The 144,179-nt window shown below is 35.4% G+C and overlaps 2 protein-coding genes and 2 pseudogenes across 2 annotated transcripts; 3 read left to right on the top strand and 1 right to left on the bottom strand.

Moving 5' to 3' along the window:
* Positions 1 to 60,302: 60,302 nt before the first annotated feature.
* LOC120167112 (protein FRIGIDA-like) lies at positions 60,303 to 61,622 on the top strand. The gene is made up of 2 exons (XM_039176220.1): positions 60,303 to 61,013; positions 61,113 to 61,622. Exons 1-2 carry the CDS (start codon positions 60,882 to 60,884, stop codon positions 61,353 to 61,355), a joined length of 375 nt encoding a protein of 124 aa, XP_039032151.1. The 5' UTR covers positions 60,303 to 60,881; the 3' UTR covers positions 61,356 to 61,622.
* A 732-nt stretch (positions 61,623 to 62,354) lies between these two features.
* LOC120167072 lies at positions 62,355 to 73,572 on the top strand (annotated as a pseudogene).
* Positions 73,573 to 108,627: 35,055 nt separating this feature from the next.
* LOC120167066 lies at positions 108,628 to 112,396 on the top strand. The gene is made up of 8 exons (XM_039176193.1): positions 108,628 to 109,005; positions 109,318 to 109,457; positions 109,603 to 109,702; positions 109,803 to 109,901; positions 110,359 to 110,706; positions 111,372 to 111,464; positions 111,547 to 111,753; positions 111,930 to 112,396. The coding sequence occupies exons 1-8, from the start codon at positions 108,691 to 108,693 to the stop codon at positions 112,191 to 112,193; spliced, it is 1,566 nt and encodes a 521-aa protein (XP_039032124.1). The 5' UTR covers positions 108,628 to 108,690; the 3' UTR covers positions 112,194 to 112,396.
* A 21,235-nt stretch (positions 112,397 to 133,631) lies between these two features.
* Positions 133,632 to 136,607, bottom strand: LOC120167090 (annotated as a pseudogene).
* Between the last annotated feature and the right edge of the window lie 7,572 nt (positions 136,608 to 144,179).

Below are 144,179 nucleotides of genomic sequence, written 5' to 3'. Positions count from 1 at the left end.
CATTTCTGATTACCAATCTTTATCACCTTTTCATAACTTCGATAATCAATTTCACTTATACAAACCTCATTCTTTACCATCTCTTATACTTGTATTTTCCTTCTTTAAAGCTCCATACAATTACTTATCTCCTTATCTACATCATAGTTATCTGATCAGAATACACAACTATATTCAGATCCACATCATAATTGATTAACTCAACTTTATCTTTTCTTTCAATCTTATAACTCTATCTCCTTTACTCTGACAACTAGTGAATAAAAACTGTTCAATCTAGGGAACAGGTCTTAATCAACCAATCATATACATCATTTCCAATCAAAATTATTTCAAAATTAGTTTGCTTAGCTTATCAAATTCACCTCTATTCTCATATATCCTGTAATTTCCGCTGTTCAAACTCAACATTCTGACTTTCTTTGTCTTATAAATTGATCATTGATATATCCATTCTTAAACTCTTCTTATCAATCTTTAACTATACTCAAATATACAAATCCCCACTTCCTTCACTATATCACATTACTAAGATCCAACTATACAACTGTATCCAGATCCACTTTATATTTGGTTAATTTAACCTGTCAATATCTTAAAATCTTTCAACTTTAATACACCTTTCATCACATAATCTGGTTATCCAACTCCAACTCTTTCCATCTAAAATGGAACCTTTTATCATATCTACACTTTTGCTTATACACAACACTATTCCTTTGTTTCAAGTCATAAACTCTGGCTTTCTATATCTTATACGCTTGTCATTGACGCACTTATTCTTGAACTCTTCTATAAATTCTAACCATATCTTTAGATCTTTTAACTTTCTCATGGAGACACTTGTTCACCATATTCTATCTTATCCATGAAATAATAAGAATACTTCACCTCATTTTTTCCGATTCAAAACTGTGAAAACCTGCTATCACTATTCTAATATGATTTCAACTCCTTGAAATCAATCTTTAATCTTACGAGGCATTTCCTGATATGTCCGCTCTTCATCCTGCCTGGCCAGGGCAGATAAATTGCTATCACAATCAGGAATATCTCCTTTCACTTTACTTTAAAATTATCACGATCAGATTTCTACTATATTAAACTAATCTTATTCTATTAGCAAGACAGCAACCCCTTAGCTCTGATACCATTAAATGTAACATCCCCAACCCGTACCCAACCCGGATCCGAGTCCGAGGTGTCACATTGACAGTTCAAAACATTTACTTGTATAAAATATTGAGAAATTTAAAATTTTTATACATGTAACTTATTTAAAAGATTTCCAGAACTATTCAGAACTTAAATGTTTTTGCAAAACCAATCAGAGCATATACAATTCAAAACATTAATTACATGCCAATTATTTTCAAATGTACAAAATACATTTAATTCAAAACATCTTTTCTGATCTGATCTTCGGTAAGAAGTAACTGACATGTCTTGCTCGACTTTGCTCTTTACTCTTCTCACTTCTGTAACCTACGTGTGAAACAACCACACGCTAAGTCTATGACTTAGTGAGGAAAATAAACATAAAATATAAACTATAGCTTGTAATCATGCATGAACAATTACTACTATCACTCATACCCTTATTCATGTAACAAATCCCTATAACGCATATGCAATATATCATTACATATAAGAACATATACACACACATATACTCATCACTCATCATTTCCATCATTAGCCTTATTTCATTATCAAGATTATTATCGTTTATATCACTTAATACATATCCTCTTATACCTTTTAACCAAAATTTGACTCATTTAATCATACAATCCACATATCATTATATAAATCATATAATACCATTCATAGCACAAAAGCATACAAGTCACATGTAATATATTTGTTGTTATTTCTTTATTAGCCCATGTACACATATGAGAACTGTAGATATGTGAGTCTATTGAGGTTGTGCACTATGCTGTCACCACAGCTCGTATGGGGTCCAACTAGGGGCTATGAAATTTGTCTTGAAGAACCACTATGAAATGTCCCGAATGACCACTATGAAATGTCCCGAAGGACCGCATAGACCCTTGACTCTTAGCATGCCAACTATACCTCTAGCTCTCATGTCACATAACATGGGCATTAACATCATATCATTTCAACTATTCATATAAACTTATAGTTTACAGTCACATATCACGTAGCTTATGTTTCATAACTTGTATCACATATACACATTCATCTCACATGTTCATATAAGCTCATAACTTCTTTCATAGTTACATATAATCATGTAGTGTCTTTTCACGTAGTTCATGTCACTTTTCATATCATTCGTTTATCACATATAACATGACTTAATATATGTTTACACTCTTTTCCACCTACTCACATCTACCTCTTCTCATATATCTCATACATAATCTCTATCATCTATACGTTCATTCACTTATCTTATAGTTATGTATCATATTATATAATTTAACTTACATTATATTATCATGTGTACATATACCATGGATGTTGAACATGTATCATATAAACATATATTCACATATATCATTAACACATATGTAACATATCAAACATATGCTCATATTAATGAATTTATGCATTTTACTATAGGAAATAGACTTGTCGCAAATCTCATTTCCATCAACCATTATATACTATCGAATATGAACTCACCTTGGCCTCACTAAGTTCCAATCCAATTTTATAATTTCCTCTCTTGCGATCGAATCTTAACTTTATAATCGTTCTGAAACTTGTTCGTGCTCGATATCTATATAATTATACATTGATACATATCAGTATCCAGTTTATATATACTAATCTATCATTTCTTAGACCAAAAGAAAGGTAAAATTCTATTTTCCCTTAAAGTGCATCGATACATTCTACAGTGCATCGATGCATTCTTTAACATGTGCATCGATGCACTACCCATGCATAGATACACCAATCACCTTCGATGTTTTCATTTTAAGAGGGTGCATCGATGCACTCCTTATGCATCGATGCACTAATTACATTCGATGTTTCTTCTTTAAAGAGTACATCGATACACATTGAATGTCCATCGATACACCTTGCCCAGAATTTGCATTTTAAGCCCGAAAACCATCAACTTTTCACTCAATTTTTCTATTTTAAGCCCCTATCATGTCATCAAACTCAACTACCATTACTTAAACCAACTTATATCCATAAAAACCATCTTTATCTTCCATATCTCATCACGATTCTTAAAATTTAAGAATCTTACTAAACTTTCAATTTTGTTATTAATTATTTCTAACTTCATAAATCTCTTATTCTTATTGATGGCAAGTCAAATTCAACTTTCAATTCTTATTATAAATTCTATTTCAATATTTCACTCAAGAACTCCAAATCTTTAATCTTCCCTAACTCCTTTATCTTTTGATTTTAAGATAACTTAAGGTTTTCTTAAGCTTAGTTATCATCTAATGATCATAACCCAACCTTAAATTTAACCAGAAATTATCTAAATAGAATACTCACCTTTGGTTCAAGCCTTCTCGTATGAAGAAGGAATAAGAGAAGAGAAGAGAACTCTGGAACCTTTTCCCTCTTCCCACGTGGTTTCCTTATCTTATAAGAGAAAATAAAAATCTTTCTTGTCAAATGAAAATTTTACTCTTTACATCATTTAATAATTACCAACAATCCCTTAAAAATATTTACAAATAAGTCCCTACACTTTACAATCTTTTGAAATCATACTTCAAAGTTTCAAAAAATTCCATTTTAGTTATTGACCCTGATTTTGGGATATTACAATTTTGGGTTAATGCCTAGTTATTTTGGTTTTTGCTTGAGCTCAACAAGGCTTAAAAAGGGTATTTTTAAAGTTTTCATTAAATTAGGAGGAGTACGAGTGCAATTTTCCCCTAAAATGATTCAAATGTTGATTTTCCTTAATTTAGGATGAAGTCATGGCAGAGAAAGGAAGCATAAGAATAGAAAAAAAAGCTCTCCATCTCTTTTTCCTCACCATTCTCTTGTTTTCTTCTTTCTTTCTTCTTCTTCTCTTCTTGGTTAGTAAGAACTAAAGCTGGGAATTTATTGGTGTTCAATCCTAGTCTGAAGGAGGTAAGCTTTGTATTATGTAACACCCCCAACCTGTACCCGACCCGGATACGAATCCGAGGTATCACATTGACTTTTCTAAACCTTTACTTTTACTTAATTCATGAAAAATTTAAACTTTCATTTAGATAAAGTTAACTAATTTACATAAATATAATCAAAATATTACAAAATCGATCAGAGCATATGTAATTCATAACTTTGTTTACATGCCAACATACTTATTACAACAAAATACATACATTGTAAATTACTTTTGATATGATCTTCTGGTGGAGGTTTGTTGTCTCTAAAAAACCTAATTATGATCTTCCTGCTTCTTGGTACCTACGTGTGAAACACTCACACGCTAAGTCGCAGACTGAGTGTGGCATAGAATACGATAATGCATTTCCTAAATCATGAACATGCAACTTTATTATTTCATATGCAATCACAATCATCGTATCACTATTCAACCATATTATATATGATCAGTCATTAACAAATAATAACATGACATGTTATAAGAAAGTAAATTCTTTTTATATATTTTATGTGCCCGCGTATATTATTGAGAACTTAAGGTATGCGAGTACACTGAGGTTGTGCATATATTCTGTCACCACAACTCGTATAACTTTCCACTAAGTTGCATATAAAAGTTGTCCCGAATGACCTCATATATGTCCCAAAGGACCTTATATATGTCCCAAAGGACATCGTATATGTCCCAAAGGACCTCGTAGAACCCTCGACTCTTGGTATGTAAACTATACCCACAGCTCTCATATAACATAACATGGGCTTAAATATTTATATGTTTCATATGTTCATATAATCACTAGTTCATCACATACTCATATACTCATATAACTCATATCATTCCTCATGTAATCACATATGTCTTATCTTGTAACATATATATCATATGTGCATATAATCATTTATCTCATACTATATAGTTTATGTTTGTTCCTTTATGTTCACATTAATCGCATATCATATTTTAAAACATATAAACATATATCACTTATGTGTGTACTCATAATGATCATAATATATGCATGTTCATAATTATTGAACCATGAAATCTAAACATAGGAAATAGACTTGTCCCAAGTCTTGTTTCCATAAAACAACATCGATACTATAGTATGCACTCACCTAAGCCTCACTGATTTCAAATCAATTTCTATAAATCGTTATCCCTCTATCGATCAATCTTAACTATTTGATTATTCTAGAACTTGATTATGTTTGATATCTACACCAATGTACATTTGATACGGATATTAGAATTCTAAACCTTATGAATCAATCATCAATAATCTAAACTAAAAGAAGTACCAATTTCACATTTTCACTTTTAGTAGTATCGGTACCCAAGGTATGGTACCAATACTTCCCTAGCTCTGGTATCGATATCAAGCCTTGGTATCGATACTTACTTTATGGTATCAGTACCCTTGGTATTGATACTACCCTTTAGGTATTGATACTCCTTAAATAACTTATCCAATTTTAGCTTATGGTATCGATAATGTTCAACCAGTATCGATACCCGTATTCTAAATATCACTTGTTAACCTTTGAAGTATCGGTACTAGATGAATCAATACCGATACTCCTAGCCTAGAAGTTACTCCTTAAATACGAAAATTTACCATTACTCACTTAACCCTTCTATTTTGAACTCCCTTTGTAGACACTCGTTTTATCCGGGATATTATTATCATTATTATATTATTATTAATAATAATGTTAACATTATTTATGTTATCATTTTGCAGGCCAAGGTAAACCATGCAGCAAATTACTGCAGTCCAGTGGACAGTGCACGTCATCCATATTGATTGCCAAATTTGAACATGTTACAAGCATATTTGGATGATGAACTCTCTTAACATTTAATCCTCTATCTCTTATCTTTCCAACTCACTTTGAATCGTATTAATCCAATATTGGTAGCTTGAGATATGTTCAGATAATTGAAGACTGTATAGGCTGGAAAATCAATACGGGAATTACGAATTCAGTTCAACAAAACCTTTGTTTTTCCTTGCAACAACACATTAGACCATGAATCACGTTGGGAAAACTTTTTGGAACCCTTGGGAGATATATACAACTGACAATCCATTCAAACAAGCTTGGATCCACTCCACAAACACGTCCCAACTACTGCACATGGACAATATTCATTTTCTAAAACAAAACTGCACCATAAGGTACAAACAACATGGTACGCATTGATATCAGTTTATGATGGAGCAATAAGTGACATCCATTCAGCAAGCATAAGCAACACACAAAGAGGGGGGGATTCAAAAAGTGAGGAAGATTTCCACAGGCAATTAACGACGGGGCTCGATTTCTCAACAAGGCAATTCACAAGGGGATCAAAAAAAGAAATAAGCAATTCATAGAGGATTCAAACAGGGGTTCTCGATTTTCAACAGGAGAGGAGACCACAATCAGAACGATCACTAAAAAAATAATCATCAAAATGGGGTGACCATTCGAACAAGGGAAACAAACAGAGAAGCAATGTAAGGGATTTACCCCTCCATTCAAAATCAATAGAGAAATATTTTCATCCTATTTTTGTTCCATTCATAGAGCAGGAGAAAGCATTTTATTTAATTTTTTTATTCTCATTCGAAAACCATAAAAAAGAACTAAACATCTCAAAGGTATATTAGACATTTTTTATTATTTCGAAACGAAAATGAGTATGAAATAAAGAGAGATAGAGCTCAATTACCTTAGTCTATCGAGTCCCGTGGTGGTCGGGGTAAGGTGTGACACCAACGTATGGTGGCCGGTTGAGCGTTGGTGAGTATTGGTTTCCTTGCAAACATGGACATCATTTGAGTTTAGGTGAAAGTGTGAGAGATAGAAAATAAACAGAATAAAGAAATATTAGAAGGAAAAACTAAAAACGAGAGAATTTACCTTCGTAGGAATCGGGGCTTGCATGCGTATTAGAGGCTCGGTTTTTAAATCTAAGTAGAGAGGGATTTGGTCAAAGGGTTTTGAATGCCATGGGAACCCTCATTAAGGCTAGGCGTGGGCTGTAGCCATGGTAGTCACCATGATTGTTTTTTTTTTTGAAGTTTCTGGTTAACGTAAAAGAAAGGGGTAGAGTAAAGATGATGTTTTGCTTTGATTGGGTTATAAATCTGGGTATTTCTAGGGCAGCGTGGAGAGATTTGGAAACCCTCGGTAGTGTCCATCGAAGAAGAGAGCAGAGGCTAGTTTGGTCAGTGTGGTACTTCGACCGACGAGAAAATTAAGGGAGAGAGTGGATAAGAAAGGGGGTTGTGCGACTGATATGGGTTTAGTTTAGAATAAGTTTAGGATTAGGTTTTTTTAAAATTAGGATATATATATAGCAGCTTTAGGGTAAATTAGGTTTTTAGTCCTCCATATTTTAGCGATAATTTGCACTTTAGTCACTCGAAAGGGTTGATTTTGAATTTATCCATTGGTGTTTGTCTTGATTTAGTTATTTTCGAAATTTAGATATTAGTTGTAATCTTTAGGTTTTTTTGATATTAGGGTCATCGTATTTTGCTTTTTAATTCATTTAGGTCATCAAATCAATGTTTGCATGTTTATAATTTTATTCTTTTATTTGATGTGCAATTAATTTCAGTCCTGAATATTATTATTGTATTTAACTTTTATTGTTTTAGATATTGGAACCTTAAATTGTTGTATATGTTTTTTTAGTCCTATGTTATGTTGTTTATAATTTCTTGTTGTTTTGACTTTTAGCCCGTAATTTTGTTAAATTACATTTTAATCCCATAGCATGTTTATTTAATTCACCTGTTATTTTGCACTATGTTCGACTGTTTTTTTATACATGCTATTTTTTTCCTTTGTAGTATAAATGTATATATATATATACAGACATAGGTGGCATATTTTGGTCCATAGGAAGCATATTTATATTTTTTAACTAAGATATTATGGTGTGTAAAGTCATGGAAATTTATTTTAATTTAGTCCATTGTTAGATTACTTTCTTTAATTAGTTGTTTATGTTTATTTTGAACATTGATAAATTCATGTATGTACAAGTATTAAAATTAATTTTTCATGATATGCATGATATTATTTTTTTCTGCAAGTGCTATGATATCCTCACGTGCATAATTCGATATTATCACATAATTGGATTAAGGGTAATAACCTTTCAATTTAAAATGGTTTTAAGTGGGTTGTCTTAACTTATTAGATATCCGCTTTTGACGATTTTAAATTAGAAGTGTATCCCATTAGCGACACCTAAAAATTGATTCAATGCTTTAAAATTTGGGAACGAAAGAAAATGAAATATTCGGTCATTTAAATTTTTCGAGAAAAGGAAGTTATAACTCATCTAAGATCTTATCTCGCTATTTTTAAATAATATTCTTTATCTTTCTAAATGTTAAGTAATTTTAAATTAATCTATTTTGGTGCTTTTGAATATTGTAAAATTCACGTACTGTTATTTTGTTGGGATCATAATTCAAATTAAAATCGAATTTGTAAATTTCATTGCAAAGACATTAATTAATCGACTAGGTACCGATTTAGGACGCTGTGGGGGTGCTAATCCTTCTCCACGCGTAACCGACTCCCGAACTCATTTTTTGGTAACGTAAACCTCAATTTTTCATTTTAATTAAAATTAATTTTTATTTAAAATGACAACGTTTTTGGGTGCTTAATCACACCCCAATCAAAGATTGGTGGCGACTTCTCGAACCTACCTTTTTTTATTTAACAGGAATCCCAAACTTTTTGAACGAGAGGTTTTCTAAAATTACATTGTTTTTAATTAAAACTCAATATTAAGAGGATAATTAAAAATGACGTGGTTTTCCAAATCTCGCTCCCTAGAGTTTAAAAATCGTTTCGACAGCTTGGCGAATCTGCTGGGGAATTGTTTTTAGAGAGTCAGACCCATAGTCGATTAATTGATTGTCTTTGCAATTGAAAGTTATAAATTCGATTTAATTTGGTTTTTGATCCCCTGTTTGGTTTTAATATCGTTTGTTTGTAATTTGATTAACAAATAAATAGTTGTATTGATATGTTTGCTATTGGTTTCAGATTAGTTATGTGTTGAAAGAGGATTGATTTTTGAGTGTTTTGTGATTATGTGTTGTTTTATTTTCACTTTTCCTCACACACTGCACAGTTGCATTTGCATAACATGAGCTAAAACCCCGCTCCGTCCTATTTAAGCAGGGGTGAGAGACTACTCCCTCGTGTGGTTTTCACCTCCGCATGGGATAGTGGATCACTCCTGGAGCTCACGCCTTATGGTCCTCGTGATGGTATTCACCTCCGCATGGACATAAGGAGGTGTGTTCCCTCGAAATTGAACACGGTCCCAAAAGCAAGTGATGGGCCAGGATTGAGGGTTCAGCAGCCCAAGGGGGCACTGAAAAGGACAATTCGAGAACCTATTGCTTTAGAACTGAACCCAGCATATAGTGAATGTAGAGCCTGAACTTAGGTCGAGCCTAACCCGAACCTTAAGAATCCCGTGAGGAGGATACACAAGGAAAAGTTTTTGAGTCATTTATTTTCGCTTTTTGAATAAATATATGCGAACTAGAAATCATGCGGTTAGGTTTATTTTCTCGAACAAGCATGCGAATTAGATATCATGCGGTTAGGATTTTTTATGAATAACAAAGTATGGGGGTAGATATCATGTTGGGTAGGATCTACTAAGCATGATTGGGTAGTCATTATGAGAGGGTAGGTTTTATTTGATATTTACGTTACTTACTATTTTGTTGTTTATCTTATGAGTACTAACCCATTTTTTATTTTATGTATATTTTATTATGGATTTATTACATGTGTATCTTCATGTCATTCAAAGGTGTTAATTCGTAAATGATTGACTAATAAGAAGGATTGTCATAATGAGGCAAGAAATTCTTAGTCATGGAGTCAAAATCGGGAGATCCAGAGATACTCAAATGATTCACGAAGAAAGACACCCGATGAATTAAGAATTTGAAGCTGATTGGAGATTTCCTTTAAAGGTGCAAAGGTCAAGATGTTGACTCAGAAGATATATATAGTCATACCAAGGATGAGAAGACCATGCATAAGGACGATAAGACCATTCATAAAGACGAGAAGACCATTCATAAAGATGAGAAGACCATTCATAAAGACATGAAGACTACTTTGCATTGAAAGTAAAGAATAAGATCCCAAGATTCAATTTAAGGATATCCGACGTCATCAAAGGTGATAAGATACATTGACAACTTTGGAGGTGCAGTGCCAGATTCCATGAAGAGTACGACTCAAGGAAATGAAGAGACGAAGAATCACCATTGTATTTTGGCTACATGGTGTAATGAATTCTTGTTGTCTAAATAAAGGTTGTTCTATAGTGGTCACTTTTGGAATTAACACCTTTTGCATTTGCATTTGCATTGCATGTATTTGTTTGAGCATTTTACATGCATCAATTATGAAAACACAAAAATAACTTATGGGAGGTTATGTGACAGTAATAACAAGATCATTCATTCATATTGTTCCTCATCATCATGAGCAAACAAATGGAAGCAATGGAGCAATCTAATGAGAAATCACAAGATCAGTTGGTCGAATTATAACAAGATACGAGGAATCAAACATCGGGTTCTCTACAAGGCATATCAAATCAAATGGTCCAGGTGTTGGAACCACGAGCTGTTGGTAAAGAGAAAATAGAGAATAAAGGAAATCAATCTCATCAGACTGGTACATCAAGAGCGATAATTTGCCCCAGAGCATCTAACTCAAACCAAGGGAAGAGCCTCGTTAATTATAGGCAGTTTGAGAATGAATTCAAGCGGTTGAATGAAGCCATTAAAAATATGAAGGTCGTTAATGCCTCTCACAAGGAGTTAGAAGACAAAGAACTCAGTTTGGTCCTTGATTTGGTCATCCCACATGAATTTAGGGTGCCTAATTTTGAGAAATATGATGGTACCAGTTGCCCCCTAATTCATCTGAAAATGTTTTGTAGAAAGATTGAGGGGTACTTGGATGATGATGATATGTTGATTCATTACTTCCATGATAGTCTTGCTGGCCCAACTATAGTTTGGTATAATCATTTGAATAGAGAGCATATCAAGACATGGGTTAACCTAGCTGATGTTTTTCTGGGGCAATATCGATATGTTAAAGGCTTGGACCCAAAGCGTCATCACCTTCAAAAGATGAGAATGAAAGCTACTGAGAGCTTTAAAGAATATGCCCTAAGATGGAGAGAAGTAGCAGCACAAGTTCAACCTCCTTTGTTAGAAGAAGAAATATCGTGTATGTTTCACGATTCGCTCTCATCTACTTTCTTTGAGTCGATGCTGGAAAATTCAACAAAGGATTTCGAAGAACTTGTGACAGATGGGGAATTACTTGAAAATGCAATCATCAAAAGAAACTTGAAAGATGTTCTCAAGAGCCGAACCGATCAAAAGGAGAAAGTTGATGATGTAACTAAATGTCAGGATCAAAGCTCCTACAACCGCAAAAGAGAAGGGGCAATAGGTTACTCGAGTCGTCCAAAGAAAGTCTCGAGATCGAAAAATACTTTGAAAGTGTTCCAAACTTCTATCTCAGATTTATATACCCATTTGGTTAAAGGTCAATACCTCACACCAAGGCCAGTGAAAGTGCAACCAAACCCTTCTGCTCACAGCTATGATCAAGTTAGTGTTTGTGATTTTCACTTAGGGGTATTGGGGCATTCTATGGGAAATTGTAGAAAAGGAGATAGAGATTCTTGTGGAAAAGGGGACATTGACTCAGGAATTGGTGAAACAATAGATGACGAGCTCGAGTGGGGCACCAGAGCCAAATGTATAACACCTTATCGAGTTAAACGTCACTGCATCAGAAGAATAATGGGACATCCTAATTATGCAAAAAACATTTTGTTCATAAAGAAACTTTTTGTCATTTGCAACATCTTGTTTGAACATGTTTTTGTCGTTTTTCTCAACTTTTTGAAAGGATTTTCAAAATGAACTTACGTCATTTTCCAAAGGTCATGAGCAACGAATAAAGTTTTAATCTTGCAATTCTTTAAATATCAAATAAGTTAAAGGTTGTTTTGCTACTTCATTAATTATATGTTTTTTACAAGAGGCGAGATTAGAACTTTCATATCCCATCTAAAGCTGAAAGAACTGTTGATGGGTTCCTTACCCAAAATAACACCGAGACTAAACATTGACATCACTTTCCCAGCCTCAATAAATCCTGGGGGCATGACGAGGACTCTTCCTGCAAGAAAGATAAGATGGAGCATAATAGATCAAGGGCATGCTAGGACCACAAAAAAGATGAAGGAATGAAGAAAATCATTGAAATAATTCTACCATGCATTAATCATATTATTTTCACGTAAATAAGGTTAATCCTGAATATACGTCCCCCTGGGGATACCTCTTTTATGAAGACTTCCATGTATGAGATGATGAACGGCTTTGTTTCATTTACCCCTTCAAATATATGTATATATACCCTTGTTGTCCCCTTTTGAGCCTATAGTATCTTTCTTTGAATTCAACCCAAACCAAGGATCACCCTCCACACTGGGGGGCAAAGGTGAATAGCATCTACTCGCACGAGTAAAGATTATCAGTCCAGATTTCGCAATAGAAGCAAGTCATGACACCATGAGGCAAACCAAATACAAAGAGCTCTAAGATCAAATTGAGTTGACATCATGAAGAGAAAGAAGAGAAATGTACAAAGAGAAAAAGAAAAGAAAAGATGAAAAAAGAGAAAAAAATTGGAAATGAAAAATGAAAATAAAAAAAAGAAAGAAAACTCACCTAAAACTTCAAGGAGAGCGATTCAAACATCTCAAGTCTATCGTGAAACATTGAAGGAAAAAAGAAGAATAGAAGATGCACGAGCAGATTAAAATCAGGCAGAGCAAGGTTGAAGATAGCAAAACAAATTGAGCATTGGTTCGATCACCCTTAAACACTTGTTTGAGCCTATTTATCCATTTCTTTCATAACCATGAGCCCTGGCCTACATTACGTGCCTGAAAAGTCCCTTCTAATCATACATGTATTTCTAAGTGGAGAGACTATCTTCATATTTCATTTCGCCCCTCAAGTTTAATTGTATTTGTAAATAGTTTTTTTTAAAAAAAATCTTTAATGCATTATAGGAAAAAATATAAAATGATGGTTCAAGACGTAAAATTTTAGATGACATCTTGAAACCAAAGGAGAATTCGAGTTAAAAACCTGAAAAGGCAGCTTGAACACAAAGATTGTCAACTAATGTAAAGAAGGGTGATCTAATATATCTCCTGATAAAGCATCACACAGTCCAAAGGCACTCACGAAGGCTGAGAACCAGTGAACATTTCCAGAAGAGAAGCAAAATGGTTGCCTCATCAGATCAATAAAACGCCATAATCAATTATACAAAAAGCTAACCTGAAACACATTTCATTCCCAAGTTAGCCTAAGCCTTTTGTCAGCATTAATCTTTACTCTTTTCAAATGTATACAATTTTTGAAGGATTAAAAGAGAATTTGACTTATTTGATATTCATTGAACTCTTGTTTTACAATTTGTTTTGATTGTGAGTATGAAGAAAATGACAACATTTTTTAAATTTATTCATAAATTTTTCACATTACCTAAAAATAAGAGAAGGGATAAAAACATTTTCAAATAGAACAAGTTTTAAACGTGAAAAGTCCTTGCAGCTGGTGAGGCTCATTATGCCTCTATTGGAAGAAAGAGAATAAGCGGTGCCAGAACATGAAGCATTTCGCGACCTTGAAGTAGATGGTCCAAGAGATCAGAATGGATGAAGGAAGAAATTGTAATATTTCCTATAAGTGATGCCAGAACATGAAGCATTATGTGATCGTAAAGCAAATGGTCTAAGAAATCAGAATAGATGAAGAACACTTTCTTGGGCTGTCATCGGTAACCCATGAAGAAATAGATGCTCACCATATTTGAAAGGGGCACATATCTCAGCCTGAATGAAAATGCAAGACTCTATGTTAGAAGGGTTGATCACTTCTTAAGTAGCATGAAGAAAAACCCTCAAACTATTTGATAACACTACTGTGTAGTGACACCAGAATGAGAACATTCAAGTTAAGATAATGTTGGGGCATGACTGAACCCATAGCATGTTGAGATGATAAGATTCAGACCAAGGAGACATGAAGAATGAGCCTTACTATTTGAGGTGTTGGGGTATTTTGATGGCCGTACCAGTATAAGATGATGTTGCGGCACTAGTGAAGGCATGTTTTAGCTAAAGGTATTAATGTGGGGCATCTTTGGAAGCCTATGAAGACATGTGGAACGATCATTGAATTAAACAAATAATTCCAATGGGATAGGAAAAGTGAAAATGGTGAAACAAGGACAGTGGAGGTTATTGTATATGATTTGGTCCATCATCATTTATTTTACTCTTGTGGTTTCATATGCATTAATGTGGGTGAGCCGGTATCCCACTTTAATTTCCACTGAGTTTTGGTATCCCTGTATTACCACACAAAAACTTTGAGTGCTATGCAAAGAGCTTCCATGGTTAAAAGATTTGGGCAGAAGCCGCGTGAAAAGATGAATACATTATCAAATGTTTTACGAACAGTGAATATGGTGATGAATCAGTGTTGCGATTATGGATTGTTTTCATTACCTAAGACGAAGATGGTCTTCTACAATCCCAAGGTTGAAAATGAGAAATGACGAAGATTACTTTCAATGGAAGTGGCGATAGAATTTTAACAGCAAGGAACTAGTGGAACCAATTAAAGTTGAATGATGGGTTGTTGTTAAACCTCTCGACATGATATGGTATAATTGAGCCTTGTTTGATATCTGATTAGATGTGGTCCTCATTGTGATATGTTGTAAGAGCTAAATCAGAATAGATGCTACTATCCCATTGATCTTTGTGGAGTTTGGCGCAGTCATATACATAGTCTCCAAAAATTGGGCAACACAGTCATGCTTCTGACCATAGCAAGAAGTTGAGAGAGAAAACACTTTCTCCAAAATGAAGGCAGAAAACAAAGACGACAAGAAGATAGAATAAGATTAGAGGGCTCGTCAAAAATGCAAGTTGGAAACTATGAGTTGCTACACGAGTATATGAAGCAAACCTTGGAAAGAATGATCAAGTAGAAGAAGACTGAGTTCACCACTTTGAAGGCAAATGAAGATTAAAATGACATTTATGCATTCATGAGAACATCATTTGCATAAACGAAAATGCATTACACTAATACATTTAATTTCATTTGTGTTTCATGCATAAATACATGATTTTGACATATCTTCCGGTGAAAAGAGAAGATGCAGGATGTTAAAATCCCAACGATTGAAAGAAAGATTTCAAATCTCAAATGCAAGGAGTTGCGTTTAAAGAGGCATACCCTGAAGAACATAGAGGTCTAATATATATAGAAGAAACATTTCTTTGAAGTGAAGACCATCAGATGTAGAAGAAAAACAAAGATTTTCGTGTATGAAGAGAGGAATCAATCGATTGAAGTGACTTGCACACATGAGATTGGAGAAAAGTCAATCTTAAGCCTTTACTGAAGAGTAGTGAAGCAAATCCATCTTAATCCTTCACCAAAGAGTAGTGAAGCAAACCATCTTAAGTCTTCACCGAAGAGTAGTGAAGCAAATCCATTTTAAGCCTTCTCAGAAGAGTGTTGGAGCAAACCATCAGATTATCAGATGTGGAAGGAAATCGAAAAGTTCTCGAGTACAAGGAAGATGATCAAGTGATTAAAAGAAAACGCTCACGAAGAGTCATTAACAGATTCAAGGTCATAAGAAGGGAGAGGTTCAAATGTCAGTCAAGTCAAGGAAGACTCTGGCATTTAGTTGTGGCAAGACAAGCTCTCACAAGAGAAATGGATTTGAAAGGATTTTCTTAAATTCTAAATATTTGAGTATAATGTTTTTCAAATCTTCAAGCATACATTCATGATTGATAATGTTTGATTTTCAGGTTCGACATTCGAAGCAAATCAAACTTAAGCCTTCACGAAAGAGTAGTGAAGCAAATCATCTATAAGCTTTCATAAAGAAGTAGTGAAGCAAGAGAAGATGTTCGAGTTCCATACTCCCTAGAGAAAGAGGGAGCGAACCCGTAAGAAGAAGATGTTCGAGTTCCATACTCCCTAGAGAAAGAGTGAGTGAACCCGTAAGAAGAAGATGTTTGAGTTCCATACTGCCTAGAGAAAGAGGGAGCGAACCCGTAAGAAGAAGATTATTCGAGTTCCATACTCCTGAAAGAAAGAGGGAGAGAACCCGTTTACAAAAATATTATTCGAGTTCTATACTTCCTGAAAGAAAGAGGGAGCGAACCCGTTTGCAGAAGATTATTCGAGTTCTATACTCCCTAAAGAAACAGGGAGCGAACCCGTTTGTAGAAGATTATTCAAGTTCTATACTCCCTAGAGAAAGAGGGAGCGAACTCGTAAGAAGAAGATGTTCGAGTTCCATACTCCCTAGAGAAAGAGGAAGCGAACCCGTTTGAAGAAGATGTCCGAGTTCTATACTCCCTGAAAAATGGGGAGCAAACCCGTTGATCGAAGATTGATCGAGTCCTACACTCTCTGAAAGAATAGGGAGCATACATGTTTTCTGAAGATTTTTCAAGTATCACTTACCCCGGAGGAGGAGTGGAGCATATCCCTTATCAAGTTTTAAAGCAGAGATGGATCTGGACAAAAACGTGTTGTCTCTTTTTTATCTTTGCTCTAATCTTGTTAACACAAGAATGAGCAAAGAGGGGCAGCTGTAGAGACCCATTTTTTCTGGGATATTATTATCATTATTATATTATTATTAATAATAATGTTAACATTATTTATGTTATCATTTTGCAGGCCAAGGTAAACCATGCAGCAAATTACGGCAGTCCAGTGGACAGTGCACGTCATCCATATTGATCGCCAATTTTGAACATGTTAAAAGCATATTTGGATGATGAAGTCTTCTTAACATTTAATCCTATATCTCTTTTCTTTCCAACTCACTTTGAATCGTATTAATCCGATATTGGTAGCTTGAGATATGCCCAGATAATTGAAAACTGTGCAGGCTGGAAAATCAATACGGGAATTACGAATTCAGTTCAACAAAACCTTTGTTTTTCCTTGCAACAGCACATTAGACCATGAATCACGTTGGGAAAACTTGTTGGAACCCTTGGGATACATATACAACTGACAATCCATTCAAACAAGCTTGGATCCATTCCACAAACACGTCCAAACTGCTGCACATGGACAACATTCATTTGCTGGAACAAAACTGCACCACAAGGTACAAACAGCATGGTACACATTGATATCAGTTTATGATGGAGCAATAAGTGACATCCATTCAGCAAGCATAAGCAGCACACAAAGTGGGGGGGATTCAAATAGTGAGGGAGATTTCCACAGGCAATTAACGACGGGGCTCGGTTTTTCAACAGGGCAATTCACAGGGGGATAAAAAAAAGAGATAAGCAATTCATAGAGGATTCAAATAGGGGTTCTCGATTTTCAATAGGAGAGGAGACCACAATCAGAACGATCACTAAAAAAATAATCATCAAAAGGGGATAACCATTCGAACAAGGGAAACAAACAAAGAAGCAATGTAAGGGATTTACCCCTCCATTCGAAATCAATAGAGAAATATTTTCATCCTATTTTTGTTCCATTCATAGAGCAGGAGAAAGCATTTTATTTAATTTTTTTTATTCTCATTCGAAAACCATAAAAAATAACTAAACATCTCAACGGTATATTAGACATTTTTTATTATTTCGAAATGAAAATGAGTATGAAATAAAGAGAGATAGAGCTTAGTTACCTTAGTCTATCGAGTCCCGTGGTGGTCGGGGTAAGGTGTGACACCAACATATGGTGACCGGTTGAGCGTTGGTGAGTAGTGGTTTCCTTGCAAACATGGACATCATTTGAGTTTAGGTGAAAGTGTGAGAGATAGAAAATAAACAGAATAAAGAAAGATTAGAAAGCAAAACTAAAAATGAGAGAGTTTACCTTCGTAGGAATCGGGGCTTGCTTGCGTATAAGAGGTTCAGATTTTAAATCTAAGTAGAGAGGGATTTGGTCAGAGGGTTTTGAATGCCATGGGAACCCTCATCAAGGCTCGGCGTGGGGTGTAGCCATGGTAATCACCATGATTGTTTTTTTGAAGTATCTGGTTAACGTAAAAGAAAGGGGTAGAGTAAAGATGATGTTTTGCTTCGATTGGGGTATAAATTTGGGTATTTCTAGGGGCAGCGTGGAGAGCTTTGGAAACCCTCGGTAGTGTCCATCGAAGAAGAGAACAGAGGTTGGTTTGGTCGGTGCGGTACTTCGACCGACGAGAAAATCGAGGGAGAGAGTGGATAAGAAAAGGGGTTGTGCGGCTGATATTGGTTTAGTTTAGAATAAGTTTAGGATTAGGTTTTTTTTAAATTAGGATATATATAGAAACTTTAGGATAAATTAGGTTTTTAGTCCTCCACATTTTAGCAATAATTTGCACTTTAGTCACTCGAAAGGGTTGATTTCGAATTTATCCATTGGTGTTTGTCTTGATTTATTTATTTTCTAAATTTACATATTAGTTATAATCTTCAGGGTTTTTTGATATTTGGGTCATCGTATTTTTCTTTTTAATTCATTTAGGTCATCAAATCAATGTTTGCATGTTTATAATTTTATTCTTTTATTGCGCATTTAATTTCAGTCTTGAACAGTATTATTGTATTTAACTTTTATTGTTTTAGACATTGGAACCTTAAATTGTTGTATATGTTTTTTAGTCCTATGTTATGTTGTTTATAATTTCTTGTTGTTTTGACTTTTAGCCCGTAATTTTGTTAAATTACATTTTAATCTCATAGCATGTTTATTTAATTCACCTGTTATTTTTCACTATGTTCAACTGTTTTTTTATATATGCTGTTTTTGTCCTTTGTGGATAAATGTATATATATATACAGACATATGTGGCATATTTTGGTCCATAGGAAGCATATTTATATTTTTTAACTAAGATATTATGGTGTGTAAAGTCATGGAAATTTATTTTAATTTAGTCCATTGTTAGATTACTTTCTTTAATTAGTTGTTATGTTTATTTTGAACATTGATAAATTCATGTATGTACAAGTATTAAAATTAATTTTTCATGATATGCATGATATTTTTTTTCTACAAGTGGTATGATATCCTTATGTGCATAATTCGATATTATCACATAATTGGATTAAGGGTAATAACCTTTCAAGTTAAAATGGTTTTAAGTGGGTTGTCTTAACTTATTAGATATCCGCTTTTGACGATTTTAAATTAGAAGTGTATCCCATTAGCGACACCTAAAAATTGATTCAATGCTTTAAAATTTGGGAACGAAAGAAAATGAAATATTCGGTCATTTAAATTTTTCGAGAAAATGTAGTTATAACTTATCTAAGATCTTATCTCGATATTTTTAAATAATCGAATATTCTTTATCTTTCTAAATGTTGGGTAATCTTAAATTAATCTATTTTGGTGCTTTTGAATATTGTAAAATTCATGTGCTGTTATTTTGTTGGGATCATAATTCAAATTAAAATCGAATTTGTAAATTTCATTGCAAAGACATTAATTAATCGACTAGGTACCGATTTAGGACGCTGTGGGGGTGCTAATCCTTCCCCACGCATAACCGACTCCCGAACTCATTTTTTGGTAACGCAAACATCAATTTGTCATTTTAATTAAAATTAATTTTTATTTAAAATGACAAAACGTTTTTGGGTGCCCAATCACACCCTAATCAAATATTGGTGGCGACTCCTTGAACCTACCATTTTTTATTTAATAGGAATCCTAAAATTTTCGAAACGAGAGGTTTTCTAAAATCACATTGTATTTAATTAAAACTCAATCTTAAGAGAATAATTAAAAATGACGTGGTTTTCCAAATCTCGCTCCCCACAGTTTAAAAATTGTTTCGACACCCTTCTTGTCACTAAACTTAACCACACTTACTCAAATCATTTTATATACATATAAAACATAATTATCTTTCATATCTCATCCAATATCTTGAAACCAATAATTTTGCTAACTTTACAACATGTTTTAATTTGATTTCTAACACTTCATACTTCTTAATTTAACTAATAACAAGTCAAATTTAATCTTAAACTTTACTTACTAACTCTTTTTCTAAAATTTCACTTCGAAACCTCTTATCTTTAATCCTTCCTAGCTCCGTCGTCTTTTGGTTTTAAGACAACTTAAGCTTTCTTTAAGCTTAAGTATTATCTAAAGAACATAAACCAAGCTTAAATTCAATAAATACTCAGCTAATATAAAACTCACATTTCCCAAATAGCTTTCACGTCTGAATGAGGAAGAAGAAGAAGAGTTCTCTGGAAACTTTGATTTTTGCCTTTGTCCAATTCCACATGGTTATAATATAACCACAACCAAATTTTAATTATTTTCTTTACCAAATGACCATTTTGTCCTTCTATTCATCATTCTTTCCTATTCAATCGTACATAAAACTATTCCACTTAAATCCCTATACTTTTCAATTTATCTAATTTAGTCACTAATTTCTAAAATTTTACAATTTGATCACTAACCCGGTATTTGGGATGTTACATATTCACCTTCCTAAGAGCTACATTTTTAGCTCTCAACCTTGATGTTTGGCCATGGTGGCTAATGTTGGGGTTAAGAAGGGTTTTGAGTTATAGAGCTTATGGAGAACTTTAAAATGTTTCTAAAGCTTAGAAACCTTACTTCTAACGTTCTAAGCCTTTGAGAGAGTTAATAACTCCCTTGCATTTGTTTGTTCTAGTGAAAGAAGTTAGTGAAATCTCTAAGGGCTGAGGCAAAGGAAATGAGACTCTTGGTTGAGCTTGAGGTCATTTTTGCAACTCTTAGGTGAAAGGTAACACATTTCTAACATTTCTCTACTGCTTGTAACTGAAAATGTGAAGCTTTGATGCATGTTGTGTGCTTGAGCCTTTGTTTACACTTGAGTGGGGGATTTAAATCATGAAATCGGGAATTGTTTTTTTTTTTTTCTTAAAGTAGTGAACTTTTATGCTCATTACATGCTAAATAAGTTTTAAACACCAAATGAGGATATTGGGGTGCCTTAAGAAGGTTTTGGGGGTGTTTTTATGAGTGAAAATAGAGATTCAAGGTTGAGGGTATTGGTAATGTAAGAATAGTACTAATATTATTCTTCATGGAAGGCTAAAAATTTGAATAAATGAGAGGGGGTATCGATACTCACTAGGGAGTATCAATACTGTTGGGTGATATCGATACTACGGGGATCAGTATCGATACTTGGGGTTCCAAATCGATTCCAATAAGCTAATTTGGTACCGATACTCAATAGAGTATTTATACCAATGGGATAGTATATGAGTATTAATACCCACGTGAAACCTTAGACAACTTTGGTAGGGGATTCAATAAAGAGGTTCTGAGGGTTCTTTAAAGGGGTATATTCTTCCATAAGAACACAAGTAAACCCGAATTATTGTGTGATAACATAAGATCTTAATGAAGTAAGATTCCATAAGACTTATGTCTTTGTTTGATGCTCAGAAAACGATGACGACGCCCAAGTTACTTAATGATGCTAGATGAATGAGTAAGGTGTATCTGGATATATCCAATCTAGTGCTTAGGCATTTAAAATGCTAGTTGGATATTGTGTCGATGCTATTTAACCTGGACATGTCCTGAGTACTGTAGAGGGGTAGACTAGCCGATCAAGTACTGATGCTATGTGACCCAGACTTGACCCAAGTGTTAAGGAGACACTGATATTATGTGACCCATGTCTTCCTTAAGTGTTGTAGTAAGTAAAAAGGGGTGAGTTCCATGATGCTAAGTGACCTCAAACTACACCATGATCTTTACTTGTTTGCTTGAGTGTTTACATGTAATATCCTCAATACCGGGTTAGTGACTAAATTATAAAATTTTAGAATTTAATGACTAAAGTATGTAATTTGAAAAGTTCAGGGACTTATATGGGATATGTTGTGTAGGATTGAATTAAAAAAGAAGGATGAATAGAAGGGCAAAATGGTCATTAGGTGAAGAAAAATTAAAGATAGTAGTGGTTATATTTAAACCCACGTGGAATTGAAGGGAGGCAAAGTTGAGTTTCCAGAGTTCTTTTCTTCTTCTTCTTTCTTAATACGTGAAAGCCATTGGAAATGTGAGTTTTCTTGTTAGCTGATTATTCATTGAATTTAAGTTTGGTTTATGATATTTATGTGATACTTAAGCTTAAGGAAAGCTTAAGTTATCTTAAAACTATAAGATGAAGGAGTTAGGAGAGATTAAAGATAGGGAGTCTTTAAATGAAATCTTAGAAAAGAGCTGATAACTGGAATTTGAAACTAAATTTGACTTGTCATTAGTTGAATTAAGAGATATGAAGTGATAGAATTGAAATTAGAACATTTTGAAAATTGGGTATGATTCTTGATTTCCATATAAGGGATAGAATTTTGATGATAAAGAAATGTTAAATGCATAGAAATTGGTCTGGGTATGTATACTTGAGTTAAGAGTATTAAAGGGGTTAAGACCTGAAGGATTTGAGCTAAAATGACTAAATTTTCGGGGAAAAAATGTGAAAATATGGGCTTGAGTATCAGTACTGCTTCATCCAGTACCGATACTTCAAGAGAAAAATAGGGATATTTGGTATAGGGGTATCGATACTAGGTCGAAAAGTATTGATACCATAGGTCTGAATTTGGTAACGATATTCAAAGGGTATCGATACCTGGGAATGTAGTATTGGTACCATAGTATAGTAATATCGATACCAGGTTAAGGGTATCAATACCAGAATCGAATATAATTTTAGTATCGATACCAAGGGGGTATCGGTACCATATAACAGAAGTATTGGTACTGTGCTTGTAGTACCGATACTACTTAAGTTGGAGAAGTTGATATTAGTATTTTATATAGTTTAAATTAGTATGAATCCTTTTCAAGCATTTCAAATCCCGATATTCATGAGATTATATTTGTGTAGATATTTAGCACAAACAAGTTCCGGAACGACCACATAAATAGGATCGATCCAAAGAGATTTAATCATATAAGTGAATTTGTAATTAAGCAAGACTAAGGTGAGTGCATACCATAGTTAGTATAGATATTGTTTTATGGAAATAAGACTTGTGATAAGTCTATTTCCTATAGTTGAGTTCATGATTTCATATTCACGTACATGCATATGTTATGATTATAATGAGTACGTGCATAATTCATACATGCTTTAATATGATATAATATATGATGAATATAACCATAAGAGAATAATTCCAAGTTATGTATGATAAGACAAATGAGCATATATATGTATGTGATGTGTTTATATGAGAAGTGATAGAAGTGATTTGAAAATGTGACATGTATTCATATTTAAGCCCATGTTATATGATATGAGAGCATTATGTATAATTAGCATACCAAGAGTCGAGGGTTTTAAGTGGTCCTTCGGGACATAGTGGTCATTTGGGACAAGTTTAAGTGCCCCTAGTGGGAATTTATACGAGCTGTGGTGATAGCATATGTGCACAACCTCAGTGTACTCACGTACCTCAGATTCTCAATAATGTACATAGGCATTCCAAAAGATAAAAACTGAATTAAAAACCTCATAAGATGATATGTTTCATTTGTGCATTTTGTAATTTTGTATGTTATAGTAGAGGAAATATATGTAAATGGTAAGGTTATTATGGAATTTATAGAAGTGCATGTTTCATAAATTTGTTGTTATATGTTATAATATGTCTCACTAAGTCTGTGACTTAGCGTGTAAGTGGTTTATACGTAGGTACCAAGAAAAAGGAGAATCAGAGTTAAAGGTTAGAAAGACAACATCTCCATTGCAATGATCATATCAGAAGTGATTTAAAATAGTATGTCATTTTGTTGTAATAATTATGTTGGCATGTAATTACAGTTTAAATCATATATGCTCTGATCGATTTTGTAATCATTTTGATAACATCTATGTAAATTATTGTACTGTTCTTTTAATAAAAGTTTTAAATTTTATGAGATTTGTAAAAGTCAACATTTTGAAAAGTCAATGTAACACCTCAGATTCATATCCAGATCGGATACGGATTGGGGGTGTTACATTTAATGGTATCAGAGATAAGGTTTAGACGGTTCTAGGCATAAACCGAATTTTATAATGATTTCACATGTATATATGCCAACAAAATAATGAGAATTTTTGATCTGATAGAATAGTGAGTATGTTGTTTTGCTAATAGAATGATATGGTTATGTCTTATTAGATGTCTGAACATGATAGTTCTCGAAGTGAAGCAGGAGATGATAGGTCCGCTGAGAGTAGTAATTCAACTTCCCTGGCCAGGCAAGGTGAAGAACATACACATTCTAGAGTGTCTGTATGAGATCAAGATATTTTGTTCAGGACATTGGACACTGTCTTGGCGCATTTCCAAACTCTTGCCTCTTCAACTCAGATAATGAATCTTGTGAAAAAGTTGAAGGGATTAGGAGCTTCAGAATTTAGAGGTGAAGTCGAAGAAGGTCTTGTTGTTGCAGACCTTTGGCTCAATGATGTGAAAATTATGCTTGAGGGACTTCATTGTTCTGATTCGGGGAAGATGAATGGAGTGGTCTCCTTACTTTGAGGGAAAGAGAGAATTTGGTATACCAATGTTACACTGAGGATGACTAGTGATCATGTAACTTGGTCATTGTTTTTAGAAGAATTCAATCATAAGTATATAGGAGATCAGTTTATTTGACAGACTAGATCGGAGTCAGTTGCATCATCTGCTAGAGGACCAAATCCGATGAGAGCCAGACAAACTCACTCTGTGGGATCTGGAACTGGGAGATCTAACCAGGAACAAGCCAAACAATGTCCACATTATGGAAGGAATCATCCAAAAATTTGTAGAATGATTTCTGGAGATTATTTCAAATGTGGGGACACTAGACATTTTATCTGGGACATTCCAATGATAACCAGGGAGTCTGCACAACTGGAGAGGTCTACTTCTATGACTCAAAGGGGAAGGAGAAGGGGTAGAGGTAGAGAAAGAAGTCAACCATAGTCTTCTACTCAACAGAATTTGAAATTTGTGACATGTATTTATATTTAAGCTCATGTTATATGATATGAGAGTTGTAGGTATAATTGGCATGCCAAGAGTCAATGGTTTTAAATGGTCCTTCGGGACATAGTGGTCCTTCGGGACAAGTTTAAGTGCCCCTAGTGGGAATTTATATGAGTTGTGGTAATAACATATGTGCACAACCTTAGTGTACTCACGTACCTCAAATTCTCGGTAATGTACATGGGCATTCCAAAAGATAAAAACTGAATTAAAAACCTCATAAGATGATATGTTTCATTTGTGCATTTTGTAATTTTACATGTTATAGTGGAGGAAATATATGTAAATGGTAAGGTTATTATGGAATTTATAGAAGTACATGTTTCATGAATTCGTTGTTATATGTTATAATATGCCTCACTAAGTCCGTGACTTAGCGTATAAGTGGTTTACACGTAGGTACCAAGAAACAGGAGAATCACAGTTAAAGATTAGAAAGACAACATCTTCATTGCAGCGATCAGATCATAAGTGATTTAAAACAATATGTCATTTAGTTGTAATAATTATGTTGGCATGTAATTACAATTTAAATCATATATGCTCTGATCGATTTTGTAATCATTTTGATAGCATCTATGTAAATTATTGTATTGTTCTTTTAATAAAAGTTTTAAATTTTATGAGATTTGTAAAAGTAAACTTTTTGAAAAAGTCAATGTGACACCTCGGATTCGTATCTCGGTCGGATACGGGTTGGGGTGTTACATTACAATTGTTCATGACTATACTAAATCATGCTTATATGTTGGATGCGCGTAGTATAGTAGGGTTATTTATGTGGCACTGAGCTTGTAAGCTCAGGGTATGGAATGTGTTTTTGTGTATAGTTCCTTAGGTGCCGAATCAAGGAGCACATCATCGATTTCAAAGCTTTCGAGAATTGATCACTATCATAGTACGTCTTGCGTGCTTTAGAGTGAAAGTATTGTCATAGACCCTTATATGTATTTGAGTCATAAACTCTGTATTTTTTCATTATCGTATTTTGGAGATTTATGTCGGGAGCTCCCTCGTATTAAAACTACTATTATTTTTTCAGCATGTGATACTTGGGATTAACACATATATATTTTATTATACTTTTGATAAAACGTTTTCAAAAAAATGGTTGACCACTTGGGTGGTTCCATGTGGCATCATGGTCCGTTTACTTTCGAGTCAGATCTGATTAGGGTGTTACACCCAATAACGATGGTATTGATATTGTAAGAACATTATCGATTCCGTTCACCATTTAGGTAAAAATTAGACAGTTTTAAAGGGTTAGTATCGATACTCATTCATAGAGTATTGATAACAGGGCATAAGTATCAATCATCCCCATAGGGGTATCAATATCGAGGTATTTTTTGAAAACATCAAATTGGAATTTCGTATCGATAGCCCATTACCAGAGTATCGATACTCATTATAGGGTATCAATATTGTCTTAACCAAACAGTCAACATCAATCAGAGGGTATCGATACCAACATATGGGTATCGATACCAAAAGTTCAGTATCGATGTTGAAGGGTCAGTATCGTTACCCACGAACATATTTGGATAAATAATACAAGGATTAAGATATCAGAATAAAGGTACCCAATATAATCATAATAACAACAAATAAGATTTCAAGCGAGAACAATATTAAATATCATAACAGTAGAACAATGACAACTAGAATTACATAAAACTAGCCTTGTTTGACGCTTGTGAAATAGCCAGGACACCCGAGTTCCTCTTTAGCATAATACGGCAGTCAATGGATATCCAAGACAGTACCAAGGTACTTCAGTAGCAGACTGGGCACAGATGCCCCAAGACTCAATGAAGTAAGTTGGCTGGTGTACGTTTCTGATGTAGCTCTGGATCTCATCCTAGATACCCAAGGGTATCTCAGAAAGGCTAGTTGGGTGTGTGAGCTTCGAGATGCAGAACCCTCAGCCCCACAATGATGCCTACCTCATTAGTTAAAAATAATATCTTTTCATGCTCAGACATGTGCCACTAGCTAACTCATTTAGTGAATGCATGTAGTATAGTACAGTTATTAGTGAGGCACTAAGCTCGTAAGATCAACGTTCGGAATGTGTTTCTGTGCGCAGGTTCTTAGGGGTAGTTTGTGGGGTGGTTATCATCATCGAACATTATAATGCAACAGTTCAGACTAGAAGAGACCATCAGAGTATGTCTTGAGTCATTTTTATAGGGCATGTACTATTTACGGACACTTATGTATACTCAATCGTAACTTTGATTTGTATTTGGTACTGTATTTATTTTGGATATATTTTATGAGCTCCTCATTATTTTGTAAACTCATATTATTATCACGTTTTATTTTGATTACTATGGATGATCGATTTTTAATGAATTATAACACAATTTTTAAAGAAACTTTTTGGGTCGCTATTTTAGTAGTCTCGTGTAACATTATAATCCATAGATCTTTGGGTCGAATTGAATTAGGGTGTTACAGTATCCTATGATATTTCTTCATGGTTTTAGGGTGATGTCTGTATTACTTTTAGGGTTTATTGAATGTTAGAGACATGAAACTCATACGTTTTATTTTCCTAGTGGTAAAGCAATTATTACTTTGGAAGATGTGGCTTATCAACTTGGTGTTCCGATCAATGGTGCACCATTTGTGAGATATAACAATTGTAGTTGAGACTCTATTTGCGAACAGTTGTTGGGAAAGGTGCCACCAAAAGATGTTGTTAAGGTAAACTTCGATGCATGCTTCATTCAGAAGGAAAATAGATGATGGTCAGGGATTTTAATCAGGAATCATGTGGGATTTGAGCTAGCTCTTGTAGGAGAAGATTGTTGAGAGTTACTTCACCTTTTGCAACTGAAGCGCTGGCAGCCGAACATGCATTAGAATTGGCACAAGATTTGGGTTTTACTCGAATAATTTTGAAAGATGATTCTCGTACTGTGATAGAGAAATTGGGTTATACACATCAGGATCAATCAATTATTAGTGCGTTCATCTAGGCTTCAAAACAAAGAGCGAAAGCTTTTCTTACATGTGATTTCATATTTGTACCAAGAGATGGAAACAAGGCGGTGCACCTTCTAGATAGTGAACCAGCAGGAAACGATTACGATTTATTTTGGATCGAAGACACTCCAGAACACGTGGCGAGACAAACTGCATAAGATGGGCGGCTAATAGAGTTTTCTTGTTTTTTCATTGAAGACGGATGACCCTTTAGGCTCGATTTGGGGTTTTATTTTAGTTTTCTTGCTAACGAGGCTACAATGAAGATTTGAAGAGAGCGGGAAATGAAACAGTCGGACGGTTTAGGAAAGTTTTTTTTTGCATATTTTTGCTCCGTTTTTTTGTTTGTTTGGTATTTTCATTTATTTGTTTGGTTGGGATCTGTGTACTTGTTTCACAACTGGAACCCATTTGCTTTAAAAAAAATTAACAATAAGTTCTTTTCAGAAAAAAATAACAATACATTAAATTAACTTAAAATTATCGCTCTTTGTTAGGGTTTCTCTGTTTTATTAGCACGCTGTTTTTCCTCTGCATGTTGTGGCACGTTTTTCTTGACTGTGATTCCAGTTTGTGTTCTCATTTTCTTTTGCTTTGCTCTACAGTAGATTGGGATTGTGTCTCTCCTGTGTTAGATAAGAGATGGGGCCAATTGAGGAGGATTTAGATGGACTTAATCTGGGAGATGAGGAGGAGGAAGTACTAAAACTCCACAGTGGGGCTGAAGACACTCAGATAACTTTCGATCGATTTGTTACTACTAGCGTAATAAGTTTTCCGACGATGAAAGTCACATTGGCGAATGTATGGCACCCAATAAGGGGATATCAGTTTCGGATTTGGGAGAAGGTCGCTTCCTTTTTCGTTTATATCATGAAGTGAATGTTGATCGTATTGAGTTGGATGACCTATGGTATTTTAATTTCCATTTTCTTGTTTTGACGCGTTTGAAAAAGGATGATGATCCGATGTTGGTGTCGCTGAATACGACATTGTTCAGGGTTCGAGTGAATGATCTCCCAGCGGGTTATATTTCTGAACAAGTTGCTACACAATTCGATAATTTTTTGGGAACTTTTACGGAGTTTGATGCCTAGAGCATTCGAATCCAAGTGGGTCTTGACGTCATGAAACCATTAAAGCGTCGGAAGAAATCAGGTTTACCGAATGGGAAATTGCTTATGCCTCATTTCAATATGAAAAGTTATTTTGTTTTCTGTGGCAAGATAAGTCATGGCGAGAAGTTTTGTCCGCTTCGTGTCCTCAAGGATAAGACGGAGCTAGTTCCCCAATGGGATCTGTCTATTCGAACCCCACCTAGAGGTCGGGGGATTGGTTATAGTTCTTGGCTTAGGGAGGATGGTGTACGGGAGAAACAGTGGGGCACCTCGGAGAGTGGTCGAACTGAAGGTACATACCAAGTTGCGAATGGAAGTAGATAGACGATGCTATGGGTGGAAAAACATTTGGGTAAATTTTGGGACAGGCTCAATAGTCGGGAGAAAGTACTGTTGATATGACAGTGGTGGAAGAGGATGACCCTCTTCGTAAGTAGAAGACTGGAAAACGTCAAAGGAGTAGCCCAGTGCCTCCATCCGAATCTTCGGAAAACACAACGAGAAATTTAGGTAGATCGGTAGGCCTGACTTCGCAGGCTAGTCTGGAGTAATGAAACTTTTAAGTTTGAATGTCTTAGGTCTGGGAATGCCTCGAACGATTTTTCGTCTTTTGTTTTTGTTGAGAGACGTTAGCCCTTCCATAGTTTTTTTCATAGTGACGAAGCTACGGAACTCAAGGATGAAGAAGGTTCGAAAGTATATGGGTTTTTTACATGGAATTGAAGTTGAGCCGAGTGGGACTCGGGGTGGATTGTCTTTAGCTTGGAAAGCTAATTGTGATGTTGTGTTGCGTTCGGTTTCTAATTCCCACATTGACGTTATTGTTCATGATGATCTTGCTGGTTTTGATTGGTGGTGTATAGGCTTTTACGGGGCACCGAAGGAGAACTGTAGAGTGGAATCTTGGAATCTTTTACGAGCTTTGAATAATACCCCTCAGATGTCGTGGGTTGTGATTGATGATTTCAATGAAATCATGTTTGCTTATAAGAATGAAGGGGGTCTTATTCGGAGTGAAAGACATATTCAAGCTTTTTATGATGTTTTGGGGGAGTCTGGTCTTTCAGATATTGGTTTTAAAGGGTCTTGGTATACCTGGGAACATGGTTGTTCGGCTGCTACCAACATTCCTGAGAGGCTTGATCGAGGGGTAGCACATAACACTTGGCATACTTTATTCCCCAACTACTCTTTGGTGCATTTGTTAAACTCTCTTTCGGATCATTTTCCTTTGCTTTTGAATACCAATACGCTTTCTGCGGATTTTCCTGGTTATTGGAGGATTCGTGTGAGGAGGAAGTGTTCCAACTTTGGAACGAGACTACGGGATCAGTGCCAGAAAAGCTGAGCCATGTGAGTATTTGTCTTGAACGATGCTTTAAACAGGTGTACTGAGCAAAGCACTTGACAGTTTCCAATTTGAATAAGCAGCTTGCAGAGCTGATAGAGTTGACTCACTCGGATGAAGTGCCTGGGGACATTGTTGATACGAGGCTACAACTGAATTTAGAGTCTGACAAACAAGAGTTTTTCTGGGAACAGAAAGCCCTTGTGAATTGGTTCAAGTATGGGGATAACAACACACATTTTTTCATCAATCCGCCACTACCAGAAGGAGGAATCAAATTATCTCTTTGGAGAGTGAGGATGGTAATGTCGTGGAGAGTGAAGTGAGGATGAGCACAATGGCCAAATAGTATTTATAGAATTTATTTAATTTGACTGCGTCTATGGTAGATGAGGGAATTTTGAATGGTATTAATAGAACTATTTCCCCTTCAATGAAAGATGATTTGCTTCGGGAGTTTTCGATGGACGATATTTGGTGTGCGATTCGTTCCATGAGTCCTTTGAAAGTTGCGGGGGAATATGGATTGGGAGCGATGTTCTATCAGCAGTTTTGGCATGTAATCGGGGGAGAAGTTGTAAATTATCGTATTGGGATAATAAAAGGGCAATATGATGTCGAAGCCATTAATCATACACATTGTACTGATTCCCAAAGTTGAGTCACCGAAGAATTTGAGTCAATTTCGACCAATCATTCTGTGTAATGTCCTTTTTAAAATTGTCTCGAAGATGTTAGTGAACATAATGCAACGACATTTGCACTCCTGCATTGATGAGGCTCAAAGCTCCTTTGACCCCAAAAGATTGATTATGAATAATGTCATTACGGCATACGAAATGCTTCACTCTTCCCAAAGTTGGGTTTTTTTTGCTCTTAAGCTTGACATTAGCAAAGCATATGATAGAATAGAGTGGATTTTTTTATGGGCGATAATGGATAAACTGGGCTTTGCGGCGGAGTGGATTGATTATGTTTGAAGGTGTGTGACTTCAGTTTCTTACTCGGTCATCCTAAAAAGTATTCTCAGTAAAAGTTTATTCCCCAACCCCATCGAGGTCTAAGACAAGGTGACCCTCTTAGCCCATATATTTTCCTTATTTGTAGTGAAGGTCTCTCTGCTCTCTTTCGAACTGCACAAGCTATGGGTGACTTCAGTGGGGTCAGATTGAATCGTTATGCCCTCGTATCTCTCATTTTCTCTTTGCAGATGACTACCTCATTTTCGTTGAGGTAACACCTCAAGTTACTTAGAAGATGAAAGTCATAATAAATATTTATGGGGACAACTCTGGGAAATTGGTTAATTTCGAAACAAATCGGGTTTGTGTTTTGCACTAATGTTACTGATGATAATCGGTGGGATGTTTGTCGTATTCTTGAAGTCTCTAACACGTCAAATTCAGAGAAATACTTGGGCCTCCCAACTTTTGTGGGACGTAATAAGCGAGGCATTTTTGCTCATTTTTCAGATAAGCTCTGCAGTTGCATCAATAGCTGGAGCATCCGGGTGTTGTCCCAAGGTGGTAAAGAAGTTTTTATTAAGTCAGTACTTCAGGCAATCTCCTTGCATGCTATGAATTGTTTCTTGTTTCCGAAGGGACTGTGTGATGAGCTAAATATTATTACGGTGAGATTTTGGTAGCAAAAATCACCTACAAGGAGGGGGATTCACTGGTGTACATGGGATGCTGTAATATCCCAAATTTAGGATTGGTGACTGAAAAGTAAAATTTGAAAGTATAGGGACCAAAGTGTAAATTTTTAAAAGTTTATGGACTAAAAATATAAATTTTCAAAAATTATATTTTTTTAAAAGTTTAGGGACTAAAAATATAAATTTTCAAAAATTATATTTTGGGTCGGTAATTGAGTAGTTCATCCCAACAATATAATTTTAGTGGGTTTCATATTTTTTATCTAGAGTTCGCATAAAAGTTGAATTAGAAAGGGTACTTTATATGGTTAGATTCATATTCGATTCTAATTTCAAACGGAAGAAGCGGATTAAATTCCAGTGAGTAGAATAATACAAAATAATGATTCTTTAAAGGTAGTGCAATTTGTCAAGAATATGAAAATTTTAGAATTTAAGTGGAAATGGATTAAAAGTCGAAGAGTAATGTTTAAATGTTTGATTTGAATGTTACAGTATATTTTTGGATGTTTGGGATTGAAGTTAAAGGAAAAAGGACTATTTGGAATAAATTGGAAATGTTGAGAAGAAATTCTAAAAGAATTTCTTTATTATGGTTAGCATTGACATTTTAAAATTGATTTAGTATCGAATAAATATTGACATAATTTTTATGATTTTTAGTAATAGATTGTGTATATGTTAGTAAGATACTAATATGTGCTTTGGAATCTATGTGATATATTAATGATGAACATGAAGAACGAGATCAAGAAAGCTAGAATTGCTAAGTAAGACATTTCCAAGTGAGTGCTTTCTTATTGCCCAATTTATTTTTATTTTATATTTTGATATATTTTACGAGGCACTTTGTGTGCCTATTCTACGATGCACTTTGTGTGTAATTCTACGAGGTACTTTGTGTGCATATTATACGTGCACATTAATGTTGTGTTCTACAACACTTGTGCATTATAAGTGTATGCTTGTTTGACTTGTATACCTTGCATTCTCGGTGGTTTACATTGGGCTATAAAATGGGAAAAAATAATATATGTTAAGAAATGAATCAAACAAATGATACATGCTACGAAATAAATGGAGTGAGTGCAACACACCATAAAATGAATAAACTGAGAAGTTTAGTTGAAGTAATATAAGAATGAAATAGTATGTTTCATGAAAATCTTTGAATCATAGATGTTTTTATATTTTATACTTAGGTGATACTTTGATAAATATGTTTTATTACTGCTATTAGTTTTATTTATATTTATATTTTATTTATTATTATTTTATTTATGTTATTAATAATATAACTTATAGCCTCACTAAGTGTATATTTAACGTGTGTTGATTTTCACACGTAGTAAAAGAAGAGCGTTCGTAGTAAGGAGCTAGGCCCAACATCAATCTTTGAAGATCAGATCCACTCCAGAATCAATATTGCATCTTTTCGAACATTGGTAGTACTAGTTAGCATGTATACTAAATGGTTATGATACCTAAAAGTAGTTGTATTCTAATTTGGTTTTTTTAGATGATATATAATATTACTAATTATGAATAATGATTTGCTTTTTAGTATTTATATAAATGAATTTAATTATCATTGAATTGAAATATTTTAAGACCTTAAACAATAATTGAATTAATTTAGAAAGAAAATGGGCGTTACAGATGCATTGCGTCAATTAAAAGAAAATGAGCGTTACAGATGTGTCGTAGCCGTTTTTCTGCGGGGACAATCGTTTAATTGTTTCGAAAACAGTTTCGACTTTAAATTTGGGAAAATTGACGGTTTTGAATTGAATTGGATAAAATTGAAAAGAGTCGCCATCGACCTTTGGGTTAGGTAGGTCGAATACCTAAAAATGTCTTTTAAAAACCATTTTTAAGATAAATAATTATTTTAAGACAAAAGGTCTGCGTTTACCAAATATTTGATTAAAATGGGTTCGGGAGTCGGTTACGCGTGGGGAAGGATTAGCACCCCCACAGCGCCCAAAACTGGTATTGTTTCGATTATACATTGTCGTAATGGTGGAAATCCTGAATCAAATATCAAGTTAAATTATGATCTATTTATTGAATGTTAATTAATTTGCTTTGAATTAAATATTAGGGAAAATTTTTTAACTTGAAAAGAAATTTCGAGATTAGCAATTCTCTATTAAAAAAAACTATTTCGACTACTTCTTATCCATAAAGAATATTCTCTCCTCATTGATTAAAAAAACGCAATTCGAATATAAATTAATCATTTTATAAAATGAAATAAATAAATAAAGTCAAACAAAATAAAATAGACGTTAGTAATATATATAAATATACAAGGGTAAATTAATTTTTTTATATATATCAATATGAATATATATATATATAATAAAAGTTAAACACATGTAATATAAATATATAGAAACATTATACAATTATAATAACCAAAGCATATTCAATATAAATATATATAATACTTATGAACTAGTGTTCAAAAATAATAAAAAATGCATAACATAAATTGCATACACCTGTAATATAGAATATATATATAAGTTAAACACATGTTTAATTGAAAATACTAAATTTCGTACTAATATATCACATGTATATTATAATGAAAATATATAAAAGCAACATAATGACTAAAATAAATAAACAAATAAAGTTAAGGTTAAATTCATAAATTAAACAGAGTTCAAGTCATAAAACAAAATTAATCACATTTCATGTACTAAAATTGATATAAGCCCATAATTGCAAGTAGGATTAAAATGAAAGACGTGTGAAATGTAAAGGCAAAATTAAAAAAAAATAAACTGAGGACTAGACTGTATCAAATTAAAACCACACGGAGTTCTCTCACAATTTACCCCCAACTCGGAAAGAGACTAATCATCCTAACTCAAAATGCCAGCGTTTTGATGAACAAATTAAAATCTAATATTTAACCTAAAAAATAAAACAATACTATGTCAAACCTAAACCTTTCACTATTTCCTGCGCCGTTTTCTACTCTTTCTTCCCTTATCTTCTTCTTCTTTGATAGATGATACACATCACTGGAACCCAAAGCATTCTCCAGTAAACATACCATGGTGGCCACACTTTCTTCGAACCAACATCGATTCCAACTAGACAACTCCTAAAAACTATAAACCAAATCAACCTCTATCATTTCCCATCTAAATCCTAGAAAACCACCTAAACCTTTCACTATTTCCTGCGCCTTTTCTACTTTCTTCCCTTATCTTCTTCTTCTTTGATAGATGATACACATCACTGGAACCCAAAGCATCTCCAGTAAACATACCATGGTGGCCACACTTTCTTCGAACCAACATCGATTCCAACTAGACAACTCCTAAAAACTATAAACCAAATCAACCTCTATCATTTCCCATCTAAATCCTAGAAAACCTTAAAGACCCGAAGCAAAGTGAGCAAGCCCCCTCCTATTCTAACTTCTCGACAGAATTCAAGATCGAGCCTACATGCAAAACACAATATAGTTAGAGGTTATCTAATATCTGAAATTTTTTTTATGCCTTGAATTCCAGCAGCTAAACCAACATGCAAACTGTCGTTCATCGGCGACAGTAACCTCACCAAAGCATGGTAAATTCCCGTAAGGAACCCGAATGTCTCTGGTAAATAAACCCCAAATCCTCTTTTTCCTTATTATTTTCCGTATTCTTATAAAATAAAAAAACTTGGAGATAAAAAATGAAATTTCTTTAAAAATAGTATCACTGTTAATAATTATTTGTATGCTTCGAATGGTTTATGGTCGAAATTTAGCCTCTAAAATCTTGATCATCGAATGTTGATATGGTTGATGTTCTAATTCGATGTTAGTTCTATGATTCTCTGTTACTGATTTTGACCAGTGTTTATGCTTACTGCTGTTTTTAAAGACATAAAAAAATGGAATGAAGCAATATCATATTCACCTTGGAATCATTTCAAATTTAAAAAAAATACAGTAGAAAAAGAATTTGAAAACCTTAAGATGTATCCTGCTTGATATTGCTTCTGTCGAAGAGAATAAGGAAACCTTTTACAAATTTCTCTCAACTAGAAAATTTCCAGTATCCTGATAGTGTTTTTTTATCCTCTTTCAAACCTCTGAATGCCTCTCCTTTAAGCTGTCTTCGTTTTGTCTTTACATACGTGATTATTGGATGCTGAATAATTGATTCGGTAGGTAGAAATCTCAAATTTTTCAATGTTAGGTAATGTGGTGAGATCTAATTTTGACTTTGGTGAGGATTTTGCAGGTGAGTGGAGATAGCAATAGCACATGGGAGCTAGTAGAGGCATGTGACACGAGAATGGTGGGGTGGGTGGAATATAAAAAAATGATGCTGACAGCTACCCCTATTTGCTTATTATTGTGAAACGGGAATGAAGCAAAGATAATAAAGCATCATTTTTATCTTGGTCTCTTCTTATCACGCTGCGAACTATTCACTAGGAAATGTTGAGCCAAGGTTGAACAAATTCTTCTCATTATGAACTCATTCTCCCTTGTTGGATGAGTTCTTCTCATTTTGAACTCTCAACTGGAAATCTTGAACCAAATCCTTTTGCGATGGACTTAGAAGGAACATGTTTTTCTCATTATGAACTTTCTCCTTTAGGACGAGTTCTTCTCATTATGAACTCTTCTGGAAATGTTGGTTCACCTCCATCTGTGGTGAATTTGGAAGGAACAAGTTTTTCTCATTATGAACTTTCTCCTTTATTATGAGTTCTTCTCATTATGAACTCTTCATTGGAAATGTCGATCCCTCAAGCGAGGCGTCACTGATTCGAAATGTCGTGAATCAAGTGATAGGTCAAACAAGCTCTTCTCATTATGAACTTCTTCTCCCTCTGTCGGATGAGTTCTTCTTCTCATTATGAACTCTCCATTGAAAATGTTGATGCGAAGTTGAACAAGTTCTTCTCATTATGAACTTCTTCTTCCTCGTTGGATGAGTTCTTCTCATTATGAACTCTCCTGAAAATGTCAATCCCTCAAGCGAGGTGTCACTGATTCGAAATGTCATGAATCGAGTGATAGGTCGAACAAGATCTTCTCATTATGAACTTCTTCTCCCTCTGTCGAATGAGTTCTTCTCATTATGAACTCTCCATTGGAAATGTTGGTTCACCTCCTTCTGCGGTGAATCTTAATTGTTATCGACTCTCTCTGAATTTCTGTCAAAACATTCAAAGTATTTCAATGAATATGAATGAATGAGCATGTTCCTATTTATATATGCTTACTGATGTTTGCATGATGGCATTTTAATATTATGAACTTTGTGGTCCTGTAAATTTTCATTTTAAATGCGTCATTGGTCCTTTCGTTTGCACTCCACATTTTGCTTGGGCTATTTTATGAAAATTCTCATTTCTCTTGTTCCCATGCAAATCGTTTTCTGTTTCCTTTTGAACTGCTCATCTTTGTCATCGTATCAAAATATCAGTGTTTTCAATGTGCTTTCTTTTCTCAACTCACATGCATTTTCTTTGGCCATGTCATACCCTAATCTTTTCGATCATTAGGGCTAGAATCTCTAATATGGAAGTATTAATTCAGAGTAATACCAAATATCTTTTATTTTTTAATGCCATGCCAATTTACTTATAAGAAGAATGAATAAAATTGGGACTTGAAATAACAAACTTCGAATTTACTGACAAGAAATTGAATTTACAAAGTTATGGCAATCACATTAATAATGGAAATTTAAAACCATAAGTCAAATGTCCTTATGGATCATTAGCCCGAATGTTCCTGAATCAATCCACTTAATATAACTATTGAGTTGAGCTTCTGTTTGGAGGACTTCGAGAATTTCCAAAATATCTATAGATGTGAAGCTTCTCTCAAAATATCAGACCCTCAAGAAGATTTAGTTGTTTGATGCCTAATCTCAAAATGCTTTTGAGCCGCCTTTTCAGGTTTTCAACTCAAAGTCTTCCTTTGGTTTCAAGATGTCCTTTGCGGATTTTCATCTCAAACCCTCCTTTTTCTCTTTTCATTTGTTCATTTCTTTTTTTCATTTTTCATTTTTTTTCTTTTTCATTTTTTCATCTTTTTATTTGTTCTTTTTTTTTTCTTCAAGCATAGTACTTATTGGCAGAGTCTGAGTTTATTGGATTTCTCAGTTTTTCTCCATCCATCTCTGCCAAGATCAATGCTCCCCCAGAGAAGGCCTTATTGACAACATATGGACCTTCCCAATTAGGCATCCATTTTCCTCGGAAATCTTTATGAATTGGCAGGATCTTTTTTAGCACTAGATCACCCTCTCGAAATTCTCTTGGATGAACTTTCTTATCATGAGCTCTCATCATCCGTTTCTGATACATCTGACCATGACAAATAGCTTTTAATCTCTTTTTTACAATGAGATTCAATTGGTCAAACCGAGCCTGAACCCATTCAGCTTCATCTAACTTCACCTCTTTCAAAATTCGAAGTGATGAGATTTCTACTTCCACTGGCAAGACTGCCTCTATCCCATATACTAAAGAGAAAGTTGTGGCCCCTGTCGAAGTTCGCATTATAGTTCGATATGCATACAAGGCAAAAGGTAATTTATCATGCCAATCTCTGTAAGTATCAGTGGTCTTTGTGATGATCCTTTTAATATTTTTATTTGCTAGTTCCACTGCTCCATTCATCATTGGACGGTAGGTCACTGAATTAGAATGTTTTATCTTGAACTAAGTACAAAGTTCTACCATCATCTTGTTATTCAAATTAGTGGCATTATCTGTGACAATTCTTTCTAGCAATCCATACTGACAAATTATCTATTTCTTTATGAATTTGCAAACTATAGATCTCATGATATTTGCATACGAGGCAGCCTCAACCCACTTAGTAAAGTAATCAATTGCCACAAATATGAAACGATGTCCATTTGAAGCCTTTGGTGTAATTGCCCCAATGACATCCATGCCCCACAGAAAACGACCATGGTGCAGTCATCACGTGCAAAGATGACGGAGATGTATGGATCTTATCTCCATAGATTTGACATTTGTGACATTTTTGTGCATAATCAACACAATCTGAATGCATAGTGGCCCAATAGTATCCATATCTCATGATTTTCCTGGCCATAGAAAGCCCATTTGCATGTGTTCCACATATCCCTTCATGTACTTCTTCAAGTATACGTTTTGCTTCTCGGGCATCCACACATCTCATCAAAACTTGATCACTACCTTTTTTGTACAGAACTTCCCCATCTAATACATATCCGGCATCCATTCTTCTTATTGTCTTTTTATCGATCTCAAACGTACCTTGTGGGTAAGTTTGATGCTTGATGTATTGCAAAATGTCATAATACCATGGATGACCATCTTTCTCTTCTTCGTTATTATAACAGTGTGCCGGGGTTTTATATATTTGCATTTTAATTGGCATCATGTCAGCTCTTCTATTTACTTGGAACATTACAGCAAGTGTCGCCAAAGCATCTGCCATTTGATTATCTTCTCGAGGGAGATAATTGAAGGTGACATCTTCAAATTAATTTTACTAATTCAAGGATCAATCTTCGATATTCCACTAGCTTTGGATCCTTTGTCTCCCATTCTCCTCGCAATTGATACACCACTAATGAAGAGTCTCAATATACTTGGAGCACTTTGATTTTTCTTTCTACAGCTGCTCTTAACCCCATAGCACAAGCCTCATACTCTGCCATATTGTTGGTGCAAAAGAACTCCAATGTGCTTGTAAAAGGATAATACACATTTTCCGGGGAAATCAGTACTGCTCCAATTCCTTGTCCTAAAGCATTAGATGCCCCATCAAAATACAGCCTCCAGGATTTATCATATGAAATTGTTTCCCCCTGGTTGTAATGCACATCAGATCCTCGTCTGGAAAGTTAAAGTTCAAGGACTCATAATCATTTGAGACACGACTTGCAAGAAAATCTGTTATGGCACTCCCTTTGATTGCTTTTCGGTTCACATATACAATGTCAAATTTTGATAACAACATCTGCCATCTAGCTAATCTACCAGTTAAAGCTGGTGATTCCATTAAATATTTCAAAGGATCAAGTTTAGATATCAACCAAGTAGTATGGTATAACATGTATTGCCTGAGCCTTTGAGTAGCCCACACCAAAGCACAACATAGCTTTTGAATTGGCGGGTATCGGATTTCACAATCGGTGAACTTTTTGCTTAGATAATAGATTGCTCTTTCTTTCTTTCTAGATTCGTCATGCTGCCCCAATACACATCCCATCGTATTTTCAAAGACCGTTAGATAAAGGATCAATGGTTTACCAGGGACTGGTGACACCAGAATTGGAGTATTAGACAAATATCCCTTGATTATCTCCAAAGCCTTTTGGCACTCGTTATTCCAAATTTAGGGGTTGTTCTTTCGAAGTAATTTAAAAACTGGGTAACATTTTTCAGTTAATTGTGAAATGAATCGAGATATATAATTTAATCTTCCTATGAAACCTCGAACTTCTTTCTGTGTACAAGGCGGTGGAAGATCTTGAATGGCCTTTACTTTATCTGGATCAATCTCAATTCCTTTTTTACTAACCATGAAACCCAAGAGTTTCCCTGACGAAACCCAAGAGTTTCCCTGACGTTACCTCGAATGTGTATTTAGTTGGATTGAGTTTCAATTGATATTTCCTCAACCTTTGGAAAAGCTTCCTCAAGTTTTAAATGTGTTCACCTTCAGTCCTGGACTTGGCAATCATGTCATCCATATACACTTCAATTTCTTTGTGCATCGTGTCATGGAAAAGAGTCACCATAGCTCTTTGGTAAGTTGCCCCAGCATTTTTCAAACCAAATGGCATCACTTTATAGCAGAATATGCCCCACATAGTCACAAATGTGGTTTTTTCCTTGTCTTCAATGTTCATTTTTATTTGGTTATACCCCGAGAAGCCATCCATAAAAGAAAATTACGAATGACCAGCAGTGTTATCCACTAAAGTATCTATATGAGGCAACAGAAAATTGTCTTTTGGGATTGCTTTATTAAGATCTCTGTAATCCACACACATGCGAACTTTCCCATTTTTCTTTGGCACAGGGACTATGTTGGCAACCCATTCCGGATATTTTGCCGCTTGAAGAAACCATACATCAATATGTTTCATCACTTCCTCTTTAATTTTTAACAGCATTTCTGGCTTCATTCTTCTGAGTTTTTGTTGAACAGGCTTGCACTCATGCTTTATCGGAAGCTTGTGCACTACTATATATGTACTCAGCCCTGGCATATCTTGGTAAGACCATGCAAAGATGTCCTTGAATTCTCGAAGAAGATCTATCAAGTCTTTCTTTATCTCAGCAGAAAGTGTGTTGCCGATTTTCACTTCTCTCTTATCATCATCAGTTCCCAAGTTTATAACCTCAGTTTCTTCCTGGTGAGGTAAAATTTGTTTGTCCACATTTTCTACCAGTCTTAATAGTTCGTTAGGAACATCACATTCTACCTCATCCTGACACTCATTGATTTCTTCCAGACATATAGGCTGCTCAAAGTTTATCTCAGTATTAAATTCAGAAACATTCATGCTATTGATATGGTGACACCTGCAAAGGGAAAAAAATTGAATCGAATATATATTTGAAAGGAGACCAAAGTTTATGAAATGAATGTAAAGAATAAAGAATAAAGAATGAAAATGTAAAATAATGATGGTCATTTAAGAAACAAAAGACTGTCTTTTATTGAAAGAAAGTAGAGTTAACATAGTTGCCCTTATGAAAGTTCCTTAATACTTGCGGGCACAAGTATAAGGATTAGTACTGGGTATTACTCTGAATTAATCTTAAAAACTATAGGGAGATCCTCTGCAGTCCAATTTTTCAGTGTTTCCCCTGGGAAGCAAGGACGTATTCCAGCCAAATATCTTCATGCTTTATCATCCCCATTTATCATGTTAATGACCAAGCCCTCCATAGCTTCATTGAACAAGTTTCTATCTTTCATCTGCTCTTCTTCGTCAATTGCTCTGGCTAACTGTTGCTCTATATCAAACACTCCTCCAAACTTGAAAGAGCTCATCAGGGGAAGAAAAGACATATGCTCCCACAGAATGTCCTCTCTTTTCAGTCTAGCTCTTCTTATTTCACCTCTCTTTTTCGTTTCTTTATTTCTTTGCTGAAAATCAGGCTTAAATCCCAGCCCGAAGCGATCGCTCTTCATCATGACAAATTTGGGATATAAAGTCCCTTGCAGGCATCTACCAAGACCCCTTCCTATCTTGGCTCCTTTTCCTAGAGTCTCTCGCACAATCATCTTAGTACAATTAGATAAACATGGGCGAGGAATCTTGTTTCCTTCAGCAACAAAAGTAGCATTGACAAATTCTAAGGCTCTGAAGGAACACTCTAGAGCATTCTCATTTGTCTCAATATATGGGGCGTCAGTCATCACAGAAGCAATAATTTCTTCCTCTGCCCCAATACTGATCAACTGACCATCTGACACTAATTTCAATTTTTGGTGTAAGGACGAATGGACTGCCCCTGCAGAATGAATCCATGGCCTCCCAAGCAAGCAATTATATGAAGAGTTAATGTCCATCACCACAAAATCAATATTGTAGACAGTTGGTCCAATCAATAGTGGTACCTCTATCTTTCCAAGCACATCCCAATGAGTTCCATCAAAGGCTCTGAAAATGTTTTGGTAGGCCCTCATATGTGAGTTGTCCACCGGTAACCTTCGTAATGTGGCCATAGGCATAACATTAAGTGCAGACCAATTGTCAATCAAAACACCTGGTAAGACATGACCATGACAGTGAGTTGTGATATTGAGGGCTTTTACAGATCCCATTCCACCATCAGGAATTTCATCATCAGTGAAAGTTATGTAGTTGTCAGCAGCTATGTGCCCTACAATTTGATCCAACTTGTTCACTGGTATATCATCAGGCACAAACGTTTGATTGAGCACTCTCAATAAAGCATTCTGATGTACCTCTGAATTTATTAACAAATCCAGAATCGAAATCCGTGCTTGTTGCTTGTGTAGATGCTCAACTACACTATACTCACTATGTTTTAGAAACTTCAAGAATTCTTGAGCTTGTGTTTCTGTTACCGGCTCATTGATCATTGGTGGGGGGTTCATCGTTGAATATCTTCTGCGGTACTGCTATAACTTTTCCTTTTGCTTTCACTTTGTCTACTTCTTTTGATATCTTGGGAGAATAGCACCTCCCACTTCTTGTGAAGTGACCAACTTCATTCACTATTTCAGTCATCAAGTTGCCTCCTGGTGCTTCACCTTCAACTACCTTTATTTTCTCTAGCGAACCAGATTCCCTTATCAATGAAACATTGGCAGTGTAGTTCCAAGGCACCTTGCGAGTGTCTTTAAATGGGAATGGTGAAGGAGCTGTGATTACAACTTTTGGCGTTGACGACCCAAAATTCATTGCTGATGGTTTCACAATAATGACCACTGCTTACTTGTTCTGTGAACGGGCTCGGAATTTTCTTTCGTGAAGACATCTTCTTCTATTTTTTCCTGATATTCCTCAAAGAACTCTACCTCCTTATTATCCATCAATCTTTGTAATAACCCCCTATATTCGGGGCAAAGCTGAATTTCATGTCCTTCTTCTTGGTGATATTTGTAATAGTGTCCACACTCATTGGTCTTTGGCTTAGGATCTTGTCGAATCATGTCAGCCTGACAGAGTTGTTGGAATACCCAACTGAAGGGAGATTTAATTTCATGAACGTCTTTCTTTGCCTTCCTCCTATTCTCCTCCTCGATTGCATTTACCCCTTTACCTCCATGATTCGGTAGTGGGTGTGTTGATACATATGGTGAGTCAAACTGTAATCCTCTTGTGTTAATCAGATTTTGCATTATCTTTTTTAAGGAAAAATAATTCTCAATAGAATTTCCAACAACTCCAACGTGGAAATCACAATGTGCATTTGCGTCATACCAATGAGGGTACAGTGGTTGAAGAGGAGTCAAACGGTAGGGGTGTACCACATCTGCTTTTAATAATGAGTGTATATCTCTAAATAGGGTACGGGTAGTGGTGTGAATGATACTTTTTCTCTCTCCTTATGAGGTCCCTTGAAATCATTTCTGGCGGTGTTCATGTCATTCCTCTCCGCCCTTGATTGGGTTATTGTGACACTATTTGCAGTATTCTTGTGGTAGACACTTGCAACTTTATTCTCCTTTTTCCGATATACAGGTTTTTTGGAGCTAGACCCTTCAGCTACTTCAATCTTGCCACTTTTTATAGCATTTTCGATGATCTCACCAGAGATGATCAAATCAGCAAAATTTTTGGTGGCATTTCCAAGAAAATGCCCCAAGTATGGAGCTTTCAAAGTGTTGACAAAAATTATAGTATCTTCATTTTTGAGTAAAGAGGGTTGGACCTGTGCAGCAACATCACGCCACCTTTGGGCATATTGTCGGAAAGTCTCATTGCTTCTTTTTCCATATTCTGAAGAGTCCACCGACCAGGAACCATATCTGTAACATGTCGGTACTATTCTAGGAATGCTTTTGCCAAGTCTTTCCGTGATTTGATGTGAGCCCTAGTTAATTGGTTATACCACTTGGCGGCAGAACCTGTTAAATTGTCTTGAAAATAGTGAATCAACAACTTTTCATCATTCACATGACCAACCATCCTCCGGAAAAACATGGTAATATGAGATGAAGGGCAAGTGGTTCCATTATATTTTTCGAATTCATGAACCTTGAATTTCATAGGGATGATCAAGTCTGGGACCAAGCTCAACTCTCCAGCGTCAGACCCATAGAACGGTTCAATCATTTCTACTGATTTTACCATTTCTTCCAATTTCTTCAACTGTTGAGTTATTTGTTCATTGGCTTTTTCCTTTTCGGCTAACTCATTTAGATCTGGAGTTAAGCGTTCAGTAACATACTGATAATTGTTTGGGAATGCAGATCCTATGTGGTGCTGCTGATTCTCATTGCTGAAATATACATGAGGTCGTGCTTCTTGAGGTACCGAAGGGTGAGCAGAGATGTGTATAGATGTGAAACCAGGAGGAGGACCAGATTCTGGTGTAAACCCTGGTGGGTGCTGGGGGTCAGAAGTAAGCCCCGCAAGATGTGATGCTCATGGTCCAAAGAGGATGCGATAGATCTTGCTCGGATGATGTTAGTTGGTCATCCGCGATCCTTCTACCTATAGCATGTTTCTTAAACATTTCTTCCATCCTTTGTAGTAGACTGGTTTGCGAATTTGTTATCTCTGCTTCCATCTTATTTAATCTCTCTCTCATTTCTTCTTGAGCTTGTTTTTGTTCTTGTTCAAGTTGGATCATTCTTTCTTCCATTTTCTTAGTTGTATTCCGAGTATCGTACGGGTGTGAGTTGAATGCCAGAATAACTACAATGATTGAAATTTATATTTTACATTATTTTTAGTGTTTTAATGAATGAATGCGTGTCTTAATGCAAAATATTTAAAATAAATGCAATGCAGAATGAATGTATGCAAAAGGTATTGATCTCAAAAAGTTAATTATCATAGAAGAACTTCCATTGGAACACAAAGTTTTTATTACACAATAGTTCACTTCTACAGATACGACCTAGCCCTTCGATTAAGTTCGACAACTTCTTTAATCAACCAAGACATCTTCTTCCCAAACTCAGAAACTGGATTGATGTGATGCTCGATGACCTTTGCTTCGATAGCTAATTCCCCAATGTATCTGGCAACTTCAATCATCTGTATTATAGCCTCGAATACCATGTTGCTTCTATCTGCACTCTGTTCTTCATAGAAATCATTCGATGTTTGCCATTGTTTAATAGTTCCTTGGAGATTTCCTTCTAGTTCAATGATTCGTACTTGACAACTCTGCAGGGAACTTTCCAGGCTTCGAATTCGACTTCGCAGTAAGACATTCTCTTCATTACTTTCCCGAAGGTTACTCGGTCCCAGGAGAACCCTTCCTCAGAACAAAGATTCTTCGAGTTGCAGGATATAATCACTGAATTCTGTGATTTTAGCCCCTACATTGAGCCAAATCCTCTTCAAGTCTCATTTTTGTTTCCTGCATCCTTCGATTAAGACTTTGTATTTGTACATTTTTGTCTCCATACCTTTTCATCCAGTTGTTGATTGTCTCTTGTCTTGCTTCGAGCCTAGTATTGAAGTGTTTCTTTTCTAGTTCCCACCTCTTTCTTTTAATATCGAATTCTTTAATTTTTTGTCCTCTAATATCAAGTTCAACAAGCATATTATTTATTTCAGTTTCAAATCCCCTGAACATGATTGTCTTCTCAGCTTCTAGCTCTTTGACTCGATCTTTCTCCCTTTTTAGTTCTTCCATAGCTTTGCGACTCTCGGCCTTATATCTTATGATCCGCTCCCTCTTATCAAGCTCAAGCTCTTCTATTTTTTCTTTCCCTTTCTCCAAGCTCTTGAGTAGACGATCATTTTTTTCCTTCAAATCTCTATTTCGATGTTTCTCCGCGTTTAACTTTTTGGTTAACTGGGCTGATGCTCTACTTGACCCAACTGTTATCCTAGATTTTTGCAGCTTGTAGTAACCCTTCTTTAGATTTTTCAACTCCGAATCTACTTTTTCTTTTCTCTTTCTTAGCATTGCAAATTGTGCGGCATGAAAGTCAACATCAATACTCAACATGAATTTGTCTTGTTGAATCTCTTCCAGCTCTTTCGACCAACCTTCTTTCTCAGCTTCGAATTCTGCTCTTAAGATCTCTATCTCCGATGGGACTATCTGAATTCGTTCCTCCATAGTTATATCCTTACTTTGGTCAGGTAGAGGAATATTTTCATTCTTTCTTACAGAACTCCATTCCTCAAAATTTGGTGTCAACATTACCTTGGCTGCATCGGCTCTAGTACAGAAAGTCTTCTTCCATCCTCTAACTGCATCCGAGATGTTTTTCTTGTAATTGTTTCCGTAGAATACAAACTCAGATGAGTGCAGTCCAGCAGTGACTGGGATAAATTAATGGCCACCATATTGCCTCATAACCAAAAGTGGTGCGTATCCAATTGCTCCCCATAAACCGAGCAACATCACCCAATTATAGTCACCGCACTTATAGAGGAACTCACTTTGTATTTGCCAAGGGGCGCGCCAAACGATATCCTTGTCTTATATATTCTTAAGGGCATCTATCCATATTTCTTTAGTGACTCCTTTTGGCCAATATTTCTCTAGAAATTCTCTCAAAGGCGAGTAACTGGTACTAAATCGATGATATGCAATTTTTTCAATTTTCCAGAAGTGGCTACGGATCCAGACATATAGTAATTGCGCGCATCCAGAAAATCGACCACCTCTAAGCCTTCGACAAGCATTCAAGGATCGAAAAGTCTCTGCTAAAATCACAGGAGTAGGGTTGACCCTTTTTTGTAATTGCTCGAATAAATCCACAACTGCAACCTCAATAAATCCCAAGGGATTCGGGAAAATGACTAAGCCATAAATACCCAGTGCAAAGAGGTCAAATCGCACCTTCTCGTCAGGATGACTTTGAATGATTCCTTTAATAGTAATCCAAGAAATATCTTCACTTTCACCTTTTTGTTTGGTACGAGCAACCACCCGTTCCTCACGTACTCCTACGATTTTGGCTAATTTGATTCTGAAGGGTTGAGTTTTGATGGACTTGGAATAAATCCGATTCTCTTGAGCATCCTCTATGCGCAACAAGGAAATATATTCTTCGATGGTAGGAACCATGTCTTCTTTATTGAAAGCGAAACAGTTGTACCCTGGATTCCAAAATTGAATCAAGGCTTGGATCAACTCATCATCTATATCAACATATAACAGATAGGAAATATCCCCATAACACTGGTAAAACTGTCATTTCTTACTCGACTCCAATTTTTCCCAAATATCTCGTAAGTCCTAGATGTCATTTCTTTTAAGAGAAACGGAAGCATAACCCGCTAAATCTGACACGTAATCAGATGGCAAACTGTCCCCTTCCAATCTTTGCAATGCTTCAGCCCACTATCGTACCTCAGAGTTTTGAACTACTTGATTTAAATATTTTTCGTCCATTATTAAAAGCTTTCCAATTTGACGATTAACTGAAGATCAACACCCTTAATCTTGAATGATGCAATGTAGATAACAGAAAAACACAAAAAATGAAAATGAATTAGTAAAGTAAGAAAATTGATACAAAACAAAAATGTCATTTAAAGATGAATATAACACCTACCCCGTCATGATATCTACCCAAACATGTTATATACCCACAATGATTTTTCAAGAAATTAATCCTAACCACATGGTATCTAGTTCGCATGTTGTTATTAAACAATATTTAAAGCAAAAAGAAAAGGTTCAGAAATGCTCCTCCTTTGTGTACACCTATTTTGGGTACCTACTAACAGACTTAGGTTCGATATATCTATACCTAATGTGATCGTTCTACGGTTCACTATATGTGGTTCCGTTTCTAACAGAAAAGGGTACTCGAATTGTCCTTGATGTTAGTGCCCCCTTGGGCTGCCAAACCCTCAATCCTCACCCATTATAGGCTTAAACGGATCGAGTTCAATTCGAGAGGATACATTCTCTTATGTCTATGCGAAGAATAAATTCTCACGAAAACATAAGGTATATGAATTCCGAAGGTTACTTGCTAGGCCTGCACGGAGAATAAATTCTCACGAAGGCGTCGCTTTTGCCCCCACTTAGAAAGGTTCGGAGCTCAGGTATAGAGCTTATGTTATACAAATGCTCGTGACGTGTGTGAGGAGGAACATTCAACCCTTTGACTCAAAAGGAAAATGACACCATTCGACAAAACTTTGGAAAATCTGAAAACAAAGATAAAAATGTTAGTAAGACAATAATAAAATGAAGCAATTAAAAACTTCAATAAAAGGATCATAAGTTAACTAAAGACTCGAACTCATAATTTCTACCAAACGACAATGTGTAAATGACTTACAACTTGACTCTCTAAAAAAAGTCTCCAGCAGAGTCGCCAAGCTGGCGTAACCGTTTTTCTGTGGGGACAATCGTTTAATTGTTTTGAAAACAGTTTTGACTTTAAATTTGGGAAAATTGAGGGTTTTGAATTGAATTGGATAAAATTGAAAAGAGTCGCCATCGGCCTTTGGGTTAGGTAGGTCGAATACCTAAAAATGTCTTTTAAAAACCATTTTTAAGAAAAATAATTTTTTAAGACAAAAGGTCTGTGTTTACCAAATATTTGATTGAAATGGGTTCGGGAGTCGGTTACGCGTGGGGAAGGATTAGTACCCCCACAGCGCCCAAAACTAGTACTGTTTCGATTATACATTGTCGTAATGGTGGAAATCCTGAATCAAATATCAAGTTAAATTATGATCTATTTATTGAATGTTAATTAATTTGCTTTGAATTAAATATTAGGGAAAATTCTTTAACTTGAAAAGAAATTTCGAGATTAGCAATTTTCTATTAAAAAAAACTATTTCGACTACTTCTTATCCATAAAGAATATTATCTCCTCATTGATTAAAAAAAAGCAATTCGAATATAAATTAATCATCTTATAAAATGAAATAAATAAATAAAGTCAAACAAAATAAAATAGACGTTAGTAATATATATAAATATACAAGGGTAAATTAATTTTTTATATATATATACACATATATATAAATAATATGATATAATATATATAAACAACATAGACCAAATCATAAAGGTAATAAATATATATAAAGATACTTATATGATAAAAATAAAAGTAACAGAAATCAAATTATGTAATAGGAGTTGAGTTATGCACATGAGGATGTCATACAATTCATGTAAAAAATGTCATACGATCACATATACATTGAAAAATACACAAATAGCTATTATGGAAAGTAACATATTCAATATGAATATATATATATATATATATATAAAAGTTAAACACATGTAATATAAAATATATAGAAACATTATACAATTATAATAACCAAAGCATATTCAATATAAATATATATAATACTTATGAACTAGTGTTCAAAAATAATAAAAAATGCATAACATAAATTACATACACCTGTAATATATAATATATATATATAAGTTAAACACTAAATTTCGTACTAATATATCACATGTATATTATAATGAAAATATATAAAAGCAACATAATGACTAAAATAAATAAACAAATAAAGTTAAGGTTAAATTCATAAATTAAACAGAGTTCAAGTCATATAACAAAATTAATCACATTTCATGTACTAAAATTGATATAAGCCCATAATTGCAAGTAGGATTAAAATGAAAGACGTGTGAAATGTAAAGGCAAAATTTAAAAAAAATTAAACTGAGGACTAGACTGTATCAAATTAAAATCACACGGAGTTCTCTCACAATTTACCCCCAACTCGGCAATAGACTAATCATCCTAACTCAAAATGCCAGCGTTTTGATGAACAAATTAAAATCTAATATTTAACCTAAAAAATAAAACAATACTATGTCAAACCTAAACCTTTCCCAATTTCCTGCGCCGTTTTCTACTCTTTCATCCCCTATCTTCTTCTTCTTTGATAGATGATACACATCACTGAAACCCAAAGCATTCGCCAGTCACCATACCATGGTGGCCATACTTTCTTCGAACCAACATCGATTCCAACTAGACAACTCCTAAAAATTATAAACCAAATCAACCTCTATCATTTCCCATCTAAATCCTAGAAAACCTTAAAGACCCGGAGCAAAGTGAGCAAGCCCCTTCCTATTCTAACTTCATGACAGAATTCAAGACCGAGCCTACATGCAAAACACAATATAGTTCGAGGGTATTTCGACTCTACTCTTTCCGGTGACCTCAAAAGACCTTGACTCCGACGATCCCGATGACTACCTCTCAATGCTAAGGTAAACTACTATTTTCTCCCTCTCTATGCTTTTCATTTCGAATTAATAGAGAAGAAACAAAAAAAAAGTTACTGGAAAATAAACTAAAAAACTAAGAATTTACATTGGTACTGCTTTACAAAAAGAACGAAAAAATTAACCCCTTTATTTACTATTTGTTTTCTCTGTATCTCGTTTGCTTGGTTGATCTAATATCTGAAAATTTTTTTATGCCTTGAATTCCAACAGCTAAACCAACATGCAAACTGTCGTTCATCGGCGATAGTAACCTCACCAAAGCATGGTAAATTCCCGTAAGGGAACCCGAACATCTCTGGTAAATAAACCCTAAATTCTCTTTTTCCTTATTATTATCCGTATTCTTATAAAATAAAAAAACTTGGAGATAAAAAATGAAATTTCTTTAAAAATAGTATCACTCTTAATAATTATTTGTTTGCTTCGAATGGTTTATGGTCAAAATTTAGCCTCTAAAATCGTGATCATCGGATGTTGATATGGTTGATGTTCTGATTCGATGTTAGTTATATGATTCTCTGTTACTGCTTTTGACCCAGTGTTTATGCTTACTGCTATTTTTAAAGACATAAAAAAATAGAATGAAGCGATATCATATTCACCTTGGAATCATTTCAAATTTAAAAAAAATACAGTAGAAAAAGAAATTGAAAACCTTAAGATGTATCCTGCTTGATATTGCTTCTGTCCAAGAGAATAAGGAAACCTTTTACAAATTTCTCTCAACTAGAAAATTTCCAATATCCTGATAGTGTTTTTTTTTCTCCTCTTTCAAACCCCTGAATGCCTTCTCCTTTAAGTTGTCTTTGTTTTGTCTTTACATACGTGATTATTGGATGCTGAATAATTGATTCGGTAGGTAGAAATTTTAAAATTTTCAATTTTAGATAATGTGGTGGGATCTAATTTTGACTTTGGTGAGGATTTTGTAGGTGAGTGGAGATGGCAATAGCAAATGGGAGCTAGTAAAGGCATGGGACACGAGAATGGTGGGGTGGGTGGAATATAAAAAAAATAATGCTGACAAGATGCATTGTGTCAATTAAAAGAAAATGGGGCTTTGGATTTCGTGATCTGTTGAAGTTTAATATTATCCTGCTTGTTAAGCAGGTGTGGAGATCGTTTACTAATCCTTCCTGTTTAGTAGGGAGGCTGCTTAAAGCAAAATACTTTCATTCGAGTGATTTTCTACATTCGAGACATGGATCATCACCTTCATATGTTTGGTGGAGTGTGTGGAGCGCGAGGGGCTGCTTGAGAAGGAGTTGCAATGGAAAGTTAGTACAGGTGAGTCCATCTCAACCGGAATGACTTCTGGTTACCGACCTCTTCCTCGTCTGGTGGAGACTGAGCAGGTTCACTCGATTGATCGTGTGAATGATTTAATTGATGAAGAGACTAATAACTAGAAAACTGAGTTGGTTCAGGAGGTGTTCAATGAAGACAAGGCAAATTTGATTCTTGGTATTCCCATGTCAAATTTTAATCAAGCGGAATGTCGTGTTTGGAGTGGAGAGAAAACAAGGATTTACATCGTTTGCTTTTGGGTGCAATTTCTGTTTCTCCATGGTTAAGTGAGGTGCTTAAGAGGCTTTGGGCTTGTACTTGTTACCAAAAAATCAAACTACAGGTTTGGAAGTTCATCCATAATTTCAATCCCTCAATGCAAAATCTACACACTAAACGTGTTGCTCATTCTCCTTATTGTTCTGTTGCCCAAATGAAATTGAATCTGGTATTCATATAATCTGTGACTGTATTTTAGCACAGAGGTTTGGAGAGCAATGAATTACAAATGACCTCATGCGGTGGTGGATTTTAATATTTTATACTGGCTTAACTGGTTGTTTTCAAATTATCCCTCAACAAATCATGCAAAAATACTTGTAATTATTTGGAGACTTTGGTTTGCCAGGAATCAGCTTTATCATAAAGGTAAATAAACTAGAGTAAGTGATTTTGTTACCTGTATACAAGCCCGTTGTATGGAGTTTAGCTCTGCCAACAAATGGATTCAAGGTCCCGATCAGCCAAATATAGTCCGATGGCAGCCGCCTGTCAAGCTAATTAGGTTGCTCACCTATTGGCTACGTCTTTGGATCTGGGAGAGGAAGATAGGTATTGGATGGAGGAAGCCTCTTTTCAGGAGGAACTTAAGGCAGCTGTAGATAGGAGGTGGATCGACCCCATAGGTGTTTTTTGGCTCGTGAGTTTGGTGAAGAAGAGGCTCTATTTCTTCTCTTTTTCTCCTTGCTCGACTCTTTCATCGCTTGATCTGTTTGGAAGCAAGGAGTTGAATGGCTAGCTATGTTTTTTTTTTCTTTTGCTTGATCAACGCAAACTAAAGCTAAAACGGTAAAAAAAGACCCAAAAGAGCAGCTCCTCTGAAATCATCGAGTGTCGAAATTCAAAACCATTGCAGGTGTATGCACGGCAAACCGGTCCATAGATACATTGTCAATCGTTTATCAAAACTCTCGATGCTTCGAGAAGAAGTCCCTGCTGCTCTACAGCTTGCCCCAAAACCAGCCAAATTGGTTTTAGATAGCGTTGGGAAGTTTTTTTTTAACGCGAAAAAATGCTTATATCAAGGATTTGTCCGTGAGTCAGGAAATGCAAGCTAACCTTTTGCTGTTGGGATCTTTCCTTCTGATGATGGGCTGTGAAAGTGGAATTGAAATCGAGTCCAATGTAAAGGTAGAAGCGGAGTATAGAGCTGTTGCATGGCGAAAGTGATTGAATAACGAGGGTGGTTTGTGCCAAGCCAGTGCAGCTGATGCAAGGGTCTTGCTGCTTTACGTTGCTTGTTTTGGGATTCCCAAAGTGTTCTCCAGTTATGATTTGGGGATATTGTTTAAGTTGAGTGATCTCAGAGGCATCTCGGATGCGAAAGGCCTCTCCTTGGCTTTCTGGGAAAATACCAGGTATTTACATCTCGGTTCCATTCATTATATGAATTTCCTTATATATATATATATGATTGTCTTGGATTCTATCAATGTCATTATGATTATGAAGTGTAATTGTTCTTATGTAGTAATAGAGAAGATGCACGTTTGAGAAGGTTTGATCCTCCTCTAAGTCTTGCATGGGGTTTATATATTTAGTTATTTACCTTAGTGTATGCGGGTGTCTATATAGGGTCATGATTGTTATTCGTAAGAAATGTTGGAAGCGTAAATGGGCTCTCGGTAATTTATAACTCGAACTTTTATTCATACGAAATAAAATATTTTACAACGACACTACCTCAATATTACCTCAATATTACAATACTATAATACTAGCTACGGCTAGTTTACAAACTCACCAATAGCTTTTCTAAGCGCTCTCTCTCTTTTCTCTCTAATTTTTTCTCTCACTCGTATATTTTCTTTTCCTCACTTCTCACTCTTTTCCTCACTTGTATATATTGCATATAACTTCCATACATTACATATATATAGTTGTAATAAACCAACATGAAATTGCTTCTAGATTACGTATTATGTAATCGGTTGCCAAATCAATTTGCTACTACCATACACGTTGATAAGCTTCCTTGCCGTGATAAAATTCTATGCCCATTTTCTTTTAATTGCTGCCACGTCTATCTTTGAAAAAACTTTGCATGTGATACTGCCAAATTTGTTGCTGCCGACACTTTGATTTGTTTTCCACATTGCCACGTTGCCTTCCATCTTTAATTTGCTCCACATAATTCCAAAAGAGTTTGACTTCCAATACTCCCCCTCAAACTCGACTTTCCATTCCGAGCTTTTCTTTGAGTCGGTTGAATATATCTGATCTCAATGGTTTTTTAAAAATATCTGCTAGTTGATCTTCAGTTATGTAGTAAATTAGCTCCACATTTTTATTCTTCACCTGCTCTAGTATAAAGTGATACTTTATATCAATATGCTTGCCTCGGCTATGGGAGACTGAATTCTTGGCTAGGGAAATTGTAGACTTGTTGTCGACATAGATTGTAATTGGTTCTTCTTGTGCCAAATTTAGCTCGTTCAAAATATTCTTTAACCACATTGCTTGGCAAGTGCACACTGCTGCGGCTATGTATTCTGCTTCACATGTTGAAAGAGCTACCGTTTGTTGCTTCTTTGATGACCATGAAAATACTGCAGATCCGATATGAAATAGATATCCAGTTGTGCTTTTCCGATCGTCTAAGTCTCCCCCATAATCACTATCAGAATAACCAACCAGCTTCGAATTTTCTGAATGCGTGTAGAACAAACCATGACCTGTTGTACCTTTGACATATCTGAGGATTCTTTTTGCTGCACTCCAATGATCTTGTTTCGAATTCTCCATGAATCTTCTTACCAATCCCACAACGTATGTTATGTTTGGTCGTGTGATAGTCAAATACCTTAGACTTCCAACGATGCTTTTAAACAACGTCGGATTCACTTGCTCTCTTGTTGAATTCACACTTAATTTGACTCATGGTTCTGCTGGAGTGGCTACCGGCTTGCAATTTTCCATTCAGAATTTTCTTAAAATTTCTTCTGCATACTTCTTTTGTGATATAAATATTCTTTCTTGCATTTGCTTCACTTCAACGCCAAGAAAGTATGACATTTCTCCAATATCTGTCATTTCAAATTCTTTAGTCATAGCTTTCTTAAAATCATTGAACATACCTGGATTATTTCCTGTGAAAATCATGTCGTCCACATATAAACACATGATCATGATATCACCATCTTCATTTTTCTTTGTGTATAAAACATGCTCGTATGGACTCTTCATGAACCCATTTCTCTGGAAATATTCATCAATTCTCATGTTCTATGCTCTAGGGGCTTGCTTCAGACCATATAGTGCTTTCTTCAATCGATAAATTTTATCTTCATGTATTTTTTTAATGTATTCAAGTGGTTGCTCAATATAAACTTCTTCTTCTAGGTAGCCATTTAGAAATGCTGACTTCACATCCATCTGGTAAATTTTCCATCCTTTTTGTGCTGCAACTACTGTGAGAAGTCTGATGGTCTTGATCCTTGCTACTGGAGCAAATACTTCATCATAGTCTACTCCTTGTCTTTGCTTATAGCCTTTGACAACTTGCCTCGCTTTGTGCTTCTCGACCTTTCCTTCTTTATTGGTATTTATCTTGTAAACCCATTTTACTCCAATTGGGTTATGGACTTCTGGTTGTCTTGTTAGCTCCCATGTATCATTTCTTTCTATTGATGCAATTTCTTCATCCATTGTATTCCTCCATTTGTCATCTTCAACCGCTTCTTCGTATGTTATTGGATCACTATTCACAAGTAAGCATAAAAGTGAAACATTATTTAGTTTATAATCATTGTACCTTTCTGCATTGTTCTCTCTCTTGTGGATCTTCGAAGTTCTGTGGAAGGTGCTTCAGGATCTTCTATTATGTTACTGGCATCGCTACTGCTGCTTGACGACGATGGTACATTTTGTTGAGGACCTTGATCATCAGCTTGATTGATAAGATCGTCATCTTTAAAAAATAGTCCTTCAACTTTCTTTTCCTCTTTGCTCCATCTCCAATAGTCTGCTTCATCGAACTCGACATCTCTTGAAATTATTATCTTCTTTGTAAGAGGATTATATAATCTGTAAGCTTTTCTCCTTTTATCATAGCCAATGAAAATACATTTTTCTTCTCTGTCATCAAGCTTCTTTCTGGTCTGTTCAGGAACGTGGGCATATGCGATGCATCAAAAAATCTTGAGGTGTCCAACTCCTGGTTTCTGTCCATTCCATGCTTCGTTTGGCGTCATATACTTCAAGCTTTTTGTTGGACATCGGTTCAATAGGTAAACTGCACATCGAACTGCTTCAGCCCAGAAATTTCTCGGTAGTTGCTTGTCTTTTATCATGCTTCTCGCCATATCCAGGATTGTACGGTTCTTTCTTTCTGCAACTCCATTTTGTTGTGGCGTGTATCTGGATGTCAGCTGATGGATGATGCCATGTTCCTTGCAAAATTCTTCAAATAACTTTGATGTATATTCGCCTCCTCTATCTGATCTGAGTATCTTCAAATATTGACCGCTTTGTTTTTTCGCCATTGCTTTAAATTATTTCAATTTTTCCACCGTTTCTGACTTTTCTTTCAAGATATAAATCCAACATTTTCTACTAAAATCATCATTGAAAGTTAGGTAGTACCTGTTACCGCCAAGCGATGGTATGTCAAAAAGACCGACTATATCTGTGTGTACTATCTCCAGCGGTCTTCAGGCACGCCAGAATCTACCAACTTCAAAGCTTTGTTTATGTTGCTTTCCTTTGATGCAAGCCCCACATAATTGATTTGGAGGGTTGATCTCCGGTAGTCCTTTCACCATGTTTGTTTTTTATAACATCTTTAAACCAGAAAATCCATGATGTCCATATCTTATATGCCACAGTCATGAATCATCTTTGATCGCGGTCTTCATGCACTTGACTTCTCCCGACTCGATATCAATTGTAAAGAGACGATTTCGAGTCATAGCAGCTTGGGCTATCAATTATCCTTCTTTATTTTTGATGGCAATCGAGCGATTCTTCATCTGCACTTCATATCCTTTTTCCAGGAGTTGACAAATACTGATGATATTACTTTTCAAAGCAGGTACATAATAAACATCTGAAATGTATTTCTTTTCTTCATTTCTCTGAGTAATTATGACTTCGCCTTTTTCTTTTATTTCTGCGTGCGAGTTATCTCCGAACGTTACTCGCCCATGGACTGTTTCATCTAATTTCACAAACAGATCCCTTTGACCACACATATGGTTGCTGGCACAATTATCAATATACCAAATATTTTTCTTGAATTCTTCATTTCCTTTATAAGTTAGGAAAACGTGAGATTTTTCAATTTTTTCTTCTTCAGCTGCTGCTACGTTATTTCTTTCTTCTTGTTTAGGAGCAAATCTACAGTCATAACAACAATGACCATACTTATTGCAATTATAACATTGTACCTGGAATTTATTTCCTTGTTGATATATGTCCCTACCTCGGCCTCTGAATCCTCGTCCATGACCTGATGTTGGAATATTTTCACTCATTTGATCGGGGTCATATGATCGACCACCACGTCCACGAGTTCCTCGTCCTCCTCTGTGTCTACCACGATAACCTCCACGATTTTCTCGTCCTCGTGTGTAGCTGCTGCTAGCTTCTCCTTCGTTGACATTCATCTTGCTTTGTAGAGCTTGCTCTAGATTTTCTGAATCTTCATTTTGTTTCATTTTCTGCTCATGGGCTTGAAGTGAAACCACAAGCTCATCAATCGAAATTTGAGATAAATATTTTGATTCTTCGATTGCCACAACCACGTAATCGAATTTTTTTGTTAATGACCACAAAAGTTTTTCCATCACTCTAACATCGTCGAGTGATTCACCATTTATTTTCATTTCATTTACAACTGCTTTCACACGACTAATATAATCATCGATGGTTTCTGTATTTTTATTTTTAACATCTCAAACTCAGCTCGAAGAGTTTGTAAGCGTACATTTTTTTCTTTTTCGACCTTGTATAGATTCTTCGCATCAGAAATTTTTTCAAAGGTAGATTTGTCTACTCCTTGAAAAATAAAGAACGCTCTTTTATCTTTTTTCCGAGATTCCTTCAATATCTTCTTTTCTTCATTGGCCAGGGCTGCTTCTGCTGCTGCATTTTTAGGTTCGGTGTAACCATCCTCGATGATATCCCAACAATCTTGGGAGCCTAGTAACGCCTTCATTTGAATGCTACAATTTTCGTAATTCGTCTTTGTCAATCTCGAGATTTGTGGTTGAATCATGTTGGCCATCTTCTCCACCACGTTGAACTCGAACCAAGTTCTGAGGTCACTTGTTGGAAGTGTAGATGAGCTCTCTCTCGGTATTTTATAACTCAGACTTTTATTTATACGAAACAAAATATTTTATAACGACACTACCTCAATATTACAATACTGTAATACTAACTATGACTAGTTTACAAACTCACCAATAGCTTTGCTAAGCGCTCTCTCTTTTTTCTCTCTAACTTTCTCTCACTCGTAGATTTTCTTTTCCTCACTTCTCACTCTTTTCTTCACTTGTATATATTGCATATAACTTCCATACATTACACATATATAGTTGTAATAAACCGACATGAAATTGCTTCTAGATTACGTATTTTGTAATCGGTTGCCAACTCAATTTGCTACTACCGTACACGTTGATAAGTTTCCTTGCCGTGATAAAATTCTATGTCCATTTTCTTTTAATTGCTGCCACGTCTATCTTTGAAAAAACTTTGCATGTGATACTGCCAAATTTGTTGCTGCCGACACTTTGATTTGTTTTCCACATTGCCACGTTGCCTTCCATCTTTAATTTGCTCCACATAATTCCAGAAGAGTTTGACTTCCAACAAGAAAGCATGACACTGAGATTTTGCCCTAGCGGATGTCATTGGCCTGCCAATAGTCCTATCAAAGGATTGTAGCCAACCAGAGGATAAGAATCTCCAGGGGCCTCAATTAGTGGAGAAATTCCTTCGGAAGCTTCAATAGTTCCAATAGACGAGGTTCTGAAACTCCGGAGGAATATCTCTGGATATATAACAATATTAGAATCTATTATTAAGATGCCTGAACTCGGCTCGCTTCATAGCGCTCTAGCATGGCTTGAGAATGACCGAATCAGATTCAAGTTTTTTTTTTTCAAGTCGAACTTGAATAGATTACGAGCACAAGTGTCTCCTTTACACTACTAGTCTAGATGCCCGCAAATTGATTTCCGGGACTAAAGGGTCAGGGAATTTGAAGTTCCCGTAATTTTTATTCTTCCTCGAAATTCCGTATCCTAGTTTTAAATGCTAACTATCCTTTTCATAATAAATACAGTCGTTTTCTTTTTGGTTAAGTTCAGTTTAGGAAAGATCATAACGCTATTAATTTTATAAGCTCAACAAATGAATTAAGAATTATATTGCTGCCATTGTAAGTTGTAAGTTGTAACTACAGATTGGGAAATCAATTTGGGTCGTTCACTTACCATGTAACCTTACAGCCATGCATCTCGCCGCAAAAGTAGAATGCATTAGAGATGAAGCATAGCCTTTCCTGGTGTTCTATAGAACCTGTTTTTGTCTGTTTACCGGCTCTGAGTTACCCTTCGAATTTGCTATATTGCTTGCTTCCTGGAGATAAGTATTATCGTCTTTCTTATTCCGATCTCCTTGACTTTAGGAGAGTTCCATGAGATCGAGGGAGGCACATGCTTGTGTACCTAATAGCAGTTTCTAGTAGGTAGCTGCATTATAGTCTTTAGGAAATTAGAAAAAAGAGACACAAAGTCTGTAATAAACCCTTCAAAAAGGTTGTTTCTGCCTCGCCTCTGTAAGCGTACATAACAAAAAAAAATTCCACAGAAATCACATATCTTTTATTGAAGTACCAAATATGCTTGCATCTGACTTACATTAATATTTTATTATGGGTAGAGGGTCTTCATTGTTGTAATTCTTGAGACTAATGTAAGACACTTTTGTCTGCTACAGATATCATAGATAGTATGGTGGAGAATGGAATGCATTCTAATCTTTGGGCTTGAGGATAAATTCTCCCCCAAGACAATTTTGACTTCATTCTTGCAAGATCCTATTGAAGCATTCAAGAAGGAAAAACGGGAAGCACATAACTCATCCGAGTTGCTGGTATGATCCCTTTTAATCTCTTGTCAGTTGTCACATAAACGATCTTACCTGTTTTCTCATCCTTCAACGTTGTATTTATTGTGTTATGGCCTTTTGCAGAGAAAGGGTAATGAAAAGCTATTAGGTATTCTAAAATCGATAGTCCATTATTTTGAAGATCGTGGTATTGATCCAACGGACCTTCTTGGTTCATACCTTGTCAAAGAGAAGATAGTGAAGTTGGAAGAAGAAATTGCTGCTGAGCTAGATAAGACGATTGCGAAGAAAAACGAGAAGCCGAAGAGAAAACTAGATGGAATGGGATTATCAAGTACGGTTAGGAGCGAAGAAATGAAGCGTTAACGGATTGAAACCAAAGGGTCCCCTTCACCAAAATCTCATGTAAATCAGTTGCATGTGCAACCGGCTGTTATTATGACCGAAGGCAATGGTATAACGAGCCGAGTCGAACTCGAGTATTGCTGAGCTCGACTCAAACTCGAAAAATTTAAAATTAAGCTCGACTCCAAAACTCGTGAGCTAAACATTATCAAGCTCAGCTCGAACTTGAAATATAATATTGAAACTTGACTCGAACTCGAAAAGGCTCAAACTCAAAAAAAATTCAGGAACTCGATTGAAGCTCGAGACTCGGGCTCGATTCAAACTCGAACTCAAACTCGAATTTGAACTAGCAAAAATCTTATATTACATTTAAAAATATATTTTTAAAATTTTATAATTATCAATAATGTATTTTATATTATATTTATACTTTTTTTTTTTGAATCTTTTTAATTTTGAATAGAATTCTACGTCCTTGTGACATAATTTTTTCTGTTCTTGTTGCACTGTCCTCATGATTGTTTGTACATTTTTCGCATACCTCTACGGTCATTTTGATTTTCGCACAAAAACCAATATGACGTATATATTTGATTGGTTAGTCGATGGTCACGTATAGGTTTTAATATTGGTTGTAATTTTCATTAAAAGATTTTAATTTTCTTCTTATCTTTAATTTTAATTTTTATATAAATATATACTGACTCTAATCTCTAATTTTTTTTCTATATTTTAATGCATTGTAATTCTTCTATGGTTAATAAAAATTCAATTGTCATTGTAAAAAAAAGGTGAAATATTTTTTTTTCATTATTTTCCTAAAAAAAGGTTAGGAGATAATGCTGACCTAGACCTGAATATAGTGTTCAGGCCTCTTTTTGAGCAGAACACGAAAAGTCAGAAGTACCCTCAAGGTTTTGTAGTAAATACCAAATTTAACCTTCTTCCGCCAATATCATCTCATAATCATCCATGGAAGTCAGAAAATAATATGATCGAAGGCAGGGGCCGCCGAATCTCAGCCTCACCATTGTTTTCTTTCGTTCCGTTTAATTCTATTTAAAACCCTAATTTGATAAGTTCCACTCTCAGCTCTCAATAGAGAGAGATAGGTAATGGAGCAACACGAAGAGCAAGAACACGAGGTGTATGGGGGGAGATTCCCGATGAGGAAGGAGAGATGGACGCCGGCGTGGATATGTCTGGTGGAACCGAAGATTACCGAGGCAATGACCGTGATCTTCAACGTGATCCTAATTCCAACTCCAAGGTTGTCCTCATCTTTATTCAATCCAAATTGAAAGGATTTGGAGGACGTGAAAAAAGAGATTGTGCGTTTAGTTTACGGAACATAAGATTATTAGTGAGAATAGAATTATCGGTGAGAATAAGATTATTGAGAATATTTTATTTTGTGTTTGATTGGTTTAGCAGGAATATAACATTACAGTGTTTGATTAAAGAAATAAAAGATTATTAGAATATATATATTTTACCAAACTATTCTTATTATATATTTATTTTTTAACAAGTTGAATTTTATTATAATTAATTTATATATTTTTTTAAAAAAGTTTAAATTCATAAAATTTATATAATTTTTTTTAGAAAATTAAAAAGATAAATAGGTTTAATGAAATGGTAAAATTTTATTTTAACCACTGAATTTCATATAAATTTTTAATTATAGATTTTTTTGTAAATCTAAAATAGTTTAAGGATAAATTTATAATTTAACATTTGTAGAATTTTTATTATTCATCGACAGAATAAAGATATTTTTGAAGAAAAAAATTTAAGATCATTTTAGCCCAAAACGTCGGTAATCCAATAATACCGAAGAGAATAGGGTAATTACATTCCCATTAATATACCCCCAAAATACTACTGTTGGTAATAAAAGATTATCGAGGGCTGGGAATGTTGGTCAACCAAACATGGGAATAAGATTTCATTTCCTCGGTAATCTCAGATTACCTTAACCAACCCTCTTACGGTGCGTTTGGTTCACGGAATATAAGATTATCAGTGGGAATATGATTACCGGCGAGAATAAAATTACTGGAATGTTGTATTTTGTGTTTGGTTGGTTTATGTTGAAATTGGAAAATACTAGAATTGGATAATATCTCTCATGTATTAGAATGAATATAATACAACTATATATACAATTTTAATCTAACTAACTAACTGACAATTAGTTATAATTAAAACAGAAAATATCAAACTTAACTTCTAACACTCCCCCTCAAGTTGGTGGGTAGAATATATCTTTTACACCCAAATTAGATACAAGATATTCATGTTGTTGTACACCTAGAGCTTTAGTAAATATATCTGCTAATTGCTCTGAAGAAGACACAAATTCTATCTTGATAAGCCCTTCTTGTATTTTCTCTCTTACAAAGTGACAGTTAATCTCTATATGCTTTGTGCGCTCATGATAAACTGGATTTGTGTAATCTGAAGAGCAGCCTTGTTATCACAATATAGCTTGATCGGATATTTTCTTTCCAACCCAAGCTCATTGGCTAAACCATTTAACCAATTCAATTCTGCTGATGTAACAGCCATGCTTCTATATTCTGCTTCAGTAGATGATCTGGCTATGATATTTTGCTTATTAGATTTCCATGAAATCAGTGAATTTCCAAACTTGATGCAAAAACCATAGACAGACCTTCTTGTGATAGGACACGCAGCCCAATCTGAATCACAGTATGCTTCAAGTTCACTACTGTTGTTCATACCCATCAATATCCCTTGACCTGGATTCTTTTTAATGTACCTCACTATTCTCAAAGCATAAAGCAAATGAGATTCCTTAGGCTGTTGCATAAATTGGCTCAAGTGATGTACAGTAAAGGTTATATCAGGTCTGGTATGTGTGAGTTATATGAGTCTTCCAAAAAGCCTCTGATAAACACTCTTATCAGCTAAAAATTCATCAACTTCTTTATTCCCTATTGTGCATAGCTTATCATATTATGTAGTAGTAAGCCTAATGTTCTGTTCAAGGGGTGTTTTTGCTGGTTTTGAACCACTCACTCCTATTTCCTCAATCAACTCAAGAGCATATTTGCGCTGATTAACTAAAATCCCTTCTTTTGATCTCATAATCAAAAAATACTTCAGTTCACCAAGATCTTTCATTTTAAACTTCTTGTTCAAAAGATTCTTCAAATCATCAATCAAACAATTATCATTGCTAGTGATCAACAAATCATCAACATAAATCAACAAAACTACAATCTTCTTATCCTTTCTCATTGTGAACAAAGAATAATCAAACGTAATTTGTTCATAACCAACCCCTAAAAGAGCCTCAATTAACTTCAAATTCCACTGCCTAGATGCTTGTTTCAAACCATAAAGGGATTTTTGTAGTCTACATACCATATTCTCCCCCTGACTGCAAAAACCAGGAAGAAGTTCCATATACACTTCCTCAGACAAATCTCCTTGCAAAAAAGCATTATACACATCAAGCTGAAACATAGGCCAATCAAATATAGAAGTAATGGCAAGGAAAAAACGAGCAGTGACCAATTTAACCGCTGGTGAGAAGGTATCCACGTAATCTACACCCTCTTTCTGACTATAGCCTTTGGCCACCAATCGGGCCTTAAATCTTTCTATAGTACCAGGAGCATTGTATTTAATCCTATAAACTCATTTGCAACCAATAGGAACTTTTCCATAAGGCAAGGATACAACTGACCAAGTTTTATTTATTTCAAGGGCAAGAATTTCATCTTTCATAGCCTGTACCCATTCTGGATGTTGAATTTCCTCATTATAGGATGTAGGTTCAACCGATTGTGAAATAGAAGAAACAAAAGATTATGTACCAAATGGAAGATGCTTATAGGAAATAAAATCTGAAATGGGATAATTGGAAGTAGAAACAGAATTACAAATAAAATCAGTCAACCATTGAGGTTGTTTAGGAACCCTAGTAGATTTCCTAACCAAGACTGGAGCTACTGGACCTATAGGAGTTTCTAGCTGTTGTGATAATTGCCTAGATTTAGAACTGGAAGGAGAAATAGTAGGAATAAGTTGTTGCCCAAAAGAAAGGTCTAAAAATTCAGAATCAGGAACAAAAGGAGTAGAAGAAAAGAAAGAATCACTCTGAACAGGAAAGTGAAAAGGAAATACCTGTTCATGAAAAATAACATCCCTATTGACAAAAAATTTCTTAGAGGTAAGATCAAACAAGAGATAGCCCTTTTGAGTGTTAGAATATCCCATGAAAACAGAAGGTAAAGCTCTAGGAGCAAACTTATCAGTTTGTTTAGGAACAGTGGCATAACATAAACAACCAAAAACTTTCAGAATAGACATATCAGGAGGTTTGTGATAAAGAATTTCATAAGGTGTTTTTCATTGCAAAACAGAAGAAGGAAGTCTGTTTATAAGGAAACAAGTTGTCAACACACATTCACCCCAGAATTTAATAGGCACTTTTAAATGAAAACGTAAATCCCTAGCCACTTCTAAAAGATGTCTATGTTTTCTTTCGGCAACTCCATTTTGTTGTGGGGTTTGAACACAAGAACTTTGATGTAAAATACCAAGAGAAGAGAAAAAAAGAGAACAATAAGAATTGAAAAATTCTGTACCATTGTCACTTCTAACTATTTTAGTAACAGAAGCAAATTGAGTGGAGGTAAATGAGAGAAACTGTTTGACAAACAAAATAACATCGTTTTTAAACCTTAAGAGATAAACCCAAGTCATTCTAGTGCAATCATCAACAATAGTCAAGAAATACCTATGACCACTATGAGTAGATATCCTATAAGGACCCCATAAATCTATATGAATTAATTTAAAAGGTTTTATTGACCTAGTAGTACTGAGAGGAAATGGTAATCTGGTCTTTTTTGCTAAAGGACACACACTACAAGTATGAATAGACTTTAAATCAAATTTATCAGAAACATAATAGGATAATTTTTTCATAACAGAAGCAGAAGCATGCCCAAATCTAGCATGACAAAGACTAGTTTTATTGAAATCAGAACCAACAGGTCCATGATGAACACAAGAATTAACCCCAGAACCAATCAAAGAATTAGAAGTCAAACCAGTAGCTCCTTTAGTAGACTAAAAATATAAAGGCCATTAAGCCTTCTACCAATCCCCTTGATCATGCCACTGTAAGGATCCTGCAAGATACAAATGTCAGGATGAAATGAAAGAAATATAGGCATGATCTTTGACAAGCCGAGAAACAGAAAGTAAATTGTGAGCAAAATTGGGAACAAACAAAACATTAGACAAAACCAGATCAGATGTTAACCTATGAGATCCTATATGAGACACAAGTTCAGTTTGACCATTAGGAAGATGAACATAACGATGGGCAGAACATAAAATGGGAAATTGCAAACCCTTGAAATCAGACAAAATGTGGTCAGTAGCACCAGTATCAACTATCCAACGAACACAAGCATTATTGGAAGCATGTAAATTACGAGCAGCAGTACCTACAAGATTCACACTGGAATCTATGGTTGAGCTTTTATTCAACAGATGCAATATCTGATTGTATTGCTCAGAAGTAAAGGTCGGAACAACCGAGACAGGAGAGAAAACCGTCAAAGCATTCTCAGTATCTCCATCCACAGTGTTTATGAATTAGCTGTCATGGAAACTGGAGGAGGCTTCTTTCTGTTGAACTTAAAGTCTGGTGGAAAACCAATGAGGTGATAACACCGATCACGGTTGTGTCCCTTGACCTTACAGTATTCACAGGTCCCATTGAAATGCCTACGTTCATTCCCTTTGGAGCTGGTCGTGAACATAACAGAAGCTTCAAGAGATGTAGCAGACAACTGGATTCAGTGTAATTCCTTCTGAGTTATCATGGAACACGCCTGATTGACGGTAGGAAGGGGCTTCATGATAAGGATCTGACTCCGAATTGCATAGTAGGTTTTATTGAGGCCCATCAGAGATTGAAAAAGACGTTGAGCCATGTGCGCTGAATTTTGTTGTGCAGCGTCACAATAGCAAGAAGTGAAGGGGACAAGAGCAGTGTACTCATCCCAAAAGAGCTTGAGACGAGTGAAGTAAACGGATACAGACGAGTCACCTTGAACGAGGGTAGCAATCGATCGATGTAACTAAAAAACTCTAGAACCATCGATCTTATCAAAGCGCTCCTTAAGGTCATTCCAAACAGATTCTACGGTCGAGGCAAAAATGATGCCAGCAGAAAGATCGTGGCTAATAGAATTTATGATCCATGAGAGTACAAGAGCGTTGCAACGCTCCCATTGAGACTGCATCAAATCATCATAATCATCTCGTCAACAACTTCCATTGATAAAGCCAAGCTTGTTCTTGGCCAGAAGAGCGATACGCATGGAACGGCTCCAGAGACTATAGTTTTCAACGCCAGTGAGTTGAAGGGACACCAATTGAACACCAGGTGTATCAAAAGGATGCAAGAAGAGTGGGTGATTTGGATCGACTTGATCGACATAAACCTTAAGAAAAAATAATTTGGGGAAAGAAACGAGAGGATAATGCTGTTGGAATGGAAATGAGGTTGCTGCTGAAGGGAGACGGGCCAGAATGTTTTAGTGAGGAATGGGCCAAGCAGAGAACCCTGGAAGGAACAACCTGGAAACTGATACCATGTTGAAATTGGAAAATACTAGAATTAGATAATACCTCTCATGTATTAGAATGAATATAATTAAAGTATATATACATTTTTAATCTAACTAACTGACAATTAGTTACAATTAAAACAGAAAATAACAAACTTAACTTCTAACAGTTTAGTAGGAATGTAAAATTACAATGTTTGGTTAAAGGAATAAAAGATTATTAGAATGTATATTTTACCAAATTGTCCTTATTATATATTTATTTTTTAAACAAGTTGAATTCTACTATAATATTACTATAATTAATTTATATTTTTTTAAAAAAATTAAATTCATAAAATTTATATAATTTTTTTTTACAAAATTGAAAAGATAAATATGTTTAATGAAAGGGTAAAATTTTATTTTAACCCATGAACTTCATATAAAATTTTAATTATAGATTTTTTTGTAAATCTAAAATAGTTTAAGGATAAATTTGTAATTTAACATTCGTAGAATTTTTATTATTCAACGACAGAAAAATGATATTTTTGAAGAAAAATATTTAAGGATATTTTAGTCCAAAACGCCGGTAATCCAATAATACCTAAAGAAAGAAGGTAATCACATTTTCGTTAGTATACCTCCAAAATACTACTGTTGGTAATAAAAGATTATCGGAGGTTGAGAATATTGGCCAACCAAACAGGAGAATGAAATTTCATTCCCCTGTAATCTCAGATTACCTGAACCAAAAAGGTGATTGAGGGTGAGGTTGGAGCTTTACGTGAAATGCAAGCTAAAGTCAGGAAGGATATGGGCACCATCCAAGGTTTTTTTTTAATTATTTGTATTTGATCGGAGTTTTTGTTTGGCTATTTTTTTTATTTGGACAATTTTGATTTCAATTTGGATTTAATTATTTTAAATTAAGAAAGAAACTTTTTTGGAAAAGAAATTGAATTTAGGATCCGTTTGTTTCACGTAAAACGTTTTTCGGAAAATGTTTTCTTCATTTTCTAGTGTATGGTTGGAGGAAAACTGGTTGGTTAACGTAAAATATTTTCTTGGTCAACAGAATTTCCTTTATGTTTTCTGGAAAATGACTTACGGTATGATTTTCTATAAGTCATTTTCCGAACTTTTCACTTCAAATAATAAATACTCAAAATAATTTTATTTTATGAATTTAATATTAATAAAATATTTTAATATCATTTTAAACAAAATATTAATTACTAAAATATTTAAAATATATTTATTAATATTTCTAATAATATAATATTATATTTTTAATATTATAATAAAATAATCAATTATATTATAATAATATAAGATATAATATTTTTATTTTAATAATATATAATAAATTATTAATAATTAATAATATTATTTATATATTTAATATTAATATAATAATATAATAATATTTTAATAAAGATATATAAAATATACTAATTAATATTTTTAAAATATAATATAACACTATTACTTTAATAAATAATTAATATAATTTATACTATTTTTATTTCAATAAATTATATCAATATTAATATTTTTATTAATAAATAAAAATAATATTTTAATAATAAATAAATTATTTTAATATTTTAAAAATAATAATATTATGTTTTATGATAAATAATATTATTATTTATTGTATTTAATATTTATAATAAATAATTTTAAAAAAAATCATCAACTAGTGGGAAAAAATTTAAAAAACATTTTCCAAACATAGTAAAATGTTTTCTAGAAAATATTTTTCAGAAAATATAATTCATTTTACAAAAAAATATTTTTCATAAAAAGTTTTCAGTAAAACAAACTTACCCTTACTTTATTATCGATTTGAATATTCATTTACCAATTATGGAATATTTTTTGTGAATCATATTTCTGGGAAGCTGATTTGGTTTTACTTTCTCTTCCTGGATGGATATGAAGATTCAACAAGTACTTCTGCAACCCAAGCCGAAAAGGAGGAAGCTGATTCCCGCTCGATTTATGTTGGGTAATGTGAGGTTTATCAACCCTTTCCAATGCCCTTTATTAACGTTCTTTATATGTTTATTTGGCTAGATTGATGCTTACATTGTGTATAGTCGAGTTTATATCTAGATGATACTAAGAGTTCTACCAATTTGTGCCTTTCAACCTAAATCTGATATGCTTGTGCATATTGAGTGGCTTGAAAATGCCTTTTTATGCTATACTTCTTTGACTCTTCATTTGTTTTGAAATACTTGTGTCTGAGTGGCCTACTCATGGACATGGTTTTAAAAAACGGTCCGCGACCGCGATATAGCGGTTTCGTCGCCTTCCGAGTTACCCACGACGGCCGCAATAGCGCCCGCGACGGCCGTAATCACGGTAAATCCAAAATAACCGAAAACGCGATCGCGACTGCGATTTGAAACCCTGCTCATGGATATGGGGATATGGCTTCTAAGGATCCTCCAAATACATGGAAAACCTAGAAGAAAAAAACTAATCATACCCATGTCAAACACATATCCTTATCTAATAGTCGCATGCGAGTCTCAATCACATTGTTGTTATGAGCATCCTCATGGACAATAAATGACATATTTTAAACAAGCTTAACCCATAAGAACTTATCAATTATTATGTGGAAATACACTCTTTATTATGTATATGATAAGAAGAGTTTTACCAGTTTGATCCTTGCAACCTAATTCTGATTTATGCTTGTGCATATTGAGTGGCTTGAAAATACCTTTTTATGCTATACTTTTTCGACTCTTCATTTTTTGTGAAGTACCTGTATCTAATAAGCTGCCGACACGTGAATATATGACCTCCAAGGGTCCTCCAAATACATGAAAACCTAGAAGAATCTAATCATACTCATGTCAGACACACATCCTTATATGATAGTTCTATGCTAGTCTTAATTATATAGTTGTTACGTGCATCTTCATTGTTGAGTGAATGATGTAAGCTCACGTGAATGAAGAGTGTGGTTGTGTAATGCCATGCATGTCATACATGGGAGCAGGATTGTAGCTGATGGATATAGCTTGCATGCCTGTCAAGTCTGTTAGGAAACTATTCTAGAAGTTGTTAGTTTGTTCAAGTTTGTTATGAATTTACTATAAGTAATTAGCTTAGGTGATGTATAAATCAAGCTTAATGAAAATACTTCTGATATTCTGTTTGATTCAAGCTTTGTTTTCTGCAATACTCAACATGGTATCATTCGCCAAACGGTCCTGACTTTGTTTTTTATTCCGCTGTATGGAGTTGTGGCGAACGAAAATGCAAAGGAGAAGATCTCGAAGATCGCCAATGGCATCTCCTGCGCCAGAGGAAACCCAGTCTCCTCCTCATGGCCAGGACAAGTTTGTCCAGGTCGAAGGCAGTTTCGCTTGTGCCCTTGATCTGGTTAAACATATTAGAGCTAAATATAGTGACTACTTTGGCATAACGTTTTCGGTTATCCAGAGGCTCATCCCTATGCTATAAGAGTTAACGGTGTAGCAACACCAAAAGCTCATCAGAACGATCTTGTTTACTTGAAGAGAAAGGTTGATGCATGAGCTGATCTGATTGTTACTCAACTGTTTTATGATGAGATTACTGTTGCCTTAGAGCCTATCAAGGATAACGATGAAGCTATCAAAGCCTATGGGATTCACCTTGGAATAGAAATGTGCGGAAAAATTTTAGCTAATGGGGTTAAGACGTTACACCTTTACACGTTAAACATGGAGCAGGATCACATTTTGAAAGCTAATGGTATGGTCAAATGTTAAGAGTTTTTTGAGTAGTTTGTTTACATTTAGAGTTTGCCGGGAGTTTAATTTCTTGTTGTCATTGGAAACAAATTTGTAATAAGTATGATAATATAGTCCTTTAAAAAAAATGTCAAGGAATCTTGTATAAGAGGATGAAGAAGGAAGAAATGAAGGTGAATAAGAAGAACGAAAGAATGCATCGTACTTCCGATTCAAGTCGAACGGAAGGAAGCATCGGCACTTCCGATTCAAGTCGAACGGAGGGAAGCATCGGCACTTCCGATTCAAGTTGAACGGAGGGAAGCATCGACACTTCCGATTCAAGTCGAACGGAAGGAAACATCAGCACTTCCGATTCAAGTTGAACAGAAGGATGTATCGCACTTTCGATTCGAGTGTTCATCTTTTCATCAAGAAGGTTGAGAAAGTAGGGAGAATGTTGAGTGAATGATGTAAGCTCACGTGAATGAAGAGTGTGCTTGTGTAATGCCATGCATGTCATACATGGGAGCAGGATTGTAGCTGATGGATATAGCTTGCATACCTGTCAAGTCTGTTAGGAAACTATTCTAGAAGTTGTTGGTTTGTTAAAGTTTGTTATAAATTTACTATAAGTAATTAGCTTAGGTGATGTATAATTCAAGTTTAATGAAAATACTTCTGATATTCTGTTTGATTCAAGCTTTGTTTTCTGCAATACTCAATATTCATGGACAATAAATGACATGTTGGTTGTTATTTAAGCTTGACCCATAAGAAATTATGAGGAAACACTCTTTGTTATGTTGTTTCATTTTGTCCGGTTTCTTTAGGTAACTTCTAGATTGTTGAGGTGTACAATTAAAATGGTCTCGATGTAATGTAGTGGAACTCAATGTGGGCCAATCCTTTGTTTCCTTTTATATCTTTGTAAAAACAGGTAGACTACACATGTACACCCGAGGAAGTTCAAAAGCATTTCCAATCCTGCGGAACGGCCAACAGAGTGACAATTTTGACAGACAAGTTTGGTCAACCTAAAAGATTTGCCTACGTTGAATTTGTTGAAACTGATGCTGCTCAAAATGCCCTGCTTTTAAATGAATCGGAATTGCATGGTCGTCAATTGAAGGTTTATATACTTGTTTTGTTTGTGGATTATTACTTCATTAATGTGATCCGCATGATGATAAAAAGCGTGTTTGGCTTACTCACAGGTCTCTACAAAACGAACAAATGTTCCTGGAATGAAACAGTACCGAGGAAGGCAAGCCAACCCATACTTCCTCTCCCGAAGGCCTTTTATGCAGGGTCCTGTTTTCTATCCTCCATATAGCTATAGGTAAGCATGAAAACATGTTTTCGTTCTTTGGTTGTTGCATTAGTAAAAACGATAACATGACATTTGGTTTCTCTGGCTTTCTTTGGGGCCGGCATTGGATTTTCTGTAATGCTATCTGTTTCATCCGCTTTAGATGCATGGAAGTGAAAGGATTTGGTTTTTCTGCAATGCTATCTGTTTCATTCGGCTTCCCTAATATGATCTCTGCTATGCCTACAGGGTTTAAGCCTTTTTTTTCTATCTGCATTAGCTGCATGGTGTCAACTACTTTATAATCTTTTATCTGATTTTATTATCTGTTGAGACTTTAACGAATCGAACGTGATTTTTTTCCCTCTTGATAAGCTCGTTATCAAATGATTTTCAGGAGGGTTCCAAGGTTCAGGAGGCCAACAAGATACAAGCCATATTAGGATGGATCTCGCGTTGTCAAAAGTAGCAGATTCTGGGAAGGCCATTACTAATGGTTTATGATGATTGTGTCGTCGCTATGTAACACGAACGTAGAAAGTCCAACTGCAATTAGCTTGCTGAAGGCCGTCAGGCTTTTTACCCCCATCAAAATTGTGAGCTTGCTGGAGTATGACAGGATTACTTCTTAAGGTTAGGGTTTATAACCTTAAACCCTTTAAAAAACCCTAAAATTAGAAATAGTTTTAATTTGGAAAGTTTGTCCTGTAGGACGCGCTTTCCATGTGTCCTGCCACCTCAGCGCAAGTCGATCCCCACGGGACACGCCTCCTTGCCACGTACACAAGGCGCATTTGTCCAAACGAGTTTTCTTGCCTCGTAATCCGAAAGTGTTATGTTTGGTATATATTTAAATAAGACTGTTATTTTGGTGTATTATAATTAAGAGTAAATTACGTGTTTAGTATTTAAATTATAAGTTTTGATCCGTTTTAGTACTTAAACTTTAAAAAAAAATCAAAATTATTTTTAAAGTTTAGTTTTTATTTCATTTTAGTATCATTGTTCAAAATTTAACGTTAAGTTTTAAATTTTTTTGAAAGTTTAGATTCTAAAATATATCAAAATTGATAGTTTAGGTAATAAATGTGTTAAGTTTTTAGCAATTGGTACTAAAATGAAACAAAAATTAAACAATAGGTATGATTTTGAAAAAATTAAAAGTTCAAGTATTAAAACAGACTAAAATTTATAGTTTAAGTACTAAATGTATAGTTTGTCCTGTAATTAAATGGGTGATATTCGAATAAAAAACCTTGTCTCGTTAGGATAGGATTTTGAAGTCACTAATCTAATCTTTGATTTAACCATGGTATCTGATCAACTGATCAATCGTAGCTAAAGTTTGAAATTTGAATTAACCCCTCTTATCCCATTTTTTATTCGAGTTAACGTTTCAATGGCTTCCGCTAAAGAAAGTGACAACGCTTGCTGCAGCAACCAGGAATGCGATATCAAGGTGTAATATCAGCATACCCATTATTTTTATGTGACAAACGAAATTAAGTAAAAAAATGTGGTTGCAGGTATTCCCATTGTCTGTATTTCCTTGAACTTCTTCAAAATGAGAATTTCCCAAATGCAATGGCACATCCTGCCAACAAGGTTTGGCTTTATTATTATGTTACATCAATATGAAATCATGTTCACTTTTAGGATGTCTTCTCATTTTTGTACCTAAAATTTATAGGAAGTGGCACATAGGCAGCAATTCTTCTTTTGGAAGAACTATCGGAACAATCGGTTTAAGTTCATTTTGCCTAGGCCGCCTCCTGACAAATCAACGACAACGACGCTCCCTTTTAACAACAATGTCTCCCAGTGCCATATCCACCTCCTTACAAAGAGCTGTCAGGCTGCAGTTCATATCATTTCGCCAGGAAGCAACATGCGCAGGCAAAGCCAGCAAGTTATGAATGTTGTCACCTAGATGTTGAAGGCCAAAAGGATTTAAAATGGATGAAAAAGTGAAACCATCCTCACAAATGAATATGCCAACGGTTCCGAAGATAACGACCGAGACTGAATCTTCTCCGGCTAGGAAATTTGAGGACGAACGGTGGAAGAATGGGACATGGGATTTAAATATGTTTGTCAGAAATGATAGGATCGATTGCGATGGTGTGATTGTAGCAGGTGAGCTTTCAATGGAGAAATGTAATTAATATCCACACTGTTGTACATATTTCCTACTCCATAACTGCAAATTTCTATGGTTTTTATAGAAGCAGAGAGGGGAACATGCTTGGAGATGAAGCTAGTTCTAACCAAGAACCAGTCCAATTCAGAAGCTCAATCATACCCTGGTGGGCATTGTTCATGAGAACGTAACTTCCTGGTCAATGAATTAACAGGGAGTCTCGTTTGCAAAACGGGGTTGGGGTTGGTGTGATAATGTCGAGGAAATCCGAAGATTTCGATAACATGAGGAAGCTTGCAGATGAGGTTACTTGCTAACAATGGCAAGCTTCTTGGAGAGCAACTTCTCACATAAGTGGAAATTCTTTAGTCTTTTAATTTAGTTTTCTTTGCTTAGAGTGTTGGTCTCTTGCTCGCATTCATTATGCCTTTTATTCGGTTAAATTATTTGCGAGTAAATGATGATGCTATTGCTTAGTGGTGGATTTTTACAAAGTATTTAAGGAGATTATTAAAAAATAAATTTAAGAAGTTAAATTTCAGCTATAATTATATTGTAAAATTTTGAAAAAAAAAATTAAAATTAAACAAAATTAAAATAAAATTGTATCTTTAACTTATTACAAAGGTAAATGCAAATTTTCAGTTTGCCATGTTATCAAGTGAGTGGTTAGTTTTATTTATTATGATTTAAAAACTCTGTGTATGAATTAAGTGCGATTTGATTAGATATTTCAAGTTTAAGTTTATTTTTTTTTGAAAAATAAACTTTACAATAATAACAAAAATATCGATATTATTATAAAGATATAATCATAGTTAAATATTGAAAGATCAAATTGTCTAACTTAAAATTTGTAAGAGTATATTAAGTATTTAAAAATTCAATAATTACTTTATTTAATATTTAAATTTATAAAGCAATTTATTCATTTTTAATTTCAACATTAAAAGAGGTCATATTATTTGATTTGAGAGAAATTAAAGTATATTAAATATAATTAGAATGAAATATTAAAAGATATCAAATTATATGACTTAAAACCTATAAACTTTAATTTTAATATTGTCGACACATGTTTTTGTTTTATCATATGACATTTACACGTGCTATTATTTATAGCATATAGTATATATATATATGTATTATATAATATATACGTACTATGTTATATACTTTAATAGCATATATTATTACTTATACATGTTAACTTTTTTTACGGGTCCAATAGTAGAATACAAACAGCCTAACACCCAGCAGCCCAATGGCCCACAGTGGACCCAAACTGCACCAATAACACGCGACACGACTGAAGCTCGAACTGGTCTACTAGAACGACCTGAATAGGTTAGGGTTTTAAAACCCTAACCTTATCTTTCATTCCAACGCCGCATCCCTCTCACCCAGCAGTTGCTGCATCTCTCAATCAACCCTTAACCTTCCGACGTAAGGAGAGCACACGAAGCCATCACCAACAAACACAACAACCAAGTTAGTTTTTGAATTCGAATAGGACACTAAATCCACTCAAAAATAGGGGCTAAAAATATAAATCCTTAGGCTATAAATGAGATGTAATCGACACGATTGTTACACAAGAAAATACATACGAAATACGCAGAGAGATATACTACGAAATACAAGAGAATTGCAAGAGTATTCGAAACATATTTTGTAAACATTTGCGAAGTGAAATAAAAGGTAAAGATTTGTATATTTTCGAAGCTTGCATGTTTTGCTTGTTTTTGTTTTCGATTTGTAAAACCCAAAAGTCGAAGAACGATCGATGATTGGAGGGGAGGGTTCAAGAGTTTCAAACTCAGATCTAGCCCTCCCCGAGGCTAGTTTTAAAAAAAGGTTCGGTTTTCCGAGATGGGGAGGGGAAAAGCTTTCGATTTTTTTTATGTTTCGCCGCCGATAAATGGCGGCCGGAGAGGCGGCATTTCACTGTTTTTTTGGTTTTGCGAGATAGTTTAAAGGGGGTTTTGATCCAATTGTAGGGGAAAAGGATTATGAGAAAGTGTTTAACGGTTTGGGTTATATACCCAACCCGTTGGCCGACCCGTGACCCGATCCAACCCACACTAGATCCGCGTGTTTTTTAGATGAAAGGGGAATTATAATTTTGGTCCCCCTATTTTTTTAAAGCTTTAATTTGGCCCCTTTAATTCAATTTAATCCCAAATTTCTTTTAAAATTGACCCCCGATTTTTTTCTTTCAATTCAGTCCCTTAACATTTTAATTTTTCTTTTATTCCTTATTTTTATTTATTTGAATATTATATTTTATTATATATATATATACATACATTTTTCTTCTTTCTCTTTTCGTGTTTTACTTATTTTATTTATTTTATTTTATAATTAATATTTATATATATATATATATATATTTATTTATTTTTATTTTTTGTTTGTTTTTATTTTGTTAAAATTCTTTTATATATATATATATATATTAAATTTATTCTTCTATTTTTTTGTTACTGATGTATACGCATGTTTTTTTTTTCTTTTTTTCCATTTAAATACTATTTTTTTTATTTGTTTTGTTTTTGATTTTTTGATTTATTCATTTTTTTGATTTTTGATTTTTTTACTTTATCTTATTTTTCCTTTTTTTACCTTCTATTTTTAGATTTACCTAGTCTTTTTCCTTTTTTGCTTGATTTTATTTATTTTATTTATTGTTTCCTATCTAACGCTTTTCTTACTTTTAAGGGTACGATTTAAATCCATTAAAGGTAAGTAGTTTGAATCAAATTTTACCTTTTAATTTAAACTTTTAATTTTCTTAATTAAAGACAACTGGAAATTAATTAGTACTGAAAGGGCAGTTCAAGGGTGCTAACCCTTCCTTGACTGTAATCAACTCCTGAATCTGACATATCTTTGGTAAGATGTAGATCAGGTAAGAAATAAGGTATATGATCAACCCATTTGTTCTGAAAATAAATGATCGGTGGTGACTCTAACCATTTCACCCAAGTTGAAGCCCAATTCCAGGCCCACCCGAAAGACGGTTCTGACAGCTTGGTGACTCTGTTGGGGACAGGTAAGTGAGTCAGACTAAAGTAATTTCCAGTTGTCTTTTTAATGAAAAGGGTAAGTTTAAATTATAAGGTAACTTTTTGATCATTTTTACTTACTTTTGATTATTTTTTTCAAATAAATAGTTGCACTGATAATTTCTTTCAATGGTTTTAGTTTATCAAACTCTTTTTCCACCTAAGGCTCTAAACCCGAGCTCCAAACCCATTTTTAAGTTGGGTGAAAGCGACACCTTCGTGAGAATTTATTCTCCGCACAGGCCTAGCAAGTACCCTTCGGGATTCATATACCTTATGTCTTCGTGTGAATTTATTCACCACACAGACATAAGGGAATGTATCCTCTTGAGTTTAACTTAGTCCACACAAGCTTGTAATGGGCTTAAGACTAAGGGTCTGGCAAGCCCAAGGGGGAACCAGTAAGGAAAACTCGTGTACATTTTTTTAGAACCTAAACCAGGAGACGACAGGGACATAGAGCCTACCCCGAAACCACATTTCAAAACCTAGGACTTTTTTTTCATGCAGTTTGTTTTCATTTATTTTTACTTTCATCATTTATATTTTTTATCTTACAAACTTTGTACTTTCGTGCTTGTCTTTCTAGCATTTTCATCATAAAAAGAGGCTATTGATCCATAAAAAAAGTGTTAGTTATACACAAATAATCAGCATAAATGGACAAAAGGGTTGTAATGCGAGAGATAAAAAATGCCGAGGTCTGATTATAGTCCGAAAAGACCTAGAAAGAAAAGGGAGACAATCTTAAAGGAAGCTATGTGTCAAAACTAGTTAGCTACACCTCTGTCAAAGCAGAATGGTGTACAAGAGCTTCGAGACATCTGGGACAGTTGGAAGAGTGTCCGGAAACAGAAGTTCAGCCAGTGGTACAGTGATATTTCACTATTGCTTTATGTCAAGACTGATGAGCCCTTAATCAGAGGCTTGGTTCAATTCTGGAACCCGGGGTATAATTGTTTCACCTTTAACCAAGAGGATATGGTACCCACAATTGAAGAGTATACTACACTGCTGCACTGTGAAAGCATCATACTAGAGAGGGCCTACATCAAACACATCAAAAGTTTACATTTCAAGAATGGATTGGCCAAGGTTGCAGGAGTTAATGAAAAATGAGTAACTGATCGGGCTCGACATAAAGGCTGCAGGGAAGGAATTGATTGGCTTAATATCAAGCAACTGATGAAGAACCATTCCAATGAATGGAAGGCAATAAATCTCTTCACCTCAAAAGCAAAATGGATGAAAGTCTTCACACATCTTCAGGACCGAGATATTGCCTAGAGCTCCTTGGTTGACTCAAAATGACATTCTCTTCCGATATGGGGATTCATACACTATAACCCTACTTGGACTATGGGGAGGAGTTGGGTATTCTCTACTTTTGGCACTTCGATAGTATGGGGCACGCCAGTTTGTCCCAGCAACATATGGACTATTTGTATCAGAATTTATGTACCATGGTGACAACTACAAGAAAATGATCAAGGAGGTAGCTGAGTCATGGAAGAAGGTATTTCGAATGGATGTTGTGGCTGCCAAGGACATGCTTAATCCAGACTATTTGGAGTGGTGAAGACTAAGGAAAAATAACAACATCCCAGTACTAGATCATGAGGACACCTGGACTCTAGAGGAACATCTTAAGCATGTTCCCTCCGAACTAGAGATAGCAATGGAAGAATTTGAAGCCGTGAAGAATGAATTGAAACAGAGAGTAAGGGAACTCGAGGCTGAATGTTACCAGTGGAAGCTAGAAGCCGATACTTAGAAAAATCGGGCAGACAAACTGGAGAAGGAATAGAAGAAAGTCTGTTTTGAGTTCGAAGACTTGAGAAAGGGGTACCAAGAGTAAGTCCAGAATAACTCAAATCTGAAAAGGACTTCTAAATATTGGAAAGGCAAAGCTACAGCCTGAAGAGGAAGTTTGAAGGGCATAATGAGAGAGAGACTCTGAAAGAACATCTAAAGACTGCTCATAGACGTTTGATAGACAGTTAGCATCAGAACAAGCGTCTAAGAATCCAAGTAGCTAATTTGGAGAAGTCTCTTCAGAAACAGTAAGAACGGGATGACAATACTATAACTAGTTAGAATCCATTGTAGATGGATTCAATAAGCAAGCAAGTGAGCTTCAGATAGTTTCCTTTGATGGAGGGTTACAGTGGCCTTTCCGTTGGGAGAAAGCTCAGCAAAGGGTAGAGGCTAGAGATGCAGTCATCTGTGACTTCCTGGAACAAGTAAAGAAGGTAGCTCGTCATTTGCATGGCTTAGCAAGGGAAGCCGGAGTGGTTCGACAAGGCATCCAACCAGTGACAGATGAAGGAAGAAGACTTGTCAACCTACTAGAAGCTTTTTGAGGTCTAGAGGATTTAGTCTGGATGTACCTTTATATTGTTTTTCTATCTCTTAAAAGATAAAACACTTTTGTTTAAATAAGGATTATTTATAATAACAGACACTTTTCTGGATCAATGCCTGTAAATCACATACATCATGCATCTCATACTTTGTATTTTATTTTTCATGTTTATTTTTATATTTTCCAAGTTTTTACATCCATATTAACTAACAGAACATGTCTCATCAGAAGAAAGAACAAACATCGAGTTTACCTCCGTAAGCTCTAGACACGCATCATCTGTGTAACACTCGAACAAAGAAAAGACAAATAAAGGCTAAATTCGTTCAACTTGAGGAGAACATGTTGAATCTACAGAGAGAATTGGAAGATAAGATAACTCAGAATAGTCATAGTACCCTGGATATCATCACGAAGAGCTAGAAGTCCTTGGTCAACCAGATCGTGGCCAAGTTATCTGGTTTACAATAAGCAAGTGCACCAGGGGCAGGTTCGTCTTAGGGAGTAATTGTACCACTGACTACATAGGTGGTTATATCACCCAGAATATTACTCGGACTGCAAGGGGACTTGTCGGCGACAAAAGGGAAAGCCTCATCTATTGCAAAGATATAAACTTATGCAACCAACCTTGACAATCATCCGAATGATTACCATATCCCGAATTTTTATGATGAAGACAAAGTGAAGAAGATGGAAGAAAAAATTAAAATGTTGGAAGACCAAATGAAGGTGATCAAAGGGGTATATGATTATTACAGAGTAGATGCATCAAAACTTAGTATGACTCCAGATTTGGTGCTTTCACCAAAGTTTAAAGTCCCCGAATTCAAGAAATTTGATGGAAACAATTGCCCCTTAGCCCACATCACGATGTTCTGTCGGAAAATGATGAGGTATGTAGGAAACGACTAACTCCTAATCCACTGCTTCCAGGAGAGCCTATCTGGTTCAGCTATTTGGTGGTACAATCAGTTGAATCGATCTCATATCAAGACCTAGAAGGACCTGACCAAGTCTTTCTTGAAACAATACAAATATATTAATGATATGAGATCAGACCGTGTTATGCTACAAAGCATGGAGAAAAAACATAACGAAAGTTTCCGACAATATGCACAGAGAGGGAGGGATTTGGTTGTGCATGTTCATCAACCCTTGGATGAAAAGGAAACTAGGAAGCTCTTTGTCCAGACTTTGAGAGCTCCTTACTTCGAGCACCTAGTTGCAATCACATCAGGAAGCTTTTTGGACTTAGTTATGACTAGTGAAATGATCGAGTTGGCCATAACAAGGCAAAATAGAGGGAGGGGAATCAAGCAAGAAGACTCACATGAAGAAAGTCAGAAAGATTAACAATGTTAACACCTACGACGTTAATAAAGGTGTTACAATCTCTAGCCCAAAATCAACTGCAACTATACCGTCAGGTACTTTTAGACAAGATTCCAGGGAACATAGAAGGTAAGGGAACATTTCGACCCTATTCTCATGACCTACAAAGAGATGTACCAACAACGTTTTGACACCCATGTAGTGTCACCATATCTGGTGGAACCCATGAAGCCCCCATATCACGGCGGTATCCCAGGGCACACTATTGAGAACTGTTACGTATTCAAGAGAATCGTACAGAAGATGCGTAACAAGAACTGGATCGACTTTAACAACTCGGGGGCATCCAAGTGAGGATGAAGATCATTTCATCATTTTTAGTATTTTGTTTGAATCTGTTTTTCATCTTTTCTCAAGTTTTTTATAAGGACATTTAAATAAATTTATGGTATTTTAAAGATGGCGAGCAAGGAATCAAATTTGCAAACTTGAAATTATTTAAATATCGACTGAATTAAAAAACTCTGTAAATGATTCAGAGTTACAGGCCATTGACAAAGTAACATTATTAAATAATAACTTTTAATTTTACCTTAGAAAGATACGCTCGAACAACATATATTTCCCTTGCAAAAACCGATATAGCATTCTCATTTAATAAGGGAATGAATGAGAGACTTGGTATTTAGGTATGCATAGGAGCGGATAGCATGGGGCATCTTTTGCATATGATGTTACTACACTTTTGTTTAAGACGTTCAATTATGATCATGACCTTTACATATGGAATAGTCGAGTAGGTGAATCTAATTTAAGTCAGTTGCTTGGAAATTGAACTCTAAAGATGAAATTTTCTACCTTCAACAAACACCTAGACTATAACAGGTTCTTCTTGATAATCTTAAGAAATTAAATCAGTAAAACTAGGCTATTTCACTAAGGCAATTGGTTATAGAGGAAACTCGAAAGTCCTGGCTTTATGAATAGATTGCATTCAAACCATGACATTGCTCAGACACTTGGTAATTCGGTGTTTGCTCCACTGATCTTTTCATGCCGAAGACTTTGTGATGAGATGAACCCTACAGTTAACATGATAAAAGTGATTATAATATTAAGTTGTCCCTCTAAAGCAATTGGTTAAACGCTCCAGCTTTATGGATCCAGCTAGCCAGACAATGACAAATTAAATCAAATTTATCTAAACAAGGAGTTTTCGATAATGATGGACTAAGAGAGTTAAGGAACACCTGTTATAGTCAATTTCACACGAGCACTCAAGAATTTTATTTTTAGACCGATATTTTTGCACTGCCTTTATTAGAGGAGTTTACAAAGCTTGAACAAATGAAAGATTTCAGATGGCCGAAATAGAAGGTCTAGTAATGGATCATGCTAGTTGCGTCATTTTGTCCGCATCCGATTAAAATGCCAAGCTGGGAAATAGGGGCATATTATGATGTTAAAAAAATAGAAATGACATTTTGGTGGCCGAAACCTTAGAAATTAGGAAGCCAACCTAAAGCCAACTCATCTATTTGGATATTTGTCAAAAAGCTATAACTCTGAAATCAGTAAAAAGCTATTTACTCTTTTGATATTCTTTGAACTCATGTTTATGATTTGATTCAATTATGAGCCTGAATAAAGGGGTAACGTTTTATAGAATTCTTATATTCTCATATTTTTCCCTCCTAAAATAAGAGAAAGGAAAAAAACATTTTTAAACAAGATAGTCTCAAATGTGAAAGGTTGCAACCCAATAAGAAATGGGGCATGATCGATTCCAAGGACCAGATCTGCAGACAAAGCACGAGACTCCATCCAGGAGATAAGATAGAACTAATTCATGTTGCATACATCTTAGACATACTTAAGAGCATCATATTCATCATTTTCTTGCATACATAATTTTTTGCTTATTTTAGAGTCAATTTTCAACTTCAAGAAGAAAGATACTCGATTCAAAAACCCCTTCAGAAATTTATGGTGGTGGCTTAACTCAGCAGCAAGGAGCTACACCTCAACCAATTTGACCTATTGAAAGACCGACAGATCTTAAAATCAAATTCAGACGGGTTCGAAAAGTAATTCGGAACGGATCCAATTCAGCTTAACTCAGCGACGAGTGGCTAGTTTCCAGTTGATGTTTTCAAGCTAGATTTCAACTCCACGACAGAGGATATCTAACTGACAGAATATACCACTTGGATTTCCCGTGAAAGGGAGCCATTTAAAGAACTATGATCGGTTTAGACCTGCGAAGGGGGGTCGTCTTTCAGTTAGAGGAAATTTACAGCACAACTGAAGCCAAGAAAAGTTGTCTGTCAACAAACGACTTTCCAGAGTCAATTTCAACTTCACAACGAAGGATATTGAACTCGAAGTGATGCAACTTAAAAAAGATTGGATTTTAACTCCACAAATATGTAAATCCAATTTAAGGCCAATTCAATAGAACTTACTAAAGATTGAATTTTAACTTCACAACGAAGGATATCCAACTCAAAGCTCAACTTCACGACGAATGAGCCATCCACGATTTCAACTTCACGATGAATGATATCGTGCCCAACGGATCGACTTAAAGTCATCTGCAACAACATAGATTTATTCCCCAACCAAGTACAATATAACTCAAAGACGAGAATAGTTATCTGTCAATACACATTATCGAGATTGATACCATTCAACTCAAGGACAGATTCATCGCAATGTAACAGTGAAGAACTACTTTTCGGTCAAATTTTCACACAAAGGTATTTAAGTCGAGAAGAAGACAAAGGTCAAGATTGGAAACAAGAAGCCATTTTCTGATTTTTTTCTTCGATTTCAACTTCACAACGAAGGATATCGTACCCAAAAGATTGACCCAACTTCATGATGAATGAGTCATCTATGACACATCAACACCGACGTCTTTAGGTCAAGTTTTCAGCTTCACGACGAAGTATCTTGAGCTAGAAGACGATTCATGGGCTACTTACCAAAGTTTTGAGTTTGATTTCAACTTCGCGACGAAGGATATCGTGCTCAAAATTTTTGTAACATCCTCAATACCGGGTTAGTGACCAAAGTGTGAAATTTTAAAAAACTTTAGTGACCAGATTGGATAAATTGAAAAGATGAAGGAATTAATTGAAATATTTTATATAGGATAATTTAGAAAATAAAGAAAGTGTCAAAAACAAATGGGTTATTGAATGAGAGAAATAATTACATAATAATTATTGGGTATTTTAATACCCATGTGGAGCATATGTTTTGGCAAACAAGTTCCAGAAAATTATCTTCTTCATCTTCTTCTTTTCTCCAACGTGAAGCACCCAAGCCAAGGTAAGTTGGATTTCTTTTGGTTAATCCTTAAAATTTAAGTATGGTTTTGGTTAAGGAAGACTTAGGAAACATGATGTAAGTGAAAAATGTCATAGAAACTCAAAGATTTGTAAGTTATGAATAATTAAAGATAGGAAGCGGATAAGCAAAATTTTGAATAAGGATGTATAAATGGATTTATAAGCTGAAATTGACTTGTCATAATTGTGAATAAGAAGTTATAAGTGTTAAATCAAAGTTTGGATAACATGGAAAATTTGATATGATTCTTAACTTTAAAAGTTTGGATGAAATATGGGAGATTCTAAAGTGTTTGAATGATAAAAGTTAGTTAAAATGGTTGTAGTTGAGTTTAGTGGTATGAAAGGAGTTTTATATGAGGAAATTTAATGAAAAGTTGTGAAATTTTCAGGTAAAACCAGTTTATTATTGACAGGTGCATCGATACACTATGGATGGGTACCGATGCACTAAGACCAATTTTAAAGGTGCATCGATACACACCGACAGGCATCGATGAATGAAACTTTTGAAGCTATTTTGGGTACCGCTGCAGCTATAGTGCATCGGTACACTCCTAAAGGAAAAGTGAATTTTTGGTTCATTGAATTAGCTTAAGTTATTAACAGCAAGTTAAAGGTTTAGGCTTCTGATAATTGTCTCGGAAATTAAGTTTATGCAGATATTGAGCCTAAGTAAGTTCCAGAACAAGTGACAAGTAAGATTGATCGAGGGAAAGGCAATGAGACATAGGTGAGTGTATATGCATAACATGAATATAGTAGTATATTCAGTTATAGACTTGTGATAAGTCTAGATTTAATATTTTGATACATGATTACATTCCATATTATGATACATGACATGAATTCATATTATATGCATTATGTGACAATGTTCTAAGTGAATATGTTTGAAAAGTTACACGAGCTACGTGATAAAGGTAAGAAGTGATATGTCTACGCGATATAAACTATGTGAATTGTGAAAGCCCATGTTATGTAGATGAGAACTATAGGTAAGTTGGCATGCCAAGAGTAGAGGGTCTACGCGGTATTTCGGGACAATTCTACGTGGTCCTTCGGGATATATATGTATTCTTTGGAATGTGTATGAGGTCTTTTAAGACACATACTTGATCTTTGGTATATGTATATGATTCTTAAGGAATTTCTATGTGGTCCTTATAGACAATTTTATATGGCACTACGGTGTAATTCTACGTGGCACTTCGGTGCAATTCTATGTGGTCCTTTAGGACAAATTCTACGTGGCACTTTGGTGCAAATTTATACGAGCTGTGGTGTCAGCATAGTGAACAATCTCACAGTACTCACATACCTCAGGTTCTCAGTATTGTATCATGGGCTATTGAACTTATTGATATGAATTCATGATCGATAATTTAATAAGATCATGGGTAAGATACATGGTTATATTACTTACATGGATTGAATATATGATTACATGATATTGCATTCATTATGACATTTTCATTATATTTTATTGGCATTATTATTATGCCTCACTAAGTCTATGACTTAGCGTATAAGTGTTTTATACGTATGTACCGAAAAGCAGAAAGACCCAATATAAGCTCAATAGAACAACATATGTCCACTTGAAGATCAGATCAGAAGTAAATTATACATTATGTATTGTTATGTGATAAATAGTTTTGCATGTAAACAAAGTCTTTAAATTAAATATGTGTTCTCTGATCAAGTTTTGGAATGTTTTAAACGTATTTATGTAAATGGTAAATGTATAGTGATGAAAGTTTAATTTTTATGAGTTTTATATAATTTGAGATGAAGTTACTGTAGCAGTTCATCAGTACACTGTAGCAGTGCATCGATACACAATTTATATTTGATGTTTTTATGCATTGGTACACTGTAGCAGTGCATCGGTATACTGTAGCACTGTTTATGGTATTGTTCATTACCACTCACGGTACTGTTTATACCATATATTATTGTTCATAAAAACGTTTTTGCCTTAAATTTTTATAATTAAACATAATTTAATAGTATATTATTGTATTTTCTTAATATAAGTTCAAATGTTTTGTTATTTTGTAAAAATATTGTTTTAAAAAGTCAATGTGACATCTCAGACTCGTATCTGGGTCGGGTACGGGTTGACGTCTTATATTTAATGGTATCATAGCTACGGTTTAGTTGATTCTCGGCATAAACCGAATTCTAGAGTGTCTTATAATGTATACATTCCAACAAAATAGTGAAAACTTCTGATCTGATAGAATAGTATGTGTGTTGTGTTGCTAATAGAATGATATGGTTGTGTCTTAATAGATGTATGGACATTATAGTTCTAGAAGTGAAACGTGAGATGATCACCCCCCTGAAAGTAGTAATTCACCTGCCTTGGCCAGGAAAGGTGAAGAACATGCAGCTTCTAGAGTGTCTGTACGTGATCAAGATATTTTCTTCAGGATGTTAGATAATGTCATGCGTTTCTAACCTTCTGCTCCATCAACTCCCAGAGTAAATATAGTAAAGGATTTGAGAGGATTAGGAGCTCCCGAATTTAAGGGAGAAGTCGAGGAAGGTCCGGTTGCGGCGGATATTTGGTTAAATGATTTGAAAATCATGTTAGATGGTCTCCACTGTTCTGATGTGGAGAAGTTGGATGGAACTGTGTCTTTACTTAGAGGACAAGTTAGAATATGGTGGGCAAATGTCACCATGAGGATGTCAAGTGATCAAGTAACTTGGTCTATGTTCTTGGAAGAGTTTAAATACAAATACATTGGAGATCAATTCATCAAGCAAATGAAGAAAGAGATTATGAATTTGAAACAGATGAATCGCTCCGTATACGAATATGAATGTGAATTTAATAAGCTGAGTCGTTTTGCTTTGGAGCTTGTGACTATAAAAAAGATGCTTTTGAATGGTTTGTGGAGGGCTTGCACCCTAGATTGAAAGAGATGTTAATAGTACTGAACTTTTCCTCGTTCCAGGGGGTGATTAATCGTGCTAAAGCCCTTGAGAGAGCTTAGAATACGAGATTTGGGGACTCAAGTGTCCAGACATCTAAGAGAACTGGTACTTCCTCCAGTTCAGCACTACCAAACAGAGGAATATATTCGGGATTTCGACCTCAAGCTAGATCTGAATTTGTTGCATCCTCCGCTAGAGGAGCAAGTCAGGAGAGAGTTAGACAGACACAATCAGTGGGATCCGGTGCTGGGAGATTCACTCTGAGTCAAGGAAGACAGTGTCAACATTGTGGGAAAATCATTTTGAAACATGTTGAATGGCTTCTGGAGTTTGTTTTCGATGTGGAGAGGCCGAACATTTCATTCGGGATTGCCCATTAATGGTTGGTGAGCCTGCACCATCTAAAAGAAATGTTTCTGCCTCACAATGAGGAAGAGGAAGAGGTAGAGGGAGGAATCAATCTGAATCCTCTGCACCACCTGAAATTCGCTCCACTGCACGGGTATACAATTTAAAAACAAGTGAAGACCATGATGATCTCGATGTTATAGCAGGTACTTTGCAGTTGTTTGATAAGTTGGTATTGGCATTAATTGATACGAGCTCCAATTATTCTTATATTAGCAATAAATTAGTAAAAGAATTGAGAATATCATTATAAGCTACGAGTAATGAGGTGATAGTAACTAACCCTTTAGGGCATAGTACTGGGGTAAATAAAGTTTGTAAGGGATGTCCCATAAGGATTCAGGGAATTGAATTTCCTACTAATCTAATGGAACTACCTTTTGATGAATTCGAAGTGATTCTGGGAATGGATTAGTTGTTTCGTTATTATGGGAATATTGATTGTAGATTGAAAAAGGTAACCCTGAAGAGTCCAAAAGGGATCAAAGTAAATATGATTAGTGAAAGAACTAATCCTTTAGCAAATGTAATATCGGCAATGGAAAGAAATAAGTTGATGCTATAAGGATGTCAGGGTTTTCTTGCAAATGTAGTAGATACAAGAGTTAAAGAGAATGGGTTAGATGAGATTCCGATAGTCAGAGAATTCCTTGATGTTTTCCCTGTAGAGTTACCAGGATTACATCCAGATAGAGAGGTAGAATTTCAAATAGAAGTCATGCCAGGAACAACTCCTATTGCAATGGCACCTTATCGTATGGCTCCGAAAGAATTACAGGAATTAAAGAAGCAATTGCAAGAGTTGTTAGAGAAATGATTTATTTGACCAAGTGTTTCACCTTGGGGAGCTCCAGTGTTATTTGTTAAGAAGAATGATGGTTCAATGCGTCTCTGCATTGACTATCGACAGCTCAATAAGGTGACAATCAAGAGCAAGTATCCCCTTCTCCAAATTCATGACTTGTTTGATCAGTTAAAAGCAGCTTCGGTATTTTCAAAGATTGATTTATGTTCTGGTTACCATCAATTAAAGATTCAATAGAAAGATATTCCGAAAACAGTTTTTTCAAACGAGATATGGACATTATGAATTCATCGTGATGCCATTTGGACTAACGAATACACCTGCTGCTTTCATGGATCTCATGAATAGGATTTTTCAACCCTATTTGGACCAGTTTGTTGTTGTCTTTATTGATGACATACTGGTGTACTCAAAATCACATGAAGAGCATAGCGCACATATAATGATAGTCTTGAAAATTCTCAGGGATAAGAAGCTTTACGCTAAACTGTCCAAATGTGAATCTTTGCTAAATGAAGTAATTTTCTTGGGGCATGTGATCTCTGCATATGAGATTAGGGTGTACCCTCAAAAGATTAAAGCTATAATGGACTGGGAAGTTCCAAAGTATATATCGAAATTTTAGAGTTTTCTTGGACTTGCTGGTTATTATCATTCTTATCGATAATAGTACTACCTTTAACAAAGCTGATGAGAAAAAATGTATCATTTGTCTGGACTTTGGAGTACCAAGAGAGTTTTGAAGCTTTAAAGAAAATTTTGAAAGAAGCTCATGTATTAGTTCAACCTGAATCTGGCAAGAATTTTGTGGTATACAGTGACGCGTCCCATAATGGGTTGGGATGCGTATTAATGCAATAAGGGAAAGTGGTGGCGTATGCATCAAGACAGTTGAAAACACATGAAAAGAATTATCCAACTCATGACTTGGAAATGGTTGATGTAGTGTTTGCTCTCAAGATTTGGCGTCATTACCTCTACAGAGAACGTTGTTACTTGTATATAGATCATAAGAGCTTGAAGTATCTGATGACTCAAAAAGAACTTAATTTGAGGCAAAGGAGATGGGTTGAGTTCTTAAAATATTATGATGTGATAATTGACTACCATCCTGGAAAGGCTAACGTGGTAGCAGATGCTTTGAGAAGGAAAACGCTTGTAGCTTTACGAGCTATGGATGCAAGATTATCTTTAACTGGAGACGGTGGTTTATGTGCAGAGTTAAAGCTTAAACCAACGTGGTTGGATCAAATTGGAGTATTACAAAATAAACATAAAATGTGTTTAAAAAGAATAGAGCAAGTAAAGAATGAAGAAATTAAAGATTTTGAGGTTAAGTTAGATGGAAATTTATATTATAAAGAAAGAATTATTATACCAGACGATGATGAATTAAAGAAAGATTTATTGACAGAGGCTCATTGTAGTCCGTTGACGATGCATCCAGGTGGAACCAAGATGTACATGGATTTAAAAGATCGATATTGGTGGTCAGAAATGAAAACAAGTATCACCGAATTTGTGTCTAAGTGTTTGGTATGTCAACAAGTCAAAGCTGAGCATCAAGTTCCGTCAGGATTATTGCAACCTCTTTCTATTCCACAATGGAAGTGGGAAAATGTGACGATGGATTTTGTTTCGGGGTTACCCTTGACTCCGAACAAAAGAGATTCAATATGGGTAATTATCAATCGATTGACTAAGTCAGCGCATTTCCTTTCGGTTAGAATAGATTTCTCTATGGAAAAGTATAAAGAGCTGTACATTAGAGAAATTATTAGATTGCATGGAGTGCCTGTTTCTATAGTTTCTGATCAAGACCTTCAATTTACTTCGAGGTTCTAAAAATCCCTACATGAAGCTTTAGGAACTCGCCTAAACTTTAGTACGACCGTTCACCCTCATACTGATAGACAATCAGAGAAGACTATTTAAATCTTGGAAGTTATGTTGAGAGCACGTGTCAATGAGTTCAAAGGGTCATCGGAGAAATATTTACCATTGGCAGAATTCGATTACAACAATAGTTATCAGTCCAGTCAAGATATCACCCTATGAGGCTTTATATAGAAGAAAATGTCGTACGCCATTAAACTGGTATGAACTCAAAGATCGAAGTGTTTTTGGTCCGGATTTTATTCAATATGTGGAAGAGAAAGTTCGGTAAATTCAACATAATCTCAAAGTGGCATTTGATAGACAAAAGTATTATTCTTATCTTAAAAGAAAAGAGATTGAATTTGAAGTTGGAGATAAAGTTTTCTTGAAAGTATCTCCTTAGAAGAAAGTATTACGATTTGGTCGGAAAGGAAAATTAAGTCCTAGATTTATTGGACCTTATGAGATTGTAAAGAGAGTAGGACCTGTGGCATATCAACTAGCTTTGCCACATAGATGGAAAAGATACATGATGTCTTTCACATTTCAATGCTTCGAAGATATAGATCTGATCCTACCTATATCGTGACATCAGAAAAGATTGAGGTTCAACCTGACCTGACTTATGAAGAAGAACCCGTTCAAATATTAGCTCACGAAGTGAAACAACTAAGGAATAAGACTATTCCATTGGTCAAAGTATTATGGAGGAATCACAAGATAGAAGAAGCAACGTGGGAACATGAAGAGGATATGCAACATCAATACCCCTATTTGTTCATGTAATGAAAATTCGAGGACGGATTTTCTTAAGGGGGAGATTTGTAACATCCTCAATACCGGGTTAGTGACCAAAGTGTGAAATTTTAAAAAACTTTAGTGACCAGATTCGATAAATTGAAAAGATGAAGGAATTAATTGAAATATTTTATATAGGATAGTTTAGTAAATGAAGAAAGAGTCAAAGGGCAAATGAGTCATTGAATGAGGGAAATAATTAAATAATAATTATTGGGTATTTTAATACCCATGTGGAGCATATGTTTTGGGAAACAAGTTCCAAACAATTCTCTTTTTCATCTTCTCTCTTCTCCAACGTGAAGCATCCAAGCCAAGGTAAGTTGGATTTATTTTGATTAATCCTTAAAATTTAAGTATGGTTTTGGTTAAGGAAGACTTAAGAAACATGATGAAGGTGAAAATGGTCATAGAAACTCAAAGATTTGTAAGTTATGAAGGATGTATAAATGGATTTAGAAGCTGAAATTGGCTTGTCATAAGTGTGAATAAGAAGTTATAAGTGTTAAATCAAAGTTTGGATAACATGAAAAATTGGGTATGATTCTTAACTTTAAGAATTTGGATAAAATATGGGAGATTCTAAAGTGTTGGAATGATAAAAGTTAGTTAAAATGATTGTAGTTGAGTTTAGTGGTATGAAAGGAGTTTTATATGAGGAAAATTAATGAAAAGTTGTGGAATTTTCGGGTGAAACCAATTTATTATTGACATGTGCATCGATACACTATGGATGGGTACCGATGAACTAAGACCAATTTTGAAGGTGCATCGATACACACCGACAGGCATCAATGAATGAAAATTTCGAAGCTCTTTTGGGTACCGATGCACCCATAGTGCATCAGTACACTCCTAAAGGAAAAGTTAATTTTTGGTTCATTGAATTAGCTTAAGTTATTAACAGCAAGTTATAAGGTTTAGGCTTCTATAATTGTCTCGAAAATTATGTTTATGTACATATTGAGCCTAAGCAAGTTCCGGAACAAGTGACAAATAAGATTGATCGAGGGAAAGACAATGAGACATAGGTGAGTGTATATTCATATCATGAATATAGTAGTATATTCAGTTCTAGACTTGTGATAAGTCTAGATTCAATATTTTGATACATGATTACATTCCATATTATGATACATGACATGAATTCATATTATATGCATTAAGTGACAATGTTCTAAGTGAATATGTTTGAAAAGTTACACGAGCTACGTGATAAAGGTAAGAAGTGATATGTCTACGCGATATAAGCCATGTGAATTGTGAAATCCCATGTTATATAGATGAGAACTATAGGTATAGTTGGCATGCCAAGAGTAGAGGGTCTACGCGGTCCTTCGGGATAATTCTACGTGGTCCTTCGGGATATATATGCATTCTTTGGAACATGTATGAGGTCTTTTGAGACACCTTCTTGATCCTTGGTATATGTATATTATTTTTAAGGATTTTCTATGTGGTCTTTATGGATAATTTTATATGGCACCACGGTGCAATTCTACGTGGCACTTCGATGCATTTCTACGTGGTCCTTTAGGACAAATTCTACGTGGCACTTCGGTGAAAATTTATACGAGCTGTGGTGAAAGCATAGTGCACAACCTCACAGTACTCACATACCTCTGGTTCTCAGTATTGTATCATGGGCTATTGAACTTATTGATATGAATTAGTGATGGATACTTTAATAAGATCATGGGTAAGATACATGGTTATGTGACTTGCATGGATTGAATATATGATTCCATGATATTGCATTTCATTATGACATTTTCATTATATTTTGTTGTCATTATTATTATGCATCACTAAGTCTATGACTTAGTGTGTAACCGTTTTACACGTAAGTACCGAAAAGTAGAAAGACCAAATATAAGTTAAGCAGAACAACATATCTCTACTTGAAGATCAGATCAGAAGTAAATTATACAGTATATATTGTTATGTTATAAATAGTTTGGCATGTAAACAAAGTCTTTAAATTAAGTATGTGTGCTCTGATCAAATTTTGGAATGTTTTAAACGTATTTATGTAAATGGTAAATGTATAGTGATGAAAGTTTAATTTTTATGAGTTTTATATAATTTGAGCTGAAGTTACTGTAGTAGTATTGTAGCAGTGCATCGGTACATTGTAGCAGTGCATCGATACACAGTTTATATTCGATGTTTTTGTGCATCGGTACACTGTAGCAGTGCATCGATATATTGTAGCACGGTTCATGGTATTGTTCATTACCGCTCACGGTGCTGTTCATACCATATATTATTGTTTATAAAAACGTTTTTGCCTTAAATTTTCATAATTAAACATATTTTAATAGTATATTATTGTGTTTACTTAATATAAGTTCAAATGTTTTGTTATTTTGTAAGAATATTGTTTTAAAAAGTCAATATGACATCTCAAACTCGTATCCTGGTCGGGTACATGTTGAGTGTTATATTTAATGGTATCAGAGCTACGGTTTAATTGATTCTCGGCATAAACCGAAGTCTAGAGTGTCTTATAATGTATATATGCCAATAAAATAGTGAAAACTTCTGATATGATAGAATAGTAAGTATGTTGTGTTGCTAATAGAATGATATGGTTGTGTCTTAATAGATGTCCGGACATGATAGTTTTAGAAGTGAAGCGGGAGATGATCGGCCCGCTGAAAGTAGTAATTCACCTGCCCTGGCCATGCAAGGTGAAGAACATGCACCTTCTAGAGTGCCTGTACGTGATCAAGATATTTTCTTCAGTACGTTAGATACTGTCCTGACGCGTTTCCAACCTTATGCTCCATCAACTCCCAGAGTAAATATAGTAAAGGAGTTGAGAGGATTAGAAGCTCCCAAATTTAAGGGAGAAGCCGAGGAAGGTCTGGTTGCGGCAGATATTTGGTTAAATGATTTGAAAATCATGTTGGATGGTCTTCACTGTTCTAATGTGGAGAAGTTGGATAGAACTGTGTCTTTACTTAGAGGACAAGCTAGAATATGGTGGATGTTACTGTTCATACCATATATTATTGTTCATAAAAACATTTTTGCCTTAAATTTTTATAATGAAACATAATTTAATAGTATATTATTGTATTTTCTTAATATAATTTCAAATGTTTTGTTATTTTGTAAGAATATTGTTTTAAAAAGTCAATCTGACATCTCGGACTAGTATCCAGGTCGAGTACGGTTTAGAGGTGTTACAATTTTTGATTTTGACTTAACATCACGACGACGGAGTGATAACTCCGTAAAAAGGTCACATTTTGGGACCTTTTCACTTAAGTTATTGAATGTCTAAGAGCTCATTTAGAACCATGTAGATGCATTTAGGAGCATATAGTTACATGTGGTGGAATTCCGTTTACCGCGGCATTTTAATTTGTCATCAGTGCTGCCTTATGGGAAGGTGTTTTTCTAATGATGTGCATGAATTGAGAGAGAAAAAGAGAGGAAAGGAAATGCCGTGACAAAAGGAGACTGCTGAGAAGAATGAAAATGCCTAGTTGGACTGACATTTCGAGAGCGAACAAAGTAAAAGAAGATATTTTTTAAGCTAGTTATCCCCTACTTTCTGTGATTTCTGCCTGAGAAATCTGCCTTGAAGATCCGCCTGGAGGGATCGATACTGCTACAACCAATCTTGCTAACCACACCGCCTGCTCTTCATATCTTGTCTGTCCTTGGGCTTCTACAACGGGATCATGCCAGATACTCAGCCAACAACCCAGGCTGGATCATAGCTAGCTATGCCCGATCCCCAAGTAATTTAACCATGGTTTGGGGTATCCTAGGAAAGTCAACACCAAGTCTTAGGGTTAATTTTTCCCTATAAATAAAGGATGAAGCCACAATGAAGGAGACTTTGGTTTCTCGTTAATTTGAGCTTAAAAGTTAGAGAGATAAGGTCTTATTTTTCTCCGTCAATCCTACTTGCCGTGGCATTTATCCGTGACAAGTTTGAGGGAGTGGCGTTCTAGGCATCCGAGAATAGCTAGTTCGTTGGGGGCAATTTGTGGTGGCCGAGGGAAGCTCCGACAGTGTACGTTGATGGCTTTTTCTCCTTCCCTTATTTCTTTGCTTTCATATTTTATCACCTGGGTAGTAAGAAACGGATAAAACTTTCTTTGTTCTTGTTTATTTCGAACCCCACCATGAACTAATCCTATTTGGTAGGAGTTCATTTGGATATTTAAGTTTTATTTCAATGAATTGTTGTTTTTCTATGCTATAATTTGTTTTGTTTATGAAACTTAGTGCCTTAAGGTTGTAGGAGCTACGAGAGTAGCCATTCCTTAGGAGATTCTTTGGGTTCGAGAGAATACTGAGATAACACATCCTTAGTGTTCAAGAGAAACTAGGGAGGAACTATATAAACAAGGGGTTCTAGGTAGTAACTAGGCCTAATCCACCTTAGAGATAAGGCTAGGATTTCATTTAACTAAAAGGAGTTGTGCATGAATGATAGGTTAGATGTTAATGCTGCCACAAAAAGGTATTTCCGAGACATATCCTGTTATCTAAACCAATAGGATCACTGTAGGGGTTTACGCCAACCGGTTTTGCCATGGCATCTTCAATCTATCGAGTCCCTTACTAGAGATAGTATAGGGCACCTTAGTATACTCTGTCAGGCAGAAGAAGCATAGAGATTAGATCATTCGAAGAAGTAAACTTAGGTTTTCTAGAGTGACTCCCATCACTCATTCCCATAGTAGCTTGTCGTGTGAGAAAGACAAAGTCCTATCAATTAAATCTTATATTTACATTTCATTTTGCCTTGACATTTCCATTTGTTTGCACTCAACACAATTCAACTTGCCACGACATATCCATTCGCTACCACATTTCCATAATTCCATTTCCACATCAGTCATTCCCTTTTGCCACAACATTATCATTTGTATATACCTTCACTAACTTTACTTAGGTGACATAGTAAAGTGCCTTGACAAACTTATTTGATTTCCCCCAATCCCTGTGGAGACGATACTCACTTATCATTGTATTACTTGTTCGATTGTGTATACTTGCACATATACCCGCACTCATATTTAGTACTCACAAACAACAGACAAGTTTTTGGCTCCGTTGCCGAGGATTGGCAACTAGAAGTTAATTTGTTTTGTCATAGAATTTTTATTTTACTTGTTCATTTTTTGTATAGTTTTACTTGTTATTTTCCTTGTCTTTTTCAGGTTTTTTTTTATGTGCTCAAGCAAATATGTATCATACCAGAAATCAAGAAATTGGTCAACAGGAATATCATAATGTCGAGGCAATTTTGAATGTTGGGAATGCAGCTAGGCCTTGTAGTATTCGAGATCATTTAAACCCTATCATGGACGACCCAAATCCTAGAATTATGGCACCCATGATTCAGGCATCCCACTTTGAGCTCAAACCAGTTATTTTCGACATGTTGGACTTTATTGGACAGTTTGGTGGTACTCCTCAGGAGGATGGAAGGCAACATGTTCGGGCATTTTTGGAGGTCTGTGACTCCTTTCGACAATAAGGTGTGCATGAAAATATGCTGAAATTGAAGTTATTTCCATATTCTTTGAAAGATTACGCCAAGGCATAGCTCAATGGATTACCTTTTGGCCTGATAAGGTCTTAGGCTGACTTGTGCAAAAAAAATTTTGCTACGACATAATCAAACCAATATGAACAACCATCTTAGAAATGCCATAGCATCTTTTCAATAAGGCGATGAAGAGTTTATGTATGAGTGTTGTGATCGATACAAAAGTTTGCTTCCCGATCATGGATTCCATGACTGGACTCAAGTTGTGATGTTCTACAATAGAGTCAATGCATCCACGAGGATGATGCTAGATGCCTCGGTAAATGGGACCTTACTTGAAAAATAACCAGTATAGGCATTTGACATTCTGGATAAAGTTGTCAACAACGATTATCAATTCCCATCTACAAGGCTTGGACTTGGGCGAAAATCACATAGAGCTTTTGAGCTAGACTCTAAGGATACAGTATCCACCCAACTTGCTGCTATCAACAATATGTTGAAGAATTTACAAAGACCAAATGAGGTGAAAGAAGTGAAGGCAACCAACTCAGCATGTCTATTATGCCATGACAATCACAATGAGAGCGAGTGTCCGACCAATCTGGAATCTATCAACTATGTAGAGAACTAAAATTGAGGTAACAACAACCCCTATTATAACAATCTTGAATGATTTCAACATCCAAACTTCTCTTGGGAAAATCAAGGAACCAACAATGCTAGCCAGCCCGCTAGGCAGCAGAACTTTAGCGACTCCTGGAGGTTTCAAACGAATATGCCATGGCATAATTCTAACAAGGGAGTGTCATCTTTATCTAACACAAGTTCCTTGGAGGTCACAATGCTAGATTATATAGCAACCTCGAAGACTATGTTGCATGACCATGCGACCTCTATAAAAAACCAAGAAGCTTTACTTCAAAGCCATAGCTCATCTTTGATGGCCTTGGAGGGCCAGGTTGATCAAATTGTCACGGAATTACACTTTTACCACATGGAAATCTAGTGATACTGAAGTCATTAAGGCTCAAGACATGGAGCATTGTGGTATATTCATCTTAAGGAGTGGCACCAAAATCTACAAAGATGGTAAGTTTGGGGGGTAACACTCAGAGAGCCCGGTCATGAGATTGTGCATGAAGATCCGAAGGTGCATGAAGATTCATAATCGCTATAAAATAATGATGAGGGTTTTCTGAGTGCAACCAATGAAGATAAGAAAAATTTTTCCACAACAATAGAAAATACCCCATCAGTAAGAGTTGATGACCAAAGGAAAACTACATAATTTTGCTGCAACAAATTTTTATGCACTAATAATCACTTGAAGCTTGATGAAGAAGATAAAGAGGAGCTTGAGGATATTCCAAAGGAGATGAGTCAGTCTAGCTTACCCATAGTTAGACCATGTATGAAATTTGAACCTTTGGATTCTATTGAACTCACTCATCCTAAACCCCAAGTAATTGATCATCTGTCTAGGTAGAAATTATAAAATAATTAAGGAATGAAATGGAGATTAAGGAAAAATTCCCTAATGAGAAATTATTATTTGCCGCAGCAATTTTGTGGCATGCTAACATTGTCAATTTTCTCGTTAGTGTTGTTTTCCTTCCTTACTTGACTAGCCTAGGAAAGAACAATGTCATACACGATGGTGGCTACTAGCATAGGGATGACCTCGACCTATCCAACGAATTTGCTGCCCAATGATTTCAAGTTGCCATAGCAAAAAGGAGCGAAAAGAGATCTTATTTCACTACCATTCAGCTTCAGGAAAAGAGCACTTTGAAGAAGAGATGACTACTGCAAAGGTCCTACAATTCATATATAAAAGACATGAAATGTTAGGGCACACTATTTTGAAGGCAGAACTATTATATGTGTGGGGTATTTTGGTCTACACTGGTGCTCCAATCAAACGAGACAAAAATGCCATAACAATTTGAGATGTTTCGGAAAGCGCATACTCCCAAACATTTGGACAAGGGTAAAGGCCCTACAGTAGCCGCACCCACTTAGAAAGAAGACTCAATTGGTGTTGGTACAAACGATGACCTTGCTGATGATGTCCACCCATATGTACAAATGCCACGAAAAATTACAATACTTCTGGCCAAGAAGACTCAAGTGGTGAATCTGACAAGCAATATGATGACCTTCTTTGCATATATCAAGCGACGAGATGAGGATATGGCAATAGCCTTCATAGAGCTAATTCCGCAGCCCACGGAGCCACACGATGTAGCACAATCGGAAATGTCAAAGTAATTCCCTTTGCAGATGAGTCGATACTGATGAAAAAAGTGTCTAGGCGTGAGGAGCCTCAACTATCCATAGTCCCAGAAAGACCAAGTACTTCCCCCACCACACCAGCACTAGACTCTGAACACTCCAGCCCCACCCAAATGCGTAACCACACCCGTGGCACGACCGCCGCACCACCACATGCATGAAGTCGAGGTACCTTGCATTGCATTGCATTTCATATCATGTAGTTTCATTTTCCTTAGTTTTAGTAAGCATTGAAGATAATGCTTCTCTCAAGTTTGGGGGAGGTAGGGTTCTCAAATCATTGCATGATAGTATTAGTAAAATAAATATGCCATGACATTAGTAAGTGTTTGAATAGTTCTCTAGAATATGTTAAGGATGCCCGATGATGATGAATTCTTGATGGCTAGGATAGAATGTACACGATTGGTTGAGGATGATAGAACTCTAGGACTTGCTTCTTTGAAACCCTTGAACACACGATTGTATGTTTTCCATGCTTGAGAAACTTAGAAATTTTTTATAAGAGAATTCTTAAATGTCGTGGTATAAAACTTTGAATGATGAAAATCTCACACCAAAAAAAAGCAAATGAAGTTGTGAATAAATGAGTCGGCATATCTGTAGAGGGACACTCCGCTATGTCATGGCATTCCCTGGAAACTGCATGTAAATAAATAGCAGCTATGGCATATGAGTGAATGAAAGTAGTCACGGGATGACTCTACCTGACTAGCTCGAGGGTGGAAGGTATGCTCCCTATCACCTAGAGTGTGGGATAATACGTGTGATGGGCTGACTCCCCTCATAGCAGAGTTAATGAAAGAAAAGAAAATAATGTGGGAGTAAAATTTGTAAATGTCGTGGCAAATTAAGAAAGCTTACGTATGAAATTTTTAGGTTTGTTAAGCATAGACTGGAAAATTTAAGGTTTGTTAAGCATGCCCTAGCGGATAGTACTTGATTTCTCAAACTAGTCTAGCATGTTAAAGTCAAATGTACTGAGGGCTGAAATTTATCCCATAAAACTATTATGCTTCTGAAATTGTCATGGTATTTTTAATTTGCTTAATACTATCCATTGCTTGAGGACAAGCAATAGCTTAAGTGTGGGGGTGTGATAACTCTGTAAAAAGGTCATATTTTGGGACCTTTTTACTTAAGTTATTAAATGTCTAAGAGCTCATTTAGGACCATGTAGATGCATTTAGGAGCATATAGTTACATGTGGTGGAATTCGGTTTACCGCGGCATTTTAATTTGTCATTAGTGCTGCTTATGGGGAAGGTGTTTGTCTAATGATGTGCAGGAATTGAGAGAAAAGAAAAGAGGAAAGAAAATGCCGTGATAAAAGGAGACTGTTGAGAAGAATGAAAATACCGAGTTGGACTGGCATTTCGAGAGCGAACAAAGTAAAAGAATATATTTTTGAAGCCAGCTGTCCCCTACTTTCAGTGATCTCTGCCCGAGAAATCTGCCTCAAAGATCCTCTTGGAGGGATCAACTCTACTACAGCCGATCCTGCTGACCACGCCGCCTGCTCTGTAGATCCTATCTTTCCTTGGGCTTCTGCAACGGATCATGCTGGGTACTCAGCCAGCAACCCAGGCTGGATCATAGCCAGCTCTGCCAGATCCTCAAGTAATTTAACCATGTTTGGGGTATCCTAGGAAAGTCAACACCAAGTCCTAGGGTTAACTTTCCCCTATAAATAGAGGATGAAGCCACAATGAAGAAGACTTTGGTTCCACGTTGATTTGAGCTTAAAAGTTAGAGAGAGAAGGTTTTACTTTTCTTTATCAATCCTACTTGTCATGGCATTTCTCCATGAAAAGCTTGAGAGAGTGGCATTCTAGGCATCCGAGAGGAGCTAGTTCGCTAGGGGCAGTTTGTGGTGGCCGAGGGAAGCTCTAACAGTACACGTCGAAGGCCTTTTCTCATTCCCTTAGTTCTTTGCTTTCATATTTTATCACTTGGGTTGTAAGGAACGAATAAAACTTGCTTTGTTCTTGTTTATTTTGAACCCCACCATGAACTAATCGTATTTGGTGGGAGTTCATTTGGATATTTAAGTTTTATTTCAATGAATGGTTGCTTTTCTATGCTATAATCTGTTTTGTTTATGAAACTTAGTGCCTTAAGGTTGTAGGAGCTACGAGAGTAGCCATTCTTTAGGAGATTCTTTGGGTTCGAGAGAATACCGAGATAACACATTCTTAGTGTTCGAGAGAAATTAGGGAGGAACTACATAAACAAGGGGTTCTAGGTAGTAACTAGGCCTAATCCACCTTAGAGATAAGGCTATGATTTCATTCGACTAAAAGGAGTTGTGCATGAATGATAGGTTAGATGTTAATGCTGCCGTAAAAAGGTATTGCCGAGACATATCCTATTATCTGGACCAATAGGATCACTGCAAGGGTTTACGCCAACCGGTTTTGCCAGGGCATCTTCAATCTGTCGAGTCTCTTACTAGAGATAGTATAGGACACCTTAGTATACTCTGTAGGGTAGAATAAGTGTAGAGATAAGATCATTTCGAGAAGTAAACTTAGGTTTTTCAGAGTGACTCCCATCACTCATTCTCATAGTAGCTTGTCGTGTGAGAAAGACAAAGTCCTATCAATTAAATCCTATATTTACATTTCATTTTGCCTTGACATTTCCATTTATTTGCACTCAACATAATTCAACTTGCCACGACATATCCATTCGCTACCACAATGTCATCGTTCCATTTCCACATCTGTCATTCCATTTTGCCACAACATTATCATTTGTATATACCTTCACTAACTTTACTTAGGTGACAGAGTAAAGTGTCTTGACAAACTTATTTGATTTCCCCCAATCCCTGTGGAGACAATACTCACTTATCACTGTATTACTTGCTCGATTGTGTATACTTGCATATATATCCGCACTCATATTTAGTACTCACAAACAGCGGACAGGGAGTCATTTCGTGATCCAATCCAAATTGACAAACCAATCTTAATATCGGATTTCAACTCTACGACAGAGGACTTTCGATATGGACGAAATCTGTGTCTTTTAATATTTGCCCTATTTTCGTTACACGAAAATGAGCAAAGAGTGGCAGCTGTCGATACATATTTTTGTCCGATCATATGACATTTACACGTGCTATTATTTATAGCATATAGTATATATATATATGTATTATATAATATATACGTACTATGTTATATACTTTAATAGCACATATTATTACTTATACATGTTAACTTTTTTTTACAAGTCCAATAGTATAATACAAGCAGCCCAACACCCATCAGTCCAGTGGCCCAAAGTGGACCCAAACTGCACCAATAACACGCAACCTGACTGAAGCTCGAACCGGTTCACTGAGCGACACAAACTGGTTAGGGTTTTAAAACCCTAACCCTATCTTTTATTCCAGTGCCATATCCCTCTCACCTAGCAGTCGTCATATCTCTCGGAGATATATACTACGAAATACAAGAGAATACATACGAAATACGCGGAGATATATACTACGAAATACAAGAGAATTGCAAGAGTATTCGAAGTATATTTTGTAAACATTTGCGAAGTGAAATAAAAGGTAAAGATTCGTACCTTTTCGAAGCTTGCATGTTTTGCTTGTTTTTGTTTACGATTTGTAAAACCCAAAAGCCGAAGAACGACCGATGATTAGAGGGGAGGGTTCGAGAGTTTCAAACTCAGATCTAGCCCTCCCCGAGGCTAGCTTTTAAAAAAGGTTCGGTTTTTCGAGATTGGGAAGGGAAATGCTTTCGAAAAAATAATTTTTTTTATGTTTCGTCGCCGATGAACGACGGCCGGTGAGGTGGCATTTTATCATTTTCTGGGTTTTCGCGGCGGGTGTTCTTCAAGAACACCCCAAGAACAAGCGAGAGAGTTTAAAGGGGCTTTTGATCCGATTGTGAATGAGAAGGATTATGAGAAAGTGTTTAAGGGTTTGGGTTGTATACTCAACCCGCTGGCCAACCCGTGACTCGGTCCGACCCACACTAGATCCGCGTGTTTTGAGATGAAAGGGGAAATTTTAATTTTGGTCCCTCATTTTTTTAAAGCTTTAGTTTGGCACATTTAATTCAATTTAATCTCGAATTTCTTTTAAAATTGACCCCCGATTTTTTCTTTCAATTCAATCCCTTAACATTTTAATTTTTCTTTTATTCCTTATTTTTATTTATTTGAATATTATATTTTATTATATATATATACATTTTTTCTTCTTTCTCCTTTCGTGTTTTACTTAATTACTTTATTTTATTTTATAGTTAATATTTGTATATATATTTATATTTTGTTTGTTTTTATTTTGTTAAAATTCTTTTATTTGTATATATATATATTTTAAATTTATTCTTCTATTTTTTGGTTACTGATGTATACACATTTTTTCCTTTTTTTCCATTTAAATATTATTTTGTTATTTTGTTATTTTTATTTGTTTGCTTTTTGCTTTTTTATTTATTCATTTTATTCATTTTTATTCATTTATTTTATTTTTATTTTTTTACTTTATCTTTTTTTTTCTTTTCTTTTTTTACCTTCTGTTTTTAGATTTACCTAATCTTTTTCCTTTTTTGCTTGGTTTTATTTATTTTATTTATTGTTTCTTATCTAACGCTTTTCTTGATTGTTTTTAAGGGTACGATTTAAATCCATTAAAGGTAAGTAGTTTGGGATCAAATTTTATCTTTTAATTTAAACTTTTAATTTTCTTAATTAAATACAACTGAAAATTAATAAGTATCGAAAAGGTAGTTTGAGGGTTGTAACCCTTCCTTGACTGTAATCGAATCCCGAATCCGACATATTTTTGGTAAGATGCAGATCAGGTAAGAAATAAGGTATCCGATGAACCCATTTGTTCTTAAAATAAATGATCGATGACGACTCTAACCATTTAACCTAAATCGAAACCCAATTTCGAACTCACCCGAAAGACGGTTCCGACAAATATAAAAATAATTTATTTGATATTTAAATTTATTTTTATTTTTATTTTTGATACTGACCGACTCTACGTGGATTTAAGTCAAAGAAAAGGCACAAAAATGTAATAACAAAATATAGTTGGGATCTCCTTGGTATGCGTTGAGGACAAAATAATACTTTTAATCCACTCAATATTTTAATGGCATAATTTCATAACATGTCCCTAATATGACGACTATTTTCCCGGTATATCACCGGTGATCGGTATTATTACCGATCTAACACCGGTCAGACTATATTTCCCGATCTAACACCCTTAGCAGAAAAACGCGCCCTCTGCACCGTACTATATACTGATTTGGCGCCACGTGGGTATAGCGCGCCCCCTGCCCCGCGATATACGGTGATCTGGCGCCACGTGGGTATAGCGCGCCCTGATCCGCGCTATCCCTGGATATCTGACACATGGGGTATAGTGCGGTGCAGGGGGCACGCTATACCCTTAATTACCAACCCTTCACATCCCCATCCTCCCTATAAATACCCCCTCCTCAATCACTTTTATCACACCAAATTCTCTCAAATTCTCTAAATTTCTCTCAAATACTCTCTTTTTAAGGTATATTTTATAATATTTTTACTATTATGTTTTTACTTTATTTAATATTTTACTAATACAATTCTTTTGCAGATATATAATGGAAGGTAGTCTACTTCGCTCGGATGGAAATCATATATCTCTACACTTTGCTGATACGGTAACATTTTAACGTTTTAATTTAATTTAAATTATTAGTAATATTTAGTTGATTTATTATATGCATGATTATTAGATTAAGAATTAAATATCTCGACACTTTGCTGATACAGTAACATTTTAATGTTTTAATTTAATTTAAATTATTAGTAATAATTAGTTGATTCATTTAATGCATGATTATTAGATTAAGAATTAATATTTGCAATTATTTATTTTTAGGAGAAGGACCGTGTATTAGATCCTTTTATTAGGAATCTTAAGTTAGTGATACCAGCCGTGTCTTGCCGTATTTAGTAGAGGCTAGATTCGGTTACATAGGTAGATATGAGGGTCACTTAAAATAGAGTCAGACATGATTTCTGCCTTAGTAGAGCGGTGGAGGCCGGAGACCCACACATTCTATCTTCCGTGCGGAGAGTGCACGATCACGCTTGAGGATGTTTCTATGCACCTGGGGCTTCCGGTGGATGGAGATGTGATATCGGGGATAGCTTCCGGTTCTTGGACTACTTTGTGTCGGGATAGTCTAGGACGTGTCCTAGAAAATTTTATCGGAGGTAGGATACCGTTAAATTGGTTAGATGCCAATTTTCGGGAGTTGAGCGCAGACGCCTCTGAGGATGAGGTTAAGATGTATGCACGGGCATGCATACTGCAGTTGATAGAGGGTTGCTGATGCCGGACAAATCACGCAACCTAGTTCACTGCATGTGGTTGCGACATCTTAGCGACTTTCGTCTCGCCGGATCATTCAGTTGGGGCTCGGTAGTTTTGGCTTTGCTGCCGGATCATTCAGTTGGGGCTCGATAGTTTTGGCTTTGCTGTACAGGGAGATGTGTGGAGCCACTGACTACAGACGTAATGCTATCGGCGGATGTCTCCTGCTGCTGCAATCTTGGGCATGGTATCGATTGCCCTTTTTATGTCCTGTTGTGAAGAACCCATACGTATTTCCACTACTTCCGCAAATTCTAGCCCGTACATTGCACCATAATCAGCTTCATACATGTGTGCAGGAGGGTCAGTTTGTGTCACATTTCCTGGAACTTCATCATCATCGGAGTTGAATTGCGGTGATTCTAGGTGAATGAATAGTCCAGTCTCAGCACCATCCGCACCAGGCTCACGAAGCGGTTCTTCTGATGGAGATGATGGTTCCTCCATGATCTCCACATTTAGGTCGAAGAACCTACTATTTGCACGCCTTCCCCTTGAACTGGAAGGCATATCGACATTGAGATCGAAAAAGCTCACAGTCGAATGCCTCCCCCTGGAGCTTGAAGCCATCGTGTCAAATGGAAACTGCACAGATGGTTGCGTCGATGGCATCTCCATATGGTCAAAGAAATTTGCAGATGAATGCCTTCCCCTTGAACTGGACGCAGTGTTGCCATACAGATTGTTCGTGGACCCACCTCGGTACATATCGTAAGGAGTTACGGATGAATGTCTCCCTATTATGGCATTAAAATCATTACACATTATTGTAGTTGGGCTGTCAACTTGATCAACTTGTTCAGCCAGCCCATAGTGTGAGCTTAAAGATTGACCCCGAACAACACGCACTTGAACAAAATATGCATACATCTCAATAGCGGCGTCTGAATAATTACTTTGAGCTTCAACCATCATTTGAACATCATCATTGTTCGAAAGTTCGAACGCTGTATAAGTTAATGGCAACAATGATGTTGGAAATCTGTACTGCAACGACGACATTCTTTTGTTACTTCCAACATGAATCTTCCTCGAAATCTTCGTTATTAGCTCCTCAAGAGTTATGTTTCTCTTGAATGATATTTTAACACGCTCATTTGATATGAAAACAACGCCGGTTTCATCTTCTCGAATTTCACCATCATAGTAAACAATAGCTGAAAGTCGCGCCATTCTTTGAGTTTAAAAGTGCGGCAATATTATATCTGCAAAAAAATAACTTAAACAAACATGATTAAATAAATTATATATGAACGAAAATATAACACAATAAATTTTTTACACATCAACGTAAATAATTGAAATAATATAATTTTATATTATTACCTGCACCGCAAAACTATTTCGACGTATGCTCCCGCTTTTCAATTTTACAAACATAAAAATTAATTGAAAATAATTAGTATAATATTTTTTCAAATAATGATAGTAAACAATAAGTATAATTAAAAAATTATAACAAAATTACCTTATAACGAAAAATCGCACGAACTTCTAAATCAAATTTGAGAAGATTGCGAGAATTATTACTCGTTGACGGAATTGTTGTATTAATTTATAAGAGATGAGAGATGTGAGGAGATGTGAGCCGGAGGAGTGTATTTATAAGCATATAAGGCGCGGTACCATCACCGCGCTATATGTAATTATTCAGATAAAAGATATAGCGCGGATCAGGGATCACGTTAAATATAATTTTGGCGTATAGCGCGACCCCTGATCCGCGCTATACCCCTACGTGGCGTATAACGCGGATCAGGGGGCGCTATACCCACGTGGCGCCAGATCACCGTATATCGCGGGACAAGGGGCGCGCTATACCCACGTGGCGCCAAATCAACAAATAGCGCGGTGCAGGGGCACGTTTTTCTGCTAAGGGTGTTAGATCGGGAAATATAGTCTTATCGGTGTTAGATCGGTAATAATACCGATCACCGGTGATATACTGGGAAAATAGCCTAATATGACATTTCATTTTATCATTGATGTAGTTTGAAATCTAATTAAATCGATGTTATATATTTAATTAATTATTATAATTTATGAGTCCCGTTGAATTAAATATCTAGATATTTATATTTAAATAAAAAATTTAATAAAGAGATTAAAATATTTTTTAAATAATTTGAATTCGAATAGCTTAATATATATTCTTTTAATTATGTTATAATTAATAAAAAATAATTGCATAATTACGTGAGAAAATATTATTTTAATTTGATTTTATAATTAATACTATTTTGTTTTATATACAAGTTATTATTTGGAAGTGTACTATTTATAAAGAATTTTTCCCAGTCTTTCTTTTTCCGGTGCCTTAACTTGCAGATGCCAAAAGAAACAACGGCAACTTTGAATCCGAAATGCCGGTTCTCTCCGATGACTCCAATTCCTCGGCACGGTTATCGGCGGACAACGCCGAGGCGGAGCGACGGTTGCGTGAGGCGGAGGATCGTTTGAGGGAAGCCGTGGATGAGCTACATAGACGTCAGAGGACGGCCGCCTGCGGCGATTCCCCTCCGTGTGACCACGCCGATGACTCATGCGTGGCCAACGCTATTGGAAATCTTTGCCAAAGCTTTCTCCTTTCTTATGGTGTTAGAGTAGGTATCGGGATTCTTCTTCGCGGTTTCAAGCTCGCAAGAAGAAAGTCTTATTCCTCGCTCCTTGATCTCAAGGTTAGGGTTCTTTTTAAGTCAGTTTCATAAAAGCTTTTCCTTTTGACTTGATTAAATGGGTTTAATGCATGATTATGTACACTGTCTTCTTGGAAGGATTGAATTTTTTTCACTGTATTTTTCTTGGTTAGTACATAAAAACAAACTCCTTTTTGGATTAGGTTTTGAGGCCATTTATTGTTAAATGTGATTAGATTATTGTTGGGCAAAATTTCTCAGGTTTTGGGTTTTATAATTTTATCTTTGCTAAGAATTATCAGTGTAAGAATGCACTGAAATGTGATATTAAAGATGCTGAATTTGGTTTTCCAGCAACTTGTCTCAGAGAAAGATTTGATCGTGAGAGAGGAAGCATGCCGCATTGGCTTACTTTTTGGTGGCTTCACTGGTTCATACCATGCGATTCGATCTTTACTGAGAAATTGCAGAAAGAAAGAGACACCAATGAACGCGTAAGTTTGCTATAAATGACTGATTTGCATTTGATGAGTATCTCACCATGGTAAATGTTGAGTTTAAATATTGACAACTTTCTATGCATGCAATAACATTGCCCCTATCTTATCTTTGACATTATTTAAGGTGGTGATGGAACAGAATTTTAGCAGGTTCCATTGCGGGATTGTCTATTTTAGCTTTAGATGATTCAAATCAAAGGCGAACACTTGCTTTGTATCTTTTGGCTAGAGTAGCTCAGGTAAATGAATGCACTTTTAAATAGTAAATTTGCATAGTGATTTGACATTGTGGGTTCAATCTCCCTTATTTACTGTCTAATATTTTGTTTTACTCCTCAGTGTGCTTATAATTCTGCGAAGTCAAAAAATAAGTTTCACTTATGGGGAAGCCATTGGAGGCATGGGGACTCCCTGCACTTTTCTTTAGCTTGCGCTCAGGTAATATAAAGTCCATAATGATTTTTGTATCTAGATGTACGTATTATACATTTGGACAATATTCATCTTTGTACATCAGTTGATTTATAAAACATTTATAACACCAGGAATTGCTCAGTTTTGTGAGTTAAAAGTGCCAAAGAGAAGTTCAAGCTAAATTCTAGAGATATACTACTAAACATGACTTTTATATATGTAACATTCTTGAAGTGTAACTAATTCTGTTTTGTTCTTATGAAACTGTGTGAAGTTTACCTCCAATTCATCTGTTTCAGAGTGTATTTTTCCAATTTAAAAGTTAATATTTAGTGATTCAATTGTCAAACAATTTGGAATTTGCTTCTTAGGTTAAAAAATGATTGGAGAGTTTATTGTGCTTTCATATCTTCTTTTCACTTAGTAGAGTTTTGTCAATGTAGTTTCTTCATCCAGTTTTCCTAATTGATGCTCATACCAGGTTATGTACGCCTTTGTAATGCGTCCTGAAAGCTTGCCTAAATCCTATAAAGATTTTATTCAGAAGACTGGTCCTGTTGCTGCTCCTGTATATAAGGCTGTAAAGGAGAATTGTAGAGGTGGGCCAGTGGATGTTGCAGCTATATCAGCCTACATAAATAGCCAAAGGAGGTCCAATAATGTGAAGTTGGGAGAGTTCCCGTCAATTATTCCTTGTTCTGTTATTCATCCAGACACAAATTCTTGTCTAGCGCACAATGCCAAGGCAGCGTCAGCTACATTCAGGAAAACATTCCCTCTATACTTCTCTCTGACTTTTGTGCCATTTGTGGTTCTGTACCTACAAAAGGTATATCATGCATTACATATTGGTTTTCCTTTCTTCATCCATGAAAGTAGAGGGAGATCTTGGTGTTGTGCTTTGCTTTTGAGCTTCCTTCATATGCCTCCTTATAACAGTGAAGCAAACGATAAAATAATGGCCTTGATGCATTTTGAGCTCTATACCAAAGAAGCAAACAAAACAAGACAAGAATGGGGCTTACTTATCTGTGTGTGCTCTACTTTTTGGCCAAATATGCGCGCGCGTGTGTACCCTCCAGCAAAAAGTGAGGCAATTATTTTGAAAAATAAAATAGTAAATTTGGTTTAGTAGAAATCACATACTAAAATGTAAAAGTCTATATGCTTTAGCAAAATCTGGTTTAGTAAAATTTGTGGTATGGAGAGGGAATGATGCGTACTATACTACTGTTCTCTGTTAACCTTCCTATAGTCAGATTGAAAGCTTTTATGCCAGGTAAAATGGGAGAATCAATTGACAGTTTATTCTTTCGTAAATGAGACAATTTCTTGTAGTTGATTTTGCAAGTTTCTTTTGCTCCACTTGAGCAGATATCACACACACTGAGAATCTAGTGATGCATAGATGCCATTACAATGATATTACATTTTTGGAATTAATCCTCTGTATTTTTTGTTTGATTATTTTACATCATCACGATACGCATCTAGTTTATGGATACCCCTGCTCGTGGCTGTTGGCTTGCTGTTAAAGGTGCTGTTCAATCAACATCTTTCTTGTCTGCATTTGTTGGAAGTTTTCTGGTAACTTGTTTCTCATTCACTGTTCCCTGTTGTTAAAATCGGTATTATATGTTCCTTAAACATCTTGCTTGTGCAATTCAAGGCGGTTATATGCTTGCATAGAAAGATTGCATTGACAGACCACAAGCTGGTATATTGGGTTGCTGGTGCTTTATCAGGTCTTTCAATATTACTGGAGAAAAAAACTAGACGCAGTGAACTTGCTCTATATGTTCTTCCACGAGCTGGAGAATCATGGTGGAATATTTTAGTAAACCGGCACCTGCTTCCCGATGTTAAAAATGCTGAGGTAGTTTTCTTTCTCGTGAGAGCTTCAATGTCAGTCTAAGTGAAAATTTATGCCTGTAGTTAGATATTGATAGTCAACTTCGTTCTCGATGTATCTACTACTGCATCATTACATTATTACCTGAGTCAATTGTTTTCGTATAAATTTGGTTCCTTGATGCTTCCAAGCTGTTACAGGTTGTCTTATTTTGTGCATGCATGGGAGGAATCATGTACTACCTAGAACATGAGCCGGATACCATGGCCCCGTTCCTTAGAGGTCTAATCCGACGCTTCCTGACTAGCAGAATAAGCAATCCTGGTCCTTCGTCTAGTCTGACAGCTTCCTATGCCTACTTGCATAAGTTCGAGGCCACGAACAAACCAAAAGTTCAGGACAATCAACAAGTTGGGACTCGAACTTCAAAACAATACAACCTTGAATCTATACCGGGGCTATAGGCACGATATTGTTGCGTATGATATCACCCCTGGAGTTTCAGTCAACCACCTGTTATTTGCAATCTATATTCACATTGTTGCTAAATATATTAGTAGATCATTAGACTAGATTCAATGCCTCTTTTAAGGCAAATATTCGTAGTCCCGGTGTAGGATCGCTCACGAAATCTTGTGATTAATTAGTCCACCAAGGGAAACGGTCATTTTTCAATAAAGTATGAACAAGGAAAATAACATATATGATGATAAATGTAAAAATTGCTCAAAAGGATGAGCCTTCGCCCTATCAGTTTCAGTCTGTTTATTCCCCGGTTCATCTTGTTTAACAACAATGTTTTTCACCTTATAGCCCCTTTACCCGACCTAGAGGTAACGGGTGGGATCCAGACGGCTCACTTAAAACTTGTCACTCAAGGGAGGCATTTTTAAAATAAATATCACAAAAATTATCATGTTGAAAATTGAAGCGTGCTAACACCGTCTGAAGCGGAAGTCCACCTCAGAAAGAGCCACTGATAATTTAAAGTGAAATTCATTCACTAAATTTCCTCGATCATAAATACTCAAACCCAATGTGATATGTCAACCAATTTTACATGTTTTTTTTATCTGATCTGAATGTTTAAATTACATAAATATCTGAATACAACACGTTACTAAATGTCTGACAAATTATCATGCATCACAAACTGAAGAATAATATTTTATCATGTATTCCCAAGGTCACACGTCATAAAAAGAAATTCCGGGTCGAGTCAATAAGATCATGAAAAGCATTTTGATTTATTTAACTCTTATTTTACACACAATGGATTTATCTGCACCAATACACGATTTTCTTTCAGTTTTTCTGGGTCGGGTCCTATATTAGGAGGCCTAGGAGTGGTATTACTTATCAATCCAATATATTCAGCCTGAAGAACATACTAGTCAAAATAGAACATTTATAACAGTCACATTTAGAAATCAAACGGATAACATAAATAACCAGATACTACATCGAACAAAATTTAGCATAGAAAGAGACTCACCTCCCTGAAATAACACTAACGTCGTACGTGATGTTTCCCAGAATCAGCTCGAATAATGGATCGGATTGAATCGGTTCTTACATAACGATTAACAATACTTTTATTATTCTAGCATGAATAACGAAATCAATCAAAATCATTATTTACACTATAACTTACGATCATTCCTCATAATCCGAGCGTAACCCGAGTGAGTTCAAAGTGAGCCGGTAACTACAGATGAGATGGTAACTCTATTTTTAGGTCGACGTCTCCTGCAAAAATTACATCGTTCGTATTAAATGTCAACCACTCAATTTTCCGAGAAATATAACATTACTACGACAACTAAAAATAAATCTGATTGGAATACAGGACCGTGGCAGCAAGTTATCGGTCCAATTAAGGGGCTGCCAGTTCTAAAGTGGCAGTCCGGTTTAATGGCAGCAGCCCCCCGGATCGCCCATACAGCTGCCACATCGAGCAACAACGATAGTCGGCCACAGCCCCAGCTAGCAGAGGAGACGGGGGTTCAGATCGGCCATTTGGCCTCTGTCACGCGAAACCTCGACCTCAAACGACTACGCACAGCCGAGAACGCCAAGAACGGCGACGGACTCTTGATCTCCCTTACCGAAAAGGGGCGGTGTCAACTGCCTGGCCACGCGAAGGGAAAAGAACGCTATACTAGGCTACTACACCAATGACCTTACCTCGAAGGGCATTTAATTTTTTGGGTAAACTACATAAACGACCACCCAACTATGGGCTTGGTCTCAAAATGACCATTGTTTTCAAATTTATATCGACCATTGAACTATTTAATTGGTTTCAATATAGCTACAAACACTCATTTTTGTCCGAATCTTTTTACATTATATAGTATATATGATAATGTATATAATGATTTCAAAAATATATAATATATATAGTTTTTGAAGATATATTATAGTTTTTGAAAATATATTTTTGAAAACATATAATATATAATTTTAAAAAAAGGTTTTTGAAAACATATATAATATAGTTTTTGAAAATATATTTTTGAAAACATATAATATATAGTTTTAAAACTATTTTTGAAAACATATATAATATAGTTTTTAAGAAATATTTTTTTTGAAAACATATAATATATAGTTTTAAAAAGATTTTTGAAAATATAAATAATATAGTTTTTGAAAACATCTTTTTGAAAACATATAATATATAGTTTTTTAAACGATTTTGAAAATATATATAATATAGTTTTTGAAAATATATAATTTTTGAAAACATATTATATAGTTTTTTTAAAATGTAATATAGTTTTTATTATATTATATATTATTTATTATATTTTTATTTAACTTTTTATTTTTTTCGGTTCAAGATGGAGTCCAGAGTCGAAATCCAAGTCCAGAATGAGGGTGTGCGGGAGCCCAATCGGGTAGGCAGGCCTGACCTAGCAAGCCGACCCGACTACGAGTACATCAGACAAAAGCCTAAGTTCGCCTGACCTAGCGAACTAGGGTTTTGAATTTAAGTAAAGACATCGCGCGTTCTCAGCCGTAAGATATGGTATTGATCAACGCCCACATTGCATAACAGTTTGGGTTTTTAAAACCCTAAAGGTATTACTGATGCGCAGCCACAGAAGGGCCGATGGATCTGGCCGTCTGATCTAACAGTCAGAATCCATTGAGAACAACTGATAACAGCGCGTGGAAGACACATGCCAGCTGAATCATTGACCAGCCAAGATCCTCAGCACCCTAAACCAAAACCGCAAGAAATTAGAACAAAGACATTCCACCAATCACTAAAATAGAAGAATCGAGCACGATCACCGGGACTGCACCATCCCGAGATGCTCGGCAACCACCATCGGTGGTGGAGTATAAATACCCCACCAAGCTACCAAGAAAAAACACGGAGGAAAACCAAAAGAATACGAGCAGTAAAATACCAAAGATCGAGCAACCGAAACAACCAAACCACAAGTATACACAAAAATAAGCATCAAAAAATCAAGGAAAACCAAAGCAAACATCGGCGTTAGATCAAAGGAGGAACGACCATTAGGTTATAGGGAGGAGTTATTATTCTCTGCTTTTGATAATTCGGCAATATAGGGCACAACAATTTGACTGAGTTACACATTAGATATATGGATCAGAGTTTGCATACCATGAGGACAACTTCAAGAAAAAGGTTAAAGATGTAGCTGAGTCATGGAAGAAAATATTTCGTACAGATGTCATAGATGCTAAAGACATGCTTACTCCTGATTATATAGAATTGAAGATGCTAAGGAAGAATGACAACATTCCTATACCAGATCATGAGGATCACTCATATCATGGAAGAGCATCTTACCTATTCTTTCTGAATTAGAGATAACAAAGAATGAATTCAAAGCCGAAAAGAAAGAGATGAAACAAAGACTAAATGAACTCGAAGCTGAAAGATTTTAATGGAAGTTAGATGTCGATACTCAAAAGGATCGAGCAGACAGGTTAAAAAAGGGTATCAAGAGCAAGTTCAGAATAATTCTAACTTAAAAAAATCTTCTTTGTACTGGAAAGGTGAAGCCAGCAGTCTGAAAAGGAAGTTCGAGGGACAAGATGAAAGAGAATCATTGAAAGAACAGTTAAAGACTTCCCAAAGACGTTTGTTAGAAAGCCAGCACCAAAACAAATAATTGAAAGCCAAGGTAACTGATTTGGAAAGATTCTTTCAAAAACAGCAAGAACAGGATAGTAGAACTATAACTGAGTTGAAGGCCATTGTAGACAAGTTCAAGAAGCAAGCAAGTGAGCTTCATATAGTTTCTTTTGATGGAGGACTTCAATGTCGTTTCCGTCGGGAACAGGCTCAGCAAAAGGCGAAGGCTAGAGATGCAGTTATTCAAGACTTCTTAGAGCAGGTACAGAAAGCGATGCACCACTTGTATGGTTTGGAAAGAGAAGCTGGGGTGGTTCGACAAGGTATTCATCGAATAACATATGAAGCAATAAGACTTCTCAACTTATTAGAAGTCGTTCGGGGTCTAGAGGACCTAGTTAAAATATACCTTTAAGTTGTTTTGATCTATTAGAAATAACACTTTTGTCCCAATAAAGATTATTTATAATAACATACACGTTTTTGGATCAGTGCCTCGAAACTTCACGCATCATGCATTCCTGGATATTTTGCATTTTTCTTTTTCTTTTCATTTATTTACATTCACTTTAACTAACAGAAAATGTCTCATCAAAAAAAGGAACAGACATTGGACGTACCACCTCAAGCATTGGACGCACCTCATCCTCACAATACCTGTTCAAAGAAAAAGAAGATGGAAACCAAGATCGTTCAACTTGAAGAAAACATGCTAAGGATACCGAAGGAACTTGAAGAAAAAATAAGTCAAAATCAACAAAATACCTTGGATTCCATCACTAGGAATCAAGAGTCTTTAGTTGATCAGATTGTTACAAGGTTGTCTGGCCTAAATCAAATGAATGCTCTGGAGCTGGGGTATCCGAAGAGGTGATTGTACCACCTACCCCGCAGCTGATTATTTCACTTGAGATCTTATCGGGACTTCAAGACTCATCTGCTACAAAAGCACAAGCTTCATTAGTTGCAAAAGGAGAAGCTTTTGTAACTAACCCTCAAAATAATTTGGATGATTATCGTAATTCGGATTTTGATGATGAGGATAAAACAAAGAAGATGGATGAGACAATTAAGTTGTTAGAAGATCAAATGAAGACGATTAAGGGAGAAGATAATTATTATGAAGTTGATGCTATGGAAATAAGCTTAGTCCCAGATCTAATTCTTCCTCCTAAGTTCAAAGTCCTAGATTTTGAGAAATATGATGAGAACAGTTTCCCATCAGCTCACATTACCATATTCTGTCGAAAGATGACAGGATACGTGGGAAATTACCAGCTTCTAATTCACTGCTTCCAGGAGAGTCTGTCAGGTTCAGTCATTCATCATAACATAGAAAGATCTCGCCAAGTCTTTCTAAGAACAATACAAGCATGTAAACGACATGAGGCCAGATCGCTTCATGTGGCAAAGTATGGAGAAAAATATAATGAAAGCTTCAAACAGTATGCACAGCGATAGAGGGATTTAGCTGTACATGTCCATCCTCCTTTGGATGAAAAAACAAGGAAGCTCTTCGTACATACTTTGAAGGCTCTTTACTTCAAACATTTGGTTGCAATTACATCTGGGAATTTCTCTTATCTGATTATGGACAGAGATTTGTTCGAGACAATCATTAAACAAGAAAAGATAGATGGAGATGAATCAAGCGAAGACCTCCCATGAAGAAGAAAGAATGAGAGATCAACAACATCAATACCTTTAGTGCCAAAAAAAGTGTTACGATCTCCAAGTCAAAACCAACTACAGCTGTACCATCAGGTACTTCTAGACAAGATGCAAAGGAACCAAAGAGGGAAAATATGTATTTTGAGTCGGTTCTCATGACATAAAAGGAACTCTACCAATAGTTTTTTGACACACATGTGGTGTTACCATACCCAATAGAACCACTAAAGCCTCCATACCCCAAGTGGTACGATGGAAACACACATTGTGAGTTTCATGGTGGTGTTCCAGGGCATGCCACCGAAAACTGCCTCACCTTTAAGAGGATTGTTCAAAGGATACGCAATAGAAACTAGATTCATTTTAATAATTCAGAATCACTTAATGTTGTACATAATCCTCTGCCTAACCACCAAGAAAGCGGGGTTAATACAATCATCGAGGAGAGGGGCAAAAGAGTTAGAACCAATGTTTCTAAAGTAAAGTTTTCTCTGGCCTGGGTATGGAGGCAGATGACAAGGGCAGGAATTCTTGCACCATATTCTAGCACATTGTAACACTAAAGTGGTAACTATTGTTGTTATCACAATGAAGAATGACATGATGTGCAAGAATATTCTGAATTTAAAGCTTTGATCCAACTAATGATGGTCAGGAAAGAGCTGGAATTTTATGAGGAATATAAGGACACTTCAGAAGTTGATATTTGTGCTACTGGAGATTCATCTGACAAAATATTCGGCGCAACCCGCCCTTTGATAATAACTCCAAATGCAAATGTGGTAATAATTACACCAAGACCTTTTCCCTATAAAGACAGCAAACAAGTGCCTTAGAAGTATGAATGCCAAGTAAGTTCTTTGAAGGAAGATATCAGTGAAGTGGGGCATACTATTGGGAAATGCCACTCCCAACAGTCTACCTTACCCCATAGACCACTTGAACCATTAAAAGGATATGTACCCGCAATAAATAAGCCAATAAAAGAAAAAGAGGCTGTAGAGTTCTTAAAATTGCTAAAACACAGTGAATACAACATTGTGGAACAACTATATAGCCTATCAACACGTATTTCAATATTGGCATTGCTGCTAAGTTCAGAGGCACGTAGAGAGGCACTTCTGAAGGTCCTAAATTAGACATGTGTGCCAAAAGACATATCAATCAATAAGATGGATCGACTAGTTAACAACATTTAAGCTGATAACCATATCTCATTTTCTGACGATGAGATTTCATCCGAAGGAAGGGGTCGGGCAAAAGCATTACACATTACCACTCATTACAAAGGGAAAACTTTGTCAAGCGTACTAATTGACAATGGATCAACCCTTAATGTAATGCCTTTGGTTACTTTGAAAAGGTTACCAATGGATACCTCCCACATGAGAATGTGCCAGAGCATGGTTCGAGCATTCGATAAGACAAAGAGAGAAGTGCTCTGCAAAATTGAGATACCATTGACCGTTGGACCCGCCACTTATAACATAGAGTTCATGGTGATGGACATTATGCCTTCTTACAACTGCCTTTTAGGAAGGCTGTAGATCCATCAAGATGGGGTAATATTATCAACACTGCACCAAAAAGTCAAGTTTGTTATCAATGGAACTCTCATAATCATTAATGCTGAAGAGGATATAGTGACGAGTGTGACCACTGATGCCCCTTACATAGATGTGAACGATGAGACTTTAAAATGTTCATTTCGCTCTCTGGAGTTTGTTAATGCTATATTTGTGGCTGAAGGGGTAAGATTTCCAAATACATGTTCTCAGAATGCACCAAGATGAAAATCAAACAGACTTTGGGGAGAGGTGCAAAGATATGAAGGGGGTTTAGGAAATCTCTACAAGGAAGAATTAGCCCTATTTTTCCTGTTACCAAGATATATCAGTTTGGGCTCGGATTTCATCCTAGTCATCAACAAAGAATGAAGGAAATTTAGAAATGCTAGGAAAAAAGAAGGGCAAGATTGACTGGGGAATAAATTCAAGGGGAGCTAATGTCTTTTTCTCCTATTCACAATACATTCAGGTTTGGTGGTTATGCTTTTGAGGAATAAACAATGATGACTTAACTTGACATAGGAGAATCTCTGAAAGACTAGAGCATCAGTGTTATATCAACAGATGATAATGAAGACATGAATGGATATGGAATCTGTCCATTGCCGCCAGGGTTCGTGCTTAACAACTAGACGACTGAAGAATTACTTGTGGGTTTCAAATCTTTTTTAGAGTAATACTCAACCTTTCCCTATTTGCCTATACTCGGGGCAATAGGTAATCTTTTGAAAGGGTTAATGGATTGTTTTTGTTTATATTTCAAAAAAAATATGTAATTTTCCTTTCCGATAGACATTTCTTTTTCTTTATCTTATTTCCTTTCTTTTGTATATAATTTTATTTCCTTTCTTCATTCTATGTGGATTATTTTTCTCTTGCATATACATATTTTTTCTCCTTGCCCTTTCAGGTCTTTGGATCTTCATGATATGGATAATAACAATTCTGACCCGATGGTGGATTTTGAGCAGTTGAAGTATCTTGGAGAAATTGATGAATTTGACCACGAAGAAGAGTGTAACTTACCTTTTGAGTTATTAAGAATAGTGGAGAGAGAAGACAAACAAATATTTCCAATGAGGAGAAAATCGAAGTTATGAATTTGGGTACCGAAGAAGAAATGAATGAGGTTAAATTCGGCACAACTCTTTCGTCTGAAGCAAGGAAAAGCTTGATATACTTACTTCAGGAGTACAAAGATGTGTTTGCATGGTCGTACCAAGACATGCCTGGGTTGGACACAAATATGGTGGTTCACAAACATCCAATCAAGCCAGAATGCAAACTCGTACAACAGAAGCTAAGGAGGATGAGACCATAAATGCTCCTTAAAATAAAATGAGTCAAGAAACAGTTTAATGCTGGTTTTCATCAAGTGTCCAAATATCAGGAGTGGGTGGCTAATATAGTTTCGGTACCGAAGAATGATGGAAAGGTGCACATATGTGTCGACTACAGAGTCCTCAATAAAGAAAGTCCTAAAGATAACTTCCCTTTTCTGCACATAGACACTTTGATGGATAGTACAGCCGTAAACTCTTTCTTCTCATTCATGGACGGGTTCTCAGGATACAACCAGATTAAGATGTATCCAGAGGACATGGAGAAGACCACATTCGACACGATGTGGGGAACATTTTGTTACAAGGTAATGCCCTTCGGATTAAAGAATGCAAGGGTAACATATTAAAGATCCATGGTGACCTTGTTTCACGATATGATGCATAAAGAAATCGAAGTTTATGTTGATGACATGATTATCAAAGAACAAGATGAAGATGAACATATCGAGAATCTGAGGAAACTTTTCCAAAGATTGAGGAAATTCCAATAAAAGTTTAATTCAAACAAGTGCACATTCAGAGTAATATCTGAAGAACTGTTAGGCTTCATTATTAATAGAAGAGGCGTTGATGTTGATCCGGATAAAGTCAAAGCTATCCAGAATCTACTTCCCCCATGAACACAGAGAGAAGTTCAAGGTTTTCTAGGTATATTAAATTACATTGCTCGATTCATATCCCATTTGACAGACAAATGTGATCCAATTTTTCATCTTCTACGAAAGAATAATTCTAGAACATGGGATGAGGATTGCCAGATCGCTTTCGAGGAAATAAAAGAGTATTTATCTCACACTCCTGTTCTAATGTCTCCTATCCCAAGCAAGCCTTTGTTCCTTTATCTCTCCATATTTGAGAATTTGATGGGATGCATTATATGACAACATGATGAATCTAGGAGGAGAGAAATAGTCATTTACTACCTTAGCAAAAATTTCACTGATTGCGAGGCTAGATATCCATCCATTGAAAAAGTTTGTTGCGCTCTAGTCTGGGCCACACGAAGACTCAGACAATATATGATATACCATACCACTTGGTTAATTTCCAAGTTAAATCCACTTAAATTCATGATGGGTGTGTCTGCTCTCTCATGCAGACTTTGATTGGGGCAACCCCATTTTCATTAGCATATAGGATAGAGGATGTATTACCCATTGAGGTGGAAATCCCATCACTCCGAGTTTTGTTAGAAGTTAAACTTGATGATGTAGAATGGGCGCAGTCTCAATATGATCAACTGAACCTAATAGAAGAAAAAAATGTTGAAAGTCATTCACCATGGTCGACTATACCAAAAACGAATGATCCAATCACATAACAAGAAATTACGTCTAAGAGTATTCCATGAAGGAGATCTCGTACTGAAAAAGATATGGTCAATCCAAAAATACTTCAGAGGAAAGTGGATGCCAAATTGGGAAGGGCCTTATGTCATGAAAAAGGCCTTCTCCGGAGGAGCACTAATCCTGATCAAAATGGGCGGGCCGAAACTACCAAATCCTATAAACTCTGATGCAATCAAGAAATATTTCGCTTAGGGTAAAAACCCGAAAGGGCTCCTTAAGTTGAAAAAACGGGTTTAGAGTGAAAACCCGAAAGGGCACTCTAAATAAAAATAAAAAATAAAAAGTGGGTCCAAGATGAAAACCCGCAAAGAGCATCTTAAAATCGAGGGAAGATTCAAGTTGAAAACCCGAAAGGGCAGTTTGGGTAATGATCTAGGATTCGCACAGTGGAAGGTCCCGAATCAAAGCAATAAAGCATCACGACATCCAAGTCTTTAGAGGACTTAGTGATTTGGGAGGAGCTTCGCACTCTTCCAAACGTTGCCACATCTTCAAAGTCCATTTGACAAAAGTTGCACTCAAAAGTCATCAAACGGCGTGCCAGTTCAAAAACGTCCATATTATCAAGATCTAAAGCACATATTTGTATTTCTGAATAACTTCGTCCTTTTATGTTTGCCATGTATTTTATTTTTCCACATAAAAAATATGGTCATTTGTCTAAGAGAAATCAACTCCTTAGCATCTTACATTGAATTTAAATAAGAATAATTTATTCACTTTTAAAAAGATCATTGTGTATTACTGTATAAAGATTTCTTGAAAGGTACAGGTGTTTAGAAGTCGGTAAAGGTTCTTGCACCATACTCGAAAGAATGGCACGGATACTAGGCATTGATCAAGATTAGAAGAAAAGGTTCTTTCTGAAACTTCCTGGAGAGGATATTAGATCAAAGCTCGTCGAGGATCAGAGAATCTAAAATCAAAAATCAAAAATTCAATATTGGCATGGATTAAGAGACGTCAGAAAAATCAAGACTGACAGCAAGAGATTGAGATTTCTCTTTAAAAATACTAAAATAACATACTTCACATATACATTTTAGGCATATTGCATTCATAACATCGCACATGCATAATTTTTGTAGATTTTTATCAGAGTCAATTTCAACTTCGCAATAATGGATATTGAACTCGAATAACAATCAAGATTAAGGACAATGCAGTTCATCCAAGTCTGATTTCAACTTCACGATAAAGGATATTCGGCTCAGAAAATATATTCAATTTGGACTCAACTTCACGACGAAGGAGTCACCTACGATTTCATCTTCACGACGAAGGATATCGTGCTCAATAAATCTACTTAACTTCACAGCGAAAGAGTCGTCTGCAACAATGAGGAACTATCTCAACTAAGGTCATCTAGTCAAATTCCAACTTCAGGATGAAGGGTATTGGGCTAGAAGGAGATGGCGAGGACTTACCTCCTACTCCAGGCATCAAGCTAGATTTCAACTTCAAAATGAATGATATCACGCTCGACTAACTCAACTTCATGACGAAGAGGTCAACCACGATTTCAATTTCATGACGAAGGATATCGTGTTTAAAGACATCTTAAGGTCAACTCAACTTTACGACAAAGGAGTCACCTGTAATATAGCTCAACAAAAGGAATACATCTTCTATTTTTAAGTTGAATTTCAACTCCGCAATGGAGGATATTCGATAAAAGATTTGACTACAATCTTGAGTCGAATTTTAAACTCAGAGATCGATAATCCTCACAGGAACAGGCTTGCCTTCAAGCCCATTTGTACCGAATAAAAATTTGTGTCTTTTTGTCTTTGCCCTATTTTCGTTGCACAATAATGGGCAAAGAGGGGCAGCTGTAAACACCAATTTTCGTCTGGGTCTTTTTTTACATTATATAGTATATATGATAATTTATATAATAATTTCAAAAATATATAATATATATAGTTTTTGAAGATATAATATAGTTTTTGAAAATATATTTTTGAAAACAAATAATATATTGTTTTAGAAAACGGTTTTTGAAATCATATATAGTATATTTTTTGAAAATATATTTTTGAAACCATATAATATATAATTTTAAAATGATTTTTGAAAACATATATAATATAATTTTTGAAAACATCTTTTTGAAAACATATAATATATAGTTTTAAAACGATTTTTGAAAACATATATAATATAGTTTTTGAAAACATATTTTTGAAAAAATATAATATATAGTTTTTGAAACGATTTTGAAAACATATATAATATAGTTTTGGAAAATATATAATTTTTGAAAACATATTATATAGTTTTTGAAAATGTAATATAGTTTTTATTATATTATATATTATTTATTATATTTTTATTTAGATTTTTATTTTTTGTTTTATTTGGATCAAAAGGGAGTTTATGGTATAAATCCAAGTCCATAATGAGGGTATACGGGAGCCCAATCGAGTAGGCAGGCCTGACCCAACAAGCTGACCCGGCAAAGAGTCCAGCAGAAATAAGCCCAATTTCGCCTAACCCAGCGAACTAGGGTTTCAAATTTAAGTAAAGACATCGCGCGTTCCCAACCATAAGATATGGCATCGATCAACTGCCCATATTGCATAATATTTAGGGTTTTTAAAACCCTAAAAGTATTATTAATATGCGGCCACATAAGGCCTATAGATATGGTCATTTGATCCAACGGTCAGAATCCATCGATAACAATCGATAACAATGAAAGAAAGACACGCACCAGCCGAATCATTGATCGGCCGAGATCCTCGACACCCTAAACCAAAATCAAAGGAAAATAGGAACAAAGACGTTCCACCAATCACTAAAATAGAATAATCAAGCACGATCACCATGACTACACCATCCCGAGATGCTCGACAACCACCATCGATGGTTGAGTATAAATACCCCACCAAGCTGCCAAGAAAAAACACGGAGGAAAACAAAAAGAATACGAGCAAATACCAAAGATCGAGAAACTAAAACAACCAAACCACAACTATACACAAAAATAAGCATCGAAAAATCAAGGGAAACCAAAGCAAACATTGGCATTGAATCAAAGAATGAACGACCATCAGGAGTTAAAGAGCTCATCGGGTAAAGGTGAGAACCAAGTAATTCTTTTTTTAGATATACGATTATTGGGGTTTGTTTTGGATATTTGGGGCTCAGGTTTGGCTTTGGGGTAGTGTGAAGAACGTTTTGGATGGGCTTTTAGGTTTTCGACCACCGAAGGCAGTGGTCCGGGCGACGGTTTGGCATCGGTAGGTGGCCAATTTTCGACTGGCCAAGGTTTGAGTTGAGAGCATTTTAGAGAGGGGTTATTTTTTAGAAATGAGGTTGAAACGATTTTTTTGGATTTTATGGGCTATTTATAGGGAGGACCTTTGTGTAAATACTAAAATCTTAAATTATTTTTGCAGTCCCTACAGTTTTGATATGTATTTCATTTTGATCACCTGTTGTTAATTTTCACTTGAATTTTGAATTAATTCAATTAAATCCCTATTTAAATTTATATTTTGCAAATTGAACCCTCCTAACTTTTTATTTTTTCTTGCAGCTTTCAAATAATATCAATTTGGCCATTAATTGTAAATTTTTTGCAGTTAAATCCTTTTAATTTAAAAGTTTTGTATTTCATATTTCTTAAATTAATTTTGTTTTGCTCTAATATTTAACGTTGATTTGATTTATATTTTTTAGTCAATTTTAAATTCTTCAATGGTAAGTAATTTGAAATGAACTTTTAAATTTTAAGTGGACTTTTAATTTTCTCCATTAAGACAACCGAGAAATTAAATTGGTACTGAAAGGGCTATACAGGGGTGTTAATCCTTCCATGACTGTAATCGACTCCCAAATCGATTTAATTCTGGTAAAAATGCAGATCAGGTAAAATGGTAAATTAAGGTATCTGATCATATTCGATCAACCTAATTTTAAATGATCAGTGGCGGCTCTAACACATTAAATTTATGTCGAAGCCCGATTCTGGGCCCACCCAAAAGACGGTTACGACAATAGCCACATGTCTTTAATATTTAACGAAAGTGTTTACGTGACAGTTAATAAAATTGGTATAATTAGGGTGCAGGTCCTTGTAAAGTTGCGTATTCGTGATGTTAGAACCCTGATCTTCCATTTTGGTCACTACTTATATATGATTTGTTTCCTTTTATTTTCATTTAATGCAATTTGATCCTGATTCTATTTTTAATTTGTCTAATTCCTTAATTTGAGTATTAACTTTAAAATCTTTTATTATAGTCATGTATTAAATTTATAGAATAAATCTCTTAGATTTTAGAATTAATCAATTTGATCACAAGATTAACTGTAATTCTTAATTTTTAATTTGGTCCTAATTTCAATTTACTTTAAAATTGATAAGTGAGAACTTATATCTAGGCCAATTGAGAATATGACAACACTTATATCACTAAAATAAATCTAATAGTTGATTTTATTTTATTTGTAATTGATTTAAGATTTTAATATTTTTAAACTAAATTTATTTGTTTTCATATTTATTTTTTAATGATTATATATATATGATATCATTAAAAATGATTTAATATTCAAATTATAATAATAAGAAAAATATTTAAGATTCAAATTATAAATTTATCTTTTGATTTTAAATTGTACTTGTGAGTTAGGATATGTTAAATAAATTTTTAATTTAATTTTAAATATAATTTCATATATATAATCATTAATAAATAAATATAAAATAAAATAAATAACTTTAATTTAAAAATAGTAAAATCATAAATTAATTATAAATAATATATTAGATTTTTTTAGCAATTTAAGTGTTATCATATTATCAATTGGCCTAGATTTAAGTTCTCGCTTGTCTATTTTTATTTATATTATTAACTATAATATATAACATATAAAAATATTTTAATTGATTCCTAAATATTAGATTTAGCCTATTGGTTAAGGTTTTGCTTGGTTATTAACTGATCTTTGGTTCAAATGCAATTAAGTTATTTTAGTTTTATTTTTCTGCCTAAACTTGAACAAGTTATATAACATATGTATTATCTTGATAACAAGTGTGAGAATTGGCTCAACGATTAATTATAAAATCTAGGGGATTTAATCTATAAATTTAATATCTTACTAGAATAAAAGATTTTAAAGTTAATGCTCAAATTAAGGCATTAGACAAATTAAAACAGAAACAGGATCAAATTGCATTAAATGAAAATCTAAGGAAACAAATAGTATACAAGTAGTGACCAAATTAGAAGAAAACAAAGAAGGGTGTCAATGCCGCAAATACGTAACTTTATAAGGACTCGTGCCTTGATTATACCAATTTTATTAACTGCCACGTAAACACTTTTGTTAAATGTTAACGACATGTGGCTATATTGAAACCATTTAAATAGTTCAGTGGTCATATTGAGACAAATTTGCCTTAATATTTTAAAGGTTTTTTATATAAGCCCCAACCTTTGCTTCTCTTACGAAATAGTCACTTAATTTTTCACCAATTCAATTTAGTCTGTAGGCTCAATTTAGGGTTTTAATTTGGGATAAATTTGGGTGTTACACAAAATCCGGCCCAGCCATCCATTATCATCTTGGAAGATTAGATTTTGCAAAGACATCCAATATGGTCGGTCACACATCATACAAAAATTTGACTCTTTCTTACTTTATACAGCTAAATTAAGAGGTTTGATCACAAGAATGATCAATTTTATTAGTTGGTACAAGTAGATATTTAGAAGTAATTATGATCCAAACCAGTGTTTCTTTGAAGGGAATCCCCTTGTTACTCAATCATTTGCTCCGACTACGCAGTGTCAAGAACCTGCGCAGCACTCTCCTCTTCGAAGAGAAAAAAAGCCATAGCAGACTTATCATCTGTAGACTATAATTGATGAAGTCCATTGCTGGTTTTGATAACAGAATACAGTGTCATAAAACCAGACAGAAATCTGAATGATGTTCTTCCATGTTGTTGTCTTGTTAGACCATCTTTATTCTTGGTAAATTATTATGTTTATTACATGTATGGCGTATGCATATGATGCATGCTAATGTCAGCTTAAATTTTTATATATAGCATTCCTTGATTTGCCTTGTAAGAGATTTCTTTATCAGTTCTGTCTTTTTTAATTATAAATAACTAAACTAAGAAGGTTGACCACAAGAATGATCATTTGCTTAAGCCACACGCATCAAGAACCCGTACAACCATTACCCGATTGAAGATAAAAGATGGTTGACTTGTCATCTTGAGACTAAAACCTGAGTATGCTCAAGAAGTAACCAAAGATGGTTTTAGCCTTCTTCATATGGCAGCTGCAAATGGGCATATTGAAATTGTACAAGAGCATATGAATATTAACCCGAAACTATGCGGCGTAGTGGGATGAGAGAAGAAGACATCGTTCTATTTTACAACCATGAAAGGGAGGGTTGACTCATCAATGAAATGCTTGGGAGATATGCAGAATGTATTGAGAGTGTGACAATTCAAAAGGAGAATGCCCTGCTCCTTGCAATAAAGAGCAACCAGTTTGAGGCAATTAAGGTTATGTTTGCTTGGACTGTAAGGATGAAGAAAGAATATATTTTGAATCTTAAAGATAAGCAAGGCAATACATTGCAACATTTAGCGACATTGAAAAAATAACGACAAACAAATGTTTATTATTTCGATAACAATGTTAATAGGATAAATATATTCATGAAAATATATATTTAGTGAATGTTTAATGTTGCTTCAGTTGATAGAATTAGTACTTGGAAGTGGAACAACAAGTTCAGGCTTGTTGGACATAATGGCTTGTTTTATAGTGAAGCCGACGACCTAGAAATCATAGAGATTCTTCAACGAGCTAGAGATGTGTGTGCTAGAGATGTTACGATCCCTTGAATTCCTTTCCATGAATTTCATGATCCAAAACTAGACCACCCAAGACCACATCAGATAATTCAATGGTAGGATAAAAACACGGCGTCTAATCGCTTGTAAATGTATATGCTAATGCAAATAAATCTGTGCAAGTGTACACAATCGATGCAAGTAATATAGTAGTAAGTTGAGTATCGTCTCCACAGGGATTGGTGGGAATTTTTAATTTTTTGGTACAACTAGAACTAGGTGTCACAAGCTAGTCCTATGGTTCTTTCCAAAGAGGGAAACACATGGGATTAAATGGTTTAAACATATGGAAAAGTATCACTGAGGCAGGAAATATTGTAAAGTGTGGTGTACAGTAAAGTTTGGTCGAGGCAATAAAAATATGCAAAGGTAAATAAATAAAAGTTGTCTAAGTAAATAAAAATGTTGAGTTCGATATATTCAGAAAAACCTCACACAATCAAACTTCTTACGGAGCATTTAGGTTGGTTTTGCCATGGCGAGAAGTTATTTGACGCTAAGAATAATTTAGTCCGTTATGCTTAGGCTGCCCGACAGTATTACTAGAGTATTCATTGATGATTTCTACGACAATACTACTCGGCGTGAGCTACAACCCTTGGTTTGTCAAACTGTTGTTGTGGCAATACCCCTCAGCGTAAACTGTAGTCTTTGCCTATCTTACTCAAGTATATTAGAACATCATCATCCCGGATTGGTTCCATTGTTCACGTAGATCTACCCTAACTCTCTCGATATTAGTCACCTATTCCTAGAAAAATGGCAATCTCTTTAAAGCTCTTACAAAGCCTAGGAATGTTTTTCCAATGCACTAGGCAATCTCTTAAAAGCTCTTACAATGTCAAGGAAAAATATTTAAACAGTGAACAAAACAACACTTAGCATAAACAAACTGCATCATCATTAACAAGCAAATAACGTTCAACAAAACAATAACCAACACCAAGTAAAACAGTTCATGGTATGGTGAATATCATCCACAAATCTTTCTTTTAAGTACAACCCTTAACAGGATATGAAAATGAAGAACAAAAGAAGAAACACTCCCAAAATAAGAGTTATGTCATGACATTCTGACCACCATCACGCCTGTTCCAGCGGTCGGCCTCTCTCAAGGGCCTGGTCGCTACTCTGGTGAAGCCTGGCTATGGAGGGCACCAAGAACAGTCTAGTGGGACAGTGGAAAGTAGGGTGTTGCAGCTGCTTACTCCAATCCTAGGGTATATTCTCTCCTTGATTGCGCAGCCTTTTGAAAAACTATGATAAGGTATTTATAATGGGAATTTCGAGGGTTTGGTGCTCTTGGAAATTCCCTAAATACACTTGTTGACATACCCATAGCAACTGAAAGTGGTCAATTTCCTTGATGAGGGCATGATTGCACGTGAGGATGAAGTTGGGCAAGTGACATCATCATTTCTATTAAGCTACGTCAGACTTGCAAGATAAATCTTGCCTTGGCAAGAAAATATGTTCCTCACTGTCATATTCTCTTGTTCCTCTAGCCCTAGAGAATTGCTCTGTCTCGGTAAATAAATTCCTTCTTCGTCATTTCCTGCATCAACACAACCGGCCAAGAACCTTCCTCTAATGTAGCATCAGTTGAACCAAATAAAGTTTGCCTCGGTAAAACTTACCCACCACGTGCAAATGTAGACTACATGTAACTAAAATGTTATGACAAATAGCTTTTAGGAAAACAATAACCTAAGTAAAAAGACCGAAAACACAGTCTTTTACGGAGTTATCACACGACGTCTTGTGATCCAGTACCGGACCAACCAAGCAAACGACAGAGAAATCGACGGTGGGTAGAAAACATGGCGGAGTATTTCAAGTTTAAGAAAGGATGAGACTCTCCGAGTGAAGCTTGCAATACTTCATTGGTTATATTTGTTTTGGTGTCCACTGTAACCTTCCAGGTTGAACTTAATCCTCCTAGTGGAACATGGCAAGATAATTATTTTACAAACCAGAACTGTAACGCCCCGATTTACAAGTTAGTAGTTTTCTGTGAAATCTGAATGGGTTTATGTGGGCTAAGGAAGTTATTTAAAAGTTTGGGTAATTGCTCGGTTGGATTTAATTGGGCTTGAGCTCAATCAAGCTTAAAAAGAATATTTTTATAATGAGCTTCAAGTAAGGAGGACTAGGAGTGTGATTTTCCCTAGCTTAGTCAAAAAGGTTGAATTTCTTTAATTACTTTGTCAAGTCACGACAGAAGGCTTGTACAAATTTGAAAGAGGTTCTTCCATCTCTTTTTCTCCACCATTTTTCCTTATATTCTTCTCCCATTCATCTTCTTCTCGCTTTGACTAGAAAGAAAGAAAAGGGGAGAGCTTTGTTGGGTTACACTCCTAGTCCAAAATTTAAAAGGTAAGGTTGATAATATTCTCCTCTAGAGCTTTATTTTAAGCTCTCAACTTGATAGTTTGGCCATGGAAGTTTGAGTGAGAGTTGAGTGGGTTTTGAGTTTTAGAACCCGTTAGGACTCCAAATCCATTTTTGAAGCTTAAAGACCCTATTTTCAACCTTCTTAGATCCTTAAATGAGTTTATAACTCACTTCTTTAATGTGTTCTAGTGAGAGAAGAAGGTGAAAACTACAAGGAAAGACAAGGAGAAAGAAGTTCTTGGGTGATTTTGAGGTTGTTTTTACAACTCTTAAGATTGAGTTAACACATTTCTAATTTTCCTATACTGCTTGTAAATCAAAATGTTAAGCTTTAATGCATGTTGTGTGTATAAGCCTTTGTTTGCACTTGGATAGGGTTTAAGGCATGAAAGTGGTTTTGTTGCGTATTTTAAAGACATGTAGTGATTTTATAACACCCAAATGTTCATCTTGTCCCTAGAAATAATTATATGGAAATTGGTGACTCAAACAGGCATGTCCCAACGAACTAGTAATTTTTCAGAAAAGATTGATCCCTTACCAAAAAGGATCGATCCCTTGATCGAAATGATCGATCTGAAACACTATGTTGTGCAATTGATCGATCCCTTTTTAAAAAGATCGATCCCTCAGGGAAAATGATTGATCCCCTTCGTTGTTTTGCCAATGGAAAAAGATAAAATTTCATTCAGTAGAGGACTAAAATATTATGAAATGTTGTCTTGGTCTCAGCATGTTTGAATGAGTTCAGTTTGGTCCATTAATTGATTTACCCAATTCCTTAAACCCTAAACCTAAAAACTAATGATAATGATCAAACTCGACTAATAACGCTATAAAATAAATTGACATAAAACTAACCTTGTTTGATACTCGAGGAAACGAAGTGGACACTCAAGTCACTTAATAACGTGAGCGTTACGTGTATAAAATATCTGGATATATCTAATCTAGTGTTTGGGAACTTTAAATTCTAGTTGGATGCTGTACCGATGCTTCGTGACTCAGAAACATCCCAAGTACTCTAAAGGAGTAAACTAGTCGGGTAAGTGTCAATGCTTCGCGACCCAGACTTGACCCGGGTGTTAAGGAGACATTGATGCTAGGTGACCCAGGTCTTCCTTAAGGTTGTAAGTAAAAGGGTGTGAGTTCTACGAAGTTGTGTGACCCCGAGCTACACCATGATACTTACTATTTTCTTATGTGTTGCATTTTCTCATAATTATATTGTATCATGCTTATATATTTGGATGCATGTAGTACAACTTGGTTATTTTTTGTGGCACTGAGCTTGTGAGCTCATCATATAAAATGTGTTTCCATGCATATATCAGTAGATGACAGCTGAGGAGCTCTTTTCTAGACTTGGATTCCAGGCTCAACTTCTTCAGAGTACGTTTCAAGAGTTTTAGAGGGCATGTACTATCATAAACCCTTATTTGTAACTTGAGTCATAAACTCTGTATTTTATATTAATGATATATTTTGGAGACTTACGTCGGGAGCTCCACCATATTAAATACTTATAATTCGTATTTTTATGGTAATTAAATTTTATGGATGGTACCTTCATGAAACATTTTAAAAATGGTTAGTCATTCACGTGGTTCAGTGTGACATTGTAATTTGATGACCTTCGGTCGAATTGGATCAAGATGTTACATTTAGTGGTATCAGAGCGTCAGGTTTAGTCATTCATAAGACCCGCAGGTTAGATTCGTTAAGCGTTTGTGAAGTACATGCCTCTAAAGTGCCAAACATACTTATAAGTATAGAAATGGCGATGCTAACTCTTTTCTTCTTCTTGAAATCATAGTTTATGGTTGACGATCCCGCTCACAACCAGTAGGGTCATGAGGAGATCTTAGCCTAGTTAGTTGGGATTCTAAAGATGAGTTTGCTCTCGACTCTGATTACATGGGTGTCTTGAAGAAGGCGGGCATAAATGAGGCGATATTCTTCCGTGATCTCACACAAGCTTTGAGGCATATAGTTAGGGTTATCCCTAGAGCAAACGCTACACCCGCTCCACTTTTCGTAGATTCTCAAGAGTCTCTGTTTAGAGACTCCATCTCTATAAGACTATCGAATTCTTCAGATCAGATGAGGACGATCCTATGGCATCTGATCAGTGGCTTCGTAAGACCCTTCGCATCCTACGACAGCTTAATCTTACCCCTAAGGGTAATCTCGAGTGCATCACTGTTCTACTAAATGGTGATGCTACTGATTAGTGGGAGATGGTAGATATGGCGCTAGAGCCCGAGCGTTCGACGTGGAAGCTTTTTCTGTCTAAGTTCATGTCACACCCCAAATTTAGGGGGTCAAATTATTAGTTTTTGAAATTTATAGACAAATTTAAAAAGTACGGGAAATTCAGGGACCTAGTCTTGAATTTGCCCATTTTTGCTGGATAGAGAAAAATAAACTCCTTCCCCGGTGAAATCCCTAAAACCCAAAATTTCCCCCCAATGTTTCTCCCCAGATCGAAACCTCGTCGCCCTTCCTAAACCATCACTGTCCAGCTACCATTCAGCCCACTGCTACCCCCGTCGACTCGTCTTAGAATGGCGACCAAAACCCACATGGTCTCTCACCATGAAACACCTTCCTCAACCGTGAACCATCATCAAATTCATCTCCCACCGTCGCACGATTGTGTTTCGATTCCGGTCGCCTCAACCATCGTCTCGTCTCACCGCCATCACCAATGTGTTCCTCAGCCTGTTCCGCTCAAAACCCGACCTGTGGGTCGAAGCATTTCCGCTATTTCGTCGTCGTCGATGTGGGTAAGGGTTTCAATCATTTTTCTTTGATTTCATATGGAATTTAGCTAATGGTTGAGTTTATTGTAGCTTGACTTTGTTGTTTTACTGCTCGTGGAATGATCGGCTGCCATCCCCGACCCCCATTACCATCGCACGCACCGTTGTACGTGCGTGGGGCTCTTCTAGAAACAGTCTAGGTGGACTGGACCGGCCCGAACTGGTCAACCCAGTCGAACCGAGTATGTTGACCCGACCAAGTCAACCCAAACTGCGTCAACTCGTCTGGGTCATCTCGTCCTAGTTAACTAGTCTGAGACAACTCGTCCCAGTCAACCTGTTGACTTTGACCGTTTACCGTTGACTTTGACCAAAAAAGTCAAGTTTTCAAACTATTTTATGTTTTTCGATTTCCTGAGTCCGAATCTGATGTCTGTTTTGCAAATTTGCACTCGGTTAGCTATTTTTTTAGTGATTTATCTCTGGATTCAATATGTTTTCTCAATTAAGTTCAGTTTCTGACGTAAAATTGTTTGCTATGTATCTGATGAATTATTAGACATTGAATTAAAGTTCAAGGGCGATCGAATGGAGTTTAAATGGTCGATTAATATAACACAAAAATTGAGGGAATACTCTATTACCTTTTGTATGCTCTTCGAAACTCATTGATAGATGGTAAATGCATGAATGGAAATATTTGTCCATTAGATGTAATTAACTAACATTGGACTCAAACGTAAATTGGAATAAAGACGGGATACCGTATAAGACTTAGATGGCTCGTAAAAGAAATTGGTAAATTGATCGGGAACAAATCTAAGTTCAGTGATTTAATCAGTAAATCAATCAATCTCAGAACGCATAAATTCTGATTAATCTCGTTAAAGGTTAAATGTTGGGTTACACTCCTAGTCCGAACTTTAAAAGGAAAGGTTGATAATCTTCTCTTCATTTTGAGCTCTAAACTTGGTTCTTTAGCCATGGAAGCTTGAGTGAGAGTTGAGTGGGGTTTTGAGTTCTAGAATCCCTTAAGACTCCAAATCCATTTTGGAAGCTTAAAGACCCTATTTCTAACCTTTTTAGATCCTTAAATGAGTTTATAACTCACTTCTTTGATGTGTTCTAGTGAGAAAAGAAGGTGAAAGCTCAAAGAGCAAAGGCAAGGAGAAAAAAGTGTTTGGGTGATTTTGAGGTTGTTTTTACAACTCTTAGGAGTGAGGTAACACATTTCTAACTTTCCCGTACTGCTTGTAGATCAAAATGTTAAGCTTTGATGCATGTTGTGTGAATAAGCCTTTGTTTGCACTTGGATGGGGTTTAAGGCATGAAACTTGTCCCTAGAAATAATTATATAGAAATTGGTGACTCAAATAGGCACGTCTCAACGAACTAGTACCCAAGGTTAATGGACAAATTAGCTACAATACAGGAAGCTAAAATATGGATGATAGATTTAAAGTTCTGAAAGTAGTTCCGCAACTAGGATTTGAAAACAATTCTAAACAAGATAAATCAAAGAAAAACGATATGACAAGTTTAAATACCTTGAAATGTAACCCTCGTTCTCCATTCTCCTTCGGATCAACATAACATATGGCAAGAAATTTTTCAACTTCAAACAATTCACCATCACTACCATCATTTCCATTTTTATCTTCAACTTCATCATTGTCGTCATCTTCATTGTCAAATGAGTTCAAAGACTGCTTTTCCAAATTCTCAGATTTTGACAAAGAAAATGAAGCACATAACCTTCCCATTCTTTCAATAATGCTAGAAAATCTTCAGCAGGTTCATTTCTAACCTGATAGACCAGGTATTGCTCCAAAAGTTATTACATGTATATGAAAAAATAAATAGCACAATTAATTATATGAATGGATTTTACCGTTGTTTCAGGATGATTCCATTGGAGACTTTCACATACATATTTATTTATATACACAGCCCATCTCTAAAATCATTCCACAAATAACATAAAAAAAGCTAAACATCATAAGCTTATATATAAATCACTTAAAACTCACGATTATCTAAATCTTGTAAAATAACCTACGGTCACAAGTTTTAAACCAGCCATATTTGCCCCAAGACACAAGCCAGTAGACATTGCTCCACAACCAGAATACAAATCTAACAATGAAGCATCCTTATGACCATCGTTTGCACCAATTACATTATCGAGATTATCTTCAGATACTGTTGATGAAGCTTCTTCATTAACATTTGTTTTCTCTTCTATAATTAGAAAGAAAAGAAAATATTAAAAGTTGAAACAAATTAGCACATGGCATACAGCAGAAAACAAAGATAGCAGAAACAAAGAAATAACTACCTGAAGGCAAGTTAGTGAAAGATGAATCTTCCAACTTGTATAGCATATCGCAGAAGTAATCACAGGAAGGAATCTCTTCCTTTTTTGCCTGAGTCGACCTAAAAGAGGATAACTACAAACCATGATGAACCAACAAAAGACACAAACCAAGAAAACGTAAAGTACAAGAAAAGAAACATACATTCAATGATTATTTCACAATATTAAGCTTTTCAACAAGACAATCCAATGGATTGTCATCTTGAATTTCTGAAAAGAACACATGCTTCTTATCAATAAGGTGCCCCAACTTTTTCATCACCTGGTAAAAGAATCACATGTAATGTTAAAACAAAGTTGGAAAAAAATACTAGAAATAGAGCACAAGAATATCCTTACAGTGTCTCGAGCTCTGTAAAACCATTGCACAATAAAATACAAGTATGGCTCAGACATACTATTAACCAGAGATATAATTCGTTGAAGACTTGACCTAGTGAAATAAATGAAATGCACCTCAATTAGACAAACACCCAAAACCTTAATGAAACATGTACCGATATTTGCATATACAAAAAAAAAAGGAAATGTTCTTGGCTCATGTCTATAATAATCTTCTTTAAGCATGGCTCATTTTTTTTACAAAATGATTAAGAAATGTAGCTACGAGAAAGTCCACGCAGCCCTTACTCAAAGGCCTAACCATTTATAAAAAAATAACCCAGAATAACAAGTGATAGATATCCTAAACATGCCATGCATTATAGTGATGGACCTAGGCGGGGGCCGGTGAGGGAGGTCACCCCTCTAAAAATTTAAAATTATTATATATTTTAGATTTTTCTATGTATTTTATAAGTTCAAGTTTACGCCACTAACATAAGATCATGCATCCGTCCCTGCATGTTTACCGGTTATTGAATATCATCTAGCATCTTGCACAATGATATGGGTAAAAAAGAAGCATAATCTTAATAGAACTTTAATGAAGTCCAATTTTAGGGATGATGCAATTGTTAAGAATCAATTAAATAAAATTATAGTTACTGAATATCTAAGAATCATTACAAAATATGCACAAGACTAAGATTTTAAATATTGTAGAAGAATTTAGAGAAAAACACAAAAAGTATGAAAAACATACTGACTTTGACATGGGCATCATCGTAAAGGTTATATATCACACAACCATCCACTTTTGCCTGTGTATAGTGCCTTCGAGCTTGAATAATAACCTCTGGATCAAAGCCGCTGCACAAAATATATTGAAAAGATAAGGATACATATTTTAAAAACTATACCAAAAAGTTATACATAAAAAATCTGAAATGTCAAGACAAAAACTATTCACATTTATGTTTCCACGAAAAGATTTCCATTCACTATTCATGCATATATGAACATTAACCTCTATCGCCTGAAAAAACCGAATTCTTTTATCTTGTTTTTATGCATGAAAAAGTTACCAGGTTCTATTCAGTTTTGTGTGTGTGTGGAAAGGTAAGAAGGTTCTGCTGCGAAGGCAAGAATTAGTTGGCAAATCGTTTGATCCCAAAGCTGAAGGTGGTGTAGGGATTAAAGATATCCATGAATGGAATCGATCTTGCATTAAAAAAATGTGGCTTTTGTTCACAGACAGGTTCTATATGGATTTCATAGGTGAATGCCTACATTCTCAAAGATGATATGTTATGGTATTGTCAAGCAAGGCAAGGGCATAACTGGTCATGGAAAAAACTACCAAACTCACACACTGCAGAAGATGAACCCAAATCCAGATTGTTTCAAAGCTAACAAAGTATGGGAGCTGATAAGACAGAGGTAAAGTCCCTTCGTATAAAGAGGTCCGAGGAGGCCCTGCCATCCCAAGGAACTGTTGCGGAAAACGGCTATCGGATAGAGCAAAATCGCAACTGATAATTTGAGAAAATAAAAATGAAGATAAAAGAGACACAAAATTTATGTGGAAAACCCCTAACAATTTAAGGTAAAAACCACGGGCAACGGTATAAGAATTTCACTATGAGAAAATAGGAATTACAACCTCTATCGATCTACCAAGGAGAAAACAATAATAATTCTCTCTTGATAAAAAGGAGAAAACAACTCTCAAGAAACTCTCTAAATTATCTCTAGTATTGAAAGAAAGCTAGAATGCTTTAGGATGGTTTTGAAGCTAAATGAGCTAGGGTATTTATAGTTGAAGCTTAAGAACTAATTTATAAATACCCTAAATTACAATGACTAAAAATGAGATTTTACCATTGTTGATTTTCAACATAAACCTACCCTTTTTGACAATTGTTATTCAGTGGATTTGTTTATTCCACCTTTCGGTGGATTTGTTTTGATTTTCAACAATCTCTCACTTGAAGATTTGATTGGAACAATTATATCTTCACACCATTCTTTCTACCTTGTACCATCATGTTGCTTACGTCTCTGACAAGAAAAAGGATCGACACCAAGTAAATTTATCGGCATTGATCGCCTTCGTCATAAAATCTGCTATGTTGTCTTTGGTATGGATCTTCTGCATATCTACCGTTCCTTCTTCCACCTTTTCACAAATGAAATGGTATTGAACTCGTATGTGATTTGTCCTTGAATGAAATGCTGGATTCCTTGCTAGATGCAAGGCGCTTTGACTGTCACAAAACATAGAGACATACTCTTGATTGTGCCCAAGCTCCTCCAATAACATTTTTAACCAAATTATTTCTTTACTGGCTTGTGTAGCTGCTATATATTCTGCATCTGTTGTGGATATAGCCATAACTGACTGCAATTTTGAAACCCAGCTTACAGTTGCACCAGCAACTTTAAACACATATCTTGTGCAATGTCTGGTCTTGTGCATATCATAGCGAACATTAAACTTCCCACTGCCGATGCATACGATACTCAAGACATCTTCATCCCTGATCACAAGTCCTTCATTTCAAATTCCCTAGCCAGTTGTGCCTTCAATTCTTCAATATGATCTTTGTTGGGTCATGCAACCAACATGTCATCCACATACAACAATAATATAACAAAATCGTTATCATTAGACCTCTTGAAATAAGCACAATGGTTTGCATTAAGTATGTTGTATCCAAGGCACATAATGAAGGAATCAAATCTCTTATACCAACACCTCAGCGCCTGCTTTAGACCGTACATATATTTGTTCAACCTGCAAACCAAGTTCTTTTCTTTTTCTTCAAAACCTTCAGGCTGGAGCATGCAAATTTCTTCTTCAAGATTTCCATGAAAAAAAGCTGTTTTAACATCTAGCTGCTCTAGATGCAAATTCAATGTAGCACACACTGCCAAGACTACTCAAACTGTTGTTAGTCGAACCATATGAGAAAATATTTCATTGAAATCAATACCTTCTTTTTGAGCATATCTTTTTACCACCAATCTTGCACGATACCTCTCTACTTGATCGTCACCATTTCGCTTGATTTTTGAAGACCTATTTGCTACCAATTAGCTTCCTTTCTTGTAGTAGTGGCACAAGGTCTCATGTATTATTTTTATGAAGGGCTTTAATTTCTTCCTGCATCTCCATCATCCACAGTGAAGTATCTGAGCTGTTTATTGCCTCATGGTATGTTGATGGCTCACCGTCCTCTGTTAAAAGGCAGTATGCAATATTACCTTCTATAACATAATGTGAGTGCTAATTGGGACGTCTTCTCGCACGATCTGATTGACGAGTTATTGGAGATTCAGAACTCTCTGGTTCTTGTTCATCATGTGCTGGTTCTACTTCAGAAGAATCTTCTTGTTCAACCTTCTTTTCCACATGTATCTGTGTAGTCTCTTGCTTTTCAACGCTATCATTATCTTCTTTTCTTTGTAGTTTATCTTCTACAAAAATAACATCCTTGCTGATGATCACTTTACAGGAAGTGCGATCTCACAAGTGATATCCCTTAACTCCATCAGCATACCTCAAGAATTTGCATTTTCTGGATTTTGGATCCAGCTTTGAGATTTATTGGGAGTTGTACATCACGTACACAATACTTCCAAATACATGGAGGTTTGAATTATCAGCTGGTTTTTCATTCCACATCTCTATTGGTGTCTTTAGCTCTGTTGCAGTTGATTGAGCTCGATTCACCAAATAACAGGCGATATTAACTGCTTCTGCCCATAATGATTTTTCTATGCATGCATCCCTCAACATTACTCTTGTTCTTTCTAACAAGGTTCTGTTCATCCGCTCCGCCACTTTATTTTATTGAGGAGTGTTCGCCACTGTGAACTGTCTTTTTGATGCCTTCTTTCCTGCAAAAGTCATCAAATTCTTCACTTGTGTATTCTCCTCCATTATCTGTTTTGAAACACTTGATCTTATTTCCAGAATCAAGTTCCACCCGCTCTTTGAAGTTTTTGAAAGTTGAAAAAACATCTGACTTCTTCTTAATAGGGTATACCCAACATCTCATGGAGTAGTCATCAATAAATGAGACAAAGTATTTTGCTCCGCCTAGGGATATAACTGGTGCTTGCCATACGTCATAGTGAACCAATTCTAGAACACCTTTGCCTCTAGAATTTGATGTGTTGAATTTCAACCGATGCTGCTTACTTGTTATGCAATGCTCACGCAAATGAAGTAATACTTTTATTAAGCCTAGAAGTAGCTTTTGTTCTACAAGGACTTTCATTCCTTGTTCTGACATGTGTCCAAGTTTCTGATGCCATAGCATTGTTGAATATGACTACATGAGACAACAGAGGCTTCTACTTCTAGCAAAGTCTCTCCCTTCTGCATGTACAAGTTTGCTGCTATTTTTTCGCCTTTCAGCACCACAAGCGCTCCACGGAACACCTTCATGATTCCTTTTCGTGTTTTAATCTTGCTTGCATTATTATCCAACAATCCATAGGATAATAAATTTTTCTTCAGACCTTTCACGTGCCGCACATCTCGAACAACTTTAATTGTTCCATCATACATCTTCAATTTGATAGTTCTCACGCCAACGATCTCTAAGGCATGATCATTGCAGCTATACACAGATCCTCCTGAGACAGGTTCATAATGATAGAACTATTCTCTTCTTGAGGTCATGTGATATGTTGCTCCTGAATTAATGAGTCATATATCTGCAAATCTTTTCTTCCTTCCACGATGGTTGACGCTTCACAGCATAGAGCATCTCCATCATCTGAAATGTTTACGGTATTACCTTGTGGATTGGAGTTTTTATTTAGAGTCCAATAATCCTTCTTCAAGTGACCCTTCTTTCCACAGTTGTAGCACTTTAAATTCTTCTTACTCCTCGACTTCGATCTATCATGTGTATAACTTCTGTTTTGACCACGTTCTGTTAATCTCCCTCTCATCGTTGTCAACACTTCTGCTTATTGCAGATTTATTTTTCTATCTTCCTTGTTCTTGCACCGATTTTCTTCTTGTAGAACAACAGCTGCAACGTCATCGAAGACTAAACTGGTGATATTATTGTTTATTAAGTTGATGATGAGTTGATTATACGAATCTGATAGACTTTGAAGTAGAAGTTCAATAAGTTCTTGTTCTCCTATTGTACATCTTAAAGATGTAAGCTGAGAAAATAAAGTGTTCAGTGTGTTTAAGTGCTCTGTCACTGAAGTAGATTCTGACATACGGAGAGTGTACAATTTCCTCTTAAGGAAAATTTTATTGTGCAGTGATGTGGACTCATATAATTTGGTGAGATAATCTCATATCTCCTTAGCTGTCTTCTTCTACTCGATGCTTGAAAATACTTCATCTGCTAATGCTAGATGAAAGTTTGCAATAACATTCCCGTCCATTTTGATCCATTTGTTGTCATCTGTGAAATCCACTTAAGGAAAATTTTATTGTGCAGTGATGTGGTTTCATACAGTTTGGTGAGATGATCTCATATCTCCTTAGATGTCTTCTTCTCCTCAATGCTTGACAATACTTCATCTGCTAATGCTAGATGAAAGTTTGTCATAGCATTCCCGTTAGGGATGGCAATGGGTCGGGTCGGGTTTTTGGGCCACCCGACCCGACCCGAGAAGAAAGGGTTTTTCACCCGTGACCTGACCCGACCCGACGAAATTAAGGTTTCACCCGACCCGACCCGACCTGAATATATGACTTAGAAACCCGACCCTACCCGACCCGAAATAATAATAAAAAAAATTATTCAATGAAAACAGTGACTTAATTGAAAAAAATTATATATGGAGGGACATTATTGTAATTATCCCTAAATATATAGGATAAAATTATATATATTTTTTGGGTCGGGTCGGGTCGGATTTTTTCACCCTAAACCCGACCCGACCCGACCCGAACAATACATTTAAAAAAACCCGACTCGACCCGACCCGAACCCGAAATTTTTTTAAAAAATCCGACCGATCGGGTCGGGTCGGGTCGGAACCTGTCGGATTCGGGTTGAGTTGCCATCCCTAATTCCCGTCCATTTCGATCTATTTGTTGTCATCTGTGAAATCTACTAGCATTTCACTGATAGCTGCTAGACAACCATCTTTCCTCAGGATAGCTTTCATCTTCAATTTCCACAATGAGAAATTTCTCCCATTGAGTTTTTTAATATCAAATTTCGTTGCCATAACTTCTTTTACAGATAGCTCCCACTATTTCACTATCGTGAATAGTTCTCTAAAACCTTCAAAGAATGGGTAATACCTTCTTACCTTCTTACTTTCTTATGTTGAATGATTCACCTTTTGGTGACAATCATAAAGATAATAAACATATATTACACACTCTAATATGGCTCTGATACTAATTGTTGCAGAAGACGGCTTTCAGATAGAACAAAATCACAACTGATAATTTGAGAAAATAAAAATAAAGATAAAAGAACACAAAATTTATGTGGAAAACCCTAAAAATTTAGGGTAAAAACCACGGGCAACGATAAAAGAATTTCACTATGAAAAAATAGGAATTACAACCTCTCTCGATATACCAAGGAGAAAACAATGATAATTCTCTCTTGATAAAAAAGAGAAAATAACTCTCAAGAAACTCTCTAAATTCTCTCTAGTATTGGAAGAAAACTAAAATGCTTTGGGATGATTTTGAAGCTAAATGAGCTAAAGTATTTATAGTTGAAGCTTAAAGACTAATTTATAAATACCCTAAATTACAATGACTAAAAATGAGATTTTATCATTGTTGGTTTTCAACATAAACCTACCCTTTTTGACAATTACTATTTGATGGATTTGTTTATTCCACCTTTCGATGGATTTGTTTTGATTTTCAACAGGAACTCCTTTAAATATAAGTCAGCTGCTTTGAATAAAATACAGACGAGGGAAATACAATTATCATGGAACCTCAATGTAGATTCTAAATGTATTTTGTGTGAGGATTCTAATAAAACCAAGGATCAAATCCTTTCAGAATGAGCTTATGAAAAGCAACGGTAAAGTCTTGTTATGGAGGCAAACTGTACAAACTGATTATTTTAATCTTGTCACGAGATGACTTCTTGGGCTTTTAAGCATGGAAAAGAAAAATCATTGTTGTCTCCATAGTTAAGACTTAGAATAGCTTGGAATCTTAAAAATTAGGGACGAATAAAACTAACTCAATTCAAAAAAAAAATGAATCTGTAAACTTATTTAATTTTACTCAACTATATTTTTATAAAATTAACTCGACTATAAATATTCAAATAAAACTTCAATTATAAAATAAGACTCGAATAACTTTAAAAAATTTAATAATTAATAAATTGATGTTCAAGTTTAAGACTTGTCTCTCAACTCTTAATATATGGTTATAAAAAAATTTTAAAATGAAACAATTAGTATAATAACAAAAATCCATACCATTCAACTATACTCAAATTTTATAAACTCAATAAAAAAATTCAACTAAAGTTTAGGTTATTATCATGGATTCAAATAACGACCAGATAGCAATATAGCAGCCGCTATATAACGATCGCGGTAGCATCCAATACCACTATCATGAAAAATAACGGTGTGAAAACAGAATCACACCAATAGCGAGAGATCAAAACCTCA

Source organism: Hibiscus syriacus, unplaced genomic scaffold, assembly GCF_006381635.1.
Source record: "Hibiscus syriacus cultivar Baekdansim isolate YM2019G1 unplaced genomic scaffold, ASM638163v2 tig00111662_pilon, whole genome shotgun sequence".
Classification (NCBI taxonomy): Eukaryota; Viridiplantae; Streptophyta; class Magnoliopsida; order Malvales; family Malvaceae; genus Hibiscus; species Hibiscus syriacus.
The sequence above is the reverse complement of the archived record's forward strand: the minus strand, read 5'-3'. Positions and strand labels throughout refer to the sequence as shown.

Excerpts from the sequence above, each read along its gene's own strand:
- LOC120167112 (XM_039176220.1), top strand. The coding sequence starts at position 60,882 with ATGGAATGCATTCTAATCTTTGGGCTTGAGGATAAATTCTCCCCCAAG. Across the intron at positions 61,014-61,112 it reads ATAACTCATCCGAGTTGCTG|AGAAAGGGTAATGAAAAGCT; the intron begins GTATGATCCCTT and ends GGCCTTTTGCAG.
- LOC120167066 (XM_039176193.1), top strand. The coding sequence starts at position 108,691 with ATGCCGGTTCTCTCCGATGACTCCAATTCCTCGGCACGGTTATCGGCG. Across the intron at positions 109,458-109,602 it reads AAAGAGACACCAATGAACGC|AATTTTAGCAGGTTCCATTG; the intron begins GTAAGTTTGCTA and ends GTGATGGAACAG. Across the intron at positions 111,754-111,929 it reads CCGATGTTAAAAATGCTGAG|GTTGTCTTATTTTGTGCATG; the intron begins GTAGTTTTCTTT and ends AAGCTGTTACAG.